Source organism: Tursiops truncatus, chromosome 10 (genome assembly GCF_011762595.2).
Source record: "Tursiops truncatus isolate mTurTru1 chromosome 10, mTurTru1.mat.Y, whole genome shotgun sequence".
Taxonomy (NCBI): domain Eukaryota; kingdom Metazoa; phylum Chordata; class Mammalia; order Artiodactyla; family Delphinidae; genus Tursiops; species Tursiops truncatus.
In genome coordinates this window covers 99,370,486-99,511,476 of record NC_047043.1, presented here as the reverse complement: position 1 = coordinate 99,511,476, position 140,991 = coordinate 99,370,486, and the positions used below count along the sequence as shown (strand labels likewise).

The 140,991-nt window shown below is 53.3% G+C and overlaps 1 protein-coding gene across 3 annotated transcripts; it reads left to right on the top strand.

Annotated features, from left to right (window-relative positions):
* The first annotated feature begins 37,740 nt into the window (after positions 1-37,740).
* On the top strand, positions 37,741-117,944 carry SLC6A6 (solute carrier family 6 member 6). Of its 3 annotated transcripts, none has more exons than XM_073787758.1 (15): positions 37,741-38,021; positions 50,230-50,267; positions 76,425-76,663; positions 78,588-78,722; positions 79,764-79,998; positions 89,420-89,552; positions 96,202-96,336; positions 97,484-97,587; positions 97,720-97,844; positions 101,558-101,670; positions 106,368-106,505; positions 107,417-107,519; positions 108,104-108,204; positions 111,022-111,192; positions 113,838-117,944. In XM_073787758.1, the coding sequence occupies exons 3-15, from the start codon at positions 76,435-76,437 to the stop codon at positions 113,976-113,978; spliced, it is 1,863 nt and encodes a 620-aa protein (XP_073643859.1). In that variant the 5' UTR covers positions 37,741-38,021; positions 50,230-50,267; positions 76,425-76,434; the 3' UTR covers positions 113,979-117,944. The 3 variants fall into 3 exon arrangements, with proteins under 3 accessions (XP_073643859.1, XP_073643860.1, XP_033721385.1); XM_033865494.2 differs by having other exon boundaries at positions 37,742-38,021; positions 76,421-76,663; XM_073787759.1 differs by lacking the exon at positions 50,230-50,267 and having other exon boundaries at positions 76,421-76,663.
* Positions 117,945-140,991: the final 23,047 nt, after the last annotated feature.

Below are 140,991 nucleotides of genomic sequence, written 5' to 3'. Positions count from 1 at the left end.
CGGTGTGCAGCCTGATGAGCAAGTTTGGGAACACACTGATGACAGACAGCCCAGAGGAGCGCTTGAGCACGTGCTCCATGAAGCCAGCAGGCCTGGGCTCAAATCTTGCCTCTGCCACTTAACATGCGTGAGTTTGGACAACATGCTTGACTGCTCTGTGCCTCAGTTTCCTCATCTGCAAAATGGAGAATAACAATGCTCGCCTCGCAAGGTTATTCTGAGGATCAAATGAGGAAATGCATGTAACATGTTTACAACAGAATGTGGAGAGTAGTGAGTGCCAGACACGGGCTTGTTACATGTGGTTGTTCATGACACGCCTGACACGTGGTATGTGCCTGACAGGCGAGGGTCCTGCTCTCCCACCCCCTCTCCTTCATCCTGTGACCCAGGAGGGGTGCTGCAGGGACACAGCTGGGCCAGAGGGGGCTCTGATTAGCAGTCAAAACCTCAGCCTGTCTCTGCGGAAACATCAGTGGGTCAAACACTGCAGGATCTCCTGCTCCTCCAGACAGAAACCCCACATAGACATCAAATTAACCGCCCACGTCAGCAATAATGGCATTCATTTCAGAAACTTCAAGGAGGAGGAAAATATGAAGCACGTCTTGCTGTGATGGGACTTCAACTTAATGGTTTCAGCCTCTGAGCTCTGCTCCAGAAGTGCCTTTTTAACATGCTCCTTTTAAATCCCAAACTGTTCCCTTCTACTCAGCAAGGTCGATGTTACTATGAGCATGATTATTTTACTTGCCTTTTTTAAAAAATATTTATTTACTTAGGCTGCGTCGGGGCTCAGTTGCGGCACACGGGATCTTCGTTGCGGCGTGCAAACTCTTAGTTGTGGCAGGCATGTGGGATCTAGTTCCCAACCAGGAATTGAACCCAGGCCCCCTGCCTTGGGAGCGCAGAGTCTTACCCAGTGGGCCACCAGGGAAGTCCCTAGCTGCTGTTTTTTTTGAGCTCTAAGTACTAGGTGATGCGCCCAAATTATATGATTAATCCCTTCAGCCCCATAATGGAGTGTCATTCCTGATAGAAAGGGGAGACAAAGGCTCAGAGAGGTTGCCAAACAAGCCCAAGATCACTCAGCACGGAAGCAGGGTCAGGAGTTGAGCCTACACGTATCTGACTCCAAAGGCAGTGCTCTTAACACCAGTTCTTAGTGCTGGCCACACGTCAGAATCAAATGAGGAGGGACTTCCCTGGTGGCGCAGTGGTTAAGAATCCGCCTGCCAATGCAGGGGACACGGGTTCGAGCCCTGGTCTGGGAAGATCCCACATGCCGCGGAGCAAATAAGCCCGTGCGCCACAACTACTGAGCCTGTGCTCTAGAGCCCATGAGCCACAACTACTGAAGCCCGCACGCCTAGAGCCCGAGCTCCACAGCAAGAGAAGCCACCGCAATGAGAAGCCCGTGCACCACAATGAAGAGTAGCCCCTGCTCGCCGCAACTAGAGAAAGCCCGCACGCAGCAACAAAGACCCAACGCAGCCAAAAAAAAAAATGTATTTAAAAAAAAAAAAAGAAGTTCCCCAGGAGATCTGCCAGGCAGCCAGGTTGGCAGGACAGGTACAGGGGATGGGGGCTCATACCCAGGGGAGATGCATCTGACGGGAGAGATGCAACCCATGCAGCTCTAACCCTTGCCCCCGCAGCTCCCCTTAGCCCCACAGGAACAATGTAATCATTCGAGACCAGACCCCAGGCAGAGAGCTTCCCAAAAGCTGCAACTCCACCAGGAGTCAGCAAGGAGGCAGCAGGTGCTGGGGCAGAACTTCTTCCAGGAGCCGCTCTTGGGCTGGAGGCTTGGCTGCATCCCCCTGATCTGGCCTGGGCCCCTCGCCAGCTCACAGCTCAGCACAGGCCTGGCTCTCCGACCTTTTATTCCTGTTTCAGCAGTGGGATCATTTCTTCAAACAAAATTTGGGGAATTTGGCTTGTCCAGACTTTGACTCAGGCCCATTCCTGTTGACATTACAATGAAATGTCTCTGAGCCTGCATCCTCCCACCAAAAGCTCTTCCCAAATCCACAAACGCAGGTCCTGGTTGCTCATCCACCTTCCCCGAGGCTGGCGGATTACACAGCCCCTGTAAGATGCTGGCTTCCAATCCTGGTTCTACCATTTCCGAACTGAGAGGCCTTGGGATGGTCGCTTAACTTCTGTGAGTCTCAGTTTCCTCATCTGTAAAATGGGCACCTACCTCATATTCATAGAAAGGGCGCCAAGATTGCAAGAGAGAACAGTGTAACACCCTTTGCCAGTGCCTAACATGCAGGAGGCACTCAATAACGACACTTGTTGTCAGCCTGATTGTGATAGGGGAGGGACAGCAAGCAGCCTAGACTGCAGGCCTCTGGGATTCATACTCCACGTGGTCCACAGCTCTGACGCTGAGTCATTGTCCTGCTGCCAGAGACTGACTCCAGGTGGCCATCCTATGGGTCAGAGGCCAGCACACCCACTGATGCACTCCCTTCCCCTCCCCCCAGGCCACCACACCGGCTTTAGTAATTAACACAATGAGCCTGGCCCTGGCCAAGAGAGCCACTGGGTGCCACTGCCCCTCACACCCCCCTCTAAAGCTCTCTCGCCCCACGCCCACTGCCACCACCGTAGTCCAGGCCCCCAGTGGTGCTCATTTCCTCCCTCCCACCCTGTCTCCGGGCTCAGCCCCTTCAGTGGATTCTCCACCCAGCCAAAGCCAGGTAGATCGTTATAAAGCACTGTGATCATCTGTTACCATCCCCCATGGCTCCCCAGTCCCTCCATCTCAGCCAGCCTCCGGAGTCCTCTTGTGACCTGGCCACAGACTCTTCATCACCTCTGGTTTCTACCATATGCTCCACCCACCCTGCACCTCTTGGTGCTGCCCAGGTGTGCCAAGCTCTCTCTTGCCTCTGAGTGTGAGCCTTTGCACATGCTGTTCCCTTTTCCTGCTGGAATGCCCTTTCCCCATCCCCTCTGCTGGTCAACTCCAGTTCATCCTTCAGCACAAGTGGCTGGAGGCTTCGATCTTCCCTATGTGGGTCTCCACAGATGACTTGGGCTTCCTGACAGCATGGTGGCTGTCAGGAAGACGACCGGATGGATGGTGCCTTGCCTTTATGACCTAGCACTGGAAGCCATTCAGCATCACTCTGTCTTTGCCACAGGCCACCCAGACCCAAGGGAAGAGAACATGTGGACCTTACCCCCCAAAGAGAGGAGTGTCAGAGCCATATCATAAGAAGAGCCCGCGCAGTGGAAGATGCTATGGCTATTCTTGGAAAACAGAAAACAAAAAGAGGGGGAAGGAAAATGTAAGAACTCAGCACACAGCTGGGGCCCCCAATGCGGGGTCTGGTGTCCATGACCTCACTGACCTACAGCTAGTGCTTCGGTAGGTGGTATGGCTCTGACTCAGTCAGGAAAGTTTAGCAATGTTAGTCTCGTCTGCAAAGCACATGAGGTGTCATGGGAAGATTTCTGTGTATATTGGAAACATTTACAATTTAAAGCTCTAAATGTTAGTGATCTTGAAAATTCCCCTGTGTGGCTGAAAGAGTAAGATGGGCCACAAGTGATTTCAAAGAGGTCTGGGGCAGGAGAGATGGGAAATTTTCCAAGTACACCTGGCCCGCTAAGGGTCACGTCCTCTGAGGGTTGTTGGGAGAAAAGGATCTATCTGGCATCTATCTTTCCAACCACAGGAAAGGCCTGGAATATTCTGGGGGATGTCCAATTGGTTCTGGCATGCACACACTCCATGCAGAGGTTACAGAAGGAAATTGTAAGATGGGGCTGAGGGTGCTGGTGTGAGCAGAACCAACCCAGATTTTCTCTCTTCTCTTTCACCCTGGGTTCTGCTTCCTCTTTCCTTTTGCCAGTTGGGCCCAGATAATTCAGATTTCCAGGACGCGAGGAATCTGCAGACCCCATGGTTTAGCCGGTGACGCCCTATTTTGGCTGTTACAGCTGTGGGACTCCCTCACCCTTAAGCGTTCGGCTGTGCCATGTGGGTCTCCCTGGACCTCCAGCATTGACACCTGCTCTGTCTCCTTGGCCAGGAAAGGTGAAGCTGTGTGACTTGAATCATGTTCCCTCACCTCTCTGAGCCACTCCCAATAGCACCCTGAGCTGCTGGTCTCACGGAGCAGTTAGGGAATCACCAGACAAAAGTGCTTCATGAAGAAACTCTGACAGGCTGTACGGTTAGCGCTCATGGTTAATAATAATGGAGCTCCATCCCAAGATGAGAGCAAGGGTGCAGACAGACAAAGGAGGGATTTAGGAGCTCTTTTGATTCCAAGTGTGAGTGAAACTTTCACTGAGCATTTACTGAGCACCACCTGTATACCAGGGCCCAGGAAGCACCATGGACACAATGATGCACATGATGTATGTGGCCCCCGCCCTTGAGGGCTCACTATCTGGACTGTTCCAGAAACAGAACGTGAGGTCTAAGGGGAGACCCAAAAGATGGAGAACCATCCAGATGGGAGGCGGGAAGGGTTGCTTTCCTGATAGATGGAGCAGCATATGTGAGGGCCCAGGGTCCAGGGAGAAGAAGGGCTTCTGGAAGGTAGAGTTTCAGCACAGAGGTGGAGCTAGAGGGGGATAAATAGTAAGAGAAATGGATAAATAAAATATATGGCATGTTAGGATTTGGTAAGTGCTACAGAGAAAAATAATCAGGAAACAGACTGAGAGTGTGTAGGGGGTAGGGATGGGGGTGCCATTTTTAAAAGGGGGAAGCCTGGGCTGAACAGAGCCAAGGAAGTGAGAGTCATGTGAGTATTTGGGGAAAGGGCATTCCAGGCTGGGGGAAGCAAATGCAAAAGTCCTGAGGCAGGGGTGTCCCTGCACTTGGGAGGAATAACCAGGAGCCAGTGCAGCTGGAACAGAGAGCCCAGGGGAGCATGGTGGAAGGTGAGGTCTTGGAGGTAACAGGGCTCAGACTGCACAGGCTTTGTGGGCCACTATGAGGACTTTGGCTGTTATCCCAGATGAGGTGGGAGCCATGCGGGGGGCGGCCGAACAGAGGAAGGATGAGAGCTGACTTTAACAATATCCCTTTGGGCTCTGTGAGAAGAGGCTGAAAGGTCGAGGAAGGAACAAGGGAGGAAGCGAGAGAGATTATGGTGGCTGGAGCAGGTGGCAGCAGTAGATGTGGCAAGAAGTGATGGGTTTCTGGATGTGTTTTGGAAGTGGAGCCAACAGAAACGAGAGAGAGAGAGAGAAGAGAGGCATGAAGAGGGGAGGGGAGGGGGAAAAGAGAATGGAAAATCCATGGCACACACACCTCTGTTCCCTCCTGGGTCCATGACAGACATCATTAACTGAGACCTTTTCCCCCTTGATCCCAGATTGGTCCTCAAACTCCTCCTTAACCCAAACCTACAAGCCATTATTCCCACTAATCAAGATTGAATACTGAATAAGGTTGGAAAGCAGTCTAGGTTCACACAGGGATGGAAACCATTATTTTGGGACATCTACCACATGCCTGGCACTAGCTAGTTGCTTTTCTCTTTATTTGTTATAATTTTCAAATTAGTTAAGTAATTAAGTTCCACCTTTATTGAGATCTAATTGACATATGCTGCTTGTTTTTCACATTCTCTCGTTTCAGTACTCACAACACACACTGTGTGGTTGGCATCAGCATCCCCATTTCACAGATGAGGAAACTGAGGCTCTGAGAGGTATGGACACTGGTCCAGAATTTCCTAGTTAGGAAGTTTAGCACCAGGGTTCAAACACAGCGGTCACGTATTCCAGTGCCACCCCCGGCTCCCCACTGGACACCTCCCTCCCCACCCTGCCCAGGCCTCACCCACCACACCTGGGCCTCCTGGCCCTGCCAGGGTCTACATTCCGACAGGCTGGTAGAGAAAGGTGTGGGCAGAGCACACCTGCAGGCTGAGAGCCCTGCCTGCCAACACCCAGGCCATCACCAGGCGGGGAGTTTGAAAGGGTGCATGCTACGACATTGAGAGCTGGGCGCTGGCTGGGGGCTGGCCCTGCCTGGCCAAGGTTGTCAGTCTCTTCTCTCCTCTGACACATCTACAAGTTCAGGGCCAAGAATTATTAAGGAAAAGGTAAAACTGAGGACACGGCACCGTCAATACCTGGAGGTGATGCCAAGCTCCAGGAGGTGGGGCTGGCCGTCATCACGTGAGCCACTCTCTTCTCCAATGGGGCATCTTCCACATAATTAGAGAGTAGATGCGTCTGTCTGTCCTGATGTACTGTGGGGTCTCTAAGAGGGTACTGTGGCTTAGGAGGACAAAGAGAGTCATGATTCCATGGGGGGCTCCAGAGCCAGACAGCCTGAGCTCAGATCCTGGCTCGGCCACTTACCTGCTGTGGGGCCTCGGGGCAGTTACTTTACCTCTCTGGGCCTCTTTCCAGGTGAAGAGGGAAGAGTGATAGTATCCACCTCAAAAAGTTTGTGAGTATGGTGGGTAGTATACATGTGAAACATTTGGCACGGTAGGTGCCCAGGAGGGCGATAGTAGTACTATTACTATTAGTATTATTAGTATTTCATCATCATCATCATCATTATTCATCCCTGAGTCCTCAAGATCCATGTGGACCTGAGCAGGTGCCCAGTAATTCTGTGGAGAAACACAGTGACAGCCAACCTCCTTGAGGTGGTAGTGGGGGCTGGGGCCTGAAGGGTATGAGCCCATGTCAGTCACCATCTTGCTGTGTGACCTTGTGCAAGTCCAGTGCCCTCTCTGGACCTCCATCTCCCCTTTGTTCACATGCCGACATACACGAAGGTCCTCCCAGCTCTGCGACTCTGTGACTAGACTTTTTATGGGCACCTGCTGTCGGCCCAGCCCAGGGCCACGTGCTTGGTGAGGACTTGATATCAGATTTGGAGGGGGCTCGGGACCTCTGGGCTCCCAGTCCCTTGGAGGGGTGCTTGTTTTCTGAGGAGGGGGGATTGGGTCTTGCTGGCTTTTTCGTTTCCCCACGCGCATCCTCCCACTCCCCCGCAGGCTGAGGTCCACGCTCTCTCCCTGGTGTGCAAAGCTCCAGCCTTTTGGTACCAAGCCTGCTCTCCCTCCTCCTTTCACACTTAAGTCGGCCCCACCTCCTCCAAGAAGCCTTCCTTGACGCAGGCTGAGTTAGTTACCTCCCTGGGCCAACTCATGGCCTTCTCTCATAAGAAGATGGAGTTGGGGGTTCATCTCTCTGCCAGACAGCTCTTGGAGGGCAAGGGCTATGTCTGACCTGTGCTATGTCCCTGGCACCATGGAGTGCCAGCCATGTAGGCACAGGGAGTCCTTGATGAATGAAGGAAGGGAGGGAGGGAGAAAGGAATGAAGGAAGGAAGGTAGGAAGGAAGGAAAGGAGTGGAGGCCACCGAAGGCTCTAGTCTTGGAAGGAAGAGATCTTCGACACTGTCCGCCTGAAGGGATAGGATGATGCTGAGAAAAAGGCCAAGAATCAGGAGCCACACAGATCAGGATCTAAATCTGGCTCTGCTCTGTCCTAACTAGGCAAACTTCCCCTCCGCGAACCTCAGTTTCCTCATCTGTCACAAGCAGGCAGTCCTCGTTGCCTCTCAGGCAGGCCCACATGGAAGCCTGGTTCCCCGAGATCCTGGAGATGGTGTGTGTGTGGTTCTGAAGGGTCCATGCTCAGTGGGTTTCTGTGTCCCCTCTTCTGGCCATGGGCTCCCCAGAACCCTCCCTGCCTCGCTGGCTTCCCGGCAGCAGGCCGGCCCTGCCTCACACACAGGGTTAGGGTTAGGGTTAGACTGCACTGGCCTAGCCCCCTGCACTGAGCAAGGGACGGTCACCCCACAGGCACCTGCGGAAAGGACAGGTCCTGACGAGGTGCCAGCCTGTGGGAGTCTGAGCAGAAATCCAGGCAGGTTGGGCAGCCCCTGCTCACCCCACCCTGGCCGGGCAACCTCAAGCAAGTGACCAACAACTCTGAGCCTCCGTTTTGTCACCCGTTAAGTGCAGATGTTCAGGGCTGTCTCAAAGATTAAAAGAGCTATGGAGTCAGAGCTGGGCATGGCCCTCAAGAAGCATCTCACTGTGTGAGAGCCCTTCCCTTTGCTAAGCTAATGCCTTCAGTCCTTCTGACCAAGTTGAGGGCTCAGCGTGGGGCGGGGTGTCCTGGATGCCTCTCTGCCACTGGCCATTCTGTCCTTTAGCAAACCGAAAGCAGGTCTCTGGCTCTGAGCTCCCCCAGGTAACAGAGTCTAGAAAAAATTATTACAAAGCCTTATTCTGTCTTGATTTTATTTGTGTTTCTGGTACCTTCTGTTCATAGCAGCCGTTTCTCAGATGTGACGTGGCTTTTCCTTTCTAAATATGCTGGCCTAAGCAATAGTGTCGGGCAGCAGAGGGGTTGAGCTCAGGGACCCTGGGGCCAGGTGGTTCTGGTTCGAATCCCAGCTCTGCTCCTCCGTTGCCCTGGGCTTTCAGGCAGCTCTCGCCTCAGTTGCCCCGCCTGTACAGCACGAGGATAACCCCAGGACCCCTGTCTGGCCTGAGGGCTGTTATGATGGTTGATGTGTATGCAGTGCCCAGGGCCGGGCCCAGGGCACGGTCAGGGTTACCTCTTTCTGTGAAGACAGTTTAAGAAGTAAGTTGACATAGAGCACGCTTGGGGCTAGTGACTGCAGCCATCATGAGCGGCCTGGAAAACGCCAGCCTGCCCCACTCCGGCAGGCCTGCTGCTACCTGCCCGCCTCCCTGGTAAGCTCCCTGGCAGAATCAGTTTTAATCTCCAGGCTGGTAAACAAGCGATCAGGTTTCCCAGGCTTTGTCCTGTTACTTGGAGAAGTTCTCTGGCCCTTCACTGTCCTCCCACCACCCTCCCACCAGCGCGGCCCCCCACCCTGACTCCAAAACCCCGGGTTCCCTCTGACCCTCACCCATGCCTCAGTTCCCTCATCTGTGAGGTGGGCAAGATACCTAGCTCTCATCCCGGAAATGGGCATCACGCTGTGCTGAGAAATGGCTCAAACGCTTGACAGCAGGGCCCCAGAAGATTCCACCGTGCCCTGCACGCTCTTCTGCTCACTCCCCCGACGCTCATCCTTTTCCTCAGCCGGGACCCTCACCCGGAATACCCTCCCACTATTTCCTGTCCACCCATCTTTCCCACCCCTCTGACATCCCACAGTATGGAACCAAGGGCATTACCTGCTACCTGGCATGTCAACTGGGGCAAGGAAGGCTAGCAGAGGCAGGCCAGACCTGGGCTACCCACTCATTCGACTCTGCGTGCCTCGGTCTCTGCATCTACAAAGTGGGAACAGTAACCGCTGCTTCCTCACGGGGTTATCCTGGTGGTGCCCTGAGCCACAGGCCTGGTGCACCCTCATGCCCCCATGACTGTATTACTGGCATCATCATCTGTTTGAGAATGAAACGGGAGACAATCCTGCCTTTTGCATGTCGTTTCTGGCACTGTGTTCAGTCTTAGCACGTATGGAAAAATTCACCTCATCTCTCGCTCTCCGCACACATCTACCTTGGCAGGGTGTCCCGGTGCCTCTCACTTGCCCACCACCACGTGCCCATCTCCACAGCCTGAGAGCCGCACCCCGCCATCCCACCTCCACCGAGGCCGGAGCCCTGGAGCATGGCTTCCAGACCCCACCTCTGAGCAGCTCCTCCCCTGCCCTCGCCCCTCCCAACTCCCTCCCGCTGCCCCCCTGGTCCCCTGGTCCCCTGGCCAGGCCCTGTGACGTGTGGATCCCCAGATATGCCTCCTGCCTTCCTGGCTGGGCCTCCGGCCTGGAGGCCTCTTGCACTATAGCCCCAGCCCGTCACCCGCTGAGATCTTTCTCCTACTTCACAGCCTCGGGCTTTCTGGACAGACCAGGGAGCGGGGGGCGGGGGGCGGCCGGGCCTGGTCTGGATCCTGGCTTCTACCCCTGATGTGCTGCCTGGTCTTGGCCAAGCTGCTGGTCCTCTCACAGCCTCGGTTTCCCTACCCGGAAAACAGGATCATGTTAGAGATCAAGGAAACATAATTTATGGTGTGGTTCCCATACTCCAGGCACCCGGCCAAGCATTTCACCCACATGATCTCATTTTCCCTTCCCAGCTGCACTGTGACGTAGGTAACAACTGTGTGCCAAGCACTGTTCCAAGCACGTTATGTGTATTCACTCATTTACTCCTCAAAACAATGCCATAGGCAAGGGGCTGGCATTATCCCCGCTTACTTATGGGGAGATCGAGGCAGGGGAAGGTGGAGTGACAGAGCCGGGCAGTCAGGCTTCAGAACTCATGCACTTGGCCACTGGGTGATATGATCTCTGCGGAGACCAGAGAGCAAGAGTGACTTGCCCAGGTCCACACAGCGGGGACAAAGCAGAACTGAGTCCAAGGATGGAACACTCCAAACCCTACACCCACAAGGCCACCACCTAATAGAGTCTCTGTAGAAGGGATTGAATGGGACTCCCACTGACTAAGGGGAGATCACTTCCTGGGGAATCTGCAGGCTTTTCTCAAGGCCCCCTTTCTGCTTGGGGTGGAAGTGAGCTGTGAGCAAGTGTAGCCCTCCTACCCACCTGGGAGCTCCTTGACTACAGGGACTTGACCTCATTCACCCATCCACCTACCTACCCACTCATCCTTCCACCCATCCACACACGTACGCCATCCATCCACCCATCTATCCATCTGTCCATCCATCCACTCACCCATCCATCCATCCATCCATCCACCCATCCATCCATCCGTCCATCCATCCACAGACCTATCTACCTATCTAGCCACCCATCACCCATCCTTCCTTCCATCTTTCCATCCATGCACACATCCATCCACCTACCCACACTCCACCTTTTATCCACCCGCCCACCTGTCTTTCCATCTATTCATCCATTTTTCCTTCCTTTCCTACTTTCCTTCCATCATGCATTCATCCATTCATCTTCCCATCCATCCAGCTAGCATCTCTTCTGTGCTAGACCCGGTGCTGGGCTGTGCTGAGAACCTGGGTGAATTGTCTCCAGTCCCTAATATCCAGGACTCACCCTCCGGTAAGGGAGACGGGGACCTACAATTCAGTGGGATATGGTGTGACAAATGCTATGTAACTGAGGCAGCAGGAAGGGCTACGATACACCAGCAAAGGGGAAGACTCTGCTTAGGGATCAAGGAAGAGTTCCTGGAGGAGGTGTCCTTTGAAGAGCATCTGTATTAGCCAGGGCTCTCTAGAGAAACAGAACCAATAGAAAGTATATATAGAGAGAAAGATTTATTTTAAGGAATTGGCTCATGTGATATGGAACCTGGCACGTCCTCAATCTACAGAGTGGGCCAGCAGGCTGGAGTCCCAGGAAGAGCTAGTGTCACAGTTCAAGTCCGAAAGCTATCTGCTGCAGAATTCCCTCTTGCTCAGGGGAGGTCAGTCTTTCTGTTCTATTCAGGTCTTCAGCTGATTGGATGAGGCCCACACACATTATGGAGGAAAATCTGCTTTACTCAGGGTCCATCAATTTAAATGTGAATCTCATCCAAAAACACTCTCACAGAAACATCTAGTATAACGTTTGACCATATATTTGGGCACTGTGGCCCAGCCAAATTGACACATAAAATGAACCATGACAGTATCTGACATAAGGAGGAACAGGGGTTCAAAGCATTCTAGGCAGTGAAAACCATCCTTACGTTGGTCCAGAGATGGGACGCAGCTTTCGGACAGTGGATTCCGCTAAGGGCAGAGAATGTGGGCAGCAAGGCCAGTGAGTAGGTGATCCTGTGCTGACACGCAGAAGGGAGCAGTTGCTGAATTCTGACTCCCCAGGCAGATCTGGGGGAAATGGGGTGGTTCGCAGCTGACACTGACCCTCTATTCCCTTTCTCCCACCCCAAGGCCTTGCCAGGCCCAAGCCGGATGTGGTGGGCAGGGAAGAGGGCCTGGCAGGCCGGGCTGCCTCCAGCTGCCCCTGGGTTAGGGGCCCTGTGTCTGCTCTCGGGGAGGGCATTCACCCATTCACCGGGCATTCACCCATTCACCGGCGTTCACGGCCGGCAGACCTGGCCGGGTTCACTTATGCCCCCCTCTCCAAACTCTGATTTCTTTCACCCCCAACTCCACACCTCTACCTGTGTGCCTCCTTTGTTCTACTTTTGTCCCCGGCTGTGTCTGCCCCCCTCTCTCTCTGTCTCTGAGATAAATGAGGCATACATCAATGGCTCTTTCCCTCCCAGACATTCAAGCATCCCAAATACAGAAAATAGGCAGCTGGAAACATCTCAGAGACCACCTTGTCCAACAGCCGGGACAACTGAGGCCTCTGAGTCCAGCCCGAGATCACTCAGCAGGTGCGAGGGGTAAGGAGTGCCTCCCACTGCCACTGACTCAGGGGTGGGCCATCCATGGGGCTTCTGGAGTCTGGGACCCCCTCTCCTTCTCTCCAGCTCCCACAGCAGCTAAACCCAGAAAGAGCAGCAGAACCTTGAAACAGCAGTCAAACCCAAGGCTTGCAGGAGGGGCTGGTCGCCGAGGGCCTAGGGCTCTGCTTGGTGAAGAACAGGCTCCTTGAAGTCTTAGGGCAAGAGAACACGCAGGCCTCCAGGGGAGGAGGTCAGGGGCGGTGCCACATGTGGGCCTCCATCTCTCGGCCTCCGTGACCCCGCCCATCCTTGGAGGCCAAGGCTGGGGCCTGGTTGGGACGTCCACGACCCAGCCCCTCTCTGGCCTGCACCCTCAGAGGCACCACACATCCCGCTCTTCTGTCCGGCTCAAACCCAAGGCCTGAGGCCCAGGAGCATGGAGTTCTAGCTATGTGGCCCTGGGCGAGGCAAGCCCCCTCCTCGTAGGAATGGAGCTAATCCCCCTCCTGAGCAGGGCTCTGGGGACAACCAGGTGCCAAGTTCCTGGCATTAGTCTCCGTGTGCCTCACTTTTCTGATCTGTAAAATGGGGAGAGTGGCATCTGCTTCCTAGAGCTGCTGTGAAATCGAGTGAGTTCAAGGTAGAAGTGCCTAGAACAGTGCCGCACAGAGCAGGGGCCATGGCCCTCCTCCTCCCCCTGTTGGTGCTGTTATAATCCCTGTACCCACCCGACCAGTGGCAGGGCAAGACAGAGAAGATGCCGATTACGTGTGTGTCTGCTCTGGAGAAATGGCTGATGCTGCAATCTTGCTACCAGGGCCACCCAGAGAGCAGGAGGCCTGGACACTCGCCCCAGCTCTGCCGGGTGACCACAGGCAATCCCTGACTCACCCTGTGCCTCAGTTTCCCCATCTGGGACATGATTTCACCCCAAGGCTTCTTCCAGCTCTGACATGAATCAAATCTGGGAACTTTGGCAGAAAGCTCAGCCCACCTATTTAATGTGAATTGTTGGGCAGACCACCATGCTGGTCCGAGAGTAGCAGTGCCAAGATCAGACCCAGGCTGTCTGACCCAATTACCAAGCTCTTGCATCAGCCTGCCATATCCCCCTCGAGGGTGGGCCCCTTGAATCGCCTCACGATGGGTCACTCTGAAGCCGCTGGGGACATGGGAGGCAGAGAAAGATGGAGGTTGAAATAGATAAAGCAACAGGGTAGGGTGGAAGGGACCAACAGGGCCCTTGGCACTTGGTGACACCCCAGATAAGATTTCCAGCAGGGCCTGCTATGGTCTGAGCCCTGAGCTGTCTCTGAGGGTGACCTGAATTGGCTCTTGTGCCCGGTTTGTGCTTGTGTCAAGCCGGTGTCTCTTGCCCGAGCGACGACGTGGGGGTTGGCAGGCTCCCCTGACAGCGGCCGCCCCTGGCAGGGTGGGCGGGGCCTGTGCCAGGCACCAAGGGCTGAAGGTTTTGGTGGGTGGGTGTGGGGTGCGGGCTGTGGAAACCCTGCGAGAAGCAGCCACCTCTCCTGGGGAGGCGGAGGGCGGAGGAGACGGGCAGGGGAGGGGTTTTCCTCAGCCCCATCCTTGGGGCGACGTGACCCCGTGTCTGGTGCGTGAGCTGACCGCCGGCTGTGTCTGTGCTACACCCCAGGGCCCTCCCAGTGTGGGGACAGCGCCAGCAGCCAGCGGCCCCGGGCTCCAGGCTGCTCCCTGGCACCCTTGCCGGCTGTGCTCTGCCCACACCGGGGAGGGGAGATGCAGGTCAGGGCACCTCCCACATCTTCTCCCACAGGAGCCGAGAGAGCCGGGTGGCCCAGGGTCGTACAGCCAGCGCACGGTCCGTGGCTAAAGCTCCGTCTGCTGTGGCTTGCGGCTGTGCCCTCCTGACCCCTCATTCTCATAGACACTGGGCCCTCAGGGCCGCACTGAGCACCTGGCCCAGGGCAGGGGCCTAGCACATGCTCGCTGAATGAATGAATGAATCAATCAATCAATCTGGACAAAACTGGAGTAGAAGCACCTCAGGATCATTAAATATCAGATGCTCTAAACAATGTTCAAGCCTCCCTCTGAGCAGGTACCATGATTATCCCCAAATTACAGTTGAGGAAACTGAGGCTTCGAGTGGAGTCTGGCTCAGGACCGGCTTCTTCAGCAACCCGGGCAGGAGGTGTCTTATGGAGCCAGGCAGTCCCCCTGTGACTTGTGTGTTGTGTCCCTGGACTACCTTCCCAGGGGACATCATGTCAAGGCCCCCTCCTGGCTGCCCCCCAAGGGCTGAGACGGCCTCAGTGCTAGCCCGGCTGCGTGGTCTCTTCCCCTTCTGTTTGCAGATCTTAATATAAAGGAGGCTGTGAGCCACATCATTTGGGACGCAGCAGGGGTGTTTCTGCCCCTCAGAAGCTGGCTAATCACAGACAAACTCCTTGATCTCTCTGAGCCTGCTTTCTCATCTGTAATATGAGAACCAGAATCACACCTGCCTGAACCATTGGGAGTGAAACAGGAGCAGCAGTTTAAGTAAGAGCCTTTCCGTGGACCACTATACGTCGGTGAAGAATCAATGTCCTGCAGCTACGTGTACCAACTTGCTGAACCTCAGAAATGCACTGCGGAGGGAGAAAAGGCAAGTTCCAGAAGAGAGTGTTCGTGTGGTCCTCTTTATAGAAAGATTAAAGACACACACGACCTTTGGTACATGTTATTTGTAGATACATACATAAGTATTAATAGTAAAAGAATAAAAATACATTTGAACGAGAAACACCAAGTTCAAGACTTAGTTACCTTTGCAAAGACTGAGAGGAGCCCAGAGGTGTGTGTTCAACTTGTACAATGTACCCAGATGTCTCAGCATCCTTTGTCCCACCTGTGCCTCATCCAGGCGAGTGATGCAAGAAGATGGGACCAGCATGGTGGCAAGGATGGAGAGAGCGGGTGTTTTGCAGGTATATTTTGACAGGCATTGCCTCTGGGTTGCCTGTGCCTTTGGGCAACTGACTTGACCTTACTGAGCTCAGTCCCCTTGTGTGTGAAATGCGGACACACCTGCATGGAGGGCCGTGGGGGCTCAGTGCAGTAATGCCCGTATGGCATTCAGCATGATGCCTGCCTCGCCAAGGTGCTCATTCAGCCGTGATGGCCTTAACCACTGTGGTCTGTGCAAGTGTGGGGGGGTGGAAGAGGGGAGAATCTGTGCGGGGCTCTGGAACTTGGGGCTCTGAAGCTGGGGCAGACCCCCAGGAGCCCCCCAGTAGCCCAGGGCCTCTACAGCTCTCCCTGTGGAAGGAGGTCACGCCCAGGGACATTTTGCTCCACTGCAGTCCCCCCAAATCCCTCCCCATGTGACTCTCGGGCCCCACTAATTGGTCATAAGGTTGACCTTGAGCACAGAGGCTGAGCCACACGACTCCACACGCCCTCCTCCCACGTCGTGAAGCCCTGGGCCTGCAGGGATCTCCTGCTGGTGGTGACGGAGGGGCAGCACCTGCAGCCCAGTGCACCCCAGAAAGCCAGGCCAAGGGCTGCTGCACCCGCATCTGTCTGGACCCCGGGCACGCACTTACAAGGCCTGGGAGTAGGCCTTGTTCCGTGTCCTTGGCCAGGCCTTCCAGCCCTGAACCTTGGTTTCCTCATCTGTCAAATGGGGATATGATTGTGCCCACTGCAATCAGATGATGGGTGGACATTGCTTGACCGGAATAGAGCTACTTTTAGTACTAGTAATGATCTCAAGGGCATCTCCAGACCCTGTCCCTGACACAGGACCATACTTTGAAGCACTATGAGGGCTGTTTCATCCACTGCTGGATCCCAGTGGCCAGCTCAGGCCATGGCATACAACACAGTGCGTGAACAATTGCTTTGTGTCAAGTAGGAGTTGGAGAGTGTGTCTCAGGAGGCATGGACTTGAGCCCCCACATCTGCCCTGATCCCTGTGTGACACTGTCCCCCACCTGCCTAGTTCTCCTGGACGTCCACACCAGCTCAAACACCACCTCCTCCTGCAGCCTCCCCTGATTGCAGGGCCGGGAGCTTTCTCTCTCTCCTAGGTCCTTTTGCCCTTTGTCCCAGTACTCCTGACACATCAGCCGTGTATGTGAGGCCTTGGCTGGTGTGCGAGGCCCTGGCTAAGGAGGCTCTGTCCAGGCTGGGCAGCTTGTTCATCCTGCGTGGCCCACAGGGCTTGCCCACCTAATGAACTCTCTGAATGGATGGAGTTCTTTCTCTGCTTACCTCACCCCTGCACACCAAGGCCTTGCACAGGGCCTGGCACACCGGATGACTGGAGGGTGGGCAAATAGACAGAAGTTCTTCCCTGTTACTTGCCATCAACTGCCCGTGTGCCTCCAAGGTGAGTCCCAGAGATTCTCTGCTGATAGTCACACCCTTGTGCAGCCCCTCCCACCAAGCAGGGCTGTGTAACCCATAGGATATTGCAGAAGGGATGGTGTGTGACTTCCGTGGTTGAGTCACACAGCGTTGCAGCTTCCGTCCTACTCGGGGGGAGGCAGCTGCCATGAGGGCAGCAGCCGTTGCAGAGGGCCTGAGGCCTCCCACCAGCAGGCAGCACCGACAGCTGGCCCTGTGACCCGGCCACTGGGAAAGCAGGGCCTCCAGGCCCAGTCAAGCTTCTGATGACAGCGATCTCATGAGAGACACCCCCCTAGACCAGAGCACCCAGCTAAGCCACTTCCAAATTCCTGGCCCACAGAAAACACAAGCTGTAAGCAATGTTTGTTGTTGTTCGGGGTAACGTGTTACACAGTGATGGGTAACTGACACAGGCAACCTTGGGTCAGAAGGATTCATGCAGGAGCCACCCCCGGGGCACCGGGAGACGACTTGCCAGGTACAGATGACAGGCAGGGGCCTGACCCTCCCACCCTGGACCACGGTGGGGAGGCATGAGCCTGAGGCCTGAGGAGGCCGGGAGAGCTCTCTGTCCCAGGCCTCAGCTGGGAACTTTCTGTCACCAGGAGGCAGATCTGACTGTTGTCAACACTGTTTGTCCCTCTGGGGCAATGTGAATGGAGCTCCTCAAAAGCAGAGGCCTCCCTGGTGTCTGGGGCGGAGGACTGAGAGTCTTATTAATCAGAACTGCTGCAAGGCCTGCTGGGTAACCAAGTCAGACTCTTGTTCTGTCTTTTGGGTTTTTTGGTTTTGGTTTTGGTTTTGGTTTTGGTTTTTTTGCAGCATCAAACCCCAAAAGTCGGGACTTCCCTGACAGTCCAGTGGTTAAGACTTTGCCTTCCAATGCAGGGGGTGCGGGTCGGATCCCTGGTCGGGGAGCTAAGATCCCACATACCTCACAGCCAAAAAACCAAAACATGAAACAGAAACAATATTAGACTTTAAAAATAGTCCACATTGGGCTTCCCTGGTGGCGCAGTGGTTGAGAATCTGCCTGCCAATGCAAGGGACACGGGTTCGGGCCCTGGTCTGGGAGGATCCCACATGCCACGGAGCAACTAGGCCCGTGAGCCACAACTACTGAGAGTGCGCGTCTGGAGCCCGTGCTCCGCAACAAGAGAGGCTGCGATAGTGGGAGGCCCACGCACTGCGATGAAGAGTGGCCCCCGCTTGCTGCAACTAGAGAAAGCCCTCCCACAGAAACGAAGACCCAACAAGCCAATAAATAAATTAAAAAAAAAAATAGTCCACATCAAAAAAAATCTTAAAAACAAAAACAAAAGCCACAGTTTCCCCGAATTCAGTCACACCCAGGTATGACTAGGATGTCCTCTCTGCCAGGCCCCAAACTGGGTGATGGGTGCTGGTCATGCAGAGGTGCGTGAGTCTCTGCCCTCTGGAAGCTCAGCCCGGACCAGCCGACGTTGAAGGAGGGCCCAGTCCACGCAGGGGCTGCAGGCACAGTCGTCCCCTCCACTACCACCGCTGTAGCACTGCCCACTCGCCTGGACTGTTGCAATAGCCCCCTCACTGGTCTCCATGCTCTGTCCTTGCCCCCTGCAGTCTCTTCTCTTCCAAATGGAACTCAAAGTGGTCTTTACAAACGTAAATCAGACCCCGTCACTCTCCTGCTCAAAACCCTCCACTGACCCTGACAGAAAAACGAAAACTTACCTTAACGGTAGAAAGCTCTGGGGCCACTACCTGACCCACCTGAGATCACAGACGGTGGGACCACCTGCCATCCTGGGCATCTCTGGGTGGGATGTGATACGTGAGGCACAGCCCTACCTGCAAAATCTTGACTTGGTGAATTCGATGCGTTTTGCTTCATACGACATCAGGACACATTAGGTGACACCACAAGGAAACCAGTAGACACTACAGCTGTCCTGGACCCCATACTCAGTGTCCCCAGACACACCCCAAACGCCCCCCGACAGGACAACAGGAAAGTGTGTAAAGTGTGTTCCGCCCGGAGCTGAGGCTCCTGCATCCTGGCGCTTCCTGCGGGTGTCAGGCTGAGCAGAAGCAGCCCTGCCCGAGAACGCTGTCTGGCCCCGTGTCCACAGAGCTCCAGGACACCCAAACCAGCCTGCGGCGATGGATGGATCCTTGGCTGCCTTGGGCGGGGTGGGGATCGCCTGGAAGAGTGAAGGGAACCTTCTGGGTGGGTGGGAATGTTCGCTATCTTGACCTGGGTGGTGATTGTATGTGTACAGATTCACCAAGCTGCATCCTGAAAATCTGTTCACTGAATGTGCAACAAACCTCAATTTAATAAGGCAATCGAATGAATAAACTTTTTACAAAGTCTGTGTCAGGGGAGACAGGTGGGAGACTGTTCTAGCTTAAAAGAATTTGACATAGTCGTCAAGTGCGACATGTAATCCTTCATTAGATCCTGGGTCCAGGAAAGAAAAGAAGGAAGGAGGGAAGACCCAGCCACATGAGACATTCAGGGTCAACTTGAGAATGGATTGAGAATTAGGGAATCATTTTAATTTTCTCTAGTAATAATGGTGATGTACTTATGCAGAGGAACGTCCTCGCTCTTAGGAGACATATGATCAAGTATTTAGGAGTCAGAAGGCATAAAGTTCTCAAGTTTTCTTCAGATGCTAAGGGGAGGGCTTCCCTGGTGGCGCAGTGGTTGAGAGTCCGCCTGCCGACACAGGGGACATGGGTTTGTGCCCCGGTCCGGGAAGATCCCACATGCCGCGGAGCGGATGGGCCCGTGAGCCATGGCCGCTGAGCCTGCACGTCTGGAGCCTGTGCTCCGCAACGGGAGAGGCCACAACAGTGAGAGGCCCGCGTACTGCAAAAAAAAAAAAAAAAAAAAAATGCTAAGGGGGAAATGAAAGTGTGTGTGTGTGTGTGTGTGTGTGTGTGTGTGTGTGGCGGGCGGCAGGTGGGTGGCAGGGGAGCGAGTTCCCCAGTGGCCTAGTGGTTAGAATTCCCGGCATTCACTGCTATGGCCCGGGTTCAGTCCCTGTTTGGACAACTAAGACCCTGCAAGCCAAAAAAGAAAGAAAGAAAGAAAGAAAAAAGCACACCTATGTGAAGATAAGGCAAATATGCCAAGACATTAACAGTGGTTGTGGGATTTCCCTGGTGGTCCGGTGGGTAAGGCTCTGTGCTCCCAGTGCAGGGAGCCCGGTTTCTATCCCTGGTCGGGGAACTAGATCCCGCATGTAAGCCTCAACTAAGCGTTTGCATGCTGCGACTAAGACCCAGTGCAGCCAAAATAAATAAATATAAAAAAACCAAACAACCTAGTGGTTGAAACTAGGTGGAATATATGAGTGTTTATTCTATATTCTTTCAAATGTTTCAAATTTTAGGACATTTTTATAATAAAAGTTGGGGTACAATGAATAAAATCTAAAGGTCTGGCTGTGGCCTGTGTGGTCCTGTGTCATCCTGCCTCTGCCATCCCTGATGTCATCCCCTGTCACTCTCCCCCTCACTCTCCCTGCTCCAGCCACACACGCACACACACACGCATGCGCACATGCACACACGCAGCGCAACATATGTACACACATGCGCACACATGCACACACGCACTCACACTGGTCCAGAATACACCAAGCTCCCTCCTGCCTGGGCCTTTGCACTGGCTGTTCCCTGTGCCTGCAACACCCTTCCCCTCAATTACCACACGGCTGGCTCTTGTCACTCAGGTCTCAGCTCTGATCCCAGGGGGACTCAGTAGCTCAGTGCTGTCCCAGGGACCCCAGCACTTTCTGACTTCCCACCCTCGGTGATGACCCCTTCCTCAGCATGTCAGAGACACCTTCCCTCATGGACACAGATGACGGCTCCAGCTCTGGTTACCAAGTGCCCTCAGCTGGGAGAGACGGGGCAACAACTTCCTCCCCTGAACAGTGAGGTGTCCTTCTCTTCTCCCCATGAGGAAAACCTTTCCCAAAAGCCCCTCAGCAGACTCTCTCTTACGTTTCATTGGCCAGAACCTGGTGGCACACCCACCCCAGACCTGTCACTGGCCATGGGCAATGGGGAGGCTTGTGCTCCCTCCCCCTAAAGCAGAGTCCTCTTGGCCACAGGGGGTGGCTACCGGGGAGACCACGCCGGGGTGGTTCTCCCACGTGTCTGGAACTTGGAGATGACAAAGCTCATTTTGCATCTGTGCCTTCTTTTCATTCTTCCAACAGGCCAAGGGAGCAGCTGGTAGTCTCAAGTTCCATTTTACAGATGGGCAAATGGAGGATCAGAGAGGCAGAATGACTTACTGAGTCTTGGCTGGTCCAACTCCAAATCCCCTGTAAGTACAGAAGCTGCAAGGGCAGGGTGGGAAAAATGTCACGGACGTCCAGGAGCTGGGGGTTCCTTGGGACTGGGAAATGCAGCAGGCTTCCCGGAGGGGGTGGCCCTCGATGGTGCCTGGAGAATGGAGGGTGTTCAGCAGGGACTGGACAAAGTGTCAGATGAAGAGAACAGAGTGACCAGGGCAAGGAGGGGCAGAGCAGAGGGCACATCTGGGCACCAAGGAGGGGGAGAGCTGGAAGGAGGGTGTGGCCAGATGTCAAGGCCTCCTGGAGCACCAAAGGAGGGGCTGTTCTCTGTTCTGCAGGTAGCGGGGAGCCACCGAAGGTTCTGGGGGCCGAGCCTTGCAGAGCGAGCTGAGAGAGGAGGACTAGAGGGGTGAGATGGAGGCTAGGAGACTGTGGCAGAGGCTGACACAGAGCTGCGCACGTGGAGAGGACAGTCGGGGGCCACTGCTTTGGGGAGAAAGTCTCGACTTCCGGGGGATTGGGCCTCATCTGTGAAGTGGCATCTGCAGTGCCCCCGCCTCGTGGGGCTCTCACGAGGACTGAAGTTCTAACAGCACCTGCTCATGGGGACCTCCCCTGCCTGGGCCCTGTACTGAGAACTGCACTTGCTTCTCGTCGCACTGAATTCCTGCAGCCCCCTGTGAGGGTCGTGTTATTTGAAAAGCCTCCTCCACCACACACAGCTAGGGAAGGGGCCTGGCCGCGGTGTCGTGGAAATCGGGGCCTTTGCCCCAGCTGTCATGTGACCGCGTGCCTGAAGCCCGGCTGAGTCAGGCCAGCCCAGCTCAAGGGACCTGCAGTGGCCTCTGATGACCTCACCCACCTCCAGCCCACCTCTGGGCCACCTCTCGGGTCCCCCATCCCTGTCTCTGTCCCAGCCTCATCTCCCAGCCCCAGCTCCCTTCTAAGAGTGCCTCTTCCCTCTGGCCAGGCAGAGGGATCTGAGCTTCCTGGAGGCCAAGAAGACAGGCTCGGTGCCAGGCGCCTCCTGCCAACCCCAGGGCACACCAATTTTGGTCTCAAGGAAACCTCCCACTTGGAAGAAGTACCTGGAGTCGGCAGTGAGCTGAGGATTTCCTTCCACTGCTGACTGATGCAGTTCTATCAGTCATGGAAATTGGCACAGGGTACAGCTGTTCGCAGCAGAACCACCGTTGGCAACAACGGCCTCAGGTAAGCCTCTGGCTGGCGTCTTCTGAGATGCTTTGGGTGCAGGATGGGGGCGTTGCCGGCTTCTCAGGTTCGCCTAGGTTTGGAGGCCCCTTAGGCCTAGATGCTAAGTCTCTGCTGCCTGATAGTCCCCTGTTAGGACACTGGGACTCCACTGAGGCTTGTCTCCTGTGGCTTCTTGGGCTGAGAGCCCACCACTGTTCCATCCTCCCCGTGAGCCTGGGGAGGGGGTGCAGGGGTGCAGGGGGTACAAAGAGGGCCAGACTCTGCCCCCAGCCTCAAGGAGCACAGGAGTAATTGCACAAAATGCACAATGGTGAGACAAATTACCAAGCTCTGTCCCCTAATTCAGGAGGAGCCCTCTGCTTGGCCTGGGGAATAGGGGGGTGGACCCACAGAGGGGCTGCTGAAGCAAAGGCATAACAGTGGGAAAAGCCTAAAGGAAGGAGAATCCTTTCATGTGGCCGGTCAGAAGAGTTTAGGGGAGGCAGCTGGCAGTCCCGGTGGAGAGGTAGGCTTATGAGAACTTGAGGGCTGGGCTGAGGGATTTGATCATTCGAAGGGCAATAGGGAGCCACTGAAGGTTCTTTAGCAAGAGAGTGACATGTGAGTTGGCTTTTCCCCGGGAGCTCAAGTGGAAGTGAGCCAGTGAGGAGGGTTCTGGCAGAGGCCGGGCAGGAGGCAGGGCCTGAGTCAGGGACAGGCCTTGGGCATTGCATCCCCATGGCCTGGGGACAGGGACTGATGGGGCATTTAAGCCCCAGTGAGGATCAGGAAGAGGCCAAGAGAGCGGACCCTCTAGGAGTTCAAGATGGCTGGGCTTAGCCCCTTTCTGGCACAGGTAGGGTAACCAAGGTCCGAAGAGGGCCAGGGTCCCGCAGCAAGTCTGTGGCAGTTCCGGGCCCCAACCCAAGGCTGCGAGCTCCTCAACCCAGGCTCTGTCTGCTCAGACAGCCACCCCCTGCCCCCACCGCTCTGGAATCAGGCCACCAGGATACCAGTCCTGGAATTCCAGTCCTCCCAGGTTCTGTCACACAGGGCGGATTGCTTCATTTCCCTGTTGGCAAAGTGCAGATGATCACAGCACCTGCCTCGCTGGGCTTCCGTGAGGATTAAATGAACTAACGCGGTTGGTCGGAGAGCTGAGAATAGGAGCTGCACTCGGGCAGGGCTCAGGGGCCTTCCCGCCACCGTTACCCTGTCCTGTGTCCCTCGTGCCCCTCACCTTCCTTCCTCCACTCCACAGACAACTCTTCCCCCATTTTCTTTTCCCCTTCTTAAAAAAAACCAGAAAACAAAAAAAAACAGGTATTCACCTGGTCAGGTGTGTTTCACGAAAACAAAAAGATCAAACTCACAGCTCCCTGGGGGATCCGCCAGCCAAGGGGAGCCTCTCCCACCCACATGCTGATCACTGAGCCCTCCCTCCTCGAGGTCCCCCTGCTCCTTCTGCCCAAAGAGTCTGAAGCTACCACAGCTCCACTGCACAGGGGAAGAGGCCATAGCCCAGAGAGGTGAGGTCATTTGCCCAAGGTCACACAGCTTGGACGTATGAGAGCTGGGGCTGTCCTACCCCAGAGCCTGTGTGCTGGGCCCCAGTGCTATGCTGGGGTGGAAAGCTAGCCCTTGGGGGCATTTACCCAAGAAGATTTCACTCATTCATTGGTTCATTTCTTCATTTGTCCATGGTCTCTGTGTCTCTTCATGGATCTCACGTTTCTTGAAGATGTAGACTGTACTGTTTACTTCTGTATCCCCCAGACCGTCGGGGCATAGGAGGTGCTCCTAATAGAACTGAAGAAATGCATACATAAGAGAATATTGGGGAACATAATACGTCCACACTGCATGCCTTCCCTTGCTCACCAGCTCACTCCCTGAGCCACTGTGCTCAGACTTCCATCCCCTGCACTCCACAGAATCCCATCTCCAGGGCCGTTGATGGCTGGCCTCCAGGTGGACACATCCAGTTGTCACTGTCAATCCTCTTCCACTGACTCGGTTAACCCCTCCTCCTCCTTCATGATTCCCATGCTCTTCCCTGGGCTCCCAGGACATGCCCTCTTCCCTCAATCGCCCCCACTCGTCTTCAGGCCCCTTTATGAGCTCCTCTTCTGAGGTCCACTCCTTCAAGGCTGGGGTTCCCTTCTCTCTCAACATGCTCTCTCTTGGGTGTTCCCATGGATTCCCTGGGATCTAAAACACTAGTCAAGGAGGGCATGAAGGGTACCTAACCCCAAGCCACCAACAGGAGACCCTCTATAACTAAGACATGGAGAAGGGAACTAATCTCAGGTGAGATAAAATTGGTGGTAAAAATCACCAACCCCACAAGAGGCCTCACCTTCTTTCTTTCACCTTTGACGCAGGAGCAGGAGAAGACCAGCACTTAGTGGGCATCCTCTCTGTGGTAGGCACTGTCCAAAGTGTTCCTTACTCCTCCCCAGCCAAAGAGGATTGGAAGAGGAGGTATCGGTCAGCTCTAGCTGCGTAACAAACATCTGGAAACTAAGTGGCTTAAAATAGTAGCGACTTATTTGGCTCACAATTTCATGGGTTAGCAATTTGGGCTTGGCTCAGCTGGGTGGTTCTCTGTTGGCCTGAGTCTATGGTAAGCTGGTGGGCTTCTCCACATGGTCTCTCATCTGCCAGTGGGCTAGCTGGGCTTTTTCATGTGGCAGGGGAAAGGTTCTGAGACAGCAAGAGCAGAAGCTGTAAGGCCTCTCATGGCCCAGACTTGAAACCGGCACATCGTCACTCCCGCTGCATTCTATTAGCCTGAGCAAGTCACAGGGCAGCCCCGAATCATGGCGGTAGCAGCAGACCCCACCTCTTAATGGGGAGGACTACACAGCATCAAGGTCATCTGCCAATCTGCTGCGGAGACAGTCTTCATTTTACAAAGGAGGCTCGTAGTGACAAAACAGCCGGGTGGACTCCAGCCCACTGACCCTCCCAAAGACACAGACCTGTGGGCCTTTGAGCTCGGAAAGGCAGGCCTCACCGAAGAGGCTGTTCAGAGGGGTCCCAGGCAGGCCGGTGACAAGCAGGCGCTTGACTCAAGAGGAGGATTAAGGACACTAAATCCGTCCTGAGGTTTGAAGGGTGGCCAAAGCAGCAGGGCACCGCTCCAAGTGCAGGCCTCCCTCCAAGGGAGGGGAGCACAGTGGCCTCCCCACCCGACTGCCTGGCTCCAGCCTTGCTGGCCCAGCCCACTGGGAATCTGAGTAGCCAGCATGTGCCAGGCCCAGGCATCTGATGACCGGCAATGGTTCCTGCCCAGACTAGCAGGGCACACAGGTGCCACTGACAAGAGCCCTTGGTGTTTCCCCTGTGGGTGTCCTAAGGGCCAAGCCTGAGAAAAATGAGGCTTTGGAGTCTGCCTGTGTAGAGCCCAGCCTTCCTGCTTCCCAGTAAGGGTCAGGCCTTGGGCAAGCTACTGCTTTCTCTGGGCCTCGGTTTCCTCCTCTGTAAAATGGGATTGAAGATGATGCTTTCCTCACAGGAAGGTGACAAAGATTCAGGAAGACAAGCACATAAAGTGCTTCACTCTGGGCTGGGCAGATGCAACATTGTCCAGAAATGGTAGCCGTCACCAGCTATAGCCTAGGGCCCTCAGTCCTCTCTCCAAGGCCCGAGCCCCAATGTGACTGGGGATTAGAAAAGCGATGTGATGCCTATACCACATAGTACACGTCACCCCTCGGGGCTGGAGCAGCCCGCATCCATCAGACTGATTTTTCTACGGTGGAGCTTGACTATTCAAGGCACCTGGGCTCAAGTTTCCAGACAGCTTCATAGAATTTCAAGTTTTCCCACTAAATCAGTTTTTTTTTTTTCTCAATTTCATTTTTCAACAAATTGATGGCTGTGAGAAGCACAGATAAGGGGTCCTTCGGATCATCGTAATTATTCCTCAGCAGTTCTCAGTCCTGGCTGCATGTTAGAATGAGGTGGGGAGCAGGTTAAAATGCAGATTCTCGCACCTGACACCAGACCAAAGGAATCAAGTTTCAGGAAGTGGGTCCCCAGGAACAGCATTTAAAAAACGCTTCCAAGGTGAGTCTGATGCATAGGCAGGGATGAACCATATTCTAGAGATTATAAAACAGGGAAGGGGCTTCGCTGGTTCAGGAGGGTCAGGGAATATTTCTCCGAGGGCGGGACCAAGCTTGAGCAAACTGACTGGGTAAGAAAGGGGAGGAAGAAGGTTCCCAGCAGAGGGGACAGTGGGCACCAACTCCTCAAGGCAGGAAGACACTCAACGGCAAGTTAAGGGAACGGAAAGGTCCCGGGTGGGCTGGAGCAAGGGCGAGCTGCCTCCTTGGGTTCTTCTTTGGTGGGGTTCAGGGGGTAGATTTGAGACCGGGACCTTCCTGAGGGCGAAATCTGTGCAAAGAGGCTCTTTCTTCCCAGAGAAGAGGGAGCAGCAAGGCCAAGGGAGGGGAATAAATTAAAATCAACACGTGGGGACTTCCCTGGTGGCACAGTGGTTAAGAATCCGCCTGCCAACGCAGGGGACACGGGTTCGAGTCCTGGTCCGGGAAGATCCCACATGCCGCAGAGCAACTAAGCCCGTGCACCACAACTACTGAGCCTGCACCCTAGAGCCCATGAGCCGCAACTAGTGAGCCCACGTGCCACAACTACTGAAGCCCACGTGCCTAGAGCCTGTGCTCCGCAACAAGAGAAGCCACCACAATGAGAAGCCCGCTCACTGCAACAAAGAGTAGCCCCCGCTCTCCGCAACTAGAGAAAGCCCGCGCGCAGCGACGAAGACCCAACGCAGCCAAAAATAAGTAAATAAATAAATTTATAAAAAATCAAATCAAATCAAATCAGCATGTGTCGGGCTGGGAGGCGTCCCACAATCCGATAACCCAATGGGTTTTAAGTGTTTTTAAGTTATTTTGGTGGCTTTTTGTCAAACAGAATATTTTGCCACTGTCCCTGTAATGGTTGGAGGCAAGTGATGGTGATGTAGGGGATCTGGGGTCCTGCCCCCTTTGACCTTTGCCACCAACCCTCCCCAGGTCCCCTTGAGACTCTGAGGAACCCAGTTTGAAAACCCCAGGGAACCGAGGCTCAGAGAGGTATGATGGGATTGCCCAAGGTGCCCCCAGTCACGAGGGCAGGGCTGGGGCAGGACCCTGGCCCCCTGGCTCCCTTTCCTGTGCTCCTATGTCCTGGGCAGAGTTCCCCAAATCTTTGTCAAGTAGGTCTCCCTGTACAAGTTTTTCTTTTGCTACAACTCACTTATGGGTTGAACTGTGTCCCCAGAAAAGATATGTTGAAATCCTAACCCCCAGTACCTTATTCAGAAGTAGAGTCTGTGCAGATGTCATCAAGTTTAAGATGAGGACATTAGGGTGGCCTTTATCCAATGTGACCAGGGTCCTTATAAGAAGAGGGAAATTTGGGGACTTCCCTGGTGGTCCAGTGGGTAAGACTCCACACTCCCAATGCAGGGGGCCCAGTTCCATACCTGGTCAAGGAACTAGGTCCCACACGCATGCCACAACTAAAGGTCCCGCACGCTACAACTAAGAAGCCTGCATGCTGCAACTAAGACCCGGTGCAGGCTAAATAAATACATTAAAAAAAAAAAAAAGAAGAAGAAGAAGAGGGATATTTGGCTGCAGAGGAGGGTGGCCATGTGAACTCAGAGACACATGGGAAGAAGGCCAGGTGACCCCCGAAGCAGAGATGGGAGAAATACAGCAGCAAACCAAGAAACGGCAAAGATTGATAGGAACAACCAGAAGCTAGGAAGTGGCAAGGAAGGTTTCTGCCCAGAGCGTCAGAGGGAGCACAGCCCTGCTGACACCTTGATCTCAGACTTCTGGCCTCCAGAAATGTGAAAGAAAACATTTTAGCGGTTTTTAAGCCATCCAGTTTGTGCTACTTTGTTACGGCAACCTTAGGAAACTAATATACCTCCTAAATCATTACTCATTTAATTTTTTTCCTTCAAACAGACTCGTTTTTAAACAACACATTTTGCTAAAAAGCACACATTTTGCTGAAAAGTAAATCTCCCATCGCTGCTAGAAATGGAAGACCATGATCCTTTCCATAAATAGTAGGTGCTTTAAAAGTAAAGACAATGAAAACTGGCTAATCTAGCTGGAGGAAGTTGCCTGACGGCTCTGATCTGGGGATGTCTTTGTTGGAAAAGAAAACGAACAGTTGACAGAGGGCATTGAAGACACACAAGCCCCCAGCAGAGACGTCTCCACGTATCAGAGGGAGGAAATGAGAACTGAAGAGAGAAAACTCCCTTATTACCCGAAAATGTCTCATCCTGAGATGTGTCCAATGATTAGAATTTCAGGGGTGGCCATCCCCCACCAAGCCCATCCTCCTCTTATGTTTGAGGAAACTGAGGCCCAGAGAACTTCAGTGATTTGTCCAAGGTCACACAGTGTTGGTGGCCAAGGTTGGATTTGAACCGAACTCCTACGTGCTTTCCAGGAAATTACATGTGAGAGACTTCTTGGTCCCATCCAGCAGCCCTGGGTCATGCTCGGGTGGCCATGGACCAAGCACAGGGACACAGAGTAGGGGCAATAAGCTCTGAAGGCCAAGCAAACAGACTCAGCCTGTGTGTCCTAATCCCATAGCAGTTGTAGCCAAGTGAAGGCCATGCAGAATTATTACTATACTTCAAGGCAGTTGGACCTGAGCAAAACTTGGCTCACACCGAGGGTTATAATTCACGTGATGATCACAAGATTTTTTTACTTCTTGCTTCATTAGACTGTCCGTATTGAAAATCAGGGTCGATGCAGGCAGCCGTCCTTGTCCTGTTACATATAGTCACATGCTAAACAATGGAGGTCATGGGGCCCATCCCCAAACCAGGCATCTCTTTCCCCCTCGTCTGACCAGGTGGCCACCCTCTTCCCTCTCCCTCTGCTTCTCTCTCTTCATCTCTTAGCTTCCATTGCCTGCTATGGCCCCTGTGAAGGAGCAAGGCTTAGAACGTAGAATCTGATACACTTGAGTTCAAATCCCAGCTCCACTGTGTGGCCTTGGGTGGGTGGCTCATTATCTCTGAGCCTCAGTTTCCTCATCTGTGAAATGGGTCCCTTCCTCTGAGGTCATGTCTGTGAGCATTTGACTCAGTGCCTGGCACATGGCAGAAGCTCAATAAACACTGATTTTCTCCATCTGCCAGGCTGCAAGCTCCTGGTTTCTCTGCCAAACCTCAACTGCCATGGGAGTTTTCAACATCACCAGCCATAATACTAATTGTGCCTCTTCATGAGCGAGTCCTGTTCCTGCATTAACCCATTTCATCTTCCCATCAACTGTGTGCAGGCCATACTGTTACTGCCCCAGACAGAGGGGCACACACCTCAGAGGACCTCTCTGGGACCCTCCCCTGCTGCACACCTTCCCCCAGAATGAGGGTTCTGCAGGGTCAAAGGGAGGTGTACATACGGAGCCGGCACGCTACAGTACCCCAGCCCCGAGTGCTCCAGTGTCAGCCCCTCCCCCATCCATCCACTTGAGGGTGGAGAGGTCCACGGTGTGCACCAGGCCCGAGGGTGGACAAGCGGGGCTCCGCGAGGGAGTGCGGGTGTGGCTGAGGTGGAATGGGAGTCCGGGTTGTCCATATAGGTGAGTGTGCCAAGCTGCTCAAGGGTGAGGGCAGAGCCAGGGGTGGCAGGAGAGGGGTGAGGGGGGCCACCAGCCATGGCCACAGGCGGAGGATGGGTTCTCCCCTGCCCCCACTTGAGGTATAGAACTCCAAGGAGACTGAGAAATTTTTATTCAAACCTGGCCCCTGGGTCGCCATGAAAATACACCTGCCAAGGTGAGAGAGCAGGATAGCTTCTAGTTAAGAGCGCAGTAGCTTGATGTGTAATTTGTCAATATCAAGACAGATACATGTGGGTCTCTTTGAAGCCTGGGGGCAGCCCCACCAGTGTGAGGAATGGCCTGGTGTCATCTCTGTTTTCTCAACTGCCGACCCATAGAGGACAATGCATTTGTCAAATTAAGGAATGTGCTGGGCCCAAGGCTTTCTATACACAAGTGGAGAAGACCAGGCTTAAAAATAGCAAATAGCGTCTAAGCACAAGCGATGATAACACCCCTGGAGACCAGGTTCAGGGCCCATGTGGCAGCCACCTCCGCCCTCACTGCCTCGGTTCCCCCCCTTGCACAAGAAGGGCATTGGCTTCTCTCCTACCCCAGGGCCTGACTAGGATCCCCCTTGGCAATCTAGACCTAGACCTGTCTCTTCCCTTCCCGTCCTCTAAAACGAGCCTCCTACCCCAGGTCAGGCATCTGAGATCTGACAGATAACCTCCTATATCTCCCTTTCCCACCGTCCTCCACATGGGCTTCTCACTTGCTCATGCCAGCTGGCTTTGCCAACTTGGCAAAAAGAATCAGAATGATGAAATCATAAGGACTCACCTTGTACAAGCCCTGACCTTCCCAGTAGCCCTGGAAGGGGCTCTAGTGCCATCCTCATTTTACAGATGGACAAACTGAGGTTCAGTTAGGGACTGGTCCCTTGCCTAAGGTCACAGCTGGTAAGGGGCAGAGCCTAGAACCAAACACACGTCTCTCTGACCCCTAGAGCCCACACATCTGCCCTACAGCCAGAAATCACAGAGAAGAGGGGCCTTCTCGGCACTGCTGTGTGTCCTGGGACAAATCACTTGTCCTTTCTGAGCCTCCATTTCCCCGGAGAAGTGGCCACGGAGGGCGCCTGGGGTCACCTAGAGCTGATGGATTCTGGGATTCCAGGAGTGGAGCTGGGGCGGCTGGCATGCCAGGGGCCCACCCTGTCTGGCTCAGATGACCAGTCCTGAGGGCCCAATCAAGCCAGTCTTGGATCAGGCCATAAGTGGGAACAAAACAGTCAGGGAGCTTGCCTCCTCAGCTTTGTTTATTGTCTGGGAGCTGGGAATATTTTGAATTGTTGTGTTTGGGGAGGGAGGGAAAAATAACCAAATATAAGAAGGCAGCCAGCGAGAGGCCTAGGCAGGAATGCAGAGGAATTAGGCCTGCCTGGGTATGTCTGGGAGACGGTGATGCTCCCAGAGGCCCAGCACCCTCTGGATCAAGGATCCTCCACTCTGACGAGACATTCAGATTGCCTGGAGAACGTCATTAAAAAAAAAAAAGCCTCATTTCCTATTAAATTAGGATTTTGGAGGGAGGGTGGGACCCGGATAGAAAGATTTTTTAAGCTTCCCGGGTGATGGGGTTGGGCACCGAGATTGAGAACCAGTTCTGCTCTCGGCAGTGCCCGGCAGACGGCTGGGGAGACACAATTGCTGGCCCTGACCCAGAATTCCAGATTCGGGAGGGCGGGGCGTGGCCTGGGACTGGGCTTTCCTCACAGGTTCCCAGGCACTGCTGCTGGTCTGGGGGCCACACTTTGAGAGCCTCCCCTCTGTACTCTCACGATTCAAAGCGTGGTCTGGGGAGCAGGGGCATCTGAGCACATCAGAAATTCAGAACGTCAGACCCCATGCAGGACGGTGCCGTCGAATCTGCCTGTGAACCCGTGCCCAGGAGACTGTATGCACTTCACAGTTGAGGGTCCGACCTAGGTCGCCTTGGCTAGCCATTCATGCCACAGATGGGGAGACCAAGGCACTGAGAAGCAGAGGCCCTCAGGGCTACAGAGCCATTAAAGATCGCTGGTGCTTTGATCCAGCTCTCTCCGGGGAGGGGCTTCCATGTGGGGTTGAATGCACAGCCTTGAAGATGGGGGAGGGAGGGGCTTTAACCCCAGCTACACAAACGGTTAGTTTGTGGACCTAAGTGTGTAGGAGGGGGTACCCAGCACAGGGGTGGCGAGGCATCTGTAGGCGGCTACGGTCCCATTCATTTGTTCAGCAGAGGTCTGGGGGCACCTACCAAGGGCCAGGCACTGCTCTAGGCCCTGGGACCCAGCTAACTCAGCCCTGCTGTGCGAAGCAGGCAGCCCAGATGTGGAAGCAGATATGAACAGGTGGACATAAAAGCGATCAAGGTACATTGACATGGTTCTCTGAGTCAGGGTGAAAATATAACCAGGGAGGAGACATTGGCCTAAATGAGGGGAAGGGGCCAGCCCGGGAAGGGCTGGGGGGAAAGTATTCCGGGAGGGGGAGCAGCCAGCAAAGACCCTGAGCGAAGGAGTCTGGGGTTTGAGGGAGGCCTGAAGGGCTGTGTGTGTGGCTGGAGGGGAGGAAGAGGTGAGTGACAGAGCTGGGGGGCGGGTCTCAGAGGCTGTGAGGAGTGTGGGCATGGGGCCAGCGGGCAGGGCATGGGCTGGTTCAAAGCAGGAAAAACTCAGGGGCTCTGGGGCTCTTCCATTTGATTTTTCCTGAGGTATTCATCGCATTGAGTGATGCGTTCAGATCTAACGTGTGTGGGTGTTTGCAGATGTACACACCTGAGGGGGCTTCACCAGATCAGGAGATGGCACCATTCCAACGCAGAAGGTGGTCCTTCCAGCCAGCCCCTCTGCCGCCCCAGGGGCAACCACTGCTCCTATTTCCAAGACCATAGTTTCGCGCTCCTGATTTAGAGTCCATATAAATGGCCATTTAAACGGTGGTGTGTGGTGCCTGGTGTTTCGGCGATCGCCCCTGCTTTGGGGCCTCTCAGGAGTCCATCTGTTTGTCTATTTTGCACAGCCCTCCTATGGATGTTCCGTCTTTAGGCCCTTGCGAATAGTGCTGCCATTCACATGCTCGTACAGTCCTGCGTGGGCGTCTGTTTTCATTTCTCTTCGGTCAATGCCGAGGCATAGAATTGCTGGCAGATCGTTTAAGTGGATTTTTAACCTTATGAGAAATTGCTGAACTGTTTTCTGCAGTCTCTGTGCCATTCCTGCCTCACCAGCCATGGAGGAGAGTCCTGGATCCCTCCAGCTGCCGAGTGGAGATGGGCCGGGTGGGAGGGGACACAGGGGGGAGGCCTGCAGTCACCAGAGGGAGATGAGGGTGGCCTGGCCTGGGGAGCTGAGAACCTGGACAGCTGAGCTGCGTGGTGAGTGAATACACAGGCGCACGTGTTCCCTCCCCACAGGTTTGTCTCCTGCACTGACACTGTCCCCTTCCCTGGGGCAGATTTGCTGTTCCCACCAAGGGAGAGGGGGAAGGGCACCCCGGAGGCCTGCCACCCACAGACCGCATCCAGGCAAGGGCTTCCTGGGATCCTCTGTGCTCCGGCCTTGTGCTGGGCACTGCCAGGGACCCCTGCCTACTGGGTGCTCCCAGTCGGGCTGAGATCCAGGCTGCTGGAGGGCAATGGGCAAAGCGCTTTGGGGGAAGGAACAGCATGGGGGAGGGAAAGGTGTGGGTGAAGGCCGGGAGGTAGAAAAGCCCAAGACACGCAGGCGGGAGGGTAGGCAAGCGCCTGGTTAACCAAAGGCTAGACTGTGTGCAGCGCCCTGTGTGAGCCTCCACTTACTCCTCACAGCAACATGGCATAGGGGTTGTGACCAGTCTGGTTTGACAAATGGGGAAACTGAGGCACAGGGTTACACGATTCCCTCTGGGTCCCACAGCCCCTGAGAGATGAAGCCGGGATTTGGCAGCAGATAGGAGGAGGGTGGGTGGGCGGGAAGCAGATTGCTGAGGCTAGATGTGCCAATAAGGCCTCTATGGTGCCACCGTCTGTCCGCCCACATCCAGAGATGTCGACACGGCCGTGCCCGGGAGAAAGTGACCAGGATGGGGACCACTCGGCCACTCCATCACCATCCCTTCCTCTCTTCAGGGAATGAGGTTCTGAGAGGCATGGAGGCGCCAGATGACCCTCGGCAGGGCTGGTGCCAGGGCCTCCCTGCACTGGCCGGATGGCCCAGCATGGCTGGACCCTAGCAGTATTTCAGCAACTCTTGTTGATCGCCTGATAGACGGATGAGACGGACTATTCCCTGGCAAGGGACGAAGGGTTTTGTTCAAAGCCCTGGATCGATTTTACTTTATTATTGCCAGCTGCTGAGAAAAGCATCATCGAGCAGCTTTTTCAAAATCTCATTCACTGCCTTTGAGTCCAGGGCCTTCCGTGAGCTCTCCCCGCAATCGATTTCGGTTCTTGGAATGGGAGGAGTTTAGTCCCCAAGGAATTTCAGGCCAGGATGTGGCTTCTGAAGTAAACCTCTGCCTGGGTTTCCTTGAAGGTCCCTCCTCCTGCCAACATGTTCACTTCCTTGGTGCTCACAGCCTTGTCCTGGAGCTTCAGACACCCAACTCTGGCAGGGGGACAGGGACGTGCACAAAGGACACCCGGGTCTCACACTCAGCCCTTCGCAGGGAACTGGCCGGGTGGGGGCTGGCCCCTGGGGAGCCGCATCCCCATGTGGTTGATGCCTCTCGGCTCCAAGTGACAGTAGGTAAGTGCCCTGAGGTGGCTTCATCTTGCCACCTTTTCCAGAGAAAGCAGACATTCAAGTTTGTAAAATGTCAACTCTTCCAAACTTTCATTCACGGCAATTAACTCAAAATATTTTAAAGCTCAGTGGAGGCCAAAGAAGTACATCTGGGAGCCGGACTCAGTGCAGAAGCACCAGCCCCGGCAAGTTTGAGACCTCTTGTCACAATGGCTCAGTGATGCCGGACTAGATCTCCTATTATGGGTGAGGAAACTGAGGCCCAGCGGGCATGCAGGCCCAAGTCCCAGCAGAAGGGGGCTGGAACCTGGGGGTTTCTGGCCTCCATGCTGGCTCTCCCCACCTCGCCCGGCCCTTCTCTGCCTCTTGCTGCTTCGCCTTGGGGTGGAGGTTGGAGCATTTCCTGGTGCCTTTCCTCCTCCTCCTCTCTCTCTCCCTCTCCTGCCCTCTGGGGTTGGGTTGCGGTCTGGCAACCACTAAAGGCCCCAGAATCCCTTCAGTTAAGAGTGTGGCCTCTGGAACTAGATGGCCTGCTGAGTGACCTTGGGCAAGTTACTTAATTTCTCTGTGGCTCAGTTTTCCTTTCTGTAAAATGGGGGAGATTAATAGTACCAACCTCACAGGGTGGTTGCAAGGACTCGGCAGGTTAAGGTATTTAAATGCATCGTACAGCGCCCGGCATGTAGCTAAGTGCCGTACAAGTGTTCGTTAAGATAAATGCACGAACATTTGCTGAGCACCTGCTGTGTGCCAGGCCCAGGTCTCCATGGAGGCACAAAGGAAAAGGTCCTGTCCCTCGTGGAGGTGATGGTCTAGAGGAAGAAGGCAGATGGTTGAAAGGGCCTCATCCGTGGTCCTGCACCGATAGCGTCTGCACTGCACCGGCCCACCTGGACGTCAGCCGATTCAACAGGCCTTTCCAAATGGCAGCCGTGGACATGCCGCTCCCCATCACAGGTCCAGTGGCCTCCACTGCCCTTGCTCACTCCCTGTGGCCCTCAGGCCCACGTTACCTTTGCTTAGGGCCCCCACTCCTGCCAGCAGGCCTACGCACAGCAGATTCCTCTGCCTGGAACACGCTCCCTCTCCCTTCCCCTCAACCCTCTGGCTTAGTCACAGCCTCCTCGTGGTTCAAACCTCACCTCCAGGGTCACTTCCCTGCGCTGTGACCTGCCGCTTTGCGCTGTGTGCAGTGACACACAGGGGGTCTGGGGAGTTTTTGCTTGCCATCTGCTCCTTCAGCTCACGGGGGAGCCTCACACACATCAGGAGAAGGGGACAGGTGTGGGGACTCAGTCGCTCGATCTCCAGCTTTGCTTTCCTCACCTATAAAAGGGGGGGGCCGGTACTCTGAACTCAAAGGAGAGAGCTGAGTGCCCAGAGTAGATGCCACCCGGGGTGGCTGGGGTGCTAGAGGCACTGCCGGTCCCTCGGTGCTTCCTGGAGGAAGGGGCACCCGGGCCAGCAGAGAAGGGCAGGGAAGGCTCTGGAGAAAGGTGCAGGAGGGTATGTGCCAGTGTCTGGCTTGGCTGGAGCTGCCATGGGGGCAGCCTCTAGAAAGTCAAGATGGAGCCAGAGAGCAGGAGCCTCAGTGAGGAAACCAGGGAGAGATGAAGGGTCACCCCCGAAATCCTGCTCCTCGCATCCCTGTGTGCCGCTTCTGGGGCCGCTCCAAAGAGGGGGTTACACAGTGCTTTCAGGAGGTGGATACAGGCGGGGCCAGGTCTGGCAACGGGATGGCACTCTATGGGGCCTGTTTGGTATTTCTTCTTTCAACCTCAATCTAAAAGGTTCTCTGCACACATCCTCCCAGGTGCAGAGACGGAGTGAGAGAAAGTGAGAGACCAGCACTGGGCACAGAGAGGGGAAGGGCATGCTGGAAGTCACAAAGCACTTCCCTCAGGTCTGGCCGGGGCGTGGATGTGGAACGTGGTCTCTGAGGACCTGCTCATGCAAATAAGGACAAGAATAATGGCACTTTCCCCATTTTTAAAAATTTTTATTTATTTTTGGCTGTGTTGGGTCTTCCTTGCTGCGCGCTGGCTTTCTCTAGTTGCGACGAGCGGGGGCTACACTTCATCGCGGTGCACGGGCTTTTCACCGTGGTGGCTTCTCTTGTTGCGGAGCACCGGCTCTAGGCGTGCGGGCTTTAGTAGTTGTGGCACTTGGGCTCAGTAGCTGTGGCTCGCGGGCTCCAGAGCATAGGCTCAGTAGTTGTGATGCACGGGCTCAGTTGCTCCGTGGTATGTGGGATCTTCCCGGACCAGGGCTCGAACCCATGGCCCCTGCATTGGCAGGCGGATTCTTAAGCACTGTGCCACCAGGGAAGTCCCACATTCCCCATTTTCATTTAAAAATAGACACTCACTTGGCACGTCTGTGCCGGGAGCTCTTCTGAGCTCTTTGCACTGTTAACCTTGGGTCTTCATAGAAGCCAGAGAAGATAAATTCCATTATTCATATTTCCATTTTACAGATGAGGAAACTGAGGTAAGGAAGAGAGCCTGAGTAGTCCCCCAAGGTCAGCCAGCCAGGGCAAAGCCAAGAAGCCGGGGTGGTTTCACATCACTTTCTCAGGCCACCCTCCGGCCTGGGTGAGGCGGGAGGGTGGAGTGGCTGTGCCTGGTTTTGCGGGGGGAGGGGGGGGTTGGGGGGTGCATACAGAGGCTCAGAGAACCTGGATGCCGCCCAGGAAGACGCAGTGGAGTGCTTCAGACCTCACCACTCAAGGAGCCCTGGCCCCACCCCATGAGCCAGGTGGGTGGCGAGTGGTGAGCTTGGTGGCTCGTGTTGGGAGGGAGCGAGTAGGCGTCGTGGGCTCTCTCGTTCCTAATCGGAAGACAGGAGGGGGCTGAGGACCCGCTGCACTCACTCCTTGGCTCCAGGGTTTGGAGTAAACGGTTTCCTCGGAAAGAGCACTCTTAAGGGGGTAGGCAGGGGACCGAGTGCTCGCCCGCCGCATGAGGGTGTGTGCACTCGCGCTCGGCGAGCCCGGGCTCTTTGTGTCCGAGCCCGAGCGCGCGTGCGTGTGCGGTGTGTGTGCGTGCGTGTGTGTGCGTGTGTGTGTGCGTGTGTGTATGTGTGTGTCCGCGTGTGGGGCGGGGCTGGCGCCCGGCCCCGCCCCCGCCCCGCCCCCGCCCCGGCCAAGCTGGTATTTTTCCACCCAGCAGGATGGGTGATGCTGAGAGCTGCCTGCTCAGACAACAGACACGCGAGGTCAGGAAGAAGCCGCTTATAAATTACCGCTTCCTCCGCGCCGCCGCCAGCGCCGAGCTTCTGGTCCTGGCTGCAGCACCGCTCGCTGGCCGGCGCCGAGTCCCGAGGACCACGAGCTCAGAGGCCGAGCCCAGCCTACAGGGAGCGCCGAGCGCGGACCCCGCGGGCCAGAGATCGAGCCGGCTGGCAGCCCTCGGTGAGCGGAACCGAGCGCAGACGAGTGCAGCGACGCGGCCGCCCCAGGTACCGAGGGAGAGGGAGCCGGGCGCGCGGAGCCCCCTCCCCATCCCCGCGCCCCAGCTAGCCCCGACCTCCTCCCCTCCCAGGGACCCCGTTCCGGCGCCCCTTTCACCACCCAGGGAGGGACGGAGGGGCGCCCGCTCAGTCCCCCTGCGGGGCTGTTACTGTTTCCCGGGCGAAGAGGCTCGGGCTTCTCGTGCAGGAGCCAGGTGTGTGTGTTTGTGTGTGTCTCTTTTGGTGTCTCGATCTCACTGGGGGTCTACATGTATCTCCGTGTGTGTCTGTGTGTTTCTGAGGGTGGCTGTTTCTCCATGTTCCCAGCAGCATGCACTTGTGTGTCCCAATGTGTGCCTGCTGTTCTGTGACCTGAGCTGTACATGTGTGTGTTCTAGTGTGTGTCTGTGATACCTGTGTGGCTGTGTCTTCAGATGTTTGCTCTTGTGTGTCCCGGAGTGTGTCTGTGTGAACCTGTGTGTGTGTGACTGTATCTCCGAGTACGTGGCTGTGCACGTGTGTGTCCCAGAGTGTGGCTCTGTCTCTGGGTCCCTGGTTTCGGACACTCATGTGCTCTCGACTGTACCCGAGGGAGTGTCCCCGGTGCCTAGAGGGCCACACAGCCAGAGCTGGTTCTCCAGGGCAGGCGCTGAGTGGGTAGAGGTGACAGGGCGGCATGGCTCCAAGGGTGCTGCCTGTGTGCAGCGTGCAGGTGGCAGTGCCAACGTCCAGCAGCCTTCAGTGGCAGGATCCAGGCCCCGAGGGACAGCTGGGAGCCAAGTGGACAGCGGGCAGGGAGAGCAGGACACATCCATCTCTAGACCTTTCCCTTCCTTCTGGGGGTTCCTCTTTTGAGCTGGAGGTTCTGGTCCCCCTCCCACTAGGAAAGCCAGAGAGAGGATCTCAGAGATTTCATCCTCCAGCCGCTGAGGTTTCGTCCTGGACCGGAGGGGGACCTCTGGGCTACCCTCCCTGGCACTCAGAGGGAGGTGTGTGCTGGGCAGGGCCACCGGCCTGGCTATTTTGGTCACTGCCCAGCCTCTGCCAGATCCTGGCCTCCCCCAAGACCAGCCCCAAAAGCTTGGGAGGCAGCCTGGACCCCCATTTCCTGCCTGGAGAAATAAATCAGCTCAGTAACCCCCCGGACACTTGAACAGAGGGTCTCGGGGCTGAGGTTAAGAGGCACGTGGCTCCATTTGGACTTGGGTGAATTGGCCCATGCTTTGGCACCGCTGATGTTCAAGTAAATGTCATGGGGGAGATCTTTTTTAAATTTCTTTTTAATTTTTTCTTGGCTGGAAAGGAGGGGATCTCATCCAGAGTCTCCCAGCCAGAAGGAGTTTATTTTTATGGGAGAGAGCGGGTGAGCGCTTAGCAACCGCCTGCCTCCCTCTCGACCAGGGAGTCATCCGGGGAGTGTGGGGTGGGCACAAGGGAGGTGAGGTGTGGGGGCGGAGTGGGGGGAGGAATTTCATCAGGATGGTTTTGGGGGCGTTTGGACGGGGCCCGAGGGCACTGGCTGAGAACCCATCATAGCGTAGGAGTGGGGGACTGGCTAGAGGTCTTGGGCCTGGCTCAGCCCCCTGTTGACCTTGGGCAAACTTTTTTTGTCCTCTGTTTCCTCATCTGTAAAATGGGTGGAGTAAAGTGGTTATGGGGTAAGCTGAGAACGAAAGGCAGGAGCTCTTCCCCAGGGGGCTGAGTCCAAGTACTGTGCCTCTGTCTTAGTCGGCAGGCGACCTTGGGTGATTCCCTCAGCCACTTTGAACCTCAGCTTCGCTGTCTGGGCAGCAAGGACGCCAAAGCCGGCCTCACTGCGTCCTTGAGGGGATTGAGGGAGATGAGGCTGAATAAGCCTGTGGTAAGCTGTAAAGCCGGGCTCGGCTTCGGAGCTGCCGATTAGAGGGTGTCACGAGGTCCTAGGTCACTGTGGTATGTGGCAAGGGCCAAGGCTCACTCTCGAGCTCTTGTCCTTCGGGGATGTCCTTGTACTGACCTGTGGCGCAGCCACAGTCACCTCCCCTGCCCCTTCCCTCCCAGCTCATCCTGTGGACATCCGGTCCCATCCGCTTTGTGGAGTCGGGAGGCCCTGGCGAGCGGGTAGTGCCCCTTTTACAGATGGGCAAACTGAGAGCCGCCCAGAGGACTTTGCCTTTATTGCACAGCAGCAGGATTGGGCTTCAAAGGCTTTCCCTGGGCCAGCCGCGAGTTTGGGCTCTGTGGGGCTTTAGTCACTGATGTCCTGGGGAGTTGAAATTGGACCAGAACCTGGGGAGAACAAGGGACAAAGGCTCCAGGTCTTCAGGGTTGGAGGGTGAGGGCGTGGGCCCCATTGGCACCTGGATTCTACCCCTGGTTACTCATTCTCCCTTCTCTGTGCCTCTCAGGGAGCCCTGCCACCCTTCCTACTCAAGTGTCAGCCCCCCACGAGGCAGTGTGGGCTCTGGGGATGGTGTTTTCTATCACCTATCAGCCTATCAGCTTGTCAAAGGATTTGGGAGCTTGTGAGACTTCATCTGGAAGTCTTTCCAAAGGTCCCGAAATGATAAGACACTTGTGAGTCATTCAATACATTCCTGTGTATAGGAAAGAGGTGAAAAATAAATGACAAGGAACACCTGGGATGCAGCCTGGTCACAGCTGGAAGGGGTCTGGGTGGGAATTCGGGCTGGCCTTGGAAGCCCAGGGCCACCCGCCAGGTGTGGGCTGACCACCGCCCCCCCCACCGCCCCGAACTTCTGCCGAAGGTCATAAGTGAGGGTCGGATTCTTCGGGGCTACATCTCCGAAGAATGCAATCCCATGTTGCAATCCTGTCTCCAATCTCCATGTTGGCTAACTTATCTTGGCCAAAGTGTTTGTTTGAATTTACGGGTTCTGGGGAGGAGCCCTGGGTGTGGAAATGCCCAGGGTGGCCTTCAAGTGTGAATGGGAGCTCTTTTATAACATGCCTTGTTTCTTTGCTGTTGTCAGTTCTGGCCAGGCACTGGATTTGGGGTAGAATGTTGGCTTTCGAGGATCTCATAGCCCAGAGGGAGACGGGCAGCACGGCAGCCGCTGTGACCATGCTGTGCGCGGGTGCCGGTGCTAAGCATGCCTAGATGGCAGGGCCGCAGGCAGAAGGCATTTCAGCTTCTTAGAGGAGGTGACGCTGGAGATGGCAGCTTCTGTGGGCAGAGGAGCAGGGTGGGCTGGCATTCCGGGATGGGGGCGTAACAGGTACAAAGGGGCAGGGCATGAAACAGCCAAGCGTGTTTGTAGAACAAGCCTCGCAGGGACCCAGCTGGAGAGAGGAATGAGCCAGGTGTGGCGGGCCTTGAGCGCTGGGTAAATGGGGTTAGGCTTTATTCTGAAGGCAGCAGAGATAGAAATAGCATCAGGCTGGGTTTGGGGACAGCAGTGTCGAAGCCAGTTAAACCCGGGAGTCCGGGAGACCCTCATGGTGAGTGAGGAATTAGGCTGAGGTCCAGGACCGAAGGTGGCCGGGCCACTGCTAGTCAGGGCACAAAGCATTTTCCATGCCAGCGAATCTTGCCCTGAGCTCTTTTTGTAAACATGGGGTGAAGGCCCGGACATGCTGTCTAACAAGTACACAGGCCATTAACTGTGCCTCTGACCTCCCCGGAGCACACAGCCCTGGGGCCTTAGGTGAATTACATCTGTCCTGGACAAGGCTTCTTTTGGGGTTTCCCTGCCCACCTCACCTGCTCAGAGGCTCCTTTTGGAAACCTAAGCTGAGGGGCAGGGATTAGGGGTGGTGGGGAGAGGGCAGAGAGAATGGAAATTGCTCTTCTGTTTCTAAAAACCAACATAGAAACAACAAATCACCCAACACAATCAAAGGGGGAGGGGGTGTGGGGGGAGGGGCAGGTCGCCTTAACTCTAGTCAGGCATCGGAATTACCTGAGTGACTTTGTACAGATTTCAGGTTCCCAGGCCTGGACATATGGAATCTGAATCCCCAGTGGGTGGAGGCTAGGAATCTATATGTTTAAGTTTTCAACTGTGACTGTTAGAAATATGAATATGAAAATTGAGATATAATTTGCATTCAGTGAAATGCAAAGATTCTGTTACAGTTTGTTGAGTCTGATACACCCGTGTAACCACCATCCAGATCAAGATATAGAAAATTTCCAGCTCCCCTGGAAAGTTGACTTGTGCCCTTCCCCTCCCAGAGGCAACCAGTTTCTGATTTCTATCACCATTAGTTTTGCCAAGCCTAGAACTGGATGGATTTGTATGGTATATACCCTTTTGTGTCTGGCTTCTTTCTGCTCGATGATTTTAAGATGCATTCATGCTGTTGAGTATATCAATAGTTCAGTCCTTCTATTGCTGCGGAGTAAACCATCACATGGATGCCTCACAGTGTGTTTATCCACTCTCCTGTGGATGGACATTTGGCTTGTTTCCAGTTTGGGGTGATGATGAACGAAGCTTCTGTGAGCCTTCGTGTACAAGTCTCTTCGTGGGCGTATATTTTCATTTTTCTAGGAGTGGAAGTGCTGGGGCGTAGGGTAGATGTTTGTTAACTTTATGAGAAACTGCCAAAAGAGTCTCTTTTAATTACGAAAACAGTAGATCTCAAGCAGTACAGCACTGTACAAACAAAAGGTGATTCTTAAAGATCATTTTTTTTTAAAGTGCAATCTAGTCTTCAGTCATCTGTCCATCATCTCTATCTTCCTATAATAACAATAAAAGCCTTTAAGATTATACATTTTCCTCTGCATACAGCTTTGACTGTACCCCTCAGATATCTAGATGGACATATATTCCTTTTTATTCTTTTTAGATCAGTTTTCATTTCAGTTTTGATTTCCTCTTTGACCCAGGGTTATTTAGGATCATCTGTTCAGCAAGCTAGCTGTAGTTCTGTTTTGTTGTTAACGAAAATGACATCATACTGTTCTTGGTTCTGCCACTTAACACTATTCAAACAACAGACCATTGTGGAACGGTCGCTTGTCAGAACATACAGATCTCCAGGCCATTCTGAACAGCTAGTCTGCATGTGGGAATCACTGACCGAGTCTGGCTTGTCTTAATCACCCCGAGTACTGCCACCTTAGTGAATGAAACGCTTCCACCCGATGGCTTTGAACTTACTCTGAAGGTGGGCAGAGAAGCAGCCCAAGGCAGCTCAGTATTCTGAGATGGGAAGGAACCAATACTTTTTCAGCACCACTAGGTCCTATCTCCCTTCCTGCATTTAAGCCCTGTGCCTGACTTGGGGGTTCTTATCTCCATCTTCTGGAAGAGTTCATCCAGTCTCAGAAAAGTGACTTACCGCCCCTCACACAGCTGGGACCTGGGAAGGAGAACCAGAACCCCTGCCCATCCTCGTTCCACTGCACATGCTTTTTACTGAGCACCTACAAGGTGTCTGGCATAGGGCCAAAACCAGAGGGAGGGATAAAGAGACAGAACAGCCCCTGGGCTCAAGTAGCTCACAGTCTCACAGGAGGGGAGAAGATCTGTATCAGGAAGAGGTTAATGAACAATCCCAGCGGATTAGGCCAAGGGCAGGCAACCCAGGGAAGGTGTCAGGGAGGGTGCGCGGTCCACTGGCTGGGAGTGTGGGGACTTTGGGGTCATGGAGTTAAGCCTCCCTGCCCACCCACTTAATGGATGAGGAGACTGAGGTCTGAATGAGGCCTAGATCAACAAGAGGGCCATTATTCACAGACTTAAGGTTCTCCCCCCGCCCCGCCCACTCCGGCCCACCTGCCATTCAGTGCTGATGAAGTTACAGACAGTGTTTTTACTTCTGTCTCACACTTTCGATGACTCTCTTCACAGCTCTCCGATCCTGATTGTGTCACAGCAGTGGGAAGGGGGATGGAAGGGCTAAGCCATACTGATCCGAACGATTCCTTGGGCTTGGCTGTGCAGGAGACACCTGCAGCATCTGGAACAGGGCTTCCTGGGCAGCGGGACCACCTGCTCAGGGAGGAGCGGGGAGCCTGGCTCTGGTGGGCAGCTCTGGCCACTGTGTGGGACAGAATGGAGGCAGTTGTGAGAGGGCTGGCAAGTGTCCCTGCTGGAGGGCGGGGCAGCTGCCTTCTGGTTCCGCTCACCTTGGGTCCTCACTGGACAGACACCGGCCCCCAGCTTTGCCCCCGCCCTCCTCCACTGAGAGGAGGCTGGGACCACATCTCTGTGGGGTCCCTAGTGTGGACATTCTGAGAGTCTTTTCCTTCCCACCGCTCCGCTTTGCACACGATGAGGGAATTCTACCATCCACTTTCCTGCAGAAGGTCCTTAACACAGCCAGGTTGCTGTCACCTGGTGGCGGTGGAGGGGTGTGGTTGGCCTTGGGTTTCAGCAGAGTCATGCTTCCTGGGGGAGGGGCTTCAGAAGGGGGCGGTCCTGAAGGCTCTGCCCTTTTGCCCCATGGCCATTTGGCACCTGGAGACAGTCAGCCCTGATGGCGGACTCAGGCCATGATTTTAAGAACATTCATTCTATCACCAGATGGCACCTGGTGTCTCCTCTCTGGGCGGATGCCACCACAGCTCAAGACAGCAACCTCCTCACCAGCCTCCATGCCTCCTGGGCTCTGTAGCGTCGGGGGCCAGCTCTCAGCATGTCACTCTCCTGCTCCCAAGCCTTCTGTAGCTCCCTAATGCTTTGTGAAATCAAGTCCAAACTCCTTAGCCTGGCATTCAGCGCCCTTCATGATCTGGCTCCTGGCCAATGTTTATTGTCATCTGCCACCACTTCTCTCTGTTCCCTGTGATCTGGCTGGCTTCTGCCCTTAGTTCCAGCCTCAGGCTCTCAGCCCTGCCCAGACCTCAGCCCGAAAGGCTCTTCCTCCCTTCCCTCCTGATTCCCACTCTTCGAGGGCCAGCTTGAGGCCACCTGCTTCATGAAGGCTTCCTGGAACCCCTTAATGGTGCGTGGCACATCGTAAGCACCCAGCAAAGATCCTCTGAGTCAAAGTGGACTTAACCTCGCCCTGCTCTGAGCCCTGTGGACCTTCTGGCTGGAACCCAGGCCTGTGTGGTCTTACCTTTTTTCCAGCCACCTGACCAGAGGCATATCAGGGGAGTGACAGTTGCCCCAGCAGCCAGCCAGCACGGGGCCTGGCACACAGTAGGTGCCCAGCACAGAAATAGAGGCCGTCTGATTCCCTCTTTCCTGAAATGAGAGCCTATGATTTGAACATCTGAGTGGGTCCAAGCTTGGAAATTATATCCACCCATCACTATCTATCCTTCCAACGAATGTTTTTTCTAGACCCTGTCGTAGTCCCTGGGGATGTGGCAGGTGAACAGGATGGACCAACTCATGCCGTCAGGGAGCTGACCACAGGAGTTAAGTGAATTGTTACAGGAACACTGTGACACCAGGATTTGGATGTCCTTGGCCACTGACTTGCTGTGTGACCTAGGAAAGTCCTTTCCCTGCTCTGTCCTAACCTGTAAGGAAGCTTCATGTTTGAGGGAAATACCTGCTGGGTGAAGGGGGGAAAGACCCTTGTTCCTCTCTGTTGGGGAGCACATGTCACTACATGGGTGATGGTCCTGTGGGATTTGATTGTAGTCCCATTGGTCTTCAGGATGTTTTAGCCCTCGCTCTGAAAGCGGGTACCCGATTTGGGGACTGGAGTTCAGAGATGCTCTGAGCAGAGCTGTAGCGACAGGATTTTAGTGGAAAACACTTCCTTGGAGAAGAAAGTGGGGTTTCTTTTAAAAATATTTATTTATTTATTTATTTATTTGGTTGTGCTGGGTCTTAGTTGCGGCAGGCAGGCTCCTTAGTTGCGGCACGTGAGCTCCTTAGCTGCAACAGGCGAACTCTTAGTTGTGGCATGCACGTGGGATCTAGTTCCCGGACCAGGGATGGAACCCGCGTCCCCTGCATTGGGAGCGTGGAGTCTTGAGCACTGCGCCACCAGGGAAGTCCCAGAAAGTGGGGTTTTATTCCATCATTGGTAGAAGAGTATAGATCAGAATAGACCTTTAAAAAAAAAAAAAAAAAGACCCACCCTGCCAGCCTCTGTTGCCGGGACTGAGCAGAATCTGTTTCTGCTTCCACTTCTCACCAATGCAAGGTGTGGGCTGTTTGCAAAGGATTGCATCCCAGGCCTGAGACAACAGTACTCGTCGCTGCAAAATCTTCCCCCACGGGCAGCTCCAGGCCTCCTGTATGGTTTGTGTGTGTTGTCCACTCAGAGTTTTATAAAATCGAGACAGTGTTTTTTCAATGTGGGTTTTTTTTTTTTTTTTTGCATCTGCCTCTGGCCATTTGGTTTCTCCGAGCGGAGCGGCCCTCCGTTGCTTGGGACCCGGCTGCCTTGAGGCAGGGACATGCTGCCTGTGGATCCTGGGCAGGTGGGAGCCTTCCTGCTGTGTTCCTTCAGCAGGACTGATGGTGCAGCGTAGGGAAGAGGGATTCCTACCCCTTTCAGGGGACCCGTAGTGCTTTCAAGGGGCATTTCAGGGCTGGAGCAGGAGAAATCCAGCCACCCCTACCTGCGCACTGCTCTGTGGGGGGCTGGGGGGGGTGGCCTGGCTGCAGCACGCACCTCCCAGGGCAGCCCCCTCTGCCAACCTCTGCTGGGAGTTCCGGGTGGCGCTGCAGGCGGAGAGGGTGATTTGCCTCCTTGAATGTAGAGCGTTCAGCCTTCTGGAGAGCAGACCAGGCAGCCGGTCTCTGCCAAAACCCGCACATCTGAGATCTGTCATTTTTTCGGTGTATTTTGTTGCCGTGGCTGAGCCGTGAGTTAAGTCCGATGGTTCTCACCTACTCGCTAAGCCCTGTGTCCCCTCCCCTCTCCTGAGCCGTCCGGGGGGGCTTGTCGTTAGTTGGGAAGCCGGGGAAGCTGGAGAATTTTTCTTCCCTCTCTCAACATTTCATTACCTTTGACCCCTGCCTGCCATTCCCCCAGGCCTAGGGGTTGTGGGTGCATCTTGGCTCTGCCCTGGGATGTTGCAAGAATGACAGTAGTAATTATAATGTATACCAGCACTCCTCAGACTTGGAAGAGGTAGGCCTCACTCGCGATCTTGTTAAAATGCCCCTTCCCCGGCAGGAGGGCTAAGGTGGGGCTGAGATTCTGCATTTCTAACCAGCTCTCAGGTGCTGTGATGACGGTCTGTGCGGGTAGGGCACACATTGAGTAAAGGAGGTTAATCATGGCTTTTGCCACACTTTGTAAGCCAGGCCCTGTGCCTTATAAGCATCATCTTCCTAACCATCACAAAAGGTACCGTCGTTCCCATTTTGCATGTGAAAAGCTGAGGCCCCAGAGAGAGCAGGTAACTCGCCCGAGGTCACACAGCTGGGAGGCGGCTGAGCCAGGCCAAGCTCTCTGGGCCAGTGCCACCTTGGAAAGGCTGCTGGTGGGGAGGCCCTTTTCTGCTGAATGGTGTCCGTGGTCCAAAAGCCACAGGAGGCTTTTCAAGGCAGCCAAGTCGGATGTAAATCAAGGAGAGCCAGGGGCCAGCCAGGCCGCGCTGACAGCAGGGTGGCCCAAGGCAGTGTGTCAGGACCAGGCCCGCTGCGGGATTTGGTGCTGGCGCGCGGCCTGGTTGGGGGAGCAGCTGGGGGATGCTCACAGCTCCTGTACGACCGGCGTGGGGCCTGCCTGGAGCCCAGAGGCACCAAGTCACACTTACTGCCTCCCCATTATTTAGATAACTCCCAGGATGCAGGGCTGGCTGGAAGGGTCAGCATGGGACAGGCGGAAGCTGGGACCTGTACTTTACTTGTTTAAAGGCTGGCTCATCCTTGGAATCACGTGGGCACTTTCCCTTAATTGGCGGTCTGCTATGGGGACTGAGGGGCTGTGGTCTGCCTGGCTGGGCCTTCATTTTTACACTAGACACCTGGCCCAAGCAACTGGGAAGAGTAGAATACGTTTAGAGTCTGGGTCCTCAAAATGTGGTCACTGGACGAGCAGTCTCAGCATCACTGGGAGCTTGTTAGAATGCAGTATCTCTGTCCCTACCCCAGCCCTGCTGGCTCAGACCCTGGGGTAGTACCCAGTCTTCTGTGTTTTAACAAACCCTCCAGGCTTAACTTTGAGAAGGGCTGATTTCTCCATCTCCAGCCAAATGCCCAGGGGTAGGGGAAGATCAATCCTAACCTTTGCAATTGGCTAGAGTGCCAGGGCTGCAGGAGGACCGCAGATGTCATTTCATCTGTGCCTCCCTTTTCTGATGGCCTGAGTGTCAGAGAGATAAAGAGACATGCATAAACTTACACCGCAAATTCAAGGCAGACTTGGGTCTGGGCTCTTAGGGTTGCAAGTGGCAATAATCAGTTCAAACATTTACTGACTCCTTTAACAGAAAAGCCCAGAGTCGTACTTCAGGTATGGCTAGATCCAGATGCTGAGAGCTGTCACTGGGGCTCAGTTTCTTTCTCTCCCTTTCTGGCTCCATGTCCCTCCTCTGTTGGCCCCATTCTCCTTGGGGTGCCCCCAGCTGCACAGGGTGTTGCCCACCCGCACCCCCAGCAAAGCCATCCCAGCCTAGAAAGAGCTTTCTTTTTTCCCAATATTTTCAGCCCAAGTCCCTGTTGTCAGTCTCAGTGTCCAGTCTTGGTCATGTGCCTGTCCTGGAGCCAATCATGACAGCCCTCTGATTGGCTCAGCCTGGCTCATACACCCAACCCTGGAAATAGGAGGTGGGCTCAGCCCACCCAGAACCCCATGGGCTGAGAGTGGCATGTGGGGGTCTCCAGCGGGAATAGATGCAGGCTGTCCCCAGAAAAAAGGGTCCAGGTGCCAGCACAGTAGCTAGAGATACAGGGACTTGGTGCCACTTTTATTCTCCTCTGAGTTGGACTCATGCAACTGCTAATGTCTCACCTCAGATAAAATTATACTCTCGTTCCTCTGGTTCCTTTAACATTGTGCCTGTAATTGTGCATTGGAACATGCTACCTTCATTTCCCCTTTGTCCCTCTTCCCTTGGTATGGTCCTGGATAACCAGGAACACATTGCCACTTCCACCACCCACACCTGCTGCAGACATTACTAATCCACCCAGACTTCACAGAACCGTGCCTCCACCCAGAGAATGAAGCCTCGATGGCATCCGTGTCAGCCCCTATGTGATTCCAGGCTCCAGGAGAGTGGCAGCCTCAGCTGTTTTGTTCACTGCCGGGTTCCAGTGCCTAGAACAGTACCTGGCATATAGTAGATGCTCAATAAATAATTGACTCAGCATTCCTACACGCAGTGCCTCAGACACAGTGGGTGCCCGTGTGAGCCTGGTGAACGTGGAAGCCCAAACACGGCAATGAGGTTGTCTAATTTGGGGGACAGGGGGCTCTGTAGACTGCTGGACCCCAGTTCTGAGTCTGGGGAAGAGGCTCCAAGGGCAGGGCTGCAGGTACAAAGAGGAAAGAAGTGAGCAGCCCTGGAGGCCTCTCTGCTCTTCCACCACAACCCCCTTCCTTCCCTGCTAATCTGTTTAACTTGTTCATTGAAGTGTAAGCTCTTCCTTGATAAGGAAGCATTTCCTGGTTTTCTGCATTTTTTATTCCAGGAAACCAGGAGAGCCTTCCAGCACAGCTCTGCCGGTGGAATGAGGCAGAGGTGATCTGCCCCCACTTGCGTTGTTTCCCAGCCAAGTCCAAAAGAACAGAGGTGGTCTATTTAAAAAAAAAAAAAAGCTTCAGGGGTCAGTCACACTTGGGGAGTGCTTGGCTCAGCACAGTTCAGCAGGCTTCCTTGGTGCAGTGATGCTCAACCTCTAACCAGGTGATGAGTATCAGGTTCTCCATCTGGCTTCGGCGCATCCCTGTGCTCACAGGGGACGGTCACTCACAGACCTGGGCAAGTGGCTGAGCTCGTGGGGGGCTTGGGGGAGCGCAGACTTTTGGGTTAGGGCTGGGGAGCTGCTTACCTGTTCTCAGCCAGCAAGAAGAGCCTTTCCCCTCCTGAGTGCAGGCTGGGCCACCCACCCCTCCCAGCTCTGGTTCTTGCCACTGACAATTTCAGGGATGCTGGCGAGAGGTGTGTGAGCGTGTGCCTGTGTGTGAACACGTGGTGTGTGTGTGTGTGCATGCATGTGTGAGTGTGTGCAGGAGCACCCGGACGCCTGGCTTTCCCCCCGGCCCAGCCCCACTGGGTGTGGACGGGGCCCCTCCCAGTTGTGTGTGCTGGGTGGTCACACGGAATAGAGTCTGGGTCCTGAGTACATCACACCCTGACCAGATGTCTTCTTTCCTTCTCTGCCTTCTGTCCTTGCAATAGGTCCAGAGCGACAGCGCTTTGTGAGGAGCCTCCAAAACGTAAGTGGCATTTGACCTCCCCCTGGTCTCGGTGTCTCGCCACGGGTGGCAGTGACCCACGGTGGGCGCTCAGGATCCCAGAGGAAGAGACAGAAGCCCCGAGGCCCCAGGACCTTGTCCACAGGTCACCTCTGGGTGGCGGGTCCACGGCCCGGCTTGGCCACCTGTGCACATCGGTGGCAGGGAGGTAGCCCTGCAAATGGGCTGAGCACTGATTTCGGAGTCCTGGCCTGGACCCCAGACTGGCTCTGCACCAGGCGGTGAGGAGGCCTTCGTGGACTTGATTCTAAGGTTCGGGGTCAGAAGCGTGTGAAAGGGTGAGCTGCTTGGCTCCCAGCAGACAGGATGCTCTAGGAATCGGGCTGCTGTCCCAACTATCTCTTTATTGAACGTTTTATTTTTAAAAAATTGAAAACCTTCAAGAAAGTTGCACGAATGTTACAATGAACTCCTCTAAGTCCTTCACTTAGATTTTCCCATTGTTAACATTTGCCTCCTTTGCTTCCTTGCTTTAATATATGCTATGAAAACAGTCACATTGATATCCGGGATCACTGGGGAGTTTCAGGCACGCTGTCCCTCTACCTCTAATCCTTCAGCATGCATTTTGTAAGAGCAAGGCCATTCATTCTCTTATATAAGTACACAACGATCAGCCCTGGAACATTTAACATTGACACAATTCTGTTATCTAATCTAAGAACTTAATGACGTTTTGCTGATTGTCTAGTATTTATAGAACCTCCCGCACCTCCACCCCAGTTCAGGATCACAGTAGCGTTTTTAAAAGGGGTTTAATGGGGCAGGAACCTGACTCAGTCACTTTTCTGCAGCTGCCTTCTACACCTTGATTTAAACATCCTCACTGTAGGGGCTTTCAAAGAAGTCTTTGACTCGTGACATTCAGTAAGAAGTATACTTTACAGCAGGATGCCGCGTGTACTTAACACACGCGTGAAACTGAAATGAAAGTTTCACGAAATAAAACTCGTAGCCTCACCGTCTGCAGGGCCCTCTGTTCTGTTCTGTTCTCTTTTATGAAAACGATAGCCCTGACCCTCTAAGTCGATAGATTGCGCGACCCACTAGTACACGCTGCTCTGGAATTTGGAAAACCTGGCTTCCTGGGCAGAAACTTCTCGGGATCCAGCTCCCACAGGTCCGGGGCCGGGTTTGGTTGATCGGGGTCCCCTAGGAAGCCAGGACCGGGAGAAAAGCCTGAAGACCCTTGGCCTCTTGCTGCTGGTGGTGGACCCGATTCCACCGCAGTCATCAAGCTCCCAGCCCTGGGTCTCTGTCACCGGCAGCCGCAGGCCTCCGGCACCACCCAAGACCCGCTCTTCATGCTGTGACATCAGATGCGGAGAATCAGGCTGGCGTATCCCTGGTGGTCAGGAGATGCCCCGCTCCGGGTCAGCCTCCAGAGTCACCACTGTCATAAACAGCAAGAGCAATGATCGCGAACATTTACGGAACTCTTTAGCAACGTTCACCATGCTGCCGAGGGTTTAATGACAGCAGCAGATTTATCCTGCACCCGTCCTGTGATGGGCGCTGTGGTTCCACCATTTATTGAGCGCTTGCTCTGTCTCAGGCCGTGCTAGCACCTGAGTCGCCTGCAGTCCTCACAGTAGCCCTGTCAGGTGGGCACTGTACAGTGGCGGTCCCCATTGTACAGATGGGGATACTGAGGCTCAGAGGTGGTGAACTGCCCGCCCCCTCACCCCCAGGTCACACAGGATTTGAACCTGGTTGATCTGACCCTGGTGCCAACACCATCCAGCATGGCCCTCCCCTCCCCCTCCCCCAGGCTGGAGCAGACTCTGGTCCAGCCCCTTCCTGAGGCCTCTCACTGGTTAATGAGTAGCCCAGGGCAGCCAGGAAGCCAGGTGCCTGCTGCTGTGAAGCTGGAATGTGAGTTCTGCTTCCAGATAAAGAGAATCTTGTGCAAGGGGCTTGGCCTTTAGAGGCAATAAACAGAGGCCGGCCACGGTTCCTCTCCCTGAGGCTTGCTGATCCGTCCATACTTGGTGGGAGCCCATTTTACAAGAGAGGCCGCTGAGGCTGAGAGGCCTGTGTGACGCCTCCTCCAAGCAGCCCTTTTGGTTTAGTCTTGCCAGAAGTGCTCACTGCCGCCTGACATGGCAGGCAGTGGGATTTGGAAAGGAGGTGTCTTTAGAGAACAGTTGTCATCTCTGAAGTCTGAGCCCTGCTGGGTGTGCGGCCTTCAGTTCCCACCTGCGAAAGGGGATGGTGATCGCTCTGGAGCCGCCGCAGGGTCAAAGAGATGACAGATGTGTGCATGTCCGTTGGGTGTTCAGCAGACCCTGGGGTATTAATGAACCCGCAAAAAATAGTATTCCTGAGCTGGGGGCAACCCAGGTAGTAGAAAGTCCTTGGAGCTGGAGAGTCAGACAGCCCAGGTTCAAATCCTGGCTCCATCCCTGGCCAGCTGTACAACCTTGAGAGGGCAGTCAGAGCCTCTCGGAGCCTCCTGTTCCCCACCTGTGAAATGGAACAGTAACAGCCCCGGGAGGAGCAGAAAGTGAGTATGGGATCAGGGGTAACGATCGGTCATCACAGTGGGGTTTAGAAGCGCGCAAGGGGCCTAACAAAGTCAGTGCCCCGCACCCAATAGCCTTTCTTTTACTTATTTATTTTTTTATAAATTTATTTATTTTATTTATTTATTTTTGGCTGCATTGGGTCTTCATTGCTGCGTGCGGGCTTTTTCTAATTGTGGTGAGCGGGGGCTACTCTTTGTTGCAGTGTGTGGGCTTCTCATTGCCGTGGCTTCTCTTGCTGCGGAGCACAGGCTCTAGGCACACAGGCTTCAGTAGTTGTGGCTTGCGGGCTCAGTAGTTGTGGCTTGCGGGCTCAGTAGTTGTGGCGCACGGGCTCAGTAGTTGTGGCTTGCGGGCTCAGTAGTTGTGGTGCACGGGCTCAGTAGTTGTGGCGTGCGGGCTCAGTAGTTGTGGCGCACGGGCTTAGTTGCTCCGCAGCATGTGGGATCTTCCCAGACCAGGGATCGAACCCGTATCCCATGCACTGGCAGGCGCATTCTTAACCACTGTGCCACCAGGGAAGTCCCCCAAGTAGCATTTCTTATCTCATCTCCCATGTGGGATCCCCTGAGCAACTCCCCCCCACCTGAAAATCGGATCCAGCCTCTTGGGTGCCCAGGAATTTTAGGGAGGGGCTTGTCGTGAGAATTCCAGTGGGGCCTTCTCCACCTGTGCCTCCCCCGACCTCACCGCCCTCCCTCCGCAGCTTGTAAACTCTGGCAAGGGAGGGGGTGTCGGTACGACCTCTGACCATCCACCAAAGCACTCGCTGCCTAGAAGGGCCAAGACAGTGAGAAAATGGTATTTATTGTTTGTTTACCCTGATTATAAAAGTCATACAATTTTTCAAAAATTGAGATAGGGTTGGCATACAACGTCGATGTACATTTAAGGTGTACAGTGTGTTGATTTGGTCCATTGCTATTGCGGTATGAGTGTCACCGTAGCATTAGTTAACACCGCCATCCCGTCACTTAATGATTTCTTCTAGTGTTGAGAAGTAATATGTTTTTCATACAGAAAATTTGGAGAGCACAGAAAAGTCAAAACAAGAAAATAAAATTCATCTCTATTCCTACCATCCAGAGATAAGCACCTAATGGTACATTTATACACGTTTGGGTGATATACCGTATTTAAAATTTTCCTTTCCAAACTGAACTCGTAGCATGGCTCTTTGGGAGCCAATTTCTCCCAGCACACCCTCCAACCTGTTTCTGATAGCGTTTTGGGGTCTTGGGTCTTCCAAGTCCAGGTTTGGCAAACTTCTTAAAGGGTTGGATAGTATGTATTTTGGGCTTGTGGGCCATGGGCTCTCACCTCTGCTATTGCAGCTAGAACCCAGTCCAAGACAATAGGCAAATGATGGATGGAGCTATGGGCCAATAAAACTTTAGTTACAAAAACAGTGCTGAACCTAGCCCAGGGGCCACAGTTTGCTGACCCCCTGTTCTAGTTTGTTTTGATTTGTTTGGGTAAACCATCATTTATTTAAGTAATCCCCTAGTGAGGAGAGATTGGCTGTGTATAGTTTCTCTTTTTTGAAAACCACTCTGCTGTGAACATTTTTTTTTTCTATTTTTAATTATGGTAAAATACACATAACATAAAATTTGCTGTCCTAACCATTTTTAAGTCTACAGTTTAGTGGTGTTAAGTGTCTTCACGTTGTCGTGCAGTCCATCTCCAGAACTTTTTCATCTTGCAAAACCGTGTGCAGTAAATGACACATTGGTCTGGTCAGGAAACTGGAATCGCTAGCATGAAGGGAGCGTGCATTTTTAAGATGCTCGCACTTGTTGCCAAATTATTGACCCTCCAGAAATTGCTCTAATGTCATCATTGACAGCCCTCAGTCCTTGAGAGAGAGAGGTGGCACGTTCCTGGTGAATGCGCTTTCAGGGTCTTAGGGGGCAGAAAATTTAAAACAATCCCTCCTAGAGGAGCTGCTCCCAGTCTGCCAGCCTTCCTTTTTTGGGAAGAACATAAAAACTCAGGAAATATAAAATGCTATGAATCCTAGGCCTCCTCCGAGGCTGATAAATACACTCTTTAGAGAGAGGAGAGGTGTGTTTAAGACCTAATCTCACCATGAGTCTGGGTGTAAATGTCTTTTGGCCTCTACCTTGCTGTGTGACCCAGGGCATGTCACTTAACCTCTCTGGGCCCCAGGGTCTTCTGTCAAAATAAACATGATGTAGAATCTCCCTTCTGTGGTTGTGGTGAGGATCAGGGAAGAAAAACTATGAACCTTCTCAGTACAGTGACTAGCCCATAGCAATTACTGAAAGTGGTACTTGTCACTGTAATTGGTCTTCCTATTGCTACTGTTACTGTTAATACTTTTGATACCTCTATCAGGGTAGGCTGAACATATGGACAATAGCGTGCGCAGCTCTTTGCAATTCTCAAAAAGGTCTCCCATCTTTCATACTTGCATTATCGTATAGCGTAGTTATTACTGTCGCCACATAACAGGTGAGAGATGTGAGGCTCAGGAAGGCAGTGGCCAGCTTGAGGTCAGCCGTGTTTCAGGTCGGGACCTGGGGTGAGCCACGTCTTTGGCTTCTTAGTCTTGAAGTCAAAGGTGCTGGGAGACGGGGCCTCTGGACCACCAGGCCAAGCAGGAGCCGCGTCTTCTGGCCTAACCTGTGGCGGGAAAGCTTGGGCCTCAGGTGGAGAGAAGATTCCTTGGCTGTATCTTCCTGTCTTGGCTCTTACCCCAACGGGGGTCACACAGGGATTTCTTCAAGGAGAGAGATTATTATTTTAATGTGTGTGGTTCTTTCCCCTCACCACCAAGCAATCCTCCAGCACCAGCTGGGCATCCTACGACTTAAGTCAGTATTGACGATACTGACGCTGTTGGTGTGGAGGTAGTCTCAGGTTCCCCAGGTGAAGGGCTCAGTCCCACAAGACTGCCCCCACCCCCGACTTTAGCCCGAATGGCTGTGAATCGGAGGGTCCCACGACCCGCTCCTCGGGTTGGATTAATTTGCTAGAGCAGCTCACAGAACTCAGAGAAACATTTTACTTACTAGATCACCGGTTTATGACGGAACGATATAACTCAGAAACCAGATGGCAGAGACACACAGGGCCAGGTGTGGGGAAAGCGAGGAGCTTTCATGCCCTCTTCAGGCGCCCTTGTCCCTGAATCTCCACGTGTTCACCAACTGGAACCTCCCCAAACCCTGTCCTTTTGGGATTTTACGGAGGCTTCATCACCTAGGCGTGATCCATTCAACCTCCAGCCCCTCTCCCCTCCGCAGGGCTGGGGGGTAGTGGGACTGAAAGTTCCAGCCCTCTAATCACTGGTGGGTTCTCCTGGCAACCAGTCTCCTTCCTTAGCTCCCTCCTAAGTCGCCTCATTAACATAACAAAAGACACCTTGATCCCTCTTGCCACTTAGGAAATTCCAAGGGTTTTAGGAAGTCTGTGCTGGAAACGCGGATGAAGACCAACTTTATCTTTTTTATCGTAAATCACAATATCACAGTCCCCCACCCACCCAGTTTTTGAAACTGACAGGGCCTTTCAAAAAGAAGAGCGTCCCACAGTGGTGAAGCCTGAGGGGTTTCTGAAGGATGCTGCTAACTGCTAGCCTGTGCTCAGCCAACAGACAGCAAGTCCAGAACCTGGGCTCCTAAAGCAAAGCAGGCACCTCCCAACCCCTGGGGCTGCAGTTGGCCTCTGGCCTCGGAGGGCCTGGCTCCCTGGGGCAGTTCCCTCTAGCACCTCCATTATTTACCCATTTGCTGGGGGACCTTGGACAAGTCACTTCCCTTCTCTGGGCCCTAGGGCTTCCCCACGTGTAAAACAAGGGTCTGGAATCATCTCCCTGGGGTGGCTGCTGGCGTGGCAGTGCCGAGCTTTGGCTACGAATGTCAGCTCTGCCATTTCAGAGTCAGGTGCCCTAGCGTAAGGGGTCTCCCTTTCTGAGCTGGGTGTTCTCTGTAAAAGGGGCGAAAGTGCATGTGCCCCCCCGGGGTCTGCAGGCTTAGGAAAGAGGCCGCCCCCACCACAGCCTGGCTGCTGCTGGCACACCCTCCGTGGGGCCTTACACGGGGACCCCTGGCATCCCCTCGCTGCTCCTCCCCCCAGAGGGAGTTTGGGGTTGGCCTGCCCTCCTGCCCCTCATTCCCACCCTCCTCACCCCCGAGTCCCCCTCCTCACTCCTCTCCTCCCCGAGCTCCTGCTGTGTGGGTCCACGAGGGCCCACGCCTCCCTCCCTGCCTCCTGCCACAGTGAGGGGGACGTGGCTCTTCTTTCTGTTTTGGGGGTCCAGTGCCGGGAGCTTCTGCTTGTCTTGCTGCCCCCCTAGTCTTTTCTGGGCATCTTGCCTGCCCCTGACCATCTCCCTCATGTGAGCGCATTCTCTTGTCCGTTAAGTTCCTGAGGTCCAGAGAGACGGGGTTCTGATGAGGAATCTAAGGCTGAGTCCTGATGATCGGTGGGAAGGATGCCATGATCGATTAGCAATGTCTGTTGGGGGCGCGGGATAGGAGAAGGTGGCCTGTGGGTGGTACACGACCCCCTTGGTAGCAGACACCTGCTTTGGAAAAAAGGAGGAGCTGAGAGGACTGTGAAAGTTCTGTGCAGCCACCAGGCAAGAGTCTTCTTCTGGGTGGGAAGAAAGAAAGGGACACGACTATGAGATAGGGTGACCCTCAAATCCTAAGTTACTTAATTCATATTTAGGTGGAGGTTTTCGGACTAGGCACCCAGAGTATTTGATTCCTCTTATTTTCTGGGTCTCATATTTTTGCTAGATGTGGGATGGTGGGGTGAGAACACATCAAGACCCTCTGGATGAGGTTGCCAGATAAAATGCAGGTGCACCTGAGAGGTGCAGCGACCTGCCCAAGGTCACACAGCACCTTGACGTTGGGCACCTCTCCTCTGCTGCTTCCTGGCTGTGTGACCTCAGGTGAGTCCCATCCACTGCCTGGGCCTCAGTTGCCCCATCTGTTAAATGAGGACCGAGATCAAGATGCCCAGCGGGTGAACTGGCGCACGTAGGAGAAAGCAGCTTGGTGTATTGAAAAGTTGATGAGCTGATTTCTTATATATGTGGCTTATGAATAATAGCTGTAATAAAGTGCTTTCAGGGAAGGGTTAGTCACACTAAACAGACTAGACATTGAGTGAAGTCTCTCGCCCTAAAAGAGACAAAACTAGAAAAGCTTGGAAGGTGGCAGGTGGCTGTGCTTCTGGGCAGTGATTCCTGACACCTCGGACCCCTGGGCTAGCTGATCCCCATGTGGCCAGGCCTGAGAGTGCCACGGCTGGGCACCTGGCCTGAAGTGCTTCTGGGGAGAAGGGTCCCCCTTAACTTTATTAAATTAATTTTATTTCATATTCATAAATATTATGACAGGTGCTGGTGATACAAATATAAGAAAGATATTGTCAGTTTTTTAGAATTTTACAGTCTAGTAGGTGAGACTGTGTGAAAGTGTAAATTACGTTAAATTTTGGTGATTTCTTTTCCAGTTTTATTGAGAATAAATGACATACATCACTGTATGAATTTCAGAAGTACAGCGTGATGGCTTGATTTGCATATATTGTGAAAACGATTACCACAGTAGGTTCTGTTAACGTCCATCACCTTGTGTAGATACAACAGCCCCCAACTTAAGGTCATGGGGCCAGACCTTTGACTTCCCTTGGGCCTTTCCAGTCCATTGAGAAATTCGCATGTTTTCAAACCCTTTCCAGCTCTGCTGAGTGGGGGAAAGGCCCAGGCAAGAACATTTGATGTCAGGGGAAGTTTGGGGAAAACCTGTAAGCATCTGAAAACCGAGAATTGAAAGTCTGCTCATTCAGTCATCAGGGAGTTATGGACTTGTCCTGTGGCTCAGGCCCCCGCTGGGCCCTGGGGACCCAGAGATGAGCCTCACCCTGTCCAGCCTGGGAACTGCCTGGCCTGCAAATCGGGCGTCCATTGGCGGGGTCTCTTGAAGATGCTTGGGCACCCAAAGTTCAAAGAACTTTCCCAGAGGCCTTGAATGACAAAGCATGCCAGCTGGGCACAAAAGGGGAAGGGCATTACTGGTGAGGAAGCAGCCTGTGGAAGGGCTGGCAGAGCGTGAAAGAGTGGAGCGAGGACCCCGGGGCCGAAGGAGCCTGGGGTGCTAGGGGGCTGTGTTCTGGGGTGGGAGGAGGAGCCGGATGGGTGTTGGTGTAGCCTGGTGACCCCCAGTGCCCTGCTGAGTGCTTGGTCTTGATTCACTTTGGGGAACCAGCCTGGAATCAGAGTCCTTATTTAATGCTTCCAGGTGTCCCTTAAAGGTAGTAACTGTTTAGTTGTTCTGACAACTGGCTTCTGCTCAGGAAGAAAAACAAACAAGCCCAGCCCTCACCACGGAGACCGCTTGTAGGAGAATCACAGGCGCGGCCAGAGGTCCCAAGAGGAAACCCACTCTAATGAGATGTCTAACCTAGTTTTGCTGATTCACGTGGTTTGGGGAGCACACGAAGTGCCTTGGGAGGGGATGGCGGTGCCAGCGGACTTGGCTGCTGGTTTGACACAGAACGCCGGATGGAGAAACTGTTTATTTGGTATTTTCCCTGCTTGACAGATCAGCCCTGGGTGTTTGCTTCTGCCTCTCCCAGCACTTAGCTGGATGATGCTAACAACGGGTGGAGTCCGTGTTTGTTGATTTAACTGCATGAAATGCAAGGTGGCTGATCTCTCTGGTTCAGGGGCAAACTGTTTCTCCTGAGAGCAAAGCCAGGCTTGTATTGAGGCCCTCCCTTGTACCTTCCCTTGTGTAATGTGAGGTGGCCCATTTTACAGATGGTGCAACTGAGGCCCCAAGGGGAAGAGACATGCCTGAGGTTACTATTTGCCGCTGACAAGTGGCAGAGTTAGGTTCCAACTAAAATCTCTGATGGTGACGCAGAACAGGCAAAAGCGGAACCAGGCAAAGGGTATTTGGGGAACAGAGTCTCACTGGCGGGGTTGGGAGCGGGAGGCTCACTCTTGGGGAATTCAGAGAACAAAGCTGGAGAGGCGAGGAGGGTCTTTCCTCTCCACTGACATTACGCGGGGGAGGGAATTTTGTACAACTCAGCCATCTGGGGGTCAGCCGTAACTGACTGACCAAAGAAAGAGATGAGTCAGTTAAAAAGGACAACGGATTTCTTGACTATTTATAGTTGTGGCCTAGATCTCGGGTATCCTTGCCCCCAAGGAGTAAAAGGAGACTTTTTCAGATGGCCCAGGCTCTGCACAGGGTGAATAAGCTGATTAAATCCCAGGCTGCAGTGGATGGGACACTTTGAGGGGGGTCAGGGTGAGAAAGGTCAGAGGAGGTAGGGGTGGGGGGATGCTTCTGGGGCTGAGAGGGTGCAGACAGGCGGGTACACCATTTCCAAAAGCGGTGCAGGCCATCAGACCCCACACCCCTCCCTTCCTTTCATCAGTTCACTGAGATTAGCCGCATCCCTGGACATTAGCTCTGGGCAGGCTGAATTTAAAGGGTTAAAAGCTCTTGCTGGCCTAAGGGGCCAGTATTTAGCCATCCCAGCAGGTGTACAGAATTAAATGGGAAGGTCCTGTAGAGCACACAGCCTCAGTGAGGTGGATTCTTTTCGTTGCTGCTGTTCCGTGGTTGAGGCCGCTGGGTCCTAGTCCATGAAGATATGTGTGATGTGGGCCCGCTCAGGAGATTCTAATCCTAGCTGGTGAATTTTCCAAATGACACCCCTACCTCCTGCTGGCCTCAGTTTCCTCCTGTGTCAGGTGAAGAGGGGGACCTCCCGGTATCGAAGGTCATAGCCAGGAGATGCCCCAGAGCCCTGTGGTCGAAGACCCAGGACCCTCGAGTCTTGCCTCTTCCTGGCTTTGCAACCCTGGTTAAGTCGATTGGTCTCTCTGAGCCACAGATGGGTAAAATCCGTCATCTCATAGGGTGGTTGGAAAGGACTGGGTAAAATAGGGAACCCAGGTGCCAGGTGGTGCCCCAGACACACTTGGGCGCTCAGCCTAGGGAGCTGGTATTCCTCTCTGGAACTGACTGTGCAGCTGGAGGATTTTTCCATACATTTAAGGCATTTCAAGTGTGCTTTTTCTCCTATCAGACTCTCTGAAAATGCTATAAGTCTCATTACCTTTGGACTGGTTATAGGAAAAAAGTGAACAGCCATAATCAGTGCAAAGTGATTTAAGGAAATAAAAATATTTAGCATATTTTTAAAAAGTTACTATTAGCTAGAATCATATCAAGTGGCCAACACAGTGCCAGGTACATAATGTCAGCCGCAATTATTATTGTTTCCAGGATGTAAGAACAGCTGGAATTAGAACAAAGGGTTGCTATGACAGTGGTAGACCAGGCTCCTCATTCACTGCCGCCTGAGAGGAAACTGGGACCCTTGCACTAGAGCCCCCAGACCAGGGGAGGAAGAAGACACGAGGATTACAGCTGAGGAATGAGCACCTCGTTCCGCTGGGAGATGGGCGGGGGGGGGGGGGGGGGGGGGGGGATGGTCAGGGAAGTCTTCCTGGAGGAGGTAGCATTTGAGGATGGAGAAGAGTGGAGATGTGCATTCCAGGGCCTGGAATGGCCTGTAAAATGCACCAGGCTGTGACAGGCTAGGGTCTTGAAGGCAATGGTGTGTAGTGATGGTAAGCTCTGTGATCAAGGAACCCTCTCTCTGGCTTTAGTTCTGCTAAGGGATGTTCCTAATTGGTGGCATTTTTCTGGAGAACGAAGCCTCTGGGCACCTGGGCTGTGTTGGAAGGGGCATTGTGACCTCATGAGCAAATATTCTGAGACCCAGAGCCGAGGTGCTGGGCATCTTCCGTACTCTCTCTGGCCTCCGATGGCGTCCCACTTCCCAGTGCCTGGGGTAAGTCACATTTGCTTGTCCACCTGTGTCTCTGTTTGCACACAGAGCCCCTGTCCCCTTAGAGAACCAGCCTGGTCTGTCTTCTATGATTCAAGCTTGTGAGGTCTCCGACAGCTGCAGTCGCCTAGGAGATGGTGTTCAGGGAGACTGCCCCAAAGTGGGAGCAGGAGACAAATATGGGAGCCCTTCAGTGCTTACAAGTTCTGACCCAGTGGTCCCGCTGGGGGGCCGGTTGGGAGGAGGGTCTTCCTCAGAGGCATCCAGCTCGGAGCAGGCCATGGCTCCCCTGGCTGGAACTGCTCCACCAGGTCCCCCACCCCAGACCAGCAGTGGGACCCTCTGTTTACCCACCTCCTCAGCCCAAATGCTTGCGTGATGGAGCCTCTCAGCCCCTGAGCTGACTGCAAGTAGGTCGCCGGGTGAAGAGACACGGCATTCCCTTGGGGTCAGGGGCCTTCATGGCACTTGGGGCTCTGGATTTCCTAAGCCTGGGAAAGGGTCCTCAAATAAGTAAGGAGTCGATCTGGTCCAAGGCATCCAAACAGATGATGGTGCTGAATTTCATGAACTAGTGCATGTTCAAAAATCACATTGGGGTTGAGGAGCGGAGTGGCCCACCCTCGGGCCGTACACCTGTCATTTTACCCCTTCACAGCAGTTCCATAAAAGTGACCATCTGGTCTCACTCCGATGCTGTGAAAGAAAGACAATTTTAACCTCCCCTCCAAATAGGAAGGCTGCAGTTTCAGAAGGTGGGGGCACATGTGTCTAAGAAAGAGCCCTGGCAGCCTCCAGGCTTAGCCTTTCACTGCACCATGGGCTGGAGGAGGTTTCACCCCAGTTGGCCCCGCCTGGTGTTGGGCAGCTCGGAGTAGAAGCTCTGAGAACCACCCCAGCCCTCGCTGTGACTCGCCTTCCTGCTGCTCGGCCCTTCCCCAAGACCAGCCTCAGTGTGAACAGACGCTCGTCCTCACGCAGGACATGGTGATATCACCTGTCTGTGTGCCCGCCCCATGCGGAGCAGCCCGCCTGCATCAGCTCACACGGGGGTCCTTCCACCCTGGGAGGTCGAGGCTGCTCTTGGCCGTGACTTACAGCTCAGGAAGCCAGGGTCACCCTGAGCCTCCTGGCAAGCCCCCTTCCCTTTCAGGCCTCAGTTTCCTCATCTGTAAACTCTGGGCATTGGGCTCCTGGGTTGATCTGTCACTCCGTGATGGCCAGGAGAGGGGTCTCACATACCCAGGGACCTCCAGCTAGGATCCTTGGGCTTTCGAGGCTGCCAGGAGTTGAGGGGTCACAGAATCTGATTTCTGCAGCTTCAGCCATCCTGGGGGACACCAGCGAGACCACCTTCCCCTCATGAAGGTTTTCTTGACTGCCGCCCAGGGTCTCTGGCTGTGACCAGGGGGATGGAGGGAGGCTGCTTGGCCACTCTTCGATTAGCTGGTCTGTAGTTCACGCCATGGGTTGTCACGGCCACTCTGTAGCCCCATTTCCCAGCAGCAAAGCCTTTGTCTGCTCTCAAGTTCAGGTCCAGCCCCTGTAACTTCCACCTCCCTGCTTGGCAGGTGCCACCACGCAGGGGCCCAAAGGGCACCAGCACCTTGTATGGGGAGCTGCCTGAAGTGCTCTCTAATCCCACCCCAAGACTAGGCCAGGGAGGTGAGGAAGGTTTCCATATCCAAGCTCAGATCCCCAGGGAGTACCAACCCAGGGGACCCCAGGGTCCACCAGTCCCACCCACTGAGGAAGAGGACAGGAAGTTGGAATAAGAGGGGGCAGGGGTGTTAGGGTGACGCCCCGAGTCTCATAGCTGGTTGACCCTGGTCCTGGCTCTGTGGGGTATCTGTCAGGTTCCCAGTAGGCCTGGCACACAGGAGATGCCCAGTAGGGCCTTGGCTGTGAGTCCAGGCTGCCGCTGGTCTCAGGGAGAACATGCGTGAGTTTGTTCGCCATCCTGATGCTGAGAGCACACACGTTGTCCAGGTGCTGTTCTAAGTGGTCTGTACATACTCGCTTATCTAATCTCAGCAGCCCTAAGAGGCAGATCCCCATTCACTATTACTGTCCCCATTCTACATTTGAGGAAACTGAGGCACACAGGGTTTATTGATGACGTACGTTTTCTTCTGCTGGGGAGACTGCCTTCACTGAGGGAGAGAGGGCTGTGTGTACATGTGTGTGGCGAGGGACAGGACACTGCACCTCCAGGCTTGGAGTCTCCTGGTTGGAGGGTCTAAGCCATAGCCCAGAGAGGGCAGGCCTTGCCTTGGTCAAGCAGCTGTCCCTGGCAGAGCTGACCCCACCAGGGCCTTGTGCTTGGGTGGCTGGCATTTAAAGGACAGGGGTTTCTTTGGGGAAGACCCCACCTGCTGCCTCCACCTTAGAAAAAAGTGACTGCCAGGGTGATAACCAAGGGGTCCCTGAGTCCCAGGCGGTGTGCCGTGCACCTCGTCCCTGTCCTTGGAGAAGCTGCCTGAGGTCTGCTCAGCTGGACTCTGCCCTTTACCAGGCTTCAGAACCAGGTCCTGGCTTCCTTTGTGTGTCCCACTCCCAGGGTAGGGGGCTCTCTCTGATGCTTGTCCCTCCAGGATCACATATACCCACTCAACTCCCTGCCCCAGAGGCCCCAGGTAATGCACCCGCCAGCCCTCACCTTCAGTTCTCAGCCCCCTTTTCACTTTAGTAAGTGGATATAAAGGCGCGCTGGCCTTGTCCTGGGTTCAGTACTGGCTGTCACTCACTCACTGGGTAACCTTGGGCCAGGTCCTGTCTCCTCTCAGAGCCTCAGTTTCCTTATCTGTAGAACGGGGCAAAAGTGCCCGTGCCCGGGGTGCTGCAAAGAGCAGCGGCAACAGGGGAGATCAAGTGTGGGGTGGCCCTGGGCCCACCAGGGCTGGCAGAGGTGAAACCCAGCCGGCCCAGCCTCCAGCTGCTCACAGTCTGGCGGAGGAGACCACGCACGTGCGCTCACACACACACACTCACATGCCCAGGTGCATTGTCGTCACCAACAAGAGTCCTTTTCATTGGTTGGTTTTCTTTTGCATTTTACCAAGAGTCTCCCAGTCCATTGGCACCACTGTCCCTGGCCTCACCTGATGCTGAGAGTCACCTGGGGGCTCATTTAACAGCTTTGAAGATTCAGTCAGGAGAGCTGGGTGTTGGGGGGAGCCGTCTGCATGTTCAGCCAGAGCCCCAGGTGATGCTGGTGTTGAGGCCTGTGTGAGGGTCTTGGGCATCTACTAGCTCTGCCCGAGAGCCCAGAGACTTCAGCCAGGGATGGCTTTATAGATTAAGAGGCCCATTTTACAGGAGGAAAAACTGAGGTTTCCCAAAAAGAACTTTGAGCTTTGTCCAAAGTTGCACAGTTCTGAACAAGAGCCCAGCACCTGGGAGATGGGGGTGGGAGAGTGACACTGGCCAGAGGAGGTGAGGGAAAGAGTGGGGTGGGCAGGAAGGGCTTCCTGGAGGAGGCGACACTTGGGCCAGGTCTTCAAGGTGGGTGGGATCCACCTAAATATAAGGGAGCCCACAAGCGAAGCACAGGGCGGAAGGGGATAATGCTGGGGAGAATGAGGAGGGCCCAGGATTCATGCAGGACAAGAGGAGAAATAAGGCGGCAGGGACTGCGGACAGGGCCAGACATGTAGAGTGAGCCTTGGTTTCCAGGTGGGGAAATTGAGATGATTAGTCTCCAAGCAGCTGGGATAGTTCCACTGATAGTTCTTGAGCTAAGGGCGACATGGCAGGCAGTGGGGTCTGCCAGAAACAAGCTTGGCTAAGCTGGTGGGAGCAGAGTTCAGGGCGCGCCTCTGGGGAGTTTCCAGTGGCTGGGTCGGCCTCGTCTTGCGGCGCTGCGTGAGTGGCAAATCCCCCACACCGTGCTCTTGGCAGGCACCACGGAGGCATAAGTGGATCACAGTGAAAGGTTAGGGGTCATGGAGGCTATGTGGGGCTGCCTGGGAGGTGGTCTGCACGTGTAGGAAGACCACAGTTGAGGAATGTCAGCCATCCCTGCAGCCCGCCCTGCACCGCTGGGGTGGATTTTAATGATGAGTTTTTCTTCTAGCCAAGCAGTAGCTGCTGTTAGGCACCATCTTGTAGCCCTGGGAGTCGCCGCTGCTGCTGCACCAACATTCACCAACCTGACGGAGTTAGATATGAATCCGGTCCACTCAGGTTTGGAATAAGACCTTTACTTTCCGCCTCTGGCACCCACTGTGCTCCACTGGGTGGGGGGTGTCGGGAGCATCCCCACCCTCCGTCAGCTCCTTCCAGCCTCAGTTTCCCCTCCAGCTCTGATGGTCTGTCTGTGAAAGAGGCTGATCCTCCTTGTTGATCCGCCGTGGGTCCAGGGCCTCGGTTTTTCTATCTAGAAAGTGGGCTTGCGTTCACACATGCCAAGACCTCTGAGGCCCCAGCTGGAGCTTTCAACGTTTGTGCAGGATCCACTGGGCTCTCCAGCACTGGGCAAACCTTTAGGGAACCAGAGAGAATTCACTTCAAACTCATTTTTGGAAGATGCTCGGGGAACACATTTAATGAAAATTGATTTCCTAAAGATTTGAGGCTCATCTCTCAATAAAAGGCAAAGCTTTATGGAGTTTTGACCCTTTGGGGGGAACTGTGCTCAGATGCCAGGGATACATGTAATAGAGTTACATCTATAGCTCTTTGCTCCATCACCCTCATCGAGGGGCCTCACAGCTGCAAAGTGGAAGAGACTTGCTCCTGCACTGAGTGTCCCCAGAGTCCTGAGCCCTAAATGTTCCCTCTGACAAATACTCATAGTGCCAGGCCTTGTACTGGGTGTTGGGAAGCAGGCCCGGGGAGTATGGGGCAGAGGTGGAGGTGGTGTGGCCTGCGGAGCCCAGGGGAGGCACTAGGGGGTCCTTGGGGCCACCATCCTGGGGGGTTGCCTGTGAGTTACTCGGGGAGCAGCGTGCTGGGCTAAGGCAACAGCAGGAGCCGAGGTGTGGAGGGAGGCGTGGGAAAGCACGGGCTGTGTGGGTTCAGAGGCCCCTGGGCATCTTGGGTGGGGTCTGGATGGTGGAGGGTGCTTGAAACTTGACTTCCAGACAAATGGAGTAAAAGCCCAGGCAACAAGCCCCTTTGCTCTGCGGTGGGCGCAGCGGCAGCCCGTGCCAGTGGATCACCCTCTCTTCCTTGCTGAATGAATCCCAGGCTATTTCACTCCACAGGCACCAAACTCTCCTTGAGCTAAATTTCTAAGTGAGGGAGAGGTAAGCATGGAGCTGGGCAGGAAAAAGAAAGTCCTTCCTCTTTGAGAAGAAACATGATTAAAAGAGGAACAGTGAGAACGGGGAGCTTGTTTACAAACACTAATGAGCTACGAGTTGTCACGGTGTAGACAGGATGTGATGCCCATTTTACGGAAGGTGACACCGAGGCTGAGAGCAGTGACTTGCTCAAGGCCCTACTGCAAAAGCTGCCCTGGCTGGTTTCCCTGGAGCTGTAACTTCCAGCAGAGCCCTGGTGACAGAGTGGGGGATGGCCGGCTCTGAGTGAGCACTGGGCCACGCGTGCACTTAGCTGGCCTTGCCCCCAGGGCCTTTCTCTCTCCAGTTTCTGTAGAGGGAGGGAGGGGCCTGCCCTCTGTTTGCTTTTTACAGCCAGCTAGAGAGGAGTGAGGAGGTTAGGGTTCTTACAGCTTGAAAGGGGAAGTTTGAGGAAACAGAAACCGAGCCTTTCTTTTTTCTCATGTCTCTTTTTTTTGTGGCCTCCAGAAATAATCCTGGGCTCTGCAGAGCCTGTCTCAGGGTCCTGGTTGACCTACTCTACCCACACTTCCGGCAGAGCCCGGCTGGGGCCCGGGCGGTGGGGAAGCAGGCGGGGAGAAGAGTGACAGGCTTGCGGCTGGTGAGTCAGTGGCAGGAGGCCGTTGCCTGCTGACTCACCGCCCTGTGCGTGAAAACAGGCCCCCTGAGTCCCCCGCAGCCACGGCGCCCTCCCGGCTCCCTGCTTCCTCTCTTTCACCTGATTGGTGGTTATAGCGCGTGCTGGCAATCTCAGTGGCATTTGGGGTCCAAGCCCCCTCAAACGGATTCGTGCAGCCTGACTGTTCCTGGACCTCCGCCTTCCCTCAGGGACCAGGTCCAGCCTGGCCACGGGCCCAGCCCAGGGGGTGTCACGGGACCTGCTCCTTGAAGCCTCACTCCAACCAGACGCGTGACTCCTGTCCTCCTCCTGAACTGAGAACCATTTTTGTGATATTGTGACAAAATGAGCCCCCACCCCCCGGGTATTAGCACTCTGAGGGCAGGAAGGCGGTAGGTGCTCGGTCCAGGTAGGGCAGGTGGGGCTTCTCCTGGAACCAGTCCGAGGGAAGTGACGTGTCCCAGATCATATAGCGTCAAAGACTGACCCTGTTCTTTCCAAAACCCATGGGTTTTATCCACGGAGGGGCCAGGGGTCTGGTCTAGACTCACAAGGACATTTTCTTCTCTCGGTCACCCATGTTATGGTCCTTGGCCGAGGGACAGCAGTTCTGGCCGCGATCCTTGGCGGGTCCCTCTTTGCAAAAGATGGCGGTCACTTCAGCCTGTCCCACAGGTGCTCGGCTCACAGTGAGGAGGCCGGCGGCTCTGAGGTGTCGGGGTTCAGGACTTGGGCTCTGCAGGCCCCAATAGAAAGTCCCTACTGGCAACAGCTTCCAGAGGAAAGCCCAACATGGGCCCTCGAATCCCTTCAGGGTGGGAGGGAGCCAGGTGGTCAGGGACAGCCTGAGTTGAGCACTCCTTGGGGCAGCACGAAGCTCTCCAGGGTCCCTCACCACCCGCTAGATAAATCCAGGTTCTGACCTGGCCTCCAGGCCTGGCTTCCTCTCCGGGTCGCCCCATGCCCTGTCCCCCTTGCTCTGTCCCACACCGGCCTTCCCTCTGTTCCTTTGCCGTCCCCAGTGTGGCCTTCTTCACACACGCTGTCCCTGCTCTGAGCACACCGTTCCCCCAGATGTTTGCCATGCAGAGCCCAGCTTCAAGGTGGTTGAAAGCACAGACCCTGAAGCCCGTTGATTGCTGTGTGACTTTGGGCAAGCGACTTCACCTCTCTGGGCCTCATTCCTTCAGGCTAGTGAGAGGAATAGATGAATTGGTACCTGCAAGGGCTTAGCACAGGGCCTGCCCAGAACCAGTCTTTAGTGAGCGTCTGCCACTATGAAACGTCACCTCCTCAGGGGGTCCTCTGACTCCCTGTGCCCTCGTCTTGCTTGGTTGTCTTCTGCTCACCGGTCCCAGTCGTAAATATTTATTCATGTATGTATTTAGTGTCTGTCTTCCCTTCTGGAATGTCAGCTCCAGGGCTCACCTCCGAGTCCCCAGTCCCTACAGCAGGGCCTGGCACCTAGTAGAGGATGCTCTCAGTAAATATTTATTCGGTACTCACTGCTCGCCGGAGCTGCCCTCTCTCCGACTTATCCCCAAATATCCAAGAGGCACAGGGGAAGTGCTTGGCCTGCAGGACTGGAACTGGAACCAGACCCAGTTTTCTGACTCTTCACCTACTGCCCTGTCCCCTGACTCGGTGGCCTACTGGGCCAGTGCCTGGGGCACCTCTGTTTTGGGTGTGTTGTGTGCCCAGCTTGCGTTCCCCTCGAGGGCAGCGCCGGCCTTCCTGCACCTGCTGCCCGCCCATCCCCGGGCCACCCGGCCACAGAGCAGCCTGCTCGCGCCTTCCTCCCCCCGCCCGCCTGCAGGTTTGGTGCCGGAGAGAGGAGAAGGCTGTACATTGGGCCCACATCCTGCCCCCCGCCCCGGCGTTGTCCTAGAGGCCAGTTCTTGGGAAAACCTGCCCACCTTCACCCACTTTTTCCTCTGCGAACCATAGATCAAGAAGTATGATCTGCTCTATTAGGTCCCTGTACAGAGGCCACCTTACCCTGGGGTGTCACCAACCACGTGGAGTCAGGATCTAGGTGCAAATCTTGGCCTCGCCTGGTGGCTGTGTGACCTGGGCCAGACCCTCCCCTTCTTTGAGCCTCAGCTTCCTGATCTGTGAAAAGGAAGGCTCGTGAGGCTTGGGGCGAAGTCAACGCTCCTGTAGGTTGAAGGCCGAGCCTGAGCCAGGCAGGGTGCTCTCAGCAGAATGGGGGTAGACAGGAGCCTTCGTGGGGGGAGGGGAGGGCCTTGCCACAGACGCTGAGCCCAGGAGATAACAGACCCTGTCCCCAGAGCTGCCGTGCTGAAAACAATTCCCCAAACAGAACTCACTTTCACTAGGACCACAGAATTGTCGCTCATTGTTTCGACTTTGTTCCTGGCAAAACAATGCCGGGCTTCCTGGATGACCTCACTGGGGCGAGCCATCGGACCTTGGAGGCTGGGCTGGTCAGCATCTCCAGCCGAGCCTGTCCTGCCCTTTGCTGCGACTGCCTTGGGTGACCTGAGACAATGGTCTGACCAAAGAGGACAAACTGGGTGTTTGGCCCACACGATGTTGTAGAAATTGGAAGTTGTATGTGCACATACGTCTCAGATTTCAACACCTCTCCAGAAATTGGAGGATCTGGCCTCAGTGGCCTCGATCCCAAAGGCAACCACAGTAGCTGGAGCTGAGGAGAGCTGCCCGTGGCATATTCTGCAGGCCCTTCCCCACTGGCCTCCATTCTTTGCCTGCCAGGTCCCTGGAGGCCTTTGAGCTTGTCATGCTTGAGTTAGCCTGAGTTAGGAATAGATAACCAAGACAGAAGGATACAGACCTTCTGATTGAAGGTCAATCAAATGATCAAATGATTCAGTCAAATGATCAAATCTTTTAAAGGTGTACCTTTTCATGAAAAAGAATAAAAAACCCTTTTTTAAAATTAATTCCTGCTTTCTTTTCAAAGTCAGCTACCCTAGGAAGTGAAATAGTGCTCTTAATACACGTTTTTTTTTCCCCTTTGGTGCTTAACTGTTAAATACTCTCTAGGGCCAGGATTGTATGTAAGCAGCGTGCCTGGGGCAGACATTACTAATTGATCCTGGCCCTCCTCCTTACTGAGCCTGTCCCCCACCTGCAGTCTGTGGGGACAGTGCTCGAAGGAGCCCCTCCAGGGCTATCAGAGAAGTTTGGGAGAAACTCTTCCTGTTTGCTAGAGGAAGCCTCGGGTCCATGGCTCCATCCGTCCTGCCCCAGTCAGTGCGTTCCATCGGCCTGCTCAGCCCACCCCTGTGGCCCTGGGCGCTGACTGCCGCACGGGTCCCCAGGCCCTGCCCTGTCTATCTCTGTCATGTGGCCCCTCACTTCCCTGTTTGCCTTCACCTACTTCCCTAATTTTTCAGCATAGCCCAGTAGCTTGAAGCTGGCATAAAGGCGCCAGACCTGATGTCACTCTGTGACATATCTAGAGGAAGTGATCCAAAACAGCCGAGTGGTTGAGAACATGTAATTGAGAGGCCGAAATAGACCTGGGAGCCCTTCGAAGCTTCAGCGGCCTTTTGCTTGCTTTGTGACCCTGGGCAAGTAACTTCACCACTCTGTGCCTTGCCAGCAACAGGCAGATGGTAATGGCCACCCATGGACAGGGTTAATTGAGAAAATGCTTGCAAAGCGCTTAGCACGGTGCTGAATAAGTGTGCGTGCAGCCAGTGCCCAACAAATGCAGCTTGCTTTCTCAGGATACGCTCAGGATACGGTATTTACTACACATAATGTAGTAAAATCCCAGTGTGATCAGATGTTTTCTTCAATAACAGCTAATATTTATTAATCACTTGTATGTACCAGGCACTGTGCTCAGTATTTTACAGGCATCATCCTATTTGATCCCTATAAGGCGAGTTTTATTTTTACCCCCATTTTTTTAACCAGTGAGGAAACTGAGGCACAGAGAGGGTTGTCGCTTGGACAGGTCACTCAGCTTAGTTGTGGCCTCTGTGAGCCCAGAACACTGGGTCTGGAGTGGAGATGGGGGACAAGGAAAGGAGAGAGGAGGAGGGACCCTGCTCTGGAAAGGGCAGACAAGGGGTCCAGCTGCTTGCTTGTTTCCATAGCAGGCCCAGCGGGCTGCGGGCTCCCTACCTGTGAAATGAATGGATCTGTCGTCCAGCTGTCCTGCCCCAGTTTGGGGATTCTGGGAGTCGCTTGCCAAACCCCAGATGTCAGGCCCAGAGATTCATCCTATAGCCCAGCTGTGGGCTATGCCCTTTTGGGGTGGGGAAAGTATTCCAAAAAGGAAACAGAAGTACCTGCCCTCTTATTTAAAAACCCTGTAGGGACTCCTGAGTGACAACAGGGGACTTGAGTCATTGTTCTTGACAGGAGAGAGCCACATGGGAAACTGTTTACTTGAGAAAGTTCAAGTTCTGCAGGGGAGGGCAAGGCAGAGAGCCCCCCGGCTTCTGGGCTTGGTTCCCCCAAAGCCTTGGGCTGAGGTGGCAGGTGTGGGGGAGGGGCCTCAGTAGCATCTCAATTTCAAGACCCAGATGGCTGGTGCGTGGGCCCCCGGGGTCCCCAGCACTGCCCTGCTGCTGGCTCTGTACCTCTGCAGTCCTTTCCCTCTGAACTCAGTGTCCCCATCTGCAAACCCTGCAGAGGCTGCTCTCTAACCTTCGCTCCGGTGCTTTCAGCGTTGGGCAGACCAGCTGGGAATTCTGCCTCTAGTCTCCTTCCCACCTGTGTATCCTCAGCCAGGCCACTCTCTTCCCTGCTTGAGCCTCAACTCCCCCCATCCGTAAAACGGTCCTAAAAATCCCGTCTGCAGTGTTGAGGGTGTTTGAAGAGTGCATAGAAAATTGTGTATAGACAGCTCAGCACAGAACTAAAGTACTCAAAAATTTGGTAGTTTTACATTGGGAGGAAGCAAAGGAACATCTTGTCAACCCACGGCATCTCTGGCACTAGGTTGACTCTGTCTGAGTATGTGTCACAAGCCAGCCCGGTGATCTGCACGTTGGTCTTCAGGCACCGGAACCAGGCCCTGGCTGTGATGTCCACCCCAGGAACAGAGTAGGAGTTTCAGCTGGACAAGAAGGGAACCTTCGTCGTGGAACCTCTGTATTGGAGCCGATTCTAATCACTTGTAGCTGTAATAAGCAAATAGGAAGCTCTTAAAATGGGGAATAATGTATCACGGTTGCTAGAAAATAGCCCTGGGCCTGGCGCCAAGGAAAACAGCGCTCAGCGGCGGCCTGCAAAGCAGCGAGCGTCTGGGACACCTCGGAGGGGGCTCGTTCCCAAGTGCTGGCTGCACTGGGGGCGCGATGTTGCTGTGTGACAGGCGAGAGAGAGTTAGTGAGTCTCTTGGGGGTCTGCAGAGTTGGACGGGCTGGACTGGCCAAGGGACAGTGAGGCGGAGCTGGGGGTTCCAGAACGTCATGGTCGCTGTCACTCCCAGCTTCGTGACCTCAGCAGTGTCACTTGGCCTCTCTGGGTCTTGCTGATCTCACTCTGAGTAGGACTAAGGCCTTCCATACCTCATGGTCAGTGTGGACCCCAGAATAATTAGTGCAATAACAGAGTAGTACTGGCAGATACTAGTTCAGGAGCACTTGCCATGGGCACCCCCTCGTTCAGTCCTCGTAACATCCCTATGAGGCGGCCACAGTTATCCCTCTTTACACAGGAGAACACTGAGGGCCAGAGGGTGGAGTAACTTGCCTGAGGTCCCTCAGCCAGGAAGTGGCTCTCAGCTTCTAGGCCGGGTCTCACCCTTTGATTCCTGCAGGGGCCAGGCTGCCACCAGGGGGCCTAGAGCAGCCATGCGGGAAGCCCGAGCCTGAGGGGTGGGCTGAACTAAAGCGGTAATGTGGGACCAGTGTCCCAAGGAGAAGGGGCCTGTGCTGAGACCCAGTAGCTGTGGTGAGGCGCGTGTGTTTTCTTCCGGGAGTGACGGAGGGTTGCGGTGGGAGGGCATTATGATCTGAGTCTGCTTCGTAAGTTGCCTTCAGCTGCTGTTTTGAGAACAGATTGTAGGGGTGGGGTGGGCAGAGTAGCAGCAGGGAGACCCAGGAGGAGGCTGCAGGGGATGCCCATGGAGGGCTGTCAAGCCTGGAGCCGGTAGTTGCCATGGTGATGGAGAAGTGGGTGGATGCCAGGAATGTACAGGAGGCGGAATCCACGGATCTTGCTGCTGGGGCTTCCTCGGACACCCCAGAGGAGCTTGGAAGGAGCCCCCCTGACAGGGAGTTGGGGTGTCTGCACCTGGGTCAGACCACATCCAGGCGTGAGTCTTGGGCGAGTCCATGGACATCCCTAGGCTATGTGTTCTCAATGGCCAGGTGAGCCTGTGATGGCAGCAGCCACAGGTGGGACAGGTGGCAGTGATGCAGGAACACATCTGCAGGTACACCTTGGCAGTGAGGAGTGAGGAGACCACTACAACACCAGGACATGACAGGCCTCACCCCCGATCCTGGTTCAGGTACAGGCGTCGGGAAGATGGGGTCCTGAGTGCGGAAAAGGGGGCCGGAGGTCTCATCTTATATGGAACCAGAACCTGGAGCCAAGGGTCTTAGGGAGCTTGTTGCTGCTCCCTGCCTCATGTTTCTAGAGGGTTCTCTGAGGGCCAGAGTGGCAAGTGGGCCTGGGGCCCAGAGGGCAGAGCCAGGACTCAGGGTAGCTTTCGCCAGTGCCCCCAGCCCATGTGAGCAGAAGCCGGACACCTCCCCCCTCCGTCTGGCTGACCTGGTGAAGTGCCTTCCGGCCCCGCGATCCAAGGAGGGCCCTGAAGGGCGGCACCGGCCCTTCTTGGAGGAGGCTCAGGGGTCATTCCCTGGAAAACATCCCCACTAGGAGGGAGTGGAGTCCCACATCCTCCAATTATGCTCCCATCCAGCCGGCCCACAATGGGCTGCTCAGATAACTATCGGGGGCTGCACGGATCAGCGCTGGAACAATGCTGGCCGCCCGGGCTATTTTTACAGCAGCCGTGCGCTCGGCAGAACCCCGCGTCGCCCCGAGGGAGCGGGCAAAGAAAGGCCTGCGGATGCCGTCGCCGGGAGACAGAGGAAGGCCCAGTGAGCCGCCCGGCGGCTCCAGGAAGCCTTTTCTTGGTCTGCTCACCGCCAGATAGCGAAACAATCGGGGTCCCCCACCCCCAGCCAGGAGAGGAAGGAGGCGTGGGGGAACGGGGGTTCTGTTGTGCTGCGTGCCTCTTCTCCTCAGAGCACGGCCCTGGAGGGCCCACTGCTGGGGCCAGGCCAGCGCGTCCCCTCGGCAGCCCTGCCCTGCCCCAGTGCCTCTGGGCCACACGCCGAGGACCTGCCAGTGTCATGGGGCTGGGAAGCGGCAGAGGTGGGGCTGGTACTTGGCCCCAGCTGCTTGCAGACACACTCTGGGAACCAGCTACCCAGCAGTCCTTGCCTGACGACCTACTGTGCGCCAGCTCGGGGCACCGAGCCGTGGACAAGGCAGGTCCCTGTGCCACGGAGCCTCTGTTCTAGTTGTGGAGGAGACCGCTAACAAGGAAGCAAGGAAGGGATTTTCAGCTAGTGCCACTGTGACGGGAGGACTCAGACGCCCCTGGACAGGTCCAGTGAGCCGGGGTGATGGCCGCCTCTGGTCCAGCTGGAGGTCACTGTAGGCATCGTGAACCCAACGTGGCCCACCTTCCAATTTTGTAAGAAAACCTAGAAATCTCGCCTTTTCTCTGGAATCTGGTATTTCAGTGTTGGCCACTGATTTGGATCACGAAAACAAGCAGGTTGTGTTCAGAGCTGCTTAGCTATGAGTCGGTCACCTCTGCCATCATCCTTTTCATTCTGCAGGTGGGGAATCTAAGGCTCATCTGTCCTCGTGGTCCTCTGCCACGTGGGGGTAGAAAGCACCCTCTCCCACTGCGCTGGGACTTGGGATGCTCTTGCCCTCAAGGTCGAGCTGCCAGGCTGGCGAGGACTCGGGGACCTGAAGAAGTACAGAGAGCAGGGGCGCTGCGCTGGCCAGTGGCCGACCTCCTCCAAAATGGGGTCCCAGCAGGGGTGGGCTGAGGGTGACTGTGAACGGCTCCTGGGGGCTTAGAGATTTGATATCCCCTGGGGCCTCCCCTCGCGAAACCCACAGGGTAGTCAGAGGGCCAGGGCCCTGGATGATACAGGGGTCAGAGCAGGCCAGAGCATGGAGAGAGAGGGCTGGACACGTGGGGATTAACCCGCATTCTTCCATAATCCTGACCAGTGCAAATCCCTTATTTCTTATGCCGCAGAGATGTGACTGGTTAATAAGTTGCAAATCTATTTTATAAGCATCCATTTTCTGTATGTGATGGAAACTCTGTTTTCAAATATCGTTTCCATTCCAGCCTGAAACCCCATTCCTCACTTGTCTGTGTTTATCCATTCTTTAAACAGTGAGGAACGAGCACCTCCTGTGGGCCAGGTCCTGTGCTGAGCTGTGAGTGAAATGGGAGGCGTCACTCTCTGTGCAAATCTGAAATTTGGAGATCATTTCTAGAAAATGCAGGCAGGCTGTTATTCGGAAGCTGCCCTAGACCTGCCTGGAGGGTGCTGTATTCTGCAGAGATGCTGCCAGGGCTGGGTGGCTTCATGCTTATCTCCCTGCAGGTGGAGGGTGCGGTGTGACATTCGGGGATGCCGGGCGTGGGCCCCGCTACTTCTGTTGGGAATGGCACCTGTCAGTCCCTGGATCACTAGGTCCCCCAATCACCTAGGAGGTCAGAGGAGTGGACAAACGAGGCGGCAGCAGGCCAGAGCCGGCCAGCCGGGTTGTGTTAAGACACACAGGGTGTCCCTTACCGACGCACGTTGCACTCTGTTCTGTCCCCCACAGAAAGCGAGGAGAACATGGCCACCAAGGAGAAGCTGCAGTGTCTCAAAGACTTCCACAAGGATATCCTGAAGCCATCCCCAGGGAAGAGCCCAGGCACACGGCCTGAGGATGAGGCTGAGGGGAAGCCCCCGCAGAGGGAGAAGTGGGCCAGCAAGATTGACTTTGTGCTGTCCGTGGCTGGCGGCTTCGTCGGCTTGGGCAATGTCTGGCGCTTCCCGTACCTCTGCTACAAAAATGGTGGAGGTGAGCCTGGGCTGGGCAGAGAGTGGCATTGGAGGAGAAGGGTTGAGCCAGAGCGTGGGTGGCCTCCCCATGCCTGGCTTTCCAGGCTCCCACCTTCACCTCCCCCGGGTCAGCCTGCTTAGCCCCCAGCCCACTCCTCAGAAGCAGGAGATGAGCATGACTAGGAATCAGGTGGTGTTCTGTCAGGGTCTTACTGTGTTACCTTGAGCAGATCCCTCACCCTCTCTGATCCTCCAGTTTACCATCTCTGAAGAGTGCCATGAGGCCAGGCCGGAGTCTCCCAAGCCTCAGATATTCACACGCCCCCTTTGTAAATTCCCTCACAGCTCTGCACCTCCCCACTCTTCCTTCCTTTATAACTTTTTTAACCTTTGCTTTTCTAACTTAAACCAAATGTAGTTCAAAAGCAAGCTTGGTTTCCCACCTTAAATGTAAAAAGCCAGTATCATTTGCCGTAATGGAAAGGTGGTATCCAGGAAAAAAAAATACAGTGAAGATTTTTAAAATTTTTAATTTTCACTTTTTTCCAGTTTTATTGAGATAGAATTGACATAAAACCCTGTTTTAATTTAAGGGATACAATATGATTTATGTCTATATTGAGAAATGATCACCACAGTAAGTCTAGTTAACATCCATCACCTCACATAGTTACAGATTTTTTTTTTCTTGTGATGAGAACTGTTAAGATTTTGCTGTCTTAGCAGCTTCCATTTTTTGTTTTGTTTTTTTCTGGCCACGCCGTGCGGCATGCGGAATCTTAGTTCCCTGACCAGGGATCAAACCCGTGCCCCCTGCGTTGGGAGTATGGAGTCTCAACCACTGGACCGCCAGGAAGTCCCTTAGCAACTTTCAAATGCACAGTCCAATATGTTGTTACTGGAGTCACGATGCTATACATGACACGCGCAGGACCAATTTATCTTATAACTGGAAGTTTGTCCCTTTAGACCCCTTCACTTAGGTGAAGGTGTTTTTTAAGTGTACATTCTCTGTTTGGTCAGCTGGTTAGTTGGTTGGTCTGAGTTTTTTGGGTTTTGTTTTTTTACCTGTTGAAGGCTCTGAGCTAGAATCCTCTCCTGTTGGAGAAGTTCAAGTTGGTCAGACACGATGGAGACTTCCTTGCTGACACAGCAAGAACTGGTAGTAAGAACTTACTCCCAGCTCCTCGTGGCGGCCCATGGCCAAGGGCTGGCGCTCCGGCAGAGCTGGGCATGCGCGAGCTGCTCCCGTCAGGAGAACCACCTTTCGGGAAATTCTGCCTTCGAGCCTGATTACTTAACCTTTTGTAGGTCTCAGGTGCCTCTGGGACTCTGATGAGTACCCTACACGCTCCCCAGAACAAAGTACATACACATAGACCCAAGTTGCCCACAGTTTCAAAGGGTTTATGGACCCGCTGAAGCCATTAGTGGACACCAGGTAGGAACCCTTGCCCAATTCTTTGCCCCTCCCTCGTCCCCTGGCTCCCACCCCCGGCTGGAGAGGCCCACCTCTCGCTTCCCATCACCCTTCCTAACAAGTTCTTCTCAGCTTCCTGCCCTGGGGGCCGGGGAAGGCTAGCTGAAGGCGTCAACGAGGCCCGTTTGAAACGGGTGTTAAGGGCTGAGCATTCCTTCTTCGGGTGGACGGATGTGGGGAAGGCAGGCAGGTGGGCAGGCACCGCAGCTTAAACAAAGGCTCAGGGACTTCAAGCACCTGGTAGATTTGCAGAAGGCAAGAGGGCACCCAGGAAGGGTGATGCCGGCTGGACAGGTGGGCAGGACCCGGAGAGGTTTCAGCCAGGTCTAGGAGTTTGGCCTTTACCCTCATGTCCCTCACCCATGCCCTCTGATTCCATTGGCCGGGAGGGCTTGGGAAGGAGACCTACAGCCTCGGCCCCGTGACAGCCGCCGCGCCTCACCCCACTCTTCTCTCTCTGCAGGTGCATTTCTCATACCATATTTCATTTTCCTGTTTGGGGGCGGCCTGCCTGTGTTTTTCCTGGAGGTAATCATAGGCCAGTACACCTCTGAAGGGGGCATCACCTGCTGGGAAAAGATCTGCCCCTTGTTTGCCGGTGAGTGTGGGACAAAGGTCACCTGGGGCCTGGTGTTCATCGGTTCAGCAAATTTTTATTGAACACCTACTGTTTGCCAGGTACAATGGAGCCTCATGCAGGCCGCGTGGCACCGTGCCTGACGCAGGTCACGCCAGCACCTTGTACACGTGATGCTGCTGCTCGTTCCACACAGCTGTTCCCGCCTCTCTGGGTTGTTAAAGGATAAGGGAGCCAGTAGCTTCTAAGCAGCAGAGGGTAGAAGAGAAGCCTTTCAGGAACCGTTCTGTCTGGCTTCAAGTCCCAATTCCTCGTTTTGCTAATTCTCGTGACTTTGGGAAAGTCACTTAATCTCTTTGTGCCTCAGTTTCCACAACTGTAACATGGAAATAACATGCTTACTTCAAGGATTGCTATGAAGACAAAACGACATAGCCATGTAAAAGTGCTTTGTACACATAGTAAGCCCCAAACCAGTGGTAGCTTTATTATTATTATAACGTTTAGTCCTGTGCCTAGTTCCTAGTATGCCCTCATAAGATAATACTGTCATGATTATAATTGGCAGGGGTGGGAGAATGTGTGAGTCTGTTCACTCAGTCATCCGTGTAAATCTACCCATCCATCTATCCATTAAACCTTTCTTTCATTAAACTAGTCAATAGTTAGGCAATCCATCTATCCATCCAACCATCCTCCATCTACCCATCCACTCATTCATCCGTCCGTTCACCTACCTAACCTTCCCTTCAACCACCATCCATACATCCATCCAACAGAGTGAATATCCATCATTCCAACATCCATCCATCCATCTATCCATCAATCTATCCCTCTTTCATATATCCTTCGATTCATCCAACTATCTGATTTATCTAAGCACCCATTCCTTCACCTATCCATCCATCCAGTCATCCATTCATCCTACAGATATTTGCTGGTCACTGTTGAAGGGCCCCTTCTGGCCCCAGGCCCGCAGATTCCAGGGTTTTCTGGTTGGGGGTGTGGCTGTGGTGGGTCTGGCCTCCCTCTGATGCTCGTCTCGCTTATCCACACTTGCAGGCATCGGCTATGCCTCCATTGTGATTGTGTCCCTCCTGAACATATACTACATCATCATCCTGGCCTGGGCCACGTACTACCTGTTCCAGTCCTTCCAGTCGGAGCTCCCCTGGGCAAACTGCAACCACAGCTGGAACACGCCCCAGTGCTTGGAAGACACCTTGCGCAGGAACAAGAGCCTGTGGATCTCCCTCAGCACCACCAACTTCACCTCCCCCGTCACCGAGTTCTGGGAGTAAGGCTGGCCTCGCGGAGGACGGAGGGGGCAGGGGAGGAGGCAGTGGACAGCCCACTCCCTCGTCTTCTCCCCAGGGATACGGGAGCCACTCTCTTGGGGCGGGGTGGGCGGAAGGAGGGGTACAGATCTGGAGATAAATCCATGCCTTTGGTCTCAGACAGGCCTGGACTCGAACCTCAGTTCTGCCATTTTACTGGCTGTTTGACCTCCAGCAAGTCACTGCCCCTTTCTGAGCCTCAGTTTCTTTAACTGTCAAATGAGGGGAATGAATCGTTCCTACACCCATGGGATCTCTGTGAGGATTGTTTCCCAAAGGCAGGTATATGTTCTTATGTTGTCTGAAAATGATATAGTTTTCTTAATGTATTTTAGAAAAAATATAGTTAGCACATCAAACCTGTTTTTGCACAGAGAAAAATGCATGTATGAAGCTGAAGTAGTTACTCAAGTCAAGAGGTGAGTAGCTAGCGTGAAAAATATGTTCAGTTAGCATTTGCCGGGTAACACCCATCCCCACATTCAAGCAGCCATTTATTTTACTTGGCTCACGGCTCTGCTGTTTGGCAGTTTGGGCTGAGCTTGGCTGGGCAGTTCTGGTCTTTGCTGGGTTTCCTCGCTAGTAGGTCAGCTGTAGGGCACCAGGGTAGCTCTTCTGGAAGTTGGCTGGCTATTGGCTGGGGTGCCACAGGCAACTGGTCCCTATGGTCTCATTACCCTGCAGGCTAGCCTGGGCTTGTTCCTAGGTGGCTCAGCATTCCAAAAACAACAGATGGGGAAGTCCCAGTGCAGGAGCACTTTTCAAGCCTCTGTTTGCACCATTTTTGTTAATGTCTCCTTGGCCAAAAACAACCACAAGACTCAGACTCAAGAGGTGGGGAAATAGGCTCTGTCTCTTTATGAGAGGAATGGAGAATTATGGGCATTTTTGCAGTTTTCCACAATAGAGTCAGTAACTGCTGAAGTATACGCATAGACCAAACATCAGAAAGGCAGAACATGGAGGCCTGAAGTTTGGGTAGCTCTTAGCTGACATACCGGGAAGTCCTTCTAACACAGTGCTTGGAGATGAATCAAAAATGTATTAGTGCATTGCTTTTCCTGCTCTCCATGAGCTATTAAATTGACTGCTCAGTAGTCCCTTCGATCCTGGAAATAACAGGTGAGGCCTTGCGTGGGGTTGAGAGCCAGGGGCGGGGGACGGTGTTAAGGAAGGGGGCGGCCCCTCATGATCGCAAGATGAGACTCCCTCTCTTTTGTGTGTGGATTTGCTGCTTCAAGGTGTCTCTCCCCCTCTTAGAACCTGGCCCAGGAGCAGGCCCACAGAAGAGGGAGTTCACTGCTGGCTGGTCCCAGCCAAGCGTTAGGACCAGGGCTGGGGAATCTTAGGCCAGAAAGGTCCAGTCGGCCTCACCCAGGTGGTCCACGTCCGTCTCCTGACACGCGGGCCTTCAGTATGTGCTCACGAGTACCCGGGCTCCTGGAATTGGGGCTCTTTTCCATGGACATATTTCCCTCTTGCAGACAAAAACCATTACAGACACATCCCCCCCCCCCTTGCTCCCCACCCTCTGGACAGCTGAGTTTATAGACAAAGAAATGCAGGTACTTCATTCTTCTCACTTGAATGGGGCCCGAGACCACAGCCCTGTCCGTTCTTTGCCGTGCCTGGCACAGCCTGACCACCTAGGGCCCTGGCACTCGCCCGGCTACTCAGGTGCCCACCGGGGCCTCGTTGCCTCAGGCATGGTTCGGCTACCTGGGTTGAAACCCTTGTTCTGCCATTTCTAACTCAGGCAGGTGCCTTTTCCTCTCTGGGCCTCAGGGTCCTCAGCTATACTTGGGGAGATCATAACCCTGCCCTCCTAGGGTTGTAGGGCCGCCCTAATGGAACAAGTTCATGTATGGCCAGCCCTGAGAGCCTGCTTGATAAATGTGGGCCATTACTCCTAATTTAGTGTCCTCATTGTGGATAAAACTGCCCCCTGGGGACATTTGAAACTCAACTTCAGAGGGACTAAGAATGGCCCCGCTATTACAAAGGGGCTGTGCCCTGTATCTCAGGCCCGAGGGCTCTTGGGAAGGAGCTCACGTGAGCCGGGAGGTCCATACCTGTGCCTCCTCTCCTGCCTGTCCCCCAGCCTGGACCCTCCTGGGGGGTTCTAGGCCTCCTGCCTTCCAGAACCCCCGTTCTGAGTGCCCGAGCTCCCTTTCCTGAGCCAGAAGACATTGACAGGATTTATCTTTGGAAACATCCTGGTCCTGCAGTCACCTTCCCAATCCTCACATGGTCCACATAGACTCGCCCAGTCCAGAGAATGTCGGCCGCCCGCCTGGCCGCCCCTCCCGCTCTGGCCTTCGCACCCTCCCCTGGGCCCCGGCAGGGTTCTGTGAGCCCACCTGAACATTCACGCATAACCTTCCCTCTTTAGAAGCCTAGGGAGGACTGGGGTCCACAGAGGAGGGGAGAGGACCTTCCTGCCACCCGTGAGAGTGGAGAGGCTGAGGCCACCTGCCTTCAAGGGCCTTCCCTTCTCTTGGGCATGAAAGAGGGGGAGGGAACGAGAACTCGTGTGGAATAACTGACTCCCGTGAGCATCGTCCCAGGGACTTGCCCCCGTCATTTCGTCCCATCTTTGCAGAGGCCCTTTAAGTAGGGAACATATCTAAGAATCATCCCAAACTCCTTTCTGCCTCAAACCCCACATCCAATTCGCCGGTCCTCTTGGCTCTCCGTTTAAAGCATATCCAGAGCCTAGCCCCCCTCCCCACTTGCACTGCCGCCCTTCCCCCACAGGACCCCCTCATCCCTCTCCCGGACCCAGCATGGCCTCTTATTGCTCTCTCCACCTTACCTTTGCATCTCTGCAGTCAGCTGTGAATCCAAACACGTCATTTCTCGGCTTAGAACCCTCTCGTGGCTTTTTCCATGATCATCATCTTGCCCAGCCAGGGAGGATTAAGTGAGTGTTTCAGCACTGAGTAAGTGCTCACTGAGTGCTGATTCTTATTCATTCCATGTTTGCATCCACCTGGCTGTGTAGCTTGGAGCAACAAGTCACTACCCTTCTGGCCTCATTTCCCAATCTGCAAATGGAGGGGCCATGTGCGCTGGGCTTTGGGGGATGAGTAGGAGGTCACTAGGCTGGAAAAGAGAGAGGGAAAGACATCCTGGACAGAAGGAACAGCCATGCTGAGGCTCAGCGTTCGTAAAACACATGAGTAGCAGTGAGTCATTGGTTTGGCCGGAGGATAGGACACATGGGGCCAGGGAGAAGGATGGAGGCCTTAGATGTTAGGCACATAAATTTGGGCTTTGTTCTCTAAGAGGGGGAGCCACGGAAGCTAAGGAGGAGGGAAGGGGAGTCATGGGATTGAATTTGTGTTTTCTAGACTTACTCAAGGAACACACTGGTGAGAGAGAGGCTGGGACATATATTAAGTGCCTACTGTATACAGAGCCTCAGAGGGCTCAGCCCTCAGTATGTGGGTTCCCTTTAAGGTGACACTTAGCTTATATGATTTCCCCTGAAAATAGCCACCAGCCCAGCAGTGACTAACTCTGGGATCTCCACTGAGGGAGAATTGCTGGGAATTGACCGAGGTGTCGCTGGCCGGTACCCACTGGGCTGCTGAGCAGTAAGCATCCTCTCCAGGCTGGTCTCCGGGCCCCTTGAGCCAAAGCCCAGCCCCGGCCATCACTGGCTTCACCTCTCTCATCTGCACCAGACACGCGGGCCCCTGAGCTGGCCCTTCTTTCGGCAAAAGAGGCCTGACAGTGCTCGGGAGCTACCTGGGGTTCCAGATAACAAGACACCACAGAGCTAAGCCTTCCTCCTGGCTCTGGACAGGAAAGGCCCTGGTCGACCATCCCTACCAGCCCCTCTGCCCGCTCTGGTTTTACAAGAGGAGCTGCTGGAGAGCCACGGGCCATGCTCCTGTCTCCCAGAGCAGGGACAGTGACTCTGGCCCGGGGTCCCTGCTGCTTGGCCTCCGTGCAGTCACCACCTCTCCAGAGCTCAGAGGTAGCGTGGTCCTAACACCTCACAGCCTGGCTCAGTGTTAAAGAGCTAGAACAAGCGGTATGCTGACGATGGAGCCTCTGGGCGTGGCTTATTAGGTGGAACGCTGAGGACCAGAATGGTTAAGTGACTTACCCAAGGTTACACAGGCAGCTACACATAGCAGAGAGCTCAGCCCTGGTCTCCAGTACTGGACGCCACCTCCAGGGTCTGTGTCCCCACCGGCCATAAGTCCAGGGCAAGTCCACGGTCACAGGTAACATTGTGCCATGTGTGTGTGACCCCACTGGCAGGTTACGCATGGGGTCTTCTCTTGGCCTGGGTCCCCACGCCTACCCCGTCTGCAGCACTAAAGCACTATCAGCGGGAGCTGGTGAGATGCCCTTCTCCCTTGAAAGCCACCTGGGCCCCTGAGACAGTCATTTCACACTGGCTTTATAATTTAACTCTGAATCGCTCTGTGAGGGGGAAGCAGAGCTTCTGCCCCCAGTCAGCCTCATCCTTGCTCGCCCCTGCTCTGAGGTCACCTCAGTTCCGAGGGTCCTGCTTCGCCCCCAGCCCTGGAAGACGGGTGGGGCCAGATCTGGCTAAATGCCCTCCATCATCCTGGAGCCATGCCTTCCTCCCCGGTTCCTCCAGAGCCCCCTGGGAGCTCAGCACATATCATTAGACTTTATTAGAATCAAAGAAATGAGTCATATTTGCAAACAAGCCCTGCTCAGCCAATCTTCCCCTGCAGCTATCGGAAGGGAGAGACGGCGGAGAGAGCCCTGTGCGGCCCCATGCTTGGGGCGGATGGGCTCTTTTATAATTGTTGCCTCCGCCAGTCTCCAGGGAAGAGCCACCGCCAATAAATGGCTGGCCGGCAGTCAAAAGGAAACGATTTGGCCCACTCGGAGGACGTATTTACATCTCTGAGTGCCGGCTGGACGGCAGCGGGGCGGCCGACTCAAAACAGACGTCCAGGCGATTCTTTTTTGGATCCCACCCTGGAATGAATCATTACTATTCTTGGACAAGAATGCAGCTCACCTCTAGGTCTCCTCCTCTCTGTATGAGAGATGCAGGGAAGCCTGGGATGCTGGGGCCCCTCTCGAAGGGAAGCATGGTACCCAGTGCATGGGTGGCTGCTCCCCAGGGTGGGATCAGAAAAAGGAACCAGGCCTAGGGTTGATTTTTTTTCTTTTTTTAATCTGGGTAATTTCAGATGAATTACTGCACCTCTCTGAGCCTCAGTTTCCCCATCAACCAAATGGGTATAATTAATTTACTCAACTAATGTCTATTGAGCATTCACTGTGTGCCAGGCACTGTTCTGAATCCAGCAGTGGTCAAGAGAGACACAGGTCCTGCCTCCATGGAGATGACATTCTAGTAGGACAGACAGACATTAAACAGATGATACAAGTAAAATTGTAATATACAAGCGATGATAAGTGATGTAAAATAAAGCCAGGGCTGGGGAAGGAGAGTGACCAGGGATGCTTTTTACAGTGGGTGGCCAGGAAAGGCTGCCCTGGTGAAGTGGCATTTGAACAGAGACCTGAAGGTGGTGGGGTGGCATGTCATGTAATGAGTGGCCAAGGGAACAGCCAGTTCAAAGGTCCTGAGGCAGGAGCGTGCTGGACCTGTTCAGGAAACATTCCAGAAGCCAGTGTGGCTAAAGGAGGAGGGGAAGGGGCCACGAGGATGAGCATTGAAATGGGACCGCTACACACGGAGCTTGTCCTGGACAGGTCCCATTTATGCCTATGGTCCCAGCCTCTTATTAATAGGCACCACCCTCGCTCTTTAAGATGTCTGGGTCTGAATGATAGAGTATTTGGTCACCTTATTCAGGGAGGCAAAAAGGAATGGGGCAGGTAGGTGGGAGCCATGGGGGTTGTGGAGCAGAAGTGGGGTGTCACCTGACTTGGGTATTGCCAGATTCTGTCTTAATCAGAACAGACTGGGGGGTGAGGGTGGGGGCAGGAAGACCAGTGAGGAGGCTGCTGAAACAGCCCTGGGGAGCAATGGGGCCTGGACAGGGGTGGTGGCAATGTTGGGGCGATGTGGCCAGATTTGGGGTAACTTGTGCAGCCTCCAGGCGAGGTTAGGAGGCATTGGTGAGGGGCAGTGCACCATGGCAGTCCCTCTGGGGCACAGTACTCTACAGAGTACTGAGCACTCCCATGCACCAGAGGGAGAAGGGTCAACAGATCCTGGTCTGTGCCTCGTGGCTGAGCCTGTGCGGGCCCGACAGGGAAGGGTCCTTCAAACTGGGTCCCTTCAAGAAAGGGTTCAGATGGACTCACACAGTCTCCGGCCTCCTCGGCTATCCCTGAGATGACTTTGGAAAGGATGTCGGTTACTTTGGCCCCGAGCCTACAGTGGGCTCTGTTACGACAACTGCTGTTTGATGAGACAAGTTCACTCCATTCCTAGAATGTCTGCATGGCCCCATGCAAGCATTTTTAAGAATTTAAAGTAATTTTTATAAAGGTGATATGAGCACGTTGAAAACATTCAAATAGTTTAAAAAACATATTCACTGCCAAGTGAGTCCCCGCACCACCCCCGCCCCTGCATCCCCCGGGGCAGCGACTGCACCATTGTCTTGTGCGTCCGCCAGAGTCTGCGAATCTGAGCACGTGTGCCCGCCTTCCGCACAGTGAGGCAGCCTCAGCACTGTTCTCTGTTCACTTATCTCGCCCCTGGGACGTCACCCCTTATCAGCACACAGGGAGAGTCCCGAGGTCTTAAGGGCTGCGCAACATTTCGCCAGGAGCCTGCTCAGTGCCTGCTGGGCCCCGACCCATGGCCATCTGCATGGTTTCCAGTCATTTGCTCCCTCCGACAGAGTGGAGATGAATCGCTGGGGGTGGACCCTGTCGTTGGCCACACCTGCAGATGTAACTGTAGGAGAGTCTTAGGATAGAACCCCTGGGTCACAGAAAACGTGCCTTAAACTGTCGCAGGAGGGCACCGCAAAGGGGACTGCCACCAGCAGTGGAGAAGCAAGTGCGTGACTCAGTTTCCCTCTTGTGGCCTCAGTGGCTGGTCAGCTGCCCAGAGCAAGGCCGTGTGGCAGCCTCCCGTCCATAGTGGGCACCACAGGTTTGCCCAGCACGGTGGTGGGAGAACGCAGAAGGGCACCAGTGACCTGGCGCGGGCTGGGTGTGGTCAGAATTGGGGCTCTGGGGTTTCAAGCTCTTGGCCAACTTGCCCTAAAGGAGAAAAGGAAAGGCCGTCTTGTGACTGGGCACCCCCTCGGCATTGGCTGAGCCCCTGCTGTGTGCCTGCCGTGGTGTGTCTAGAGTCTGGTAGGCAAGACAGACTCTCACCTGAGGGCGACGTCCAGTGTGAGAGGGCGGCCTGGGAGACAGAAGGACGCTGGTCGTCCGGAGCATCATGGGAAGCCTCCCTGGAAGCACGGGGATGGTGTGCCTGGCGGTGGAGCGGTGCCTACCCGACGCAGCCCATTCACAAGGAGTCCTTGGCTGCTGCCCAGCAGGCCCTGGGCTTTCATTGAAGGCGCCGAGCTCTGGAGGCTGCACGGGGAAGGGCTTTTTGTTCTAAAGCTGCTGTAGCCGCCAAACCCACGTGCTTGGCAGGGCCCCAGCCGGGACACGGTTGGCCCACAGCCTGCCTTGTGAGGATGCCCCCTGCCCTGAGGCTCCAGTGACCGCTGTTGAAGCAAGGCCTGGAGAGATTCTTTTCAAAGTTTAGGCTCTGTTTTCTCTCTTAACCAGAGGGGCAAGGTAGTGGAGTCCAGAGAACACTGGCGTTGGGAGTCAAGACAGCCCGGGTGTAGGGTGGCAGTTCTGCCACCTGGTGGCTGTGTGTCCGTGGATGATTGGTTCTCCAAACCTCAGTTTTCCCCATCTGTAAAATGGGGCAAGTGACTTCTAATCCTTGGACCAGATGAGGTAAATTAGAAAAGCTCGTTGATGGAGCCCCTTGATGTCGGTGTGACCAGAAGAAAGGCCTCACTTGAATGCCAGTTGAGGTGGGAATCTTGGATTTATTCAAGGTCCTTGTGTTGAAGCTTCTTTGGGAAAAAAGGAAAAAGCAATGAGAAAGTGTCCTGGGCCAGTGGGCCTTCCGAGCCCTGACCGTGGGGGTCATCCCACAGACTAACTGAGAGCTGGGGATGGTCTGGGGGCAGGAGCTAGTATTCGTGTTTTACAAAAGAGGAAACTGAGGGCGAGGTCGCACGCCCCTCCTGCCTCTCGTCCCTGAGACTGTGGCCCTCGAACCGGGAGCTGACTCGTTAGAGGGAACCCAGCTTCTCCCCAGGGAGCACGAGCCCCCATCTCCTGTGACTCCTGTGACTTCGGTGGCAGTGGCCCTTGTGGACCGATGTCCCTGTGCTCGGCGTGGCTGCCCTTGGTCACTGCCACAGCAGTCGGAGCTCTGGGACCGTGGGGACACTTTCTGGGCATTAGGTCTCGTGGTCTCTCGGCTGCCAGCGTCCTGCGTCATCCCAACCCAGCTTCAGAAGGCTCCTGCCCCTCGGGGGTGTGTCTGAGTAGGTGTTGCGTGCGTCTGCCTTGGTCAGCAAATTTCTTGGACTCCGAAGAGCCAGGCTCTGCCATGTGACGCTGGTCGGGGTTGGTGGCTGCCTCGTGCTGCTTATCCTTCAGACCGTCCACTCACCTCCTTCTGAGCCCTTCACAACCCTGGCAGGGAGCAGGGGAGGAAACGGCACTACTTAGGTAGGTGTCTGGAGCTGCACTGGGGTCTCTGAGCCACGACAGTAACAACCGCTGAGGTTTACCGACTGCTGGCTGCATCCCAGGCCAGTATCTGATACTTCGAGTGAGCTTTCTCCTAACCCTGTAAAAAGGTGTGTGAGTGGCCTACAGCCACAGATAGAACAAACACTCTGCCCCCTTGAGGCTTACCTTTTAGTGAGAGATCCAGGTAAGAAACAGGGGCGAGTACAATAAAAGAGGGACAGGACAGAGAATGTTGGGGGAGGGTAGTTGTTCCCATTTTAGAGATGAGGAGACTGAGGTCGGGCAGTTGGATAACTAGCCCCAAGTCAGTGGTTGCATGGTGGAGCCCCGTGGGAACCCAGTGTTTGGCCCACAGTGGGCACTGAGGAAGGGTCTGCGAGAATCAATCACATGAATCAGCACTCGATTCACAGATGAGGAAACTGAGGCTTAGGGGTTTAACTTAACTTGCCCGAGGCCTGGCTGGGTAGAACCCAGGTTCGCCTGACTCAGGAGTCCAAAGCTATACCCTCGTTGGCCTCTCCCACGACTCTGTGACACAGGTGTTAACTGTTTCCCTAGACCAATGGGATTCCACAGCTCGGAGGCAGGGTTTGAGCCCCAGCCTGTTGGAATCCAGGCGTCAGCTCTCTCGGCCCCTGACCGGCCCGTCTGACTTGTGGCTCTGTTTGCTTGAAGGCGCAATGTGCTGAGCTTGTCTTCTGGAATTGACGAACTGGGCGCCCTGAAGTGGGACCTTGCTCTCTGCCTTCTCCTCGTCTGGCTGGTCTGTTTCTTCTGCATCTGGAAGGGCGTCAAGTCCACGGGCAAAGTGAGTTGTGCTCCTGTCCCTCCCCTGCCTCATGGAGACCGGCCCCCATCTCCTGCGCCCCCAGGCCTTCCTGCTCGAAACTGGTCCTGATCAACCAGTCCTCCCAGCAAATACAGAGCCCTGGTGTGCGCCATTTGCCCACCTCATGATGTAAATATCCCCACCAGGTCCAATTAGAAGTTATTGATGGTTCAACGACCAGCTAAAAAAGTTCCTGCAATTGAGCTGTGAGCTCTCCTGAGCCTGCACAGGCTCCCACACACCCCTGGTTCCCCGTCAGGGAGTGGGCAGCAGTGTGAATGTTAGCAGATAGCAAACCTTGGAGATGCCACTGATAAGGTAGCTGGTAACTGCATTGTTAATTACCAGCTTCTCTACGACCCGATGCACCCTTGTAGCCTCCACATCCCCTGGGGGCTCGTTAGAAATGCAGACCTGTGGGCTGACCCCAGGCCAACAGAAGCAGAAGCTGCCTTTGAACACTTTCCCCAGATAATCCAAATGCACACTGAGGGTTGAGAAGCACCAACTGGGATTTTTGCCGCTAAATCAGATTAACTGAATTATCTTACGATTTGCATTTCAGCTGGTAGCTAAGATGTTAGTTATTAAGGAAAGCTTTCACTGATGATTAAGTCGTTCGCTCATAACCAAAGTGTTAGTTGTAACTGAAGTATCTGCTGCTGTTTAATATATTACATGATGACCAAGATGTTAGCTATTAGCAAAGGTGGTAGCTGATAATTAAAATGTTACCTTATAATTCAGGTTTTAGGTGTAGCGGTATATTGTCAATATGAAAATGTTAGCCTGTAACAAAAATGTTACCTGTTAGCAGAGCACAGCAATTACCTGATAACCAAGACACTGGCTGATATGACACCATAGTTTTTCTGATGACAGAAATTCGTGCAGAGGGTTCTGTTGGGATCACAGGTGTGAACCCAGGGCACTAAGCCACAGCAAAGGTGTTGGCTGATCTGCCCTACGTGCCCCCCGTCTATCATGCCCCGACCCCCGTCATTTGCATCTCGATAGGGGGAAAATCTCTTTAAGATCAAAAAGCCCTCAAAGGTCAAAAGAGTAAGTTAAGGTAGCATTTGAGGGACATCGATGGGCAGTGGGTGAAGTCATTTGGAGAAGGGGCCTTTGCTGTACACATTCACCCCAGACAAAGAGGCCCTTAGGCAAAGTCATGGATCTGAAGAGACCCCAACAGTACTCTGGGACACGCCGGGTAAGAGGTGGGTCCCCGGTGGTGGAGGCAGAATGAGCACGGAGGCCTGCGCGCCCACGCCCTCCGCCGGTTTCTCTGAATAGAGCCACCTGCGACCCTAAAACCCAATCTGGAAAGGAAGCGGGCCAGGCTTCAGAAATCTGCACGGGCACACCCCCGCTGACATCACCCACCCCGAGAGGCAGGAAGAGGGGACGTGGCGTATTCCCGCCACTCCTTGGGACGCACGTCCTCCAGTCTTGTTCCATGTCCTCCACCGTCTTGTGTGCGAGCGGTTTCCTTACCACCTCTCTTTGAACAGTGAGGGAACTGGGCTGGGATTCCTTAATGACTTGTCCAAGGTCGCCCCTCCCTCTGAACTTCAGTTTCCTCATCCAGAGACGGGTGAGGGTTAAAGCAAGCTGTGTCAGCACCCGGCACAGTGCTCGGCACAGACTGTGCAGTAGGCGCCAGTCCCTGCTCCCCACGTGGAGGCGAGCCCATCAGGAAGTTCTGTGGACCCTGGTCCCGAGCAGTGCTGCAGACACACTTACGCACGCGTGCTTAGAGCCTCTGCCATCTGCCGGGCGCTGCCGTGGGCATGGGGCCCGGGGTGCACAGAACAGACAAAAATCCCTGCTGTCCAGGAGCTGACAGACTTGTTGGTTGCAACAAGGGGAAGGTGTAAACCATACAGGAGTCAGTTGGCCACAAGAGCTATGGAGGAAAACAGGAGTGTCAGGTGCAGTTTCAAGGGGGTTGGCCAGACAAGGCTCTCCGAGAAGGGCACTTTGAGGCAAGGATCTGAAGGAAGTGAGGGTGAGCCGTGCAGAGGCCCGGAGGTGTGAATGACCAGACCCTCGGGGAGCCCCCAGTCTGATGGAGGAGCTGATGTCCCCTAGGAACGGTGAGCAGTGCTTGAGACACTTGCTGGGGCCGGAGAGTAGAGTCAAAGCGGGTGTAGGGCTGCATCGGGGGCGGGCTGAGGGACGTGACTTGCTAGAGGTCCCCCTGCCCGCCCCCAGAGACGAGGCTCCAGGCCCCCAGGGGCGGGTGTGGTTCCCAGAACAATAGCAGGGCCTGGGCCAGCCGGGAGAAGCCAAGACAAACACAGTGAGGCTCAGTGGACTTCCTCAAGCCCCTCCGCCTGCCTATCCGCCCATCGCCAGCCGGGACTTCCAGCCCTGGCCACAGACCAGGCTCGCAGCCGCCATGGGGGCTGGGCCCATGGGCAGCAGGACAGCCTCATCCTGGCCAGGGCCTCGCTCCAGGGGCTGACCCTGGTGTGGCAGGGGGTGGAAGGAGGGAGCGCCGGGTCCTGGGAGGCTCAGGACCTGAGTTCAATCACTTCGCCTCTCTGGGTCTCAGTTCCCTTTTTTGTAATATTCAGCCTTCTGAGGGTCTGACACTTGGCCCCGAATTTGCTGCTGCTTCATTCATTCAAGAAATGGAGATAATGGCGGCAAATGCTCTGTGGCACGTGTGTGCCAGGCACTGTTCTCAGTGCTGATTATTACTTACTAGTTCATTTAATCTCCTGATGCCTGAGGTATGTGTGGCTCTTACGACCATTTTACAGATGCGGAAACAGAGGTGCAGAGAGGTTAATGAACTTGCCCAAGGCCACACAGGTTGTCGTGGCCACACAGGTGGGATTTGAACTCGGGCAGCCCAGCTCCTAGCCTCAGTGCCCGTCGCCTGCTCTCCGCCCTCAGCCCTGTGCTGGCCTGACGGTCGTGTCCGATGCGAGTCCCAGCACGTAAGGTCCAGGGAGGTGACACAGAGGCCCAGATCCTCACACAGGAAGTGCAGCTCCGTGGACCCAAATGGCAGTTTGGTCCCAGACATGAGCACAGGCGCTGGCCTCTCCATCACCAGCCTCCACGGCAGCTCTTCTGTCCAGTGCTTAGAAACAGGCAGGGGCGGCCGGCAGAGCCAGACCTGGTTTGGGGTTTCAGCTCTGCCCCTATAGCCTACATGACTGGGGGCCAGTCCTTTTCCCCCTCTGAGTCTCGGTTTCCCCTTGTGTGAAATGAGTAGCGGTACCCACCCCCAACAGGAGTGCTGTGAGGACCCTCAGGACCTGCCCAGGCGCTGGTTCCAGACCCTCGGCCTCAGGTCTCTGGGCTGAGTGACCCACACTGCCCAGGCCTTCTTCTCAAAGGAAGCTCAGGGCAACAGGAAACAAGCCCATCTCCCCCCTGCCTGGCCAGCCACCCTCTCCCGACCGTCCGTAAGGAATGAGGAAGCGTTGTCCTTGTAAGTTTCCAGGGCAGTTGGGCCACAGGGCTTTTGGGTCGAGGGCTCAGAGGAGCCACGGAGGTTTGCCAGCAAGAGTGGAAAAATAACACATCCCGTGGCAAGGCCTGCTGGGCCCCCCCCAGAGAGCCATTGGCGGTGGCTGGCACCAGCATCTCCCACGAGCATCCCTGGAGAGTCACGGAGAAGTTGAGAGAATGGCTCCCAGGGGTTTGTCCTCAGCAACAAATTCTGCAAAATAAGGGTGTCTTTCCAAAGAGGCGGCTGGGTGGCATAACCAGGTGGGCTGTTGTGTTCTGGGTTTGGGGAAGACAGCGGACACGCACACACACACACAAGCCAGCTGGCCTGGACCACATCCCACCTCTGCCACCTACTGGCCCTGGGCCCCCGAGCAGCTGACGTGACCTCACTGGGCCTCCGTGTCCTCATCTAGAAAATGCAGGTGATAATAGTCCTACTTCTTCCAGTTGTGAGTTAACACGCATAAAGCTCTGGCATAGCGCCCGGCACACAGCAAGCGCTATATAAGTGCTTGTGAAACGAATTAAATACGTGGAAACAAGGGAAGCCACCCCCACCCCGGGAGGTGTCCTGTGTCCCTGACACAAAGCCCTCTGGCCACAGCCCGCACACCCGCCCAGCCCAGGGGGCCCTCAGGCTTTGAAGCAGCTGCCCTCCGCCCCGCCGCTGTCAGCAGCCATTGTTCTCCGGGCCCTGAGCTAGGGGCCGTGGGCCTGTCGGCAGGAAGGGAGGAACGGCCTGCGGGCTGGTCTTCTTTCTTCTCTCACCCCTTCCGTGGCTTCCTGACCTGCCTCCACCCTCCACGTCTGCCTTCCGGTCCCTGGGAAATGGAGGGCTCTCTGCCTCGGGAGAAGACAGTAAGGTGGCTGGGGAAACTGAGGCCCGGGGGAGAGGGGCGTCCAGGGAGGGTGTGGCAGAGGCAGAAGGAGGGTGGCCCTTTCAGCCCGGGATCCTCAGGAGGACCTGCTGCTAGGGTGAGTGGGGAAGCCACCCGCTGGGAGGGTGCAGAGGTGCATACGGGCCCCAGTCTGTGCAACCCCAGCTGACCCTCTCAGCCACTCCACCCCTCCCGCTGGCAGAGCTGGAGGAAACCTTAGAGCCCAGCTGGTTTGAGCCCCCCAACTTGGCAGGTGGGGAAATGGATCCCAGAGAGGGGCAGTAACTTGCCCAAGGTCTCACAGCAAGCTTGTCACTGAGCCTGAATTCTGACCTGAGCCGTAGAGCCCTTGGGGAGTCCAGCTTCCCTCTGGTCTTTGGGAGGATTGAATGAACTGCCAGTTGAAGGGCTTTTTTCTGCCGTGCTGTTGTCACTGGAGGAGGTTCTAGGCTGCCCCCGTTCTGCTGCTTAAATGCTGCATGACCTGTGGGCAAGGGACAGACTCTCTGGGCCTCAGTTTCCTTGCTTTCAAGATGGGGTTAGGGCAGGACCAGGTGAGTGTAGAAGTCACTGCACTTGGATTAGCACTAGGTACACAGTAAGCACTCAATAAATGCTGGCTGGTGATATTGACTGAAGGCAGCTGAGCCCGACAGGCCCTGAAAGCTTCCTTCTTTCCTTTTTCCAAAGCCCCCTGCTAGTTGTTTCTACTCAAAGGGATGGCAGCTGTCTGAGAACTGGGCTCCATTATGGCAGCTAGGCGAGGTTCAGGGCTCTATCACCCCCCCGTCGGTGTCTGTTACCTGCCTGAGTCCAGAAGTGCCTGGCAGTGTTCTGGCACTGCCCCCTCCCCCAACGCCACGAGCCTTTCATCCTGTTCTCGGTCTCAGTTTCCTCACCTGTAAAATGGGTGCATTGGCCATGCAGTGGTCCCTCCCCGGGCCCCTGGCCTCAAGGCCCTCAGAGGGGGTCAGGGGCTCTGTGAGCTAGTCTTAGCATTTCCACTGGTCACCACGGACTTTTGCATGTCCTGCACCGTGCAGTAAGATGCCTCATGCCTTGGCTCGGGGCTGACCCTCTGCCTGCTGGGTGCAGGCCTTGAGCACAGTGGTGGCTTGGAGAAGTCTGGGAGCCCTGCCCAGTCTCAGTTCCTTCTCCAGCAGCAGGTTAGCCAACGTACCGATTTGGGGGTGTGGTGAGCATGAAGTGGGCTGGTGCTGGGGAGGCCTGGCTCAGCCGGTGCCCTGCTGAAATAGCAGGATTTCACTGTCCATTCAGCCAGGCATCTTCGAGCTCCTCTCAGGTGTAAACCCTGCCTGAGAACTTCTTGTGTTGAAGAAGAAGTTGGGAAAATCCATCCACGAACTGAGGCTACAGGAGGTATGAAGGCTGGTACTTTCGGGACAAGAGGAGTAGAGAAAGTAGGGCGGGGCCCTTGGAGATGGAAAGGCCTGGCCCGGGTCATCTCTGGTCCCCACCTTGATTGACCTAGGCCTGCCTGGGACGTGCTGCGTGACCCAGGGAAGGCTGTGGCCTCCTGCACCCCCAAGGAAGTGGAGGCCTTCCCCATCCTCGTTTCCCCTCTCCAGAAGTTCCTGTTTGCTTCCTGCACAATCACATGGCCAACGACAGGCCCCATTTCTTGCTCAAGCACCTAAGCGGCCACCTAGGTGCCATGCACTGTTTTGACCACGTTGTGAGCATCGTTCCATTGAATCCTTGCCTGATCCCTTAATGAGGGCCTTCTATTACTCTTACCTCCGTTTTACACGTGAGGCCACAGGCCCAGAGAGGTTAAGCATCATGCCCAAGTTCACACAGCATGTGAGGGGACAGAGCGGGGATTTGAACCTACACTTACCTGGTTCTGAACCGTGAGTCATACTAATGGTTGTAACGTTAGCTGATCTGTGCTACGTCCTGTGGGCCAACCACTGGGCATACACACTTAATAGTTTACTGTCGTATTGTGCAGTGTCCTTCTTCACCTGCTAGAATGTCAGTTCCATGAGGGCAGGGATTGGTTCCCTGTATTTCCTGGGCCTAGTAAATATTTATAGATTTTTTTTCATTGAATCTCAGTACATCTATGAGGTAGGTACTTGTATTATACCCAGGTTACAGGTGAGGCACGTGAGGCCCAGGGAAGGTAAGCAGCATGCCCAGAGTCACCCAGCAAGGGAAGTATCAAGCTCCGCTCCAGAATGCCTGCCTCGGAGAGGATGTTCGAATTTAATAGCAGCAGGCCCCCTAATCGCTCTCGTCCCTTGCAGGTCGTCTACTTCACCGCCACTTTCCCGTTCGCTATGCTCCTCGTGCTGCTGGTCCGGGGACTGACGCTGCCCGGTGCAGGTGCAGGCATCAAGTTCTATCTGTACCCCGACATCAGCCGCCTGGAGGACCCACAGGTACTGCAGGGCAGCCTGGCCCCCCTCCTACCCGGGGCCAGTGTGGGGAAAGGAAGCTGAAGCAGTGTCTGTGGTTCTGGGCACACAGATCTAGCCGGGCCGTCAGCCCTGGTACTTTTCCACTGGGCTGTGGCGGGCTGTTCACGGTGCTCGTGGGCCATTCCGGCTGCGTGTATCTTTTCACATCGAGGACTCCGGAGGCGGGCCCATTATAAAGTTTCTTTAGGTATTGCGCCAGGTAAGGGAGAGAAGTCGCTATGAGCTGTTCTCCTCTGCCACAGCGGCCTTGAGGGCCGCATCGTGGGGGTGGGAGAGTTGGGCTTCCTTGTCTGAGGATGGAATTCAGAGTTGGTGACCACTTAGAAGGTCGGGCCGGGGGGGCAAATACTAAACGTCCACCTCCAGGCACTCAGCCACGTGACCGCAGGCAGTTGAAGAGTTTATTGGCCCATCTGGGGTTCTGGGGACCTTCTGTCCCCAGGGTCCTCAGCCTTTAGGTTGCCTCCAAGGGCCTGTGATGCTTCGGGTCTCTTCCCCACTGTCCTCTCGCCCTGGGCAGGAGGTAGGTGGGAAGGGCTTGGCCATCGTCAGAGGACAGCTGGGGAGGCAGCTCTCCTGGCCGTCAGGAGCCACTTGATGAAGGTTCTGGAGAACAGCTTTGCCTGCATAATCCATTCAGGAATTCCTCCCCCTTCCAACTCGGGGGCCCCAGACAATAACAAGTACAGTAATGGTAGCAGCCTTGACTTACAGGCTTACCATGTGTCTGACACTGGGCTAGATCTTAACTCTTTGAGCCTGCAAAATAGCGCTGTGGGGCAGGGCAGTGGAGCCCATTTTACAGATGTGAAAACTGAGGCTCCAGGAGTCATATTTACATCATTCCACAGTTGGAATCCAGGTCCCTCTGCTTCAAAAGCCAGCCTCTTAACCCTGATGCTGAGTGACTGGGGGGCTTCTTAGACTTCTGGGATTCCTTGCAGCTTGGATTCCAGCGCAAACGCTCTAATTGCATCAAGAACCTGCATAATTCGAGGCGCTGTCCTCGGGGCCCGGTGGCCAGGGACCCGCGCCACCTCCTCCAGGCAGCCGGCTCTAAAGTCTCCTTTTCTCTCTCCTTGCCACCCTCCCCCCGCACCCTTCCCAGGTATGGATCGATGCTGGGACCCAAATATTCTTTTCCTACGCCATCTGCCTGGGGGCCATGACCTCGCTGGGGAGCTACAACAAGTACAAGTACAACTCGTACAGGCAAGTGTCGCACCAGCGGGCCTGGTGGGCCTTAGAAATGATGATGATGTTTAAAGAAAAAAGAGAAGAAGTAGGGAGCGTGGCTTCCTTGTGTTGTGAATTAACTTGCTCCCTGACATATGTGTAACATAGGGACTGTATGCTGCTGGGATGCCTGAACAGTGGTACCAGTTTTGTGTCTGGCTTCGCAATTTTTTCCATCCTGGGCTTCATGGCACAAGAGCAAGGGGTGGACATTGCTGATGTGGCTGAGTCAGGTATGGTGGTATCGGTGGCAGTGGTGGTGGGCACTGCCACCTAGTGTGTAAGCCGAGTACTGCAGGCATGAAGCCAGACCCCCCAGGGGGCTTTGTGGGGGGGATGAGCCTGGTTTCTGAAATGGACCCCCCCCACCAAGACGTCCCCCAAGTATCAAAGAGTATAAAAGCTAAATTTTAGACACTTCCAATTGCAATTTTGCCCAAGGGGCGGCAGAAACATTGGGGTTGGTTAAGTTGGGGAATATTCAGCTATTCTCATGTGGTCTTTCCCCCTCCCTGTCCTTCTCCAGCAAACTCCTGGTTTCAGCAACAGAAACCACTTCCTAACTCAGGCCCAAGGCAGCCACCAATCGGCATTCCATCACCACCTTCTCAGCTTTGGTTTCTGTATTTTGCACTTTGCTTCCAGCACGCCCCCTCTAAGCGAACCCATTCATTCATTCCACCGCTGTTTCTTGATTTGCTGAGTCTCTGCCCTGTGTCAGGCACCACCGTAGGCCCAGGTGGGGGAGGGACAGGGGGTGTGGCAGGCCACCCTCTGGGACGGTGACAGGTCCAGTTTGGGGGAAGGTTGTTGGGGACACCATCACCCCCCTGGGGTGTGGGCCCCATTGGTGGGGCACTTCCTGCAAGACACCTGCCAGTGGAGAGACAGTCTTAGAATCAGAGTCTTCAAAGCCTGGGGTCTTAGGCTGGGATCCTGGGGTTCCAGCAAGATGGTTCTGGAACCCGAGAATTGCGAGGGCTTCAGCTGCTAGAATCCTAGAGCGTCAGAAGCACAGGTGTCCCAGTTCTAAGATGTGCCCGTGGGCGCTCCCAGTCCTGGACCCCAGCTCTGCGGCTGCGGGGGCTTCGATGTGGGAGTGAGAACCTTATTCCCAGGGTCCCCAAGGTCCGCCTTTCTGGCCTCTGCGGCCTCCGCTCATCCTGCTCAGGTCACTTGGAGGGTGGTTGTTGCTGTTTCACAGCCTGACCACCTGACTTCCCACAACCTCTCAGGGGCCACTTGGAAGCAGGTGAGGGCCCTAGGCTGAGGCCCCTCCCAGGCCCAGAGGAGAGCGTGAGGTCCTAATTCCAGGGATCACAGACCAGGGTCAGGCACAGCTGGAGCCCCCACATGGCGCTACCCTTGCCCTTGTTGGAAACAAGGGCTGGTGTCCTGGTTCCCCAGCCAGGGACCCTAGTGTTGGGGGGTTGGGCGCCCCAGCATCATGCATTCAGATGTCACCACGGCAGGTGAGGTCAACGGCTTGAGACCTAGGGCCTTGCTTGGGCTGGTCAGCGTCAGAGCTGGGGTCTCCTGGACAGGTCCCTCTGACACAAGGATATCCCCCTGCAGCCTCCCCATCCCACCGTGCACACCTGCGACCTCTGGGCTCCTCCGGCCTCTCAGAGCCGCAGGCCCCGCTTCCCCCCTTACTCGGTGAAGATGCTCACTGCCCTGCCCCCTCCTCCCACGCCCAGTGCTGCAAGACAGGCCTGACAAGCCCACGCCTCAGCCCCACAGCTGTCTCCACTGCCCCCGCTCCCAGATCGGACCTTCAGACATAGTTTTCCTTCCCTGAGAGCCCCCAGAGGCAGGCCAGAGACTGAGGACACAAAGTATTTCCAGAAGTGAAATAACCACACGCGTGTGGCACTTTGGCAGAGTGACGAAGGGGAGACAGTTGACATCTCCTTTGCAAATGGCTTTTTTTTCCGGTTGAGGGCTTGCAAACCAATTCTGATTGATGGGGAATCGCCAGGAGCATGGAGGGAATTTGGCAGTGGGAGATTATGAAATATGTGAAATAGATCTTTCAATAGATCTGTCAGTATATGAAATAGATCCTTCTCTGTGGACAGCTAGATACTTTTATATACGTATTCATCGTCAAGATAAGTTGTTTCTTATTCCCGTCCACTTCAAAGACCTTGTCATTTATTCCCCACGGTGATGTCTGAACAGCCGACACATCAAGGGTGATTATTTCGCTAATAAGCTTTTAACAAGCACCATATTGAGCGAAGTGCATTGGAACAAGATAATTATTTAGCCGAACGGAGTGCAAATTGCAAATGAAGCGTAGAGCGGGGCATCTCTGCTGCCCCAGGGGCTCCAGCGGCTGCCGTGTCTCCCCGACTTCTCTCTCTAGTTCCCGTGCTTTCAGAGAAGGATGCTCAGACCCTCCCCCGGAGGCTGGCTTGAAAAAGGCAAAACTGAAATACAGAAACAGCCGTTGAGAAGCTTCAGGGCCCAGCGGGCGGGCGGGGGAGAGGTGGGGCGAGGGCCCCATTTTACATCTGTCTCGCAGCGGCTGGATTGATTCCTCCCGGTGCCGCCTACCAGTCGGGCCGGAGCTGACCTGGGGGGCCCAGGGGGCCCCAGCCAGGTGGAAATGCGGGTACTACTCCAGCTGGGGCTTTGGGGTTGGGACGAGCACCCTTCCACCTCTTCCGGGGGTTTTCCACCATCGCCTCCGAGGACATGGTCACAGTCACCGTTGGGCTTTCCTCACGTTGGGGGACTCTGGCTGTATAGGGTCTCGCCCTCGCCACCACGCGTGTGGTCAACGCCGTACGATGTGGTTTCTGGCTCCAATTTATATCAAAGTTTTTTTTTTTCATTCTCAGACCATTCATTTGGTTCCTGATACCTGTTTCAAATATCCTGCCCTCCAGCCCTCCTCGTTTCACATTTCTTGCCTTTTTTTAATTGTTTTTGAGTTGTGGATTTTGCTCTATTTTTTTTCAGCCCAGGCCCTCCCTGTCTCCTTTCTTTGGCGGCTCCCGACCGTCTGGTGGACCCACAGGTCTCGGTTACAACTCCGTCTTTCCCCCGGTGTCTTCTCTCAGGCCGACTGGAGGCGAGAGGGGACGTTTCCAGTTGGAGGCACCCCCAGAGCCGGTGGGGCTCCTGCCTCCAAATAGTCACGGCCCTCCCTAGAGACCAGAGCCCTTTACCAGGGAAATGGCACCAGCACCCAAGAATCTGAGCAGGAGAAGCCTCGTTGGGGTTCACGTATGGGAACCTGCCCCTCACTTCTGTGGGGAGCCTGAGGCCCCGAGAGGGCGTATGGTGACGTGATGCGGAGGTGGTGGGCCGAGGACTGGACTGCAGCCTGGGGGGCTCTCCGCCTGGGGTCTTGCCCTGCACTCGCCTCCCTCCAGCTTTGGGCCTTGGCTGTGACGGTGCTCCAGTGGGTGCACAGATGCACCCGCAAGAGACATCGGCCCCGCGGGGCGTGGTTCTGTGTTCTTTTTTCTGGCCCCTCATTTAGTGTTTCAGTAGAAAGCTTTTCTTTGCAAACAGGGTGTTAGTAGTCAGATAACTCTAGTAGTCAGGACGCTCCCTGTTTTTGCTTCCTTCCAGCGAACGTTGGTGTGATTCTCTGGTTTGGGGGGAGGTCCTCCTTTCCCAAGCCGGCAGACCGAGTCCCAGGCTTGGTCCTATTTCCTACCCCATAACCGGTGTCCGCTCGGAACCTGGCGTGTGAGGAGGCCACCTGTGCTGCTGCATAGGAGACAGATGCTAAAACGGGGCCCCGCCTGAGCCCCGGCGCGTCCCACCCCACAGTGAGACAGGCCTGGCCTCTTCCCCCAGGCGGGACCCTGCATCTGGGGCTTGGGAGACCCGCCTCAGACCCGAGTGTCTTGTGTGGCTCCGGGGCTCGGGGCGGCTTGGGCGCTGATGTCTCCCCTCTGCCCCTCCCCATCTTCTCTTCCGTTAGGTCCTGGCCTGGCCTTCATTGCCTACCCGAAAGCTGTGACAATGATGCCGCTGCCCACGTTTTGGTCCATCCTTTTTTTTATTATGCTTCTCTTGCTTGGACTGGATAGCCAGGTATGTACAGAGCGAGGGGATGGCCCCTGGGTGGGACCGCCTCCGCCCCCCTCCACACCCCCGAACCTGGTTCTGGAAGAGCCGCCCTCTTTGTGCTGTGAGTGAGCTGCTGACACCCCTTCACACCCCTCTGCAGACCTGCAGCAGCTTCGGCCAGCGAAGGTTCCTCTGGGACCCCAGGAGTGGAAACAGCCCCAGGGCAGCAGCAGGATGTTGTCTGCCCCAAAGCTCGAGTCTTTGACCTCGGCACGGGGAAACGGACAGCCACAGGCTGTGGTCCACAGAGAGCCATGGGTACGACTAGAAGGGCAAGGCCTTAAAGTAGTGGCGTGTGCCGTGGAGCATGGGGCACCCAGGCAGGCCAAGGAGGGACATGGCACACAGGCCGTTCGGGCAAGGGGCCAACACCTCTGTCTAGGGCATGAGGTGGTCACTGGCCAGGCCATCACTGGCAGTCCTAAGTGTGGCCACAGCAGCTGGAACCACGGCTGTATTCTCTGCTTCCTGGGGCACATGGGTCCTCGATCTTGGCCCCCACGGGGAAACTGATCCTCCGGAGCCTTGCCAACACCCATCCTGCCCTCCGGCCTTCCCAGCTTTCTGCCCCCTCTCCACAACAGGCAGGACTCCACGTACACCATGGTCATTTCCTGTGCTTCTTAACCCCCACGTCCCATCCCTCCAGGACTCAGGCCTCCCCCCGACCCCCTGGGGATGTCAATGAGAGCCAGCTGGGGTCTGCATCTGGCTTTGGAGTAACACTGTTCCCAGCCCCCATGCTGCTCTGTGTCATGGAACACGTTTCCTCCCCCACTCTGAGCCTCAGTTTCCTCATCTGATAAATGGGTATGATTATACCTACATTGCCTTGTGGGAAATGCCAGGCACAGTGCCTGGTAGGGAGCAGTCAGTGGTGCTCGGAGGACCGTAGAGTGAGCCCCTGGGACACCTTCCCTGGAGATAGGTGTGTTTTCTCTGAGGCCTTCTCGAGAGCACAGGTGTGGCTCCAGGGGTGGACAGTTAAGGTGTGCAGGGCGGGCTGGCCCTGTGCGCATGGCCACATGGGCCTTCATCTGAGGTCAGGCACTGGAAGGCAGCCTCGTCTGCAGGCTGGGCTCCGGCTGCCTCACAGAGGTCTGGTCTCACCCCGTGAGAGGTGGGGGCCTGCTCCTGTTCAGGAGAGGGCTTTGCCACTGCCCCCTGGGCAGCAGCCTCAAGGCCCGTGCCCGGATGGTCCCCGGGGATTCAGAACCGGGTAGGAAGAAAGTCTTAGAAGGTCAGGCAGCGGAGAGGAGGTGGTCCGCTAGCAAGGTCAAGAGAAGAGTGGAGGATTTGGCGGAAAGAGGACCAGGATTATCAGAGAAGACGGAAGGAAAACATTTGGGAGACTGTAAACAAAATACTTGTGCAGTTGTTGATGGGCTTGAGCTGTGTAAACAGCAGGAGGGCTCCATCCTCATTCCTAGTTAATGAGTTTGGCCTTCAGAGGCCCCAAGCAAATGGCTTTTATCACTTCTTCCAGAGCTCTCAGTGAAAGCCAAAGACAAAAACAGAAAGAGGTTAATAAATGACAAAGCGTGACATCTCCATGGGCCCAAAATTGGCCTCTTGGGATACGGAACTGCTTCGTGAACAGGCGGAGGGGGTTATTCATTAGATTTCCCCTGGTTGAGGGTGTGCACCTCTGAGCCAGGCCCACTGCGGCTGTTTGCTTAGGGAATCTCAAAGCTCTCAAAGCCAGGCTCGCAGGGAGCCGGTGTTCTTCTGCTTCAGAGCATGGAACTCATGGCACTGAACGACCTGCCTAATGGATGTGCCAGGAAAGGGCATGGTGGGATTCGAACCCTGGCATCCCTCCCCTGCATCTGTGTGCTCTGAGAAGTCAGGGACGTGGGGGAAGGTTTCGCAGATGCCAGCGACCACCTCGTACAGCACCAGCAGTGATAGGGGCCCTGCCCTGCGAGCTGTCCACTCGGACCGGGCTTCACGTGTCATGTGTGGCAAAACACACATAACACAGAATCAACCATCGTAACCGTTTTTAAGCGCCCAGCTCAGGGCGTTAAGTACGCTCGCGTTGTTGTGCAGCCGTCACCACCATCCATCTCCAGAACTTTCTCATGTTCCCAAACTGAAACTCTGTCCCCACTAAACACGAACCCTCCCTCCTAACCTAGCTTTTATGCATCCGCTCCTTAATCCACACAGTGTCCCGATGCCTGGGAACAACTGTTCCCCGGAGCCGAGAAAACTGAGGCTCAGAGGGAACCGGCCCTGGGCTGAGGCCACACCCAGTGGGTTAAGGACTGGAGTCATGGCTGCCTGTCCCCAGACCTGCCAGTTCGTCCCTGCTAGTTGGCCTTTCCTTTGAGTTCCCCCCAAAGAACTCCGTTCTTCGGACATGCAGGGATCCACAGCCAGTCTCAGGCAGGGGGAGCGTGAGCCTCGCTCATTAGAGGAGGGGGTGTTCCTAGCATTTGGGGGGAGCACTGTGTTTGGCTGAGGGGCCATCGTACCGCTATGTGTTTCCCAGGGAGAGGGAGTCGGACTGTCACCCATGTGGAGGCAGATGCTCGCTAGCTGGCCCGCCCGAGGGGGACACAGTCTGTGAACAAACAGCACAAGGAGAAGAGAGCTGGATTCCCTCTCGCCCAGGAGCTCACCCATTCAGCCCCTGATGTGCGTTAGCAGGAATCACCCCATTGCCAGTCTACTCTGATGATTTCCCATCTTTCCCATCACCCCTGTTGAGTACGCAAGATGCTCCCATTTTACAGAGTAGGAAGCTGCGGCTCAGAGAAGTCAGGGTCACACCACTATTAAGTGAGGGAGGTCTCGAGAGGCTGGTGGAGCGGGTGAGGGCTGGGGTTGGTGTCCCCCAGAGGTGCAGTGAACTTGGAAACAAGGAGCTTGTGCTGCTGTTGGCCCTGACTCTCAGTGACACTGGATCTTCCTGTCTTTAATTTTCCAATCTCAAAAAAGGAAAGAACCTTTGTTTTTTTTGTTTTGTTCTGTTTTTAATTAATTCATTTATTTTTTATTTTTGGCTGCGTTGGGTCTCCGTTGCTGCGCGCAGGCTTTCTCTAGTTGCGGCGAGCAGGGGCTACTCTTCGTTGTGGTGCGCGGGCTTCTTATTGCGGTGGCTTCTCTTGTTGCAGAGCACGGGCCCTAGGCGCGAGGGCTTCAGTAGTTGTGGCGTGCGGGCTCAGTAGTTCTGGCTGGAGGGCTCTAGAGCTTAGTAGTTGTGGCGCACGGGCTTAGTTGCTCCGCGGCATGTGGGATCTTCCCGGCCCAGGGATCGAACCCGTGTCCCCTGCATTGGTAGGCGGATTCTTAACCACTGCACCACCAGGGAAGTCCCAGAACCTTTGTTTTTAACTGCTTTTCAAGCTTAATGTTTGAGCTGCAGGTCTCCTCTAATCCAGTGACAATTTAGACTCAGAACCCCTTTGGCTGACACATCAATCAGAGGTCAAATCATCAGCCCCCTGTTCTCTTTGGACCCCTTTCAAGAGCCTCTTGATCATCTTTTCCCTGAATTTCCAGCCCCTTTGGGCACATGAAAGGGACTTGCTCCTTGTGTATGTTCCTCGATCGTCCCATGATGCTTCCCAAAGGAGCCAGCGGTTGGCCATGTCTTGTAGGAAGGCTGGGGAAACCTCCTTCCCCAAAGCCTCTCCCAGATGAGAGAGCAGACAGGTCGAGGTTTTAGCTTGTTAACGTTTAGAGGAATCAGATGGCCTCAGAGGGTGTGTTGGTGGGCAGAGCAGTTTGGCTGCAGCCACCCCAATTATAAGTGCATCTGCACGCCTTTAACTCTGAAGCGTACGTCTAGACTGTGCTACAGATACTTGTGCACACATGTCTAAAGACAGACGGACTCGGGGGAAGAGTCCTGCCCAGGTCAGCAGCCGTGGAGGCTGGACACCGTCTGCAGGGCACTGGTTAGATCCATGATGGTAAGCGTCCACAGGACGGAGTTTTATGCCACCATTTAAGAACCGAGGCAGCTGCATGGACTGATGTGGGATGACCTCCGGGATAAATCATTAGGTGCAAAGATGAGATGATTTAGAAAGATTGAGGGTCACCCTAGAAAGTTACTCATGGACTGGCGTTTTCGATCAGCTGTTTTACCTTTGGGAGCCCAGGGATGGGTTCCTGGGGTCACAGGCTGCATTTGGCTCACACACATGGGCCTTTGGGCGTGCACGCACGTGTGCAAAATCCCCCTACGGGCCCACGATCCCCACGGGGTTAAAAACCACCATGTGAATTGGATGGGGAGCTAAGGCCCAGACTTGCCTGGGTTACCACCCATTGGTCACGTGCTGCTGCGCTGCCCTTTGCGCCAGGCCCGGCCGGGCACTCAAGGCCCAGAAATGATGGGGCACCGCCCTTGGCTTCAAAGATGACCCAGACCAAAGTGGGAGGTTGCCCCGTCGACGCACGCGTGCCAGCGGGCATGCCCAGTGGAGGGTCAGCACGGGCCTCAGAGAAGCGCTCAGGGCCGCAGAGGTGTGGAGTATTTGGACAGCTGCGCGTGGCCCGCCAGGCCTGGCTCAGCAGGCAGGACTACTCACCACACGGAGCCCAACGGTGTGGACTCTACCCCACAGCCGACCTCGCTGGGGCCTTGTCTCTGAGCTGAGGGGCTGCTGGACCTCTGCCACTCACCCCTCTCCTTTCCTCCCCAGTTTGTGGAAGTGGAAGGACAGATCACGTCCTTGGTCGACCTTCACCCATCCTTCCTAAGGAAGGGTTTCCGCCGGGAAATCTTCATCGCCTCCATATGTTGTGTCAGCTACCTGCTGGGGCTGACCATGGTGACGGAGGTAGGTGGCTCTCTCCCCTGGCATGAGGGGCCTCCCCTGGCGGGGCCCTTGTTGCTCTAAATATGTTTCAAAGGCCAGTTCAAGGCCACGCCACCTCCCCGCTCCCCCCGTGGAGGCAGCTGGGTGAGAGCTGAGCTCCTGGCCACCCTACTTCAGGAGTCCTGCCCCATCCAGGACTCCCTGCCCCACTTCCCTGTTACCCTGGCAGCACAGTGGCCACCCTCTGCCCTCTGTCCCTCCTCATCCGCAGAAGACTGAGAAAGGGGTACTTCAGCCGAAATCCATTTTAACCACAGCTCTGTCCCCGCCCCCCCACCGCCCCCCCACCCCCCCCACCGCACTGTATGCAGTGGCCCTTCTCAGGCCTGCAGGGGAGGCGTGTGAGCATGTGAGCCTAAGCCCGGGCCCGGGCTGATCCCTCCTGTGCCCCTCACCCATCTCTCCATACTCTCCAGCAGAGGGTTGCATTTGCCCCCAAATTTGGGGTTTCACATCACCGATTTTCCTTACCAGAAGTAAAAATAAATGCTTTTCTCGAAGTGTCTGTAAGAAACACCCCCTGAAAGGCAGGCCACAGGTTCATACACTGAGCAACGGGGTCTCACTGAAGTCTTCTGTGTCGGCCACAGTGAGTGTTAAGCCCCTCCTTTGGAAACAGGCTTCAGAGAACCCATCACTTTTCGCTAAGAAAGACATGTTTTGCTTTCTTTTCTGTGTGTGTGTATCTTTTTAATTAAATTTGTCGAACATGAAGTTAAGCATCTGTTTAGACATGTATCTGATCCTTACACCCTCTGCACTTTTTTTTTCCTTGGATTTTCTATTTCTTATTGACAGGCCAGATCTCTTTATATATTGAGGGAATGAGATGCCAAATAACAAACCCACCTTCTCTGGTTTTTTCTTCACAGGGCGGCATGTATGTGTTTCAGCTCTTTGACTACTATGCAGCTAGCGGTGTGTGCCTTTTGTGGGTTGCATTCTTTGAATGTTTTGCTATTGCCTGGATATATGGTGAGTAGAGATGTTTGCATATCTTACTCAAGTCTCTCCTTTGGGCTTCTCTATCTAGAAGCTTCAGAAACAGAATTCTAGTGGGAATTTCATTTTGAGTCAGACACAGAGTCACTCCCTGCCTGGACTTTTCCTCTCAAGACCGCCCCTTCCAGCACAAATAATATGACCGTAGCCACACCGAAGATTCTCCCCATGCTGAAGGTGCAAGGTGTGAGTGAATGCTTTGACAAACACAGAATTCGGCCATGCCAGGGGTCTGTCTTTGATGAACCACTCTAGGGTCCAGGAATGGTCCATTCTGACTTCCTCGAGACCTTGGAATGGCCACACCGGGTTTTGGGGGTCTGCGTAAAGTTACCAGAAAAATACCGGGTGCCCAGAGACATGTGAATTTTAGATCATTTCAGATAAACGTCTGCCAACACTTGGGATTTGTGATGCAGGGACCTGGATGAGGCCCTGGAGACACCCCCTCCCCGCCACCCCCCCACCCAGGGCCCTTGAGCCCCTGCTGTGCTGTTCCCGGGGCGGATGCTGCATCGGACACCGGGTCAACATCTGTCTGCCTCTGTCTCTTGCAGGCAGTGATAACTTTTATGACGGTATTGAGGACATGATCGGCTATCGGCCTGGGCCCTGGATGAAGTACAGCTGGGCCGTGGTCACTCCGCTTCTCTGTCTTGTGAGTGTCCTTCCGCGCGGCCGCGGGCAGTAGCCGTTCCTCCCCGGGGCTTGACAGTTTCACCGGCTAACGCATCGTTCACCCAGCATCTGCTTAGTGCTGGCCTCTGACAAGCCTAGTGACAGCTGTGCTGGGGAGGGGCCAGGCTGCTCCGGAGGGTTCCCTGTGCTGCATGAGTAGGAGCTTGTCAGGAGGAGGGAACCGGAACGGCAGTGCTGGCAGAGGGGCGCGAGTCGGGCACGCCAAGAAATTGCAGGGTTCCATCACTGAGTACATGACCTTTCCTCAAACCCTTCCAGAGTTCATGGGCACAGTCAGGGTCACTGATTAAGTTGAGGGGCCTTGGGGAATGTCGAATGGAGACGTCATAGACCCTGGAAATGCAGTGTTTCCCATGGAGGGCGGGGCTCGTGCCTGGAGAGGGGAGGTCCCAGCAGAGAGGAACCCTGGCCTCTCCCAGGAACAAGGAGTAGTAGTAGCCACCAGGACCCAAGGGCAGTGATGTGCACGTCCCCCTTCGCACCAGGGTTCCTGCACCTGCCATCTGGGGATGCGGCCTTGGGGCCCAGGCACCCGTTAGGCTCTGCTAGGAGGCTCTGGCCAAAGGGAGGTCCTCTGCAGCAAAAGCTGCTTCCCTACCGGTGTTTGAAACCTATCATGAGCTTGGAGCTAATTGCAAGGAAAGACGTCTGCTATGCTGCTCTCAGCTCAGACCGTGGGGAGCACAGATGGCAGAAATGTTCCTTGTGTTTAGGAACCAGGTGCCGGGAGATAAATGGGTCCTCCCCTCAGTGACCTCTGTTTCCAGGCCTTTCCTCATAGGGCCCACGTTCCTGCATTTGTAAAACAAGGAGACTGAGTGATGCGGGGCTGAGTGGCAGCGACCGTCTTAGGTTGTCTTAGGTTGTTACTTTATTACTGAACACGGTCTCGGCCTTTTCATCTGAGATGCAGATTTTCCCCACAATATAAGGAAGCTGTAGCAGCCAGTAACCATGATCAGGGAGTGCATTGTTGGTGGTGAATTTAGGTGGGTGCAAAGCCCGTGTTCTCATCCTCACTTAATGATTTATTTGTGGGCAACTCCCCCCACCACTCTGACCATGGGATTCCTCCTCCCTCCCTCCCTCGGGGATTGGATAGGTGAGAGGCTGCATTCTGAGGTGGCGGGAAGAGTGACACAGGTGGACATGCTGCTTCCCGGGTTGGGTTGGGAGGGCAGAGCTGCCCTCCCTTGGGACCCTCCCCCTCTAAGCGTCACCCCACACGTAGGACAGCAACAACAGGGCCAGGCATACAGTAGGTGCCTAATGAAGAGCATTCCCCCCCACCCCCTCACCAATTCTGGTTTAGATAGGTTTGTCTTCCCTTCAAACCCCCCTTATTAGATAATGAAGATTTAAGTCATTTTCACTGGGTTCTACACGGAGAGGCTGTAGTTCTGACCAGAAGCAGCCCTCCAGCCAGCCTAGCGTGCAGGCTTTGGGGCGCAGAGCTGACTCCACCCCACCCCTATGTTCCTTAAGAATTAAAAGCCACTTCTGTTTTTCCTTTTGGCACCATCATTTTGAAGTATCACTGATCATTGGTGAGTCTGACCCTCCCAGAGGAAAAGACAGTCCTAGGGAGGATCGCAGGCCCGGGCAGGCAAGGCCACACTGAGAGTGCAGGAGAAAGAGCCTGTTTGGCTGGAAATAGGTCTGTCAGTCAGTGATGTGGACATGCTTAAGGGACAGAGCCCTATGCTGTGTTCTGATAATAGACCCCTGGGTGCAAAGGTGGTTAAAAACCAACCTTCAAGATAAAGACAAGCTGATCCTAAAATATAGTTCACTTGAAGTTTTTGGACGCTTTTTTTTTTTTTTTTTTTTTTGCGGTACGCGGGGCTCTCACTACTGTGGCCTCTCCCATTGCGGAGCACAGGCTCCGGACGCGCAGGCTCAGCGGCCATGGCTCACGGGCCCAGCGGCTCCGCGGCATGTGGGATCTTCCCGGACCGGGGCACAAACCCAGGTCCCCTGCATCGGCAGGCGGACTCTCAAGCACTGTGCCACCAGGGAAGCACTGGATGCTTATTTTTAAGATTAAAAAATGCTTAGGATTATTATAAATCAATATTTATCAAAAAGTAAACGTTTTTGATAAATGGCTTGGGCGTGGCTTAAGCTGGACCCCCCAACAGGGCAGCAAGGCCCAGGTCCACACCCTGCCTTGGGGGCCGGGCCTGGGGCTCAGAGAGGGAGGTGGAGGGGTGGCAGTGGCTGAAGGGAAGCTGTGTGCCCCCAGAGCTACACCACATGTCAGGGAAACAGGGGAATGGGACAGACACACCTTCCGCTCTCATTGACTCAGGCTGGGTGGGGAACGAGTAATTGTGATCATGAAGAATCGAAAAATCGCGCTTTCTGGGAAGGGAAGTGTGGGCACCTGACTGAGCCTGGGCGGGGCCTGGGCAGGACCATTAGTGCAAATTTAGGATGAGGAGAAGGTGAGCAAGAGAGAGGTTCCCAGTGAGTGGGAACAGCCTGCCCAGAGACCCCAGGGCAAGCGGCTGAGAAGCTGAAAGGAATTCTAGGTAGCTGGAGTATAGTGGCAGAGAAAGAGGCAGTGGGTAGGTGACAGGGAATTGCCGGCCAGACAAGGAGTTTGCATCCCGAAGGTCCTGGGGAACCGCAGAAGGGTTTTGAGCAAGGAGGCGGCTTGATCAGGTTTACCCTGGGGGCGGCCCTCCTGCACCAGAGGGAGAAGGGTGTGAGCCTCTTGGGTGGAGCCTGTTCTGGTCCCAGAAGCCCCCTGACCGCCCCCATCTCTCCACAGGGATGTTTTATCTTCTCTCTCGTCAAGTATGTACCCCTGACCTACAACAAAGTCTATGTGTACCCCAACTGGGCCATCGGGCTGGGCTGGAGCCTGGCCCTGTCCTCCATTGTGTGCGTCCCCTTGGTCATGGTCATCCGCCTCTGCCAGACGGAAGGGCCGTTCCTCGTGGTAAGCACACAGGGCTCCGAGTCTGGATTTGGGGTGGGGGCAGGATGCTGAAGGCCAGCCAGCTGTCAGTTTGCTGTGTGACCTTGGGCAGGTCACTTGCCCTCTCTGAGCGCCAGACCTCTCACCTGCCCTGTGGAGTGGTTGAGATTGTGGGCAGGAGAGTGTATAGTGGGAAAATGGGCAGCAGTGACACATTCAAGGGCCGGGCCGGGGGCCGGAGAGGTGGTGGCAGCTTTGGATTCCAAGATAAGAGCCGGGGCTTCACCCGGGAGCAGTGGGGGCCAAGTTTCCCAAGTGGTGAGACGGGAGACAGGAGCTCACGAGCAAGGCTAAGCTTCAGCCAGAGGCCTTCCCTGGCCCTGGAGCCAAGTTTCAGACGAGCCCAGCCCGTGCTGGTGTTCCCCTCGCCAGACGTGTGGCCCCATCTGCTGCCCGACCCTCAGAAGCCACCTGTGCACCGAACAGACCCTCCAGCTCCCAGGCCCCTGTGCCCACCAGTCTCCTCCCTGCGCCTCCCTCCCGCCACCATCCTCTCAGAAATTCCTCCAACAATCCTGGAGATTCCAGGCCCTGGCAAAAGTCGGGGCTCTTTCCAAGAAATCTTTTTCTTAGACTCTCCCTTAACCTTTGGGCTTGGGCTGGCTCCAAGACGGCACTGTTTTGTTCTGGGCTGTTTTTATTGTTATTCTCTTAAAAATCTGGAGCCAGGATGTCCTGGGGCCCTGGCTCCCTCTTGGGCTGGGCTGGTTTCCTTGTGGGCAGGGGATTGGCCTGGAGGTGTTGTTGGTGGGGAAAGATGCCAGGCCGGGCAGAAGGAGACCAGACCAGCCTTCCCGAGACAGAGGAAGTAGGCAGGGGGATGTATGCCAGGAGGAAACCATGAGGCTGGGGTCTGTCTGAGCCAGGAGGACCCTTGGGGTGTTCCTGCAGCACTGGACCCATTGTGTTTTCTCAGAGGACACAGGGAAGGACCCTAGTATTCAGCCAGAATGCTGATGGGCCCTATCGTGTGTCAAAATACTGAAATACTGGGCCTGGGACAGACCCAGCCCCTCCCCCAGGAATTTCCAGAATGTCCCTACCACCCAGAAACCAAAGGGTTAATGGAGGGCACAACAGGGGGTGTTGGATGTCTGTCCCGATTGCTCAGTGCCCACAGCTACACCCAACAGGTCACTGACTTGTGTCTCTTTGAAGCCTAATTTTAAAATATTGTTCCATCCCAAGTTTAGAGGTTTGGGTAGAGTGGGGTTGGTGCGGGGGAAGGATTCGAGTCCACCCCAAATTCACAACCGGTCCTCACCCCCAAACCTGACCGTTAACCAAAGCCCCCTCCTCTGAAGGCACCTGGCCACCATCCACCTGTCTTCACCACATGCCCCTCGACCACCTACCTGCACAGGTTGCCAAGAGGTCCTCCCATCCATGAACTTCTCTCTGAGCTCCATCCTGGGAGGATTCCAATTATGTCTGCACCTCCTGCATAAACGGGGCCCCAGGTAGCTGCCCGGGGGTGTTTGGCTCGTGTCCCCAGTTCGGGGCGCACACCCATTGTACAGATGTCAGGAGAGGCAAAGCGATGAAGGGGGGGCAGGGCCCTCCCCTCCTGCTGGGTTCTACCTTAGCCCTGTACCTGGGGCCTCTGGTCTGGTTCCTCCAGGGCCCAGGCAGCCAACCCAGGTGGGGAGGGGGACTGGGGAGCTGGGGCTCGGGAAGGCGCGGACCATTGCGGGATGCAGTGATGCTCTCAGCTCTGGCTCCCGTTTTCAAGGAGATGTGGGCCTGGGGTGGCCAGACCTGTGGTTTTTAAAGAGTAGATGGAAGTCTGGATTTTCACATGAAATATCGTAGCTTTTAACAGGCAGCTTTTAAAAATTGTTCTATACCTAAATTGAACGTAAATGCCGAGATAGAGGGTTTCTTGTTAGCACCTGCTTCCTACTTAAGCCGCTGAGTGGACGCTTGGCGGGAGGTGGGCTGGGAGGCGGGAGCTCTGAGTTCAAGTCCCAGCTCTGCTGTTGCTTTTCTGGGTGCCCTGGGGAGGGCTCCTTCCCTTACTGATCCTATCATCTGGCAACCTGGGGAGGACAAACTGCTGTGTGCCTGGCAGTGGTCCAGCCTCTGTCCCCTCTGTTGGGAGGGGCAGCACAGACCCAGGCAGTGGTCTCCAGACCCTCAGTGGGGAAATGGAGAAGGCAGGACATGCAGCTTGTGGGAGACGGAGGTTCTCCTCGGGGAAAGTGGGAGCCATGGGAGGCTCAAGACAGTTACCCAACCTCGGGCATACAAATTGCAGGAACTCAGCTGCTTTGCAAGACAGAGAAATAGGGGAACGAGAATCACAAGGAGCTGTATTTCAGCTCCATGGGACAGAGAAGGGGGAAAGAGTTTGGAGGCGTGAGTCTCCTGTCCCTGAGGTGTATAAGCAGGGCTTGGCCAAGGAAACTACCGGCGGGCACTCTGCCCTCATTCAGGGCCTGGAGGGACCTTAGTTCAAGTCCTCTATTTGCCAGTGGATGAAATGGGTGGTCCAGAGAGGGTACTAGTTTGGCAAAGGCCACAGAGCACACTGGCAGGACCTGAGGTGAAGAGGGAAACCGGGCCCGCTGACCTGCCTCCCCGTGCCTGTCCCCTTCTTCCTCCAGAGACTCAAGTACCTGCTGACACCGAGGGAACCCAACCGTTGGGCCGTGGAGCGAGAGGGGGCGATGCCCTACAGCTCCCGCATGTCCGTTAACAGCACGCTCAGGAAACCAACCCACATCATAGTGGAGACCATGATGTGAGCTCTCTCCCAGTCGACGGGCTGCTTTCCTGCTGTTTACTAACATTAGATTCTTATAGGACCAGGTTTACAGAGCTTTATATTTGCACTAGGATTTTTTTTTAATTGTCACAGAAAATGTGTGTGCGTGCGTGCGTGTGTGTGTGTGTGTGTGTGTGTGTGTGTGGTGTCGTGTGTATGTGTATTTTGTTTTGATTTGGGGATATTTTGTACAAAAAGAATACCCACGGGCAGCTGCCCGGGGCGAGGCAGAGCTTTCGTATGGAATTAGATGTATTTTATGGGAACTTGGTCAATTTTTCTTTGTATTTTTTTTTAACATATAACTGTGTATACACGTAGAGATTGTCCTACACTTTTACCACTTGAATTGATCTTGCCAGCAATAGATCTTGTTTTCAAAAGCAATTCTTCGGTGCTGTGTAGCTGGCAGAAAGTTCTGCCCCCAAAACGCAGGGTGGAATTTTCCTGGGACAGCAGACCCATTTTAAAGGGGTAGTACCTTACCAGCCTGGTTCAAGTGAAGCAAACAGCCATCGGGCCAGACCCCGAGGGGCTGGAGAAGGGAAGGCTGTCGGGAGACGCCTCACGACACTTGTCTTAGCCAACAAGAGAGATGCCAAAATAATGAACCAACCTCTCAAATATAAAGGGACTCAAAGCCCACAGATGAGGCCCAACAGGAAAAGTGTGATGCTGAGAGCACTGGGAACCATTGCATCAAGAGCAGAGTCCCTTTTATTTCGAGACTGAGGCGGGGATAGTCAGAAGGGCTGTCAGAACCGTCCGTGTGCGAGGGAGCGGCGTCCTTCCTGGCGCGTCCCAGGGAGGGAGTGGAGGCTACCCAGCAGGAGCGGGGGGTCTCAGGGCTGCAGACCTCACGCAGATGGGGCTGTGGCCTGGATGGGGATTCCGATCAGCTTCTGGTTGTTCCCCCAGCCGACATCTCTCGCAGCTGCTTGTAGGGGAAGCGTGGTGTACGTATTTGGTGAGGGGCGAGGGGTGAGCAAGTGGACCAAAGGACGTGGCCCCAGGCGCCCGGGACCCCGGGGAGGGGGCGGTGCTCTTCTTTCCTCAGCTCTCCACCCTCAGCTCTCCACCCTCAGCTCTGTATTCATCTCAGAGGCTCTTGTTGAAGACCCCAGCCCGGGGCCGCCCTGGTGCCTAGCAGGGAGTGCCAGGAGCGAGCTTTCATTGGGGTGAGGTGATCCCCAAACTTTCCTGCAAATTCAGGCACAAGTACAACCCACGCTGGTAACCTGGGAGATATGGAAACTCTTTATTCCCCCTTCACCGCAAAAGCTGGGGTCGGGTACGCACTATGTGGGGATCGAGGTCAGGAGGTGAGTCAGGGTTGTTCGGGGGCAGGCACCCCAGAACTGGCATTCCTCCCTGAACCAGGACGGAAGGCACTCCACCTTTAAAATCCCAAGTACGGACACCCCTCCACCCAGCCCACATTTGGATCTAAACTGTGCCATTTAAACAGAAACTTCCAAGTTCAGGGTGTAAAGTAAACGGAAACGTTGTCACGCGGAAACGGCAGTGACTGCCTCGGGGGTGTGGAGAGCAGGATCCGGCTCTGGCGTTCAGAGCAGGGGCTCTCTGAATCCTGGGACCCCCTCCCCAAATCCGGGCAGGGGAGGAGTCTCGGGTGTCCCCCTCCCAAGGGGCAGAGACGATTCTGAACCTCTCGTCTTTAGCAAGCATTCACAGTCCGCTGTCTCCAAAACATACACCCTGCTAAACAGCACCCAATCCTATTCCAAACCGTCAGCAAGTCTGTGTGCCTGTTTTACGATGCATTTATGGTTGCTACTGTATCTGATTGATTGTATTGTTTTGGGGTTTTTTCCTGATTTTATCAAGTAGGAATGTGACCTGTTCTCCTTTGTCTTATGGAACATTAGTAAACTAACCACTGTCGATGACTGGGGACAGGTTACGTGCGGGGGCGAGGAGGGCCACAGTGTTTCGGGTTCGTAGGCAAATTGCAACATTCTGGAAATAGCCCGAAAAAGGCCTCTTCTTATAAGATTCTCAGACCAAATTCTAGACCAAAGACACATGCAGACCAAGTCCCCAGGCCCTGCCTGGAAGGAAGGTCAGCCACTTTCCCAAGCCTGACCCTCGCCCATCTCCCGAGCACCTGTCTCCACTTGTGACCCTCCTGTCTGATACCCTAGCTCTTGTGTATCAGCAGAACTCTGCTCTGTGAGTACAATGTGTAATGGTGTGTGACTTCTATGTCTCCACATAAAGGAAACTTGTCATTGGAGCTCACGACTCTGGTCCGCCTGTCTCTGGGCAGTCCGCCATCCATGCTCTGCCTGGGATGGGTTGGAAGTTCTGATGCTTGCAGCCAGATCTGGAAGGGATGCAAGAGAGAGGTTTAAAGGATGTTTTTAGCATGCACAAATGGGTAATGGCCCCAGGATAATCTCACCTGGGGAGATGCTCTGTCCAGCTGGGCCTGGGCCCGGTTAGTCCCTATGGTGGAACCGTACGGTCACTGATAGAGAGGCTTCCTGGGCCCCCCGGTCAGCACCCTCGTTGTCAAAGGGGCATGTTCTCCCTGAAGACCAAAGACCAGCCTTTATGAAAAAGGACATGCTCCGTCCCCAGAGTTCAGGGACGCGGTGAACTGCAACCCACCCTGTGACCATGCTCATGGGCCAGCTGGATCCCAAGCTATGGCTTAGTGGGATGGGAGCTGGTCCACCCGGCACCCTCCCCTCAGCAGCCGTCTGGAAGTGAGGCACTGAGACGTCTGTTGCACCACAGGAAACTGAGGGGTCCAGACAGAGCCCCTCAGACAGGATTTAGCCTGAGGTCACGTGGGAAATTCCCAGGTGGCCGGAAGTGGCCTTGGATGATTTCTGGGCCATACACAGCTTCCTCTCTGTAGCTCCAGTGCCACATTCTCACCCCAGATCCCCAGCACACCCCAAGACAGTGGGGAGACAGAGGGGAGAGGAAGCCCCCCTCAGCCTAGCCCAGAGTGTTCTTGTGTCCCCAGGTGCCAGCACACGGCGGTCAGGGCCCCAGCCAACGTCTCCCAGCACTACCCCTCCAGCTGGGGCAGCCAGTGCTCTGGCAGGCGTGCCTCCCTTCCACACCAAGCCTCAGACACAGTCTGGGAAAGGACCCAAGAGAAACCCCCTCAAGGGGGCTAGAGGTCCCATCCAGCCCTCAAACGCAAGGTCAGGTGGGCCAGGCAAGGCTGTCCACGTGGATGCTGTGAATATCACTGTGCAAAACTCCAGCAAGCACAAACCCACAAAACAACAAAGCTCAGACATCAAAACTTGGAGAGGGGTGTAGGTACCCAGAGGCCAGGAAATAGCATTCCCCCCCTCCTCTGTGCCCCCTCTCAGTGCCAGGCTTTCAGACTGCAGCTCGGAAGCTGGGTTTCATTGTTCTCTTACGGGTGTCACTACAGGCTATTCCGCCGTGTTCCCTGAGGGATTGGAGCATCTTGTTATATACTTGGCTTCAAATCGAGATGTTGGCTTAATTTTTTTTTTTTACACCCAATTAATTTTCGAATCCCTAGCAACTGTGACTGTATTTAGCACAAGAGAATGCCGAGAATGTGGGTCTTGCTTCCTTCCAGAAATATGTCTGGCTCACCAGAACTTTTTTTGAAACTTCAAAATATTTTTAAGATATTTTAAACTTTTGTAAAAAAAAAAAAAATCAACCAACAAGAGACTCTTCTGAGGAGGAGCATTTGTATTTGAATAAAATCCTTGGTGTGTAACTCAGTCTTGCAGTATACAGCTTTTATGTATAAATGTTTTCTGATATGAATTCCTGTATTTTGCAGGGGTTTTCTTTTCTTCTTTGGCTTTTTAGATAAATATGTATACCTATATTTTAAATTCATCTTTGCTCTTTTTTTTTTAGAGGAGTTTGTAATCACCTTATAACATGAAAATAAACATTTCCTTTTTAAAATCCAAAACGTGTGGGTTCTGTTCTGATACAGCTGTTTCTCTTTACATTTGGCAAGCACTTTACTGTTTACAAAGGGCTTTCATTTCTGCCCCGGGACATTCCTCAGAGCGGGGTGTTATTCTCTGAGGTTGGAGACATTGAGGTAGAGGTTCAGGAGGGGACAGTTTGCCTCAGGGCGCATGAGTCCCTGAAAGAGTGGGGAATCTCCCCAGATTCCGGCTCCGCTCCAGCTGCTTCTACTGATGTCCTGCGACTGGGAGGTCTCATCACCTGAGCCCGCGGCTGTCATCTGGAGTGAAGCACCGCCCCCTTCATGCTGATTGGAGGCGGTGCTCACCACGCACCAGCACCAGGTGGTATCACTTACACCCAAACCAGGGCTCTGACCTTCCGGCCAGGAGAGCGCAGGCTGCTGGGGGGCTGGTAAGTGACCAGCCCTGGAGGATGGTGCCGCGGACACTGGGACCTCAGAAGCGAGGGCAGTCAGGACCCCAGAGGTCAGTGGTTGGCACAGACGTGGTTGGCCTTGGGAGTCATGAGCCCAGCCCGCTGTTACAAATGGGGAAACGGAGGCTGGGAGAGGGGCCTGGCTTGCCTGGGTTCACAGAGCAGGTCCACGTTTGAGGCAGCCTTTGGGCCCGCTGGCCCAGCCACCTTTGTGAGTGTGCGAGGTCAGGGGGATTTGCAGGGTCTTTTCCCCAAATCCCCAGACCAAAAAACCTTTCTCGGTAACTCATTCTACATAGACAATGCTAGAGTGAAATCTCCCTCCCCACTCTGTCTGTCTGTCTCCCTCCCTCCCTTCTTCCCTGAGTGTCTTGGTCACCTGGCCTGTGTTCACATCCTGGTTCCATCCCTGACTACCTGTGTAAAGTACTTAACCTCTTGCCTCCTTCACTCCTCTCTGATGTTGAGATCATAATACAGCTCCCTCCGAGGCTGTTGGGGAGGATCTATAAGGGGATTGCTTTTTTTATTGAAGTACAGTTAATTTGCAAAGTTGTGTTAGTTTCAAGTGTACAGCAATGTGATTCAGTTGTACACACATATATACTTTTTCAGATTATTTTCCATTATAGGTCATTATAAGATATTGAGTAGAGTTCCCTCTGCTATACAGTAGGTCCTTGTTGTTTATCTATTTTACGTAGTGTGTATGTTAATCCCAAACTGCTAATTTATCCCCTCCATCCCTTTTTGTAATTATAAGTTTGTTTTCTATGTCTGTGGGTTGATTTCTGTTTTGTAAATAAGTTCATTTGTATCATTTTTCTATACTCCACAAATAAGTGGTGTCATATGGTATTTGTCGTTCCCTGATTTACTTCGCTTAGTATGGTAATCTCTAGGTCCATCCATGTTGCTGCCAACTGCTTTATTTTATTCTTTCTAAAGCTGAGTAATAGTCCATTAAATATATGTACCACATCTTCTTTATCCATTCATCTGTCAGTGGACACTTAGGTTGCTTCCATGTCTTGGCTATTGTAAATGGTAATGCTGTGAACATTGGGGTGCATGTGTCTTTTTGAATTATGGTTTTCTCCGGATATATGCCCAGGAGTGGGATTGCTGGATCATATGGTAACTCTGTTTTTAGTTTTTTAAGGAACCTCCGTACTGTTCTCCAAAGTGGTTGCATCAATTTACATTCCCACCAACAGTGTAGGAGGGTTCCCTTTTCTCCACACCCTCTCCAGCATTTATTGTTTGTAGATTTTTTGATGATGGCCATTCTGACTGGTGTGAGGTGATACCTCATTGTAGTTTTGATTTTCATTTCTCTAGTAATTAGCAATGTTGAGCATCTTTTCATGTGCCTGTTGGCCATCTGTATATCTTCTTTGGAGAAATGACTATTTAGGTCTTCTGCCCATTTTGTGATTGGATTGTTTTTCAATATTAAGCTGTATGAGCCGTTTGTATATTTTAGAAATTAATTCTTTGTCAGTCACATCGTTTGCAAATATTTTCTCCCAATCGGTAGGTTGTCTTTTGTTTGTTTGTTTATTGTTTCCTTTGCTGTGCAAAAGCTTTTAAGTTTAATTAGGTCCCATTTGTTTATTTTTCTTTTTATTTCCACTACTCTAGGAGACAGACCCAAAAAAATATTGCTGCGATTCATGTCAAAGAGTGTTCTGCCGATGTTTTCCTCTAGGAGCTTTATAGTATCTGGTCTTACATTTAGGTCTCTAATCCATTTTGAGTTTATTTTTGTGTATGGTGTTAGGGCGTGTTCTAATTTCATTCTTTTACATGGAGCTGTCCAGTTTTCCCAGCACCACTTATTGAACAGACTGTCTTTTCTCCATTGTATATCCTTGCCTCCTTTGTCATAGATTAATTGATCATAAGTGTGTGGGTTTATTTCTGGGCTTTCTATCCTGTTCCATTGATCATTATGTCTGTTTTCTGTGCCAGTACCATATTGTTTTTAATAAATTTATTTTTGGCTGCATTGGGTCTTCGTTGCTGCGTGCGGGCTTTCTCTAGTTGCAACGAGCAGAGGCTCCTCTTCGTTGCGGTGCACAGGCTTCTCATCGCGGTGGCTTCTCCTGTTGTGGAGCGTGGGCTTCAGTAGTTGTGGCTCGCGGGCTCTAGAGCGCAGACTCAGTAGTTGTGGCGCACAGGCTTAGTTGCTCTGTGGCATGTGGGATCTTCCTGGACCAGTGATTGAACCCATGTCCCCTGCATTGGCAGGGGGATTCTTAACCAATTTGCCACCAGGGAAGCCCACTATGTAGCTTTGTAGTATAGTCTGAAGTCAGGGAGCCTGATTCCTCCAGCACTGTTCTCTCTCAAGATAGTTTTGGCTCTTTGGAGTCTTTTGTGTTTCCATACATATTTTTAAAAATTTTGTTCTAGTGCTCTGAAAAATGCCATTGGTAACTTGAGAGGGATTGCATTGAATCTGTAGATTGCATTGAACAGTATGGTCATCTTAACAGTATTGAGTCTTCCAATCCAAGAACACAGTATATCTTTCTGTTTGTTACAGGGAATTCTTGCAAAGCACTCAGAACAGTGCTTGGCCTGCAGCCAGGCTGTAGGACCAGTGCCGCCTCTCTGTCTTGCCTGGCCTGGCCCACACCTCCGTCCTGTTGCAGAAGAGCCCCAAGCCTGTCCCCCTCCCAGCGCTAGGGAGAGCAGCAGTGCCCTGTGCACAGCTCTGGCCCCCAGCGACTCTGGCCCAGCCACATAAATGCACCCGGTGTGACCTGGAGCCTGCCTGCACACCCTCCAAGACAAGGTGCTCCCTCCCTCCTGCATAACTGATGGCGAGAGGCTCTTCCTCTGCTCACAGAGCTGTGGTTCTTCCAGCCAGACCCAGCCCTGCGCTCTGGGCTCATCCTGCCCTGGAGCCCATTTGGAGACTCAGCGTCATCGCTGGGCCCCGACCCAAGCTAAAGGGACTCCATACAGCAGACCCAGCTCTCACCTGCCTCAGTGGCTTCCCCTGCACACAGAACAAAATCCGTAGTCCCCACTCAAGCCTCACGCCTGGGCCCTGCAACCTCGAGCCCCACACCCCTTCCTGGCCTCCTTTCTCTTCCTGAGCCCACCAACCTCATTCCACCTCAGGGCCCTTGCACTTGCTGTGCCCTCTGCCTGGGACACTCTACCTCTAGATATCAGCACAAATGTCACCCCGACCCCTGAACTAAAGCCCCCGGTCACTCTGTCCCATGACTCTCTGGTTCTCTCCGCTGCACTGTCTACCTCTTAGAATAATTCCTTATGACTCACTCACTGTTTCACTGTCTTGCACAAGAATATAGCACTCCTGTATGCAGACAGGTCCTCATCTGTCTTGTTCATGAAGTTTGCCAAGGCGGTAGAATGATGCATACTATATTAGTGCTTTTTGAATTAATGCATTAATCAAAAGCAGGTGAGATGTGACAAGAACCAGAAGAAAGATGACTCTTGCCAACCTCTGATTTTCTTCTTTATTTTAAATTGACGAATAGTTCATTTAAAATACTGTTAGGTTCTGAAATACCCCGGAGTGATTCAGATATATATGTATATATAAATTTAAATATAGGGCTTCCTTGGTGGCACAGTGGTTAAGAATGCACCTGCCAGTGCAGGGGACACGGGTTTGAGCCCTGGTCCCAGAAGATCCCACATGCCGTGGAGCAACTAAGCCCAGGAGCTACAACTGCTGAGCCTGCACTCTAGACCCCGTGAGCCACAACTACTGAAGCCCGTGCGCCTACAGCCTGTGCTCCGCAGCAAGAGAAGCCACTGCAATGAGAAGCCCGTGCACCACAACGAAGACTAGCCCCCGCTCGCCGCAACTAGAGAAAGCCCGCACGCAGCAACGAAGACCCAACGCAGCCAAAAATAAATAGACAAATTTTAAAAAATTTAAAAAATTAAAAATAAACTAAATTTAAATATATATTCTTTTTCAGATTCGTTTCCATTATAGGTAATTAGAAGATATTGAATCTAATTCCCGGTGTGTATACTAGGACACTGTTGATTATGCATTATGTGTATAGCAGTCTGGATCCCTTAAACCCAACCTCCTATTTATCCTTCCCCCACACATGTCTCCTTTGGTAACCGTAAGTTTCTTGTCTATTTCTGTTTTGTAAATAAGTTCATGAGTATCATTCTTCTAAATTCCACATGTAGGTGATATTATAAATATTTCTTTTCTCTGACGTCTTTCACTTAGTATGAATATCACTAGGTCTATCCATCTTGCCAAAAATGGCATTATTTTATTCTTTTTGATGGTTGAGTATTCTATTTTGTGTGTATGTGTATATATAAACACACACATGCCACATCTTCTGTGCAATTTGTCTCTCACTAGACACTTAGGTTGCTTCCATGTCCTGGCTATTTTAAATAGCGTTCCTATGAACGCTGGGGTGCATGTGTCTTTTCGAACTATGGTTTTCTCCAGATACATGCCCAGGACTAAGATATCTGGATCGCTAGGTAGCGCATGTTTTGGATTTTTAAAAATCCTACATACTTTTCTCCATAGTGGCTGTTCCCAGTGTGCATTACAACCAGGGGCCGAAGAGGTTCCCACTTTATCCATATCCTCTCCAAAATTTATACTTTGTACTCATTTTGATGATACACATTCTGACTAGTGCAAAGTTATCTCAATGTAGTTTTCATTTGCATTTCTGTAATAATTACTAATATTGAGCAGCATGTCATATACGTTTGTATTATTACAGTGTGAGTAAACTTTCCCTTTTGAAATTTGGCTTCTTGAAACTCTGTGTGTTTCGATTTTTTTTTCGATTACCTAACCCAGGTCATTTCTGAGGACACGTGTCATTAAAATCCCCACAGGCTTTGTGAATATTAGGTGCCCTGAAGCACCGGTTGTAAAGTTGTTGTTACGTTAAACAAACTTACTATAAACAACAAACTTACTATTTTGTAGTTTTTGTGCCTTTGCGATTGCAAATACTGCGGCAATGAACGTTGGGGTGCATGTGTCTTGTTGAATTCAGGATTTTCCCGGGTAACGCACAGGAGTGGGACAGCAGAAATATATGGTTGTATTCTCCTTTGTTTTCTAGCAACTGGTATACAGTGCTTTCTAGTGGCGGTTATCAATGTACATTTCCACTCAACGAGTGGGAAGGTTCCCTTTTCTCCACACTCACTCCCCCATCGATTGTTTGGAGACTGGTCGTGCTGGTCATTTTGCATGCCGCGAGGCGATGCCTCGCTATACGGTGGGTTTGCATTTCTTCAATATTGAGCGATGTTCTGCATCGTGTCGTGGTGTGAATTTTTTTTTTAAACAGTGTGAGTAAACTTTCCCTCTTGAAATTTGGCTTCCTGAAAGTCTGTGTTTTTGGAATTATTTTTCGGTTACCTAAATCAGCTCACTTTTGAGAACACGTGTCATTAAAAGCCCCACAGGCTTTGTGAATATGAGGTGCCCTGAAGCACCGGGTGTAAAGTTGTTGTTACGGAAACGTCCACAAGGCGGCAGCATTTCCTCGTGCCCAACTCTTTCCTGGGCAACCAAGAGCTTCAGGTAGAGTAAACTTCCTGGGTGTGAATTAGAGGGGAAGGTGCCAGAGGGAACACCCAAGGACGTGTGTGTCACTACCTCTTCCCCCGTTGAGCTTCACGCCCCGGAAAATTCCGAAGCCTGGCTATAGCACCCTGCTGGGGCTGCTGCGCTGTGTAGGTGGGGTGACTCCTGGCAAGGAGGCTGGATGTGGGAACCCCACCACCAGCAGCCTTGGAGGCTCGGTCACTTTTTGAATCTCCTGCAGCCCAGATGATCCCCCATGGTTCGGGTGCACTTGGCTTCCTTTTAGGTCTAGGAAGGCCCACCCAGCTTCTGAAGTTTTGGTTCCACCCATAAAGGAAGAGACACGACAGCGCTAAGGGGCTGCATTTGCAGGCACATGGTTCTCAGGTCTCTCTGCTCCACCTCAGTGCACCCTTGGGAACGCAGGCTGCTCAGGCTGCGGGGATGTGACACCAGCGCATATCACCGAGGCGGGAGGTGAAAAGTGTACCCATTTCTGGCCTTTTGTATTCATTTTTAGTTTAATTCTTATGCTATGTTGCGTTAGGGGTAATTTACAGTGTGGTGATTGGTGTACGTGTACTGCAATCTGATTCATTTAAACATATAATATATCTAGTGTTTTTTGGATTCCTTTTCCATATAGGTTATTGCAGAACGTTGACTAGAGGTCCTCGTGTTGTACAGTAGTCCTTGTCGAGTGCGTGTTTTATGCATATGTTTATAGGTATTTTACTGTGTGTGTGTTCATGTGAACCGCCTAACTTATATCTCCTCACCACCTATGTTTTTTGGTAACCCTAGGCTTATTTTGAAAGTCGGTGATTCTGTTTCTGTTTTGTGAACTAGTTCAGTTGTATGTATGTTTCCATTCCTCCTATAAGTGATATTATATGCTATGGGTCCTCCTCTGTCTGACTGTGTTCACTCAGTGTTTGGGCATCCCAGGTCCATCCATGTTCTTTCCAATGGCATTATTTCATTCTTTTTCCTGGCTGAGTAACAGCCCCTTCTATACACGTAGGACCTCCCCTTTCTCTATTCATCACTTGCTGGACTATTTGTTTTTGTGTCTTGGCGATTCTAAATAGTGCCACAAATGAAAGCTGGGGTGCCTGTGTCTTTTTGAATTATGGATTTTCCCGAGTAATGCCCAGGAGTGGGCCTGCAGTAGTATAGGGTCGCTCTCTCCTTAGTTTTCTAGGAACTGGGATACAGTGCTTTCTAGTGGTGGTTACCAATGTACATTTCCACTCACCGAGTGGGAAGGTGCCTTTTACTCCACACTCGTTCCCCATCGAATGTTTGTACACGTTTTGATGCTGGCCATACTGTCTGCTGCGGGGTGATGCCTCTTTATACTTCTGATTTGTATTTCTAGACTAATCAGCGATTTTCCACTTCCAGTCGTTGTCGGGGTTTTTTTTTTAAACAGTGTGAGTAAACTTTCCCTTTTGAAATTTGGCTTTTTGAATGTCTGAGTGTTCCGAATTTTTTTTCAGTTACCTAACCCAGGTCATTTATGAGGACACGTGTTTTTAGAAGCCCCACAGGCTTTGTGAATATTAGGTGGCCTGCAGCACCAGTTGTAAGGTTGTTGTTACAGGACAAGTCCACAAGGCGGCAGCATTTCTTCGTGCCCAACTCTTTTTCCTGGGCAACCAAAAGCTTTAGGTAGAGTCATCTTACTGGGTGTGAATTAGAGGGAAAGGTGCCAGGGGGAACACCCAAGGGCTTGTGTGTCACTACCTCTTCCCCGTTAAGATTCTCGCCCCGGAAAATTCCGAACCCTGGCTAAACAACCCTGCTGGGGGTGCTGCGGTGTGTAGGTGGGGTGACTCCTGGCAAGGAGGCTGGATGCGGGAACCTCACCACCAGCAGCCGTGGAGGCTCGGTACCTTTTTGAATCTCCTGCAACCCAGATGATCCCCCATGGTTTGGGTGCACTCTGCTTCTTTTTATCTGTATGAAGGTGCACCTAGATTCTGAAATTTTGGTTACACCCAGAAAGGAAGGGACACGACAGCTTTAAGGGGCTGCATTTGCAGGCACATCCTCCTCAGGTGTCTCCGCTCCACCTCAGTGCACCCTTGGGACCCAGGCTGCTGAGGCTGCGGGGATGTGACACCAGGGCATATCACCGAGGCAGGAGGCGAAAAGTGTACTCACTTCTGCCCTTCGGCGTTCATTTTTAGTTTAATTCTTATGGTATGTTGCGTTAGGGGTAAATTACAGTGTGGTGTTTGGTGTAGGTGTACAGCAAGCTGATTCAGTTACACATGTAATATAGCTGCTCTTTTCCAGATTCCTTTTCCGTATAGGTTATTGCAGAACGTTGAGTAGAGGTCCTGGTGTTGTACAGTAGTCCTTGTCGAGTGTGTGTTTTATATATATGTTTATAGGTGTTTTACTGTGTATGTGTTCATGGGAAACGCCTAACTTATATCTCCTCGCCACCTATGTTTTTTAGTAACCCTAGGTTTATTTTGAAAGTCGGTGAGTCTGTTTCTGTTTTGTGAACTAGTTCAGTTGTATGTATGTTTCCATTCCTCCTATAAGTGATATATATGCTACGGGTCCTCCTCTGTCTGACTGTGTTCACTCAGTGTTTTGGAATCCCAGGTCCATCCATGTTCTTTCCAGTGGCATTATTTCTTTCTTTTTCCTGGCTGAGTAACAGTCCCTTGTATACACGTAGGACCTCCCCTTTCTCTATTCATCACTCGCTGGACTATTTGTTTTTGTGTCTTGGCGATTGTAAATAGTGCTGCAATGAAAGTTGGGGTGCTTGTGTCTTTTTGAATTATGGATTTTCCCGAGTAACGCCCGGAATTGGGCCTGCAGAAGGACAGGTTCACTCTCTCTTTAGTTTTCTAGGAACTCGGATCCGGTGCTTTCTAGTGGCGGTTATCAATGTACATTTCCACTCAACGAGTGGGAAGGTTCCCTTTTCTCCAGACTCACTCCCCCATCGATTGTTTGTAGAGTTTTTGATGCTGGCCATACTGCCTGCTGCGAGATGATACCACTTTATACTCTTGATATGCATTTCTAGAATAATCAGCGATTTTCCACTTCCTGTCGTGGTCGGGTTTTTTTTTTTTTTTTAAAACAGTGTGAGTAAGCTTTCCCTTTTGAAATTTGGCTTCCTGAAAGTCTGTGTGTTTCGAATTTTTTTTCAGTTACCTATCCCAGGTCATTTCTGAGGACACGTGTCATTAAAATCCCCACAGGCTTTGTGAATATGAGGTGCCCTGAAGCACCGGTTGTAAAGTTGTTGTTACGTTAAACGTCCACAAGGCGGCAGCATTTCTTCGTGCCCAACTCTGCTTCCTGGGCAACTAAAAGCTTTAGGAAGAGTCATCTTACTGGGCTGTGAATTAGAGGGCAAGGTGCCAGGGGCAACACCCAAGGGCTTGTGTGTCACTACTTCTTCCCCCGTTCAGATTCAGGCCCTCGAATATTCCGAACCCTTGCCAAACCAACCTGCTGGTGGTGCTGGGGTGTGTAGGTGGGGTGACTGCTGGCAAGGAGGCTGGATGTGGGGACCCCACCAACCAGCAGCCGTGGAGGCTCGGTCACTTTTTGAAGCTCCTGCAGCCCAGACGGTCCACCAGGGTTTGGGTGCACTTGGCTTCCTTTTAGCTGTATGAAGGCCCACCTAGATTCTGAAATTTTAGTTCCACCCAGAAAGGAAGGGACACGACAGCTTTAAGGGGCTGCATTTGCAGGCACACCCTCCTCAGGTGTCTCCGCTCCACCTCAGTGCACCCTTGGGACCCCAGGCTGCTGAGGCTGCGGGGATGTGACACCAGCGCATATCACCGAGGCAGGAGGCGAAAAGTGTACTCACTTCTGTCCTTCGGCGTTCATTTTTAGTTTAATTCTTATGGTATGTTGCGTTAGGGTAAATTACAGTGTGGTGTTTGGTGTAGGTGTACAGCAAGCTGATTCAGTTACACATGTAATATAGCTGCTCTTTTCCAGATTCCTTTTCCGTATAGGTTATTGCAGAACGTTGAGTAGAGGTCCTGGTGTTGTACAGTAGTCCTTGTCGAGTGCGTGTTTTATATATATGTTTATAGGAATTTTACTGTGTATGTGTTCGTGTGAACCGCCTAACTTGTATCTCCTACCCCACTTTCTTTTTGGTAACCCTAGGTTTATTTTGAAAGTCGGTGAGTCTGTTTCTCTTTTGTAAACTAGTTCAGTTGTATGTACATTTCCATTCCTCCTATAAGTGATATTATATACTATGGGTCCTCCTCTATCTGGCTGGCTTCACTCAGTGTTTGGGCATCCCAGGTCAACCCATGTCCCTTCTAATGGCATTATTTCATTCTTTTTCCTGGCTGAGTAACAGTCCCTTGTATACACGTAGGACCTCCTGTTTATGTATTCATCACTCGCTGGACTATTTTGTAGTTTTTGTGCCTTTGCGATTGCAAATACTGCGGCAATGAACGTTGGGGTGCATGTATCCTGTTGAATTCAGGATTTTCCCTGGTAACGCACAGGAGTGGGACAGCAGAAATATATGGTTGTATTCTCCTTTGTTTTCTAGCAACTGGTATACAGTGCTTTCTAGTGGCGGTTATCAATGTACATTTCCACTCAACGAGTGGGAAGGTTCCCTTTTCTCCACACTCACTCCCCCATCGATTGTTTGGAGACTGGTCGTGCTGGTCATTTTGCATGCCGCGAGGCGATGCCTCGCTATACGGTGGGTTTGCATTTCTTCAATATTGAGCGATGTTCTGCATCGTGTCGTGGTGTGAATTTTTTTTTAAACAGTGTGAGTAAACTTTCCCTCTTGAAATTTGGCTTCCTGAAAGTCTGTGTTTTTGGAATTATTTTTTCGGTTACCTAAATCAGCTCACTTTTGAGAACACGTGTCATTAAAAGCCCCACAGGCTTTGTGAATATGAGGTGCCCTGAAGCACCGGGTGTAAAGTTGTTGTTACGGAAAACGTCCACAAGGCGGCAGCATTTCCTCGTGCCCAACTCTTTCCTGGGCAACCAAGAGCTTCAGGTAGAGTAAACTTCCTGGGTGTGAATTAGAGGGGAAGGTGCCAGAGGGAACACCCAAGGACGTGTGTGTCACTACCTCTTCCCCCGTTGAGCTTCACGCCCCGGAAAATTCCGAAGCCTGGCTATAGCACCCTGCTGGGGCTGCTGCGCTGTGTAGGTGGGGTGACTCCTGGCAAGGAGGCTGGATGTGGGAACCCCACCACCAGCAGCCTTGGAGGCTCGGTCACTTTTGAATCTCCTGCAGCCCAGATGATCCCCCATGGTTTCGGGTGCACTTGGCTTCCTTTTAGGTCTAGGAAGGCCCACCCAGCTTCTGAAGTTTTGGTTCCACCCATAAAGGAAGAGACACGACAGCGCTAAGGGGCTGCATTTGCAGGCACATGGTTCTCAGGTCTCTCTGCTCCACCTCAGTGCACCCTTGGGAACGCAGGCTGCTCAGGCTGCGGGGATGTGACACCAGCGCATATCACCGAGGCGGGAGGTGAAAAGTGTACCCATTTCTGGCCTTTTGTATTCATTTTTAGTTTAATTCTTATGCTATGTTGCGTTAGGGGTAATTTACAGTGTGGTGATTGGTGTACGTGTACTGCAATCTGATTCATTTAAACATATAATATATCTAGTGTTTTTTGGATTCCTTTTCCATATAGGTTATTGCAGAACGTTGACTAGAGGTCCTCGTGTTGTACAGTAGTCCCTTGTCGAGTGCGTGTTTTATGCATATGTTTATAGGTATTTTACTGTGTGTGTGTTCATGTGAACCGCCTAACTTATATCTCCTCACCACCTATGTTTTTTGGTAACCCTAGGCTTATTTTGAAAGTCGGTGATTCTGTTTCTGTTTTGTGAACTAGTTTCAGTTGTATGTATGTTTCCATTCCTCCTATAAGTGATATTATATGCTATGGGTCCTCCTCTGTCTGACTGTGTTCACTCAGTGTTTGGGCATCCCAGGTCCATCCATGTTCTTTCCAATGGCATTATTTCATTCTTTTTCCTGGCTGAGTAACAGCCCCTTCTATACACGTAGGACCTCCCCTTTCTCTATTCATCACTTGCTGGACTATTTGTTTTTGTGTCTTGGCGATTCTAAATAGTGCCACAAATGAAAGCTGGGGTGCCTGTGTCTTTTGAATTATGGATTTTCCCGAGTAATGCCCAGGAGTGGGCCTGCAGTAGTATAGGGTCGCTCTCTCCTTAGTTTTCTAGGAACTGGGATACAGTGCTTTCTAGTGGTGGTTACCAATGTACATTTCCACTCACCGAGTGGGAAGGTGCCTTTTACTCCACACTCGTTCCCCATCGAATGTTTGTACACGTTTTGATGCTGGCCATACTGTCTGCTGCGGGGTGATGCCTCTTATACTTCTGATTTGTATTTCTAGACTAATCAGCGATTTTCCACTTCCAGTCGTTGTCGGGGTTTTTTTTTAAACAGTGTGAGTAAACTTTCCCTTTTGAAATTTGGCTTTTTGAATGTCTGAGTGTTCCGAATTTTTTTTCAGTTACCTAACCCAGGTCATTTATGAGGACACGTGTTTTTAGAAGCCCCACAGGCTTTGTGAATATTAGGTGGCCTGCAGCACCAGTTGTAAGGTTGTTGTTACAGGACAAGTCCACAAGGCGGCAGCATTTCTTCGTGCCCAACTCTTTTTCCTGGGCAACCAAAAGCTTTAGGTAGAGTCATCTTACTGGGTGTGAATTAGAGGGAAAGGTGCCAGGGGGAACACCCAAGGGCTTGTGTGTCACTACCTCTTCCCCGTTAAGATTCTCGCCCCGGAAAATTCCGAACCCTGGCTAAACAACCCTGCTGGGGGTGCTGCGGTGTGTAGGTGGGGTGACTCCTGGCAAGGAGGCTGGATGCGGGAACCTCACCACCAGCAGCCGTGGAGGCTCGGTACCTTTTTGAATCTCCTGCAACCCAGATGATCCCCCATGGTTTGGGTGCACTCTGCTTCTTTTTATCTGTATGAAGGTGCACCTAGATTCTGAAATTTTGGTTACACCCAGAAAGGAAGGGACACGACAGCTTTAAGGGGGCTGCATTTGCAGGCACATCCTCCTCAGGTGTCTCCGCTCCACCATCAGTGCACCCTTGGGACCCCAGGCTGCTGAGGCTGCGGGGATGTGACACCAGGGCATATCACCGAGGCAGGAGGCGAAAAGTGTACTCACTTCTGCCCTTCGGCGTTCATTTTTAGTTTAATTCTTATGGTATGTTGCGTTAGGGGTAAATTACAGTGTGGTGTTTGGTGTAGGTGTACAGCAAGCTGATTCAGTTACACATGTAATATAGCTGCTCTTTTCCAGATTCCTTTTCCGTATAGGTTATTGCAGAACGTTGAGTAGAGGTCCTGGTGTTGTACAGTAGTCCTTGTCGAGTGTGTGTTTTATATATATGTTTATAGGTGTTTTACTGTGTATGTGTTCATGGGAAACGCCTAACTTATATCTCCTCGCCACCTATGTTTTTTAGTAACCCTAGGTTTATTTGAAAGTCGGTGAGTCTGTTTCTGTTTTGTGAACTAGTTCAGTTGTATGTATGTTTCCATTCCTCCTATAAGTGATATATATGCTACGGTCCTCCTCTGTCTGACTGTGTTCACTCAGTGTTTTGGAATCCCAGGTCCATCCATGTTCTTTCCAGTGGCATTATTTCTTTCTTTTTCCTGGCTGAGTAACAGTCCCTTGTATACACGTAGGACCTCCCCTTTCTCTATTCATCACTCGCTGGACTATTTGTTTTTGTGTCTTGGCGATTGTAAATAGTGCTGCAATGAAAGTTGGGGTGCTTGTGTCTTTTTTGAATTATGGATTTTCCCGAGTAACGGCCCGGAATTGGGCCTGCAGAAGGACAGGTTCACTCTCTCTTTAGTTTTCTAGGAACTCGGATCCGGTGCTTTCTAGTGGCGGTTATCAATGTACATTTCCACTCAACGAGTGGGAAGGTTCCCTTTTCTCCAGACTCACTCCCCATCGATTGTTTGTAGAGTTTTTGATGCTGGCCATACTGCCTGCTGCGAGATGATACCACTTTATACTCTTGATATGCATTTCTAGAATAATCAGCGATTTTCCACTTCCTGTCGTGGTCGGGTTTTTTTTTTTTTTAAAACAGTGTGAGTAAGCTTTCCCTTTTGAAATTTGGCTTCCTGAAAGTCTGTGTGTTTCGAATTTTTTTTCAGTTACCTATCCCAGGTCATTTCTGAGGACACGTGTCATTAAAATCCCCACAGGCTTTGTGAATATGAGGTGCCCTGAAGCACCGGTTGTAAAGTTGTTGTTACGTTAAACGTCCACAAGGCGGCAGCATTTCTTCGTGCCCAACTCTGCTTCCTGGGCAACTAAAAGCTTTAGGAAGAGTCATCTTACTGGGCTGTGAATTAGAGGGCAAGGTGCCAGGGGCAACACCCAAGGGCTTGTGTGTCACTACTTCTTCCCCCGTTCAGATTCAGGCCCCCGAATATTCCGAACCCTTGCCAAACCAACCTGCTGGTGGTGCTGGGGTGTGTAGGTGGGGTGACTGCTGGCAAGGAGGCTGGATGTGGGGACCCCACCAACCAGCAGCCGTGGAGGCTCGGTCACTTTTTGAAGCTCCTGCAGCCCAGACGGTCCACCAGGGTTTGGGTGCACTTGGCTTCCTTTTAGCTGTATGAAGGCCCACCTAGATTCTGAAATTTCGTTCCACCCAGAAAGGAAGGGACACGACAGCTTTAAGGGGCTGCATTTGCAGGCACCCCTCCTCAGGTGTCTCCGCTCCACCTCAGTGCACCCTTGGGACCCCAGGCTGCTGAGGCTGCGGGGATGTGACACCAGCGCATATCACCGAGGCAGGAGGCGAAAAGTGTACTCACTTCTGTCCTTCGGCGTTCATTTTTAGTTTAATTCTTATGGTATGTTGCGTTAGGGGTAAATTACAGTGTGGTGTTTGGTGTAGGTGTACAGCAAGCTGATTCAGTTACACATGTAATATAGCTGCTCTTTTCCAGATTCCTTTTCCGTATAGGTTATTGCAGAACGTTGAGTAGAGGTCCTGGTGTTGTACAGTAGTCCTTGTCGAGTGCGTGTTTTATATATATGTTTATAGGAATTTTACTGTGTATGTGTTCGTGTGAACCGCCTAACTTGTATCTCCTACCCCACTTTCTTTTTGGTAACCCTAGGTTTATTTTGAAAGTCGGTGAGTCTGTTTCTCTTTTGTAAACTAGTTCAGTTGTATGTACATTTCCATTCCTCCTATAAGTGATATTATATACTATGGGTCCTCCTCTATCTGGCTGGCTTCACTCAGTGTTTGGGCATCCCAGGTCAACCCATGTCCCTTCTAATGGCATTATTTCATTCTTTTTCCTGGCTGAGTAACAGTCCCTTGTATACACGTAGGACCTCCTGTTTATGTATTCATCACTCGCTGGACTATTTTGTAGTTTTTGTGCCTTTGCGATTGCAAATACTGCGGCAATGAACGTTGGGGTGCATGTATCCTGTTGAATTCAGGATTTTCCCTGGTAACGCACAGGAGTGGGACAGCAGAAATATATGGTTGTATTCTCCTTTGTTTTCTAGCAACTGGTATACAGTGCTTTCTAGTGGCGGTTATCAATGTACATTTCCACTCAACGAGTGGGAAGGTTCCCTTTTCTCCACACTCACTCCCCCATCGATTGTTTGGAGACTGGTCGTGCTGGTCATTTTGCATGCCGCGAGGCGATGCCTCGCTATACGGTGGGTTTGCATTTCTTCAATATTGAGCGATGTTCTGCATCGTGTCGTGGTGTGAATTTTTTTTTAAACAGTGTGAGTAAACTTTCCCTCTTGAAATTTGGCTTCCTGAAAGTCTGTGTTTTTGGAATTATTTTTCGGTTACCTAAATCAGCTCACTTTTGAGAACACGTGTCATTAAAAGCCCCACAGGCTTTGTGAATATGAGGTGCCCTGAAGCACCGGGTGTAAAGTTGTTGTTACGGAAAACGTCCACAAGGCGGCAGCATTTCCTCGTGCCCAACTCTTTCCTGGGCAACCAAGAGCTTCAGGTAGAGTAAACTTCCTGGGTGTGAATTAGAGGGGAAGGTGCCAGAGGGAACACCCAAGGACGTGTGTGTCACTACCTCTTCCCCCGTTGAGCTTCACGCCCCGGAAAATTCCGAAGCCTGGCTATAGCACCCTGCTGGGGCTGCTGCGCTGTGTAGGTGGGGTGACTCCTGGCAAGGAGGCTGGATGTGGGAACCCCACCACCAGCAGCCTTGGAGGCTCGGTCACTTTTTGAATCTCCTGCAGCCCAGATGATCCCCCATGGTTCGGGTGCACTTGGCTTCCTTTTAGGTCTAGGAAGGCCCACCCAGCTTCTGAAGTTTTGGTTCCACCCATAAAGGAAGAGACACGACAGCGCTAAGGGGCTGCATTTGCAGGCACATGGTTCTCAGGTCTCTCTGCTCCACCTCAGTGCACCCTTGGGAACGCAGGCTGCTCAGGCTGCGGGGATGTGACACCAGCGCATATCACCGAGGCGGGAGGTGAAAAGTGTACCCATTTCTGGCCTTTTGTATTCATTTTTTTTAATTCTTATGCTATGTTGCGTTAGGGGTAATTTACAGTGTGGTGATTGGTGTACGTGTACTGCAATCTGATTCATTTAAACATATAATATATCTAGTGTTTTTTGGATTCCTTTTCCATATAGGTTATTGCAGAACGTTGACTAGAGGTCCTCGTGTTGTACAGTAGTCCTTGTCGAGTGCGTGTTTTATGCATATGTTTATAGGTATTTACTGTGTGTGTGTTCATGTGAACCGCCTAACTTATATCTCCTCACCACCTATGTTTTTTGGTAACCCTAGGCTTATTTTGAAAGTCGGTGATTCTGTTTCTGTTTTGTGAACTAGTTCAGTTGTATGTATGTTTCCATTCCTCCTATAAGTGATATTATATGCTATGGGTCCTCCTCTGTCTGACTGTGTTCACTCAGTGTTTGGGCATCCCAGGTCCATCCATGTTCTTTCCAATGGCATTATTTCATTCTTTTTCCTGGCTGAGTAACAGCCCCTTCTATACACGTAGGACCTCCCCTTTCTCTATTCATCACTTGCTGGACTATTTGTTTTTGTGTCTTGGCGATTCTAAATAGTGCCACAAATGAAAGCTGGGGTGCCTGTGTCTTTTTGAATTATGGATTTTCCCGAGTAATGCCCAGGAGTGGGCCTGCAGTAGTATAGGGTCGCTCTCTCCTTAGTTTTCTAGGAACTGGGATACAGTGCTTTCTAGTGGTGGTTACCAATGTACATTTCCACTCACCGAGTGGGAAGGTGCCTTTTACTCCACACTCGTTCCCCATCGAATGTTTGTACACGTTTTGATGCTGGCCATACTGTCTGCTGCGGGGTGATGCCTCTTTATACTTCTGATTTGTATTTCTAGACTAATCAGCGATTTTCCACTTCCAGTCGTTGTCGGGGTTTTTTTTTTAAACAGTGTGAGTAAACTTTCCCTTTTGAAATTTGGCTTTTTGAATGTCTGAGTGTTCCGAATTTTTTTTCAGTTACCTAACCCAGGTCATTTATGAGGACACGTGTTTTTAGAAGCCCCACAGGCTTTGTGAATATTAGGTGGCCTGCAGCACCAGTTGTAAGGTTGTTGTTACAGGACAAGTCCACAAGGCGGCAGCATTTCTTCGTGCCCAACTCTTTTTCCTGGGCAACCAAAAGCTTTAGGTAGAGTCATCTTACTGGGTGTGAATTAGAGGGAAGGTGCCAGGGGGAACACCCAAGGGCTTGTGTGTCACTACCTCTTCCCCGTTAAGATTCTCGCCCCGGAAAATTCCGAACCCTGGCTAAACAACCCTGCTGGGGGTGCTGCGGTGTGTAGGTGGGGTGACTCCTGGCAAGGAGGCTGGATGCGGGAACCTCACCACCAGCAGCCGTGGAGGCTCGGTACCTTTTTGAATCTCCTGCACCCAGATGATCCCCCATGGTTTGGGTGCACTCTGCTGCTTCTTTTTATCTGTATGAAGGTGCACCTAGATTCTGAAATTTTGGTTACACCCAGAAAGGAAGGGACACGACAGCTTTAAGGGGCTGCATTTGCAGGCACATCCTCCTCAGGTGTCTCCGCTCCACCTCAGTGCACCCTTGGGACCCCAGGCTGCTGAGGCTGCGGGGATGTGACACCAGGGCATATCACCGAGGCAGGAGGCGAAAAGTGTACTCACTTCTGCCCTTCGGCGTTCATTTTTAGTTTAATTCTTATGGTATGTTGCGTTAGGGGTAAATTACAGTGTGGTGTTTGTGTAGGTGTACAGCAAGCTGATTCAGTTACACATGTAATATAGCTGCTCTTTTCCAGATTCCTTTTCCGTATAGGTTATTGCAGAACGTTGAGTAGAGGTCCTGGTGTTGTACAGTAGTCCTTGTCGAGTGTGTGTTTTATATATATGTTTATAGGTGTTTTACTGTGTATGTGTTCATGGGAAACGCCTAACTTATATCTCCTCGCCACCTATGTTTTTTAGTAACCCTAGGTTTATTTTGAAAGTCGGTGAGTCTGTTTCTGTTTTGGGAACTAGTTCAGTTGTATGTATGTTTCCATTCCTCCTATAAGTGATATATATGCTACGGGTCCTCCTCTGTCTGACTGTGTTCACTCAGTGTTTTGGAATCCCAGGTCCATCCATGTTCTTTCCAGTGGCATTATTTCTTTCTTTTTCCTGGCTGAGTAACAGTCCCTTGTATACACGTAGGACCTCCCCTTTCTCTATTCATCACTCGCTGGACTATTTGTTTTTGTGTCTTGGCGATTGTAAATAGTGCCGCAATGAAAGTTGGGGTGCTTGTGTCTTTTTGAATTATGGATTTTCCCGAGTAACGCCCGGAATTGGGCCTGCAGAAGGACAGGTTCACTCTCTCTTTAGTTTTCTAGGAACTCGGATCCGGTGCTTTCTAGTGGCGGTTATCAATGTACATTTCCACTCAACGAGTGGGAAGGTTCCCTTTTCTCCAGACTCACTCCCCATCGATTGTTTGTAGAGTTTTTGATGCTGGCCATACTGCCTGCTGCGAGATGATACCACTTTATACTCTTGATATGCATTTCTAGAATAATCAGCGATTTTCCACTTCCTGTCGTGGTCGGGTTTTTTTTTTTTTTAAACAGTGTGAGTAAGCTTTCCCTTTTGAAATTTGGCTTCCTGAAAGTCTGTGTGTTTCGAATTTTTTTTCAGTTACCTATCCCAGGTCATTTCTGAGGACACGTGTCATTAAAATCCCCACAGGCTTTGTGAATATGAGGTGCCCTGAAGCACCGTTTGTAAAGTTGTTGTTACGTTAAACGTCCACAAGGCGGCAGCATTTCTTCGTGCCCAACTCTGCTTCCTGGGCAACTAAAAGCTTTAGGAAGAGTCATCTTACTGGGCTGTGAATTAGAGGGCAAGGTGCCAGGGGCAACACCCAAGGGCTTGTGTGTCACTACTTCTTCCCCCGTTCAGATTCAGGCCCCCGAATATTCCGAACCCTTGCCAAACCAACCTGCTGGTGGTGCTGGGGTGTGTAGGTGGGGTGACTGCTGGCAAGGAGGCTGGATGTGGGGACCCCACCAACCAGCAGCCGTGGAGGCTCGGTCACTTTTTGAAGCTCCTGCAGCCCAGACGGTCCACCAGGGTTTGGGTGCACTTGGCTTCCTTTTAGCTGTATGAAGGCCCACCTAGATTCTGAAATTTTAGTTCCACCCAGAAAGGAAGGGACACGACAGCTTTAAGGGGCTGCATTTGCAGGCACACCCTCCTCAGGTGTCTCCGCTCCACCTCAGTGCACCCTTGGGACCCCAGGCTGCTGAGGCTGCGGGGATGTGACACCAGCGCATATCACCGAGGCAGGAGGCGAAAAGTGTACTCACTTCTGTCCTTCGGCGTTCATTTTTAGTTTAATTCTTATGGTATGTTGCGTTAGGGGTAAATTACAGTGTGGTGTTTGGTGTAGGTGTACAGCAAGCTGATTCAGTTACACATGTAATATAGCTGCTCTTTTCCAGATTCCTTTTCCGTATAGGTTATTGCAGAACGTTGAGTAGAGGTCCTGGTGTTGTACAGTAGTCCTTGTCGAGTGCGTGTTTTATATATATGTTTATAGGAATTTTACTGTGTATGTGTTCGTGTGAACCGCCTAACTTGTATCTCCTACCCCACTTTCTTTTTGGTAACCCTAGGTTTATTTTGAAAGTCGGTGAGTCTGTTTCTCTTTTGTAAACTAGTTCAGTTGTATGTACATTTCCATTCCTCCTATAAGTGATATTATATACTATGGGTCCTCCTCTATCTGGCTGGCTTCACTCAGTGTTTGGGCATCCCAGGTCAACCCATGTCCCTTCTAATGGCATTATTTCATTCTTTTTCCTGGCTGAGTAACAGTCCCTTGTATACACGTAGGACCTCCTGTTTATGTATTCATCACTCGCTGGACTATTTTGTAGTTTTTGTGCCTTTGCGATTGCAAATACTGCGGCAATGAACGTTGGGGTGCATGTATCCTGTTGAATTCAGGATTTTCCCGGTAACGCACAGGAGTGGGACAGCAGAAATATATGGTTGTATTCTCCTTTGTTTTCTAGCAACTGGTATACAGTGCTTTCTAGTGGCGGTTATCAATGTACATTTCCACTCAACGAGTGGGAAGGTTCCCTTTTCTCCACACTCACTCCCCATCTGATTGTTTGGAGACTGGTCGTGCTGGTCATTTTGCATGCCGCGAGGCGATGCCTCGCTATACGGTGGGTTTGCATTTCTTCAATATTGAGCGATGTTCTGCATCGTGTCGTGGTGTGAATTTTTTTTTAAACAGTGTGAGTAAACTTTCCCTCTTGAAATTTGGCTTCCTGAAAGTCTGTGTTTTTGGAATTATTTTTCGGTTACCTAAATCAGCTCACTTTTGAGAACACGTGTCATTAAAAGCCCACAGGCTTTGTGAATATGAGGTGCCCTGAAGCACCGGGTGTAAAGTTGTTGTTACGGAAAACGTCCACAAGGCGGCAGCATTTCCTCGTGCCCAACTCTTTCCTGGGCAACCAAGAGCTTCAGGTAGAGTAAACTTCCTGGTGTGAATTAGAGGGGAAGGTGCCAGAGGGGAACACCCAAGGACGTGTGTGTCACTACCTCTTCCCCCGTTGAGCTTCACGCCCCGGAAATTCCGAAGCCTGGCTATAGCACCCTGCTGGGGCTGCTGCGCTGTGTAGGTGGTGTGACTCCTGGCAAGGAGGCTGGATGTGGGAACCCCACCACCAGCAGCCTTGGAGGCTCGGTCACTTTTTGAATCTCCTGCAGCCCAGATGATCCCCCATGGTTCGGGTGCACTTGGCTTCCTTTTAGGTCTAGGAAGGCCCACCCAGCTTCTGAAGTTTTGGTTCCACCCATAAAGGAAGAGACACGACAGCGCTAAGGGGCTGCATTTGCAGGCACATGGTTCTCAGGTCTCTCTGCTCCACCTCAGTGCACCCTTGGGAACGCAGGCTGCTCAGGCTGCGGGGATGTGACACCAGCGCATATCACCGAGGCGGGAGGTGAAAAGTGTACCCATTTCTGGCCTTTTGTATTCATTTTTAGTTTAATTCTTATGCTATGTTGCGTTAGGGGTAATTTACAGTGTGGTGATTGGTGTACGTGTACTGCAATCTGATTCATTTAAACATATAATATATCTAGTGTTTTTTGGATTCCTTTTCCATATAGGTTATTGCAGAACGTTGACTAGAGGTCCTCGTGTTGTACAGTAGTCCTTGTCGAGTGCGTGTTTTATGCATATGTTTATAGGTATTTTACTGTGTGTGTGTTCATGTGAACCGCCTAACTTATATCTCCTCACCACCTATGTTTTTTGGTAACCCTAGGCTTATTTTGAAAGTCGGTGATTCTGTTTCTGTTTTGTGAACTAGTTCAGTTGTATGTATGTTTCCATTCCTCCTATAAGTGATATTATATGCTATGGGTCCTCCTCTGTCTGACTGTGTTCACTCAGTGTTTGGGCATCCCAGGTCCATCCATGTTCTTTCCAATGGCATTATTTCATTCTTTTTCCTGGCTGAGTAACAGCCCCTTCTATACACGTAGGACCTCCCCTTTCTCTATTCATCACTTGCTGGACTATTTGTTTTTGTGTCTTGGCGATTCTAAATAGTGCCACAAATGAAAGCTGGGGTGCCTGTGTCTTTTTGAATTATGGATTTTCCCGAGTAATGCCCAGGAGTGGGCCTGCAGTAGTATAGGGTCGCTCTCTCCTTAGTTTTCTAGGAACTGGGATACAGTGCTTTCTAGTGGTGGTTACCAATGTACATTTCCACTCACCGAGTGGGAAGGTGCCTTTTACTCCACACTCGTTCCCCATCGAATGTTTGTACACGTTTTGATGCTGGCCATACTGTCTGCTGCGGGTGATGCCTCTTTATACTTCTGATTTGTATTTCTAGACTAATCAGCGATTTTCCACTTCCAGTCGTTGTCGGGTTTTTTTTTTAAACAGTGTGAGTAAACTTTCCCTTTTGAAATTTGGCTTTTTGAATGTCTGAGTGTTCCGAATTTTTTTTCAGTTACCTAACCCAGGTCATTTATGAGGACACGTGTTTTTAGAAGCCCCACAGGCTTTGTGAATATTAGGTGGCCTGCAGCACCAGTTGTAAGGTTGTTGTTACAGGACAAGTCCACAAGGCGGCAGCATTTCTTCGTGCCCACTCTTTTCCTGGGCAACCAAAAGCTTTAGGTAGAGTCATCTTACTGGGTGTGAATTAGAGGGAAAGGTGCCAGGGGGAACACCCAAGGGCTTGTGTGTCACTACCTCTTCCCCGTTAAGATTCTCGCCCCGGAAAATTCCGAACCCTGGCTAAACAACCCTGCTGGGGGTGCTGCGGTGTGTAGGTGGGGTGACTCCTGGCAAGGAGGCTGGATGCGGGAACCTCACCACCAGCAGCCGTGGAGGCTCGGTACCTTTTTGAATCTCCTGCAACCCAGATGATCCCCCAT

Coding starts and splice junctions, on each gene's coding strand:
- SLC6A6 (XM_073787759.1), top strand. CDS start 76,435: ATGGCCACCAAGGAGAAGCTGCAGTGTCTCAAAGACTTCCACAAGGAT. Junction 76,664..78,587: donor CTGCTACAAAAATGGTGGAG/GTGAGCCTGGGC, acceptor CTCTCTCTGCAG/GTGCATTTCTCATACCATAT. Junction 79,999..89,419: donor CCCGTCACCGAGTTCTGGGA/GTAAGGCTGGCC, acceptor GTTTGCTTGAAG/GCGCAATGTGCTGAGCTTGT.